This window comes from Sesamum indicum, linkage group LG3 (assembly GCF_026168435.1).
Source record: "Sesamum indicum cultivar Baizhima isolate 11 linkage group LG3, ASM2616843v1, whole genome shotgun sequence".
NCBI lineage: Eukaryota > Viridiplantae > Streptophyta > Magnoliopsida > Lamiales > Pedaliaceae > Sesamum > Sesamum indicum.
In genome coordinates this window covers 23,890,183-24,034,361 of record NC_142659.1, presented here as the reverse complement: position 1 = coordinate 24,034,361, position 144,179 = coordinate 23,890,183, and the positions used below count along the sequence as shown (strand labels likewise).

The following is a 144,179-nucleotide window of genomic DNA, read 5'->3' as shown; positions in this document are numbered from 1 at the left end:
TATATTTGTATCACTTCACTTGATGCTGTATATGTACTAAAATTGGCCAAAATACATGATTTGAATATAATGATTAATATATATTAATATTTTGGGTATATTAGATTGACACTCCTTAGGATTAGGCCAGTTTACACAAATAGCCCCTACCTTTTACAAAATTATAACTACACCCCTTAAGGTGTGTTAGATGTTAATATAATATTTTTTTTTTGCAAAATTACAGCTACATCCCCTAAAGAATATTAATGTGTTAGTGTAATATTTTTTAAAGAGTGTTTGTGTAAGTTTTATATTTGAATAGGGAGTGTAGTTGTAATTATAATTATAACCTCTTGGGGTGTAGCTGTAATTTTGAAAAAAGAAGAGAGCGTCTGTGTATTTTGACCTAATACTTAGGGGTGTCAATATTATTTACCCTAATATATTTATCGTAACTCTTTTTTCTTCCCCTGCATCGCGTATGTGTGGAATGTTAGTATATATATATGAAATGGGGTTGACATCATTATATCTTTTCTTTCATAAGTACAAAATATATTACATAGAAATATTAATTGATTGGTAAAATTGGTAATTTATGCAAATTTTTTTTGGCTAACGTTAATAATTTTTCGTCTAAATTCTAACAAAAAAAGAGTGAGGTGTAAACAATGCATGTGAAAAGGTATGTGTTCACAGTTAAAGGGTATATAGTTTAGTCGAATGCAAATTACTTGATCTGCAATGAGTCTGTAATAAGTCAATCGATGGTAAATATTAATTTTCATTCAGCATGTTTGTTAATATCAACAAATTCAGTAAATTTTGACTAATAGAGAAATATATCCGTGGGATGGAAGCAAATCTTAGGAGTACTTGACATAATTTTTTAAATTATGAAAATTTACTTATAACTACACCAAATTTTAAAGAAGGAGAGCGTAATTATCTCTTTTTTTAAAAAAAAAACCATGATTATGTGAATAATATTTTATTGCAGATGGTGGTGGATGTGGCCAAAAAGAGTTTCGAGAGGGCATCCGAAACTACAGAGAACAAAAGAAGTCAAGACCTTTTCGACACGGCCAAAGCTGCCGCCCAAGCTTATAAGGACAAAGTAGCTAAAGAGTGAAAAAATAGAAAATAAAGTTCAATATCTTTTTTTTTTTTTTTAAATTTAACAACTCATGTTTAGGAACATAAAGAAATTTTGGTTTTTTTCCATGATATTTTTTCTTTATAGAAGGTGATAATTACATTGATATTGATAATTGAAAAGTGGAAAGATTTATAGATATTTAATTAATACATTGATATATTAAAAACTAATAAAAATAAATTATAATAAATTTATATTAAGTGAGACAAATTTCGACATGTTTGGTGGAATTCAAACCCATAATATCAGACTTATTCATAGAATTTGAAATCTTAATCATTAGTTGGTCATTTTTAGATTCGGTATTTAACACCAAGAATCACATCAGCTTCGCATACATCTTTTTCATATAAAAATTAATTATCTCTAAGCTGGTACCGAAAACGAGCACGCCATCAATGTACAGACATATAATCACACTATTAAATCCAAATAATTCAGAATAAACACAGGTATCAAATGCATTTAATCTGTATCAATTGCTTACCGGTCGAATTTCTCCTACCATTGTTTTGAGTTCAACTTGAGACTATAAATGGATTTTTTGAGCTCGCGTACTTTATTTTCTTGACCAGAATTACGAACTCTTCAGATTATTCCATGTACATCTCCTCTTTCAGATCACCATTGAGAAATGTCGTTTTTACATCCATTTAATGAATTACTAGGTCATGAATAGCTGGAAGTGAAACCATGGATCTAATGGTTGCAATCTTAGTCATGGAGTGTATGTATCAAAGTAGTATATACTTTTCGTTTTAGTATATCTTACAAGTACTAATCTAACTTTGAATATTTTGGAACACTCATTTGCATCTAAATAAGTTTACTCTCTATAGGCAAGTCAACTAAATCCCAAGTACGATTGATCATGATAGAGTCTAATTTTATTTTCAAAAACTAAAATTTACAGAATTTATTACTTCTACAGACGATATATGATCTTAATCAACAAAAAATATAGAAAAAAAAAATACTCATTTATTCTATGAAGGTTCTCACCTACGAAAATGCTTAAAAATTTTGGTTCAAAATTGTTTCAGTTTTTCTATATTGAGATGTTACTTTAAGAAGTTGCATGAACATCAATAGCTTCATGCAAAGGAAAAACTAGATCGAAAATTCAACACCTATAGATTCAGAAATCGAGTTATCATCTAAACACATTAATTTATAAGTAGTGTTGTTTTGAGCGTAACTAAATACACAATCTAAAGTCTTAGATCCAATATTTGATTGTCTAAAGTTTGAATATGCAACTTTAGCTAAACCCCCCCCCACACGTTGAAATAGTTTAGATTAAGTGCAAAATCTTTCCATATTTCATAAGGAGTTTTATCCAGTTCTTTATGCAGAACACTATTATGGATATAACATGCAGGTAGGACAACCTCTTTCCACATATTATCAAGTATACTAGAACGTAGTAGCATAATATTCATTACATCTTGCAGTGTTTTATTTTTCCGCTCAACTATGTCACTTTATTACACTAAAAAAATATTTACTTGCCCACAATTTAATGGTTATAGACTAAAAGTCGTGTTAAATAACTATTATGAACCGTGGGTAAATAAAATCAATGCAAAAACTCAACCATCAACTATGGCAAAATTTTTTGCCAGGGTAAAAATATTTGCAATGGCTCTTAACTATAATAAATATTTTAGTCACAATCACAAAACCACGACCAACGAACATTGTGTGGTCATGGTCAATAATTATTTACCACGATTTGTTTATTTTTAATGATGACAAGTGCACTGATCTCATGAATATAGCCATTCTTATCACAAAAGTCGAGATTGGTTTCATACTAGCTAATTCTCTATCAGACCTAAGTTTTTTAATCTTCTTATCTAGTTGGTTTTTAACTTGTATTTCCAACAGTCTCATAGCATATCTAAAAAAATCATTAACAAAATAAATATAATATCTGTTAACACCCTTGTTTTTTTTTAAATCAATTAGATTTAAATAGATCAACTCAAGCAATTCAGTGTTTCTACTTGTGATTAGTTTAAAAGGTCTCTAACATATTTTGCTTCTAGACAAACACAGGACTTAAAGCATCATTTTTATATAAGTATCCATCTGAGAAGAATCCTTTTCCGACAAAATCGGCATTTATAGTAATTATCACCTTATCAGCTTCTAAAAAGATTTGTAAACCAACCTTATTCAAAAATTAAGTTCATAAGCAATGAAGGCACATACAACACATCATTCATAATCAATTCTATTTTCCATCAAATTTGCCTCCTGTCGATCAACTATTATTAATTGAAATAAATCGATTACAACTACAATTATTCCTGTCGACATCGATATCTAATAAAAACTATTGTAATAATCATATCCTGCTCAACAACACCTACTATTATAGTAGACAACAACCCACGCACATGGCGGAATTCGAGCCTGTAACCTCTAAAATCATGGTACTCTGAATTTCGCCAACTGAACTAAGCCTCATCGACTGTATCTTTTATTCATTTGCTCCATTTTCCTTAAAGTTCTAAAACATTGCCAAGGGTGATTGGTTTATAAAAAATATAAAACATTACAAATTCAAGTAACTTTTTATATAGTTACATTTTTATAATTTAGATACATTTAAATTTAAAAATTAATTACATATATCACTATTGTCAAATCAAATAATAAATTCAAAGAAAATAAAGTAACAAGAAACAATTATACAAAAGATTTATATCCATATTTACAGAATTCGAACTTACAGCCTCGTAGTTGTAAGGCCTCATAATCTTACTATTGGAGCAAGGGCTTATAGGCTATTCAATTAAAGTTTTATCTACGGGTAAATTACATTTTGCCATCCAAACTATGCCCGTTTTTACACTTTAGCATCTATTTTTTTTTTTTTTTTTTTTTTGTATCAACTTGACATCTCAATTTTGCAAAATTTCACTTTACCACGTATGATTATTTTTTTGCTGGAAAAACATCACATGTTTATATGTAAAAAATATCACATCACATAACTCTTAAATATCACATATGCACTGCATGTGATGTTTTTTTGAAAAAAAAAAAAAAAACTTGGTGGAGAATTACAAATGGCGAAGTGCAAAATTTGTAAAGTTGAGATTATAAGTTGATATAAAAAAAGTTTAGATGCCAAAATATAAAAACAATCATAATTCAGATGAAAAAATATAATTTACCCTTTTTAAAAAGACAAGAAGTAGACCGCTCCAACACAATCTTATTGACCAAATCAGTGTAATAAGATTAAAATACTTGTCATATCACATGGTAAGATTAAAATTTTAATTCATGAATATGCTAATACATCGATTACAATTATATTATTTAGATTCTACATAATTATTTAAAATTTTAAGTACTTTCCCAAGATCCAAACAAAATTACAAAAGGAATAAAATCCATTTATGAGATTGATGAAATCAAAAACATTTAAGTGCTTTGCAAGATTACAAATATCGGATCATAGTAACAGCTGTGAATATTATTATTATTATTATTTGGTAATTTCATCATATATAAATTAATTGAAACCTTAGGTATATAAATGTACAATAATTTTCATTTTCATTTTCATAATACCAATTGAAGGAGTAGAAATGGGGAAGATAGAGCTCAGTTTCTCTGTCAAGAAATTTGCAATAGCCACTTTGCTAGCCATTTTGCTGCTCTCTGTTGGTATGTAAATGTATTTCACTTCTGTTTATTTAACTTTATTTTCTTTAAATTAATCAGAAATCTTATTTTTTTTTTCCTGTTTATGATTCGGTAAGTAAAATATTGTACTGAATATTGAATCAAATTAGTCGGTTCGAATTCAATAATTGCTGAATTATTTTTCGATATTTCAATTCGGTATTCAGTAAATTGAATTTGTTATTGAAGAAAGTTAAAATAAATATTAAAAATAAGAATTACAATTTGTTATCTTTTTTTTTAAAAATAATATGTAAAATAACAAAATAGTATGAAAATAAATTAATACATAAAAAAAATTATATAAGTATCAAATATGTAAAATTAAATAAAAATAATATTTCGGTATTCAATACGACCCAGGAAACCAACAAAAAATTAAAATCGAACTGAACACTATTTTTTAAAAATATAAAAAAATCATATACCAAACTGAAAATTTCAGTTTAGTTCAATCGATCCTATCAGTTTGTCCTGTTGTTTATACAATTATATAGGGCTTGAGCAATGCATTTTACTGACCCTGAGTCATTGGTAGAAAGGGTTAATTTTCTTTATACCTTAGTCATTTTGGTCAGGATTATATGGGGTTAATAACATCTTATACCCTAGTATGAATCTCAAAGGTAAATTATATTGACATCTTTTAAAATTATATTCAAATATATAATTTTTTTCGTTTTTTTATAAATTTATACGTACACCTCTTAAAATAGTATCACTGTAATATATGTTAGGGTGTATTTGTATAAACTTTTGCCACTAAATAAAATATATATTTACAAGGAAAAATACATTTTCGTCCTATAACTTTTAGGGGTCCATCCCATAAATTTTCAATTTAGGACCATAATTATTTTTTTTTTTTTTAAAAGTGACAGATTTGGTCCAATTTCTATCAGAAAATGCCAATTTGTTTTGAAAAAAGGGTTGTTATTTGCCAAGCATATGCCCTTTTTCTGCAAAAATTGAACTAAATGTACTTCTTGTTTTGAATTATTGTCTGTAAATACAAAATTAAAATAAAAATGGACGAAAAGTGGCACCCCGCGACAATTATAGGATGGAAAATATATTTGTCAAGTAGTTGTAATTTAACACTGCATTGTAACACCCAATACCGTAGCTTTTCCTCAAGTGGGCAATTGCATTTTAACACTGATTATAACAAGAAGCTGCATGTAAGATTTGATGTGGATTATTGATGATTTGCAGAGTTTGCAACAGTTGGAGAAGCAAGAATTGAATGCCAAGGAAAATGTGAAGATTTTGGTGATTGCAATGCGTTTTGCCAAAGATCAGGTTTCCAATCAGGGCAATGCTATCCACCCCTTTATCAATATTGCTGTTGCACTACTTGATACATTATCCATTTCTGAAATCAAAAATTGTATGATGCTGCTAATCTGTGTACACAAGATGAGTTTGTTCCTAATCTGATGAATAACAAGATGAGCAATAACATACATTACTTAGAAGTAGTCCTTTCAATGAAATAAACAAGTGCAGCCAACATGGACTCGTTTGGTGCAGTCGAGTGGTGTTGTATGGCCAAGCAAATCTTACTCGCTATTTTAGAATAGCAAGGCGATCCCGTGCAAATCTACAACCAGAAAAGATGTAGTTGTGTTCTTGCCGGTTATAAAAGCAGAAATGTGCATCATTTTGTGGGAGCCAAGGTTTATCCAATGTAGTCACGATGGCCGGCCAAGTATCTTTGGGAATCTAGAACTTACCTTTGAGTAAACCACTCAACAACACCCTCTGACCTACATGTGTGAAGAGTTGCAGACCTTGTACAACCTCCAAGAACTCGACCCTCCATCTAATCTCATTCGGTCCCTCATATAGTGAAGGAAGATCCGAGGTGACCTTAATGGTCGATTCCACTGGCCACCGCCATTTCCATGTTGCATCCAACTTGTGACTGTTACCTATTGCCGCTTTGGATAACAAGAGTTGGCTCTTGCACGAATTCTTGATGAGGTTGAAGTAATCACAATAGTGCTCCAAACCTCCAGACTATGTACTCCTTTTGTTTAAGCAGTACATGGAGTGTTTGCATGACTAAGACAAAAAGGTAAAGTGACATAGGTCCCCTGTCTCAACCCTTAAGCTCCTTAGAAGAAACCTTCAAGTTGTCCATTAATGCACACATAGAAAGAAGTCGTACTTACACACTCCATAATCTATCCCTAACAGTAGTCGGCCTCTGGTGGGAATTAAGTGGCATTCACTTGTTTTAATAACTTTCTAGTCTGAAAAAACTATGGCCATGCTGCTTTATACAACTTTGACGTATACCATCTAAGCCAGGAGCCTTATCTCCATGAATATCGAACAAGGCTTTGTTCACTTTTGCATCAGTGATTGGTTACACCAAAGTAGTTGTTTGCTATTTTGTAACCAAACCAGCAAGTATGACTTCAGTTGTTCCAAATCAAAGATTGTACATGTTGATATCACTCACAATTTCCATATGGCAATTGTATAGATGTGGCAAAGTAAGGATGTGGTGTTTATAGATGTGGAAGGCTCGTATATGATTGTCATCTTATCACTGTATTGGTGGAGAGGTGTCGCCCCAAGACACACACTTTTCACTTTTGTGTTTGAGAAAAGACAATTACTCTATAAGATATTCAAATAATTTAGACACTCTCACTAGATGGTGAGCCTTCGATTAGAGTTGATTTCAAAAGATCTACTTCTGATTGGCAAGATTACTAGCAAGTATATTTAGATTTTCGGCCAAATGATGATACATTTAAAGGTACACGATTGCATATGAATGCAATTATGTACCGTATAAGGTAGGTCCAAAAAAACTCTTGAACACCATTGGCAACTATATTACAGTATGCACATGTTGTTGCATTGTTCCTATTAGGTGGAGCAATGTGCCCTGATTCATTTGAAAACCTGGTACCGTACTGTATCTTAAAAAATTAGATGAAGTAGGTGAAATATGGAACTACAATTGGAGTAGTGTTGTCCTTGCATTTTTATTCCGTGAATTATGTAATGCTGATGCTAAAGGCAAAGCGATACTTGCTGGCATTTTGCAATTGCTACATGTAACATTAACTTATTATATTTGTGGATAGATATGTTTTAACAATATTAATTTTATTACTATCACAAGTTTACATCATTTTGCTGATTTAGACTTGGTCGTGTATTACTCTACTTTGTCCCACTTTTAGTGTAGAACGTGTATATATGAGCCAGTTCCAAACAATCAATAATCGATTGCTCCTAGTTGCACCATATGATGCGACGTGCAATTTAGAGCACAACTTCACCGGATAGTATGAAAGACTGTGAGTCATAAGAGATATATTGGATGAGATGCAGATCGATCAGGCATTTGATATAGGACATTAAATATATTTATACAAATGTTAAATGCACGCTAATTTACATCGTCACATTCATTTCAGTTTTCCTGGCAACTATATGGTATGGATTTAGAATGCATTATGACCTATGCAGATGAATTAACCCCCAACTGTAGGCATCAACATGTCCGCTGATTTTCTATGCTATTGTAGAATTGGATCATTCTGAACTAGTCTTTCGTAATTCGACATGAGGCAAAACATTTCAAAAATGCAAAATACTAGAGACATGAGCGTACATCAAATCTCTCATAAAACTCGTACAGACAAAGATTGAAACCTACAATGCATACAATACGTTTATAGATGGTTGACATAATATGATATGATTGTGCGTAAACCACCATTTTCAATAGAAGAGATATAGAATGTGGATATTGAGAGTGTGACAACAACATAACACTTCATTTCGTATCATTATCTACTAATAGGCATGTGGAAAGTAGGTATCAACCTAGAGAAGTATCCACATTGCAATTTTTAGTATGTTGTATAATAAAACATACTTAGTTTTAAATGCATTTTCTTTTACAGTAAAATTCATTATTTTCAATGTACTTGAAGCTGAACAAATACAATCCATTCAATTAAGTTGTCTTTCTAGACTACACGATATTGAAGGTTCAACCAATGGATGGACCGATTCGAGGCCACAACTCAAAATCTTTATGAGTTTATCACATAATCATAACAAAAATACAACATAAAATGAGAATGCTCCTACCACGTCCTACAGACAAAGGAAAAGTAGTAGTTGAATGTGATAAAATTGAGGTGGATATAGCTTGTAAGGAATAGATCGATCACCAGCATGAACAGATTTACAAAATAATAAAACAATTAATTACAGACCTTGTGGTTTGAATAAACCCCTAAAACAAATTACAGTAGATCTCATAAGCAGAAAAACTAACACAATGAATAATCCTAAGAATTGCACAATGAGAGATATAAACCACATATATCGGTAACCAGATCTAGGCTCAGATAGCCAAGATCCTTAAGCCATGAAGGCCAAAGGCCACAACCCTAAACAAGGTTGCACAAATCTCACAAAACAACCAAGACTGAAGCAACAAAGGCTATTCACAAAATCCAGCAAAGATAGGCCACAGAGGCTTTTATAGAACCATGAAGGTTATGCCACTTAGGCTATTAACTTAACCCAGTGACTTCAAACTTAGAGCATGAAGAAACTGGTAGTTTTCAGAGAAGGGGGAAGAAGATGATAGTGTATATTCAACTGATGCTCCAAGAGCCATTTCGAACCAGCCATATAAAGAGATTGGACATTAATTGTCTCATAACAGCCATTTTTGGAGAAGGAAGAGACACAGAAGAAATCGAGGGGAAGGGGGAGACCCAAAGGGTCGTCTGGGAAAGAAGGAGAGAAACAGACGGTGGATTAGGGGGATTAGGGTTAGGGTTAGAAGAAATGAGAGAGAGAGGGGGGTATAAATACACAACAGTCGGGTCAAACCTTTTGTGGGCCGGGTTGGTGGATTAAGTGGCCAATTGGGCCTTGTGATTTTTGGCCGTCCAATGTAAGGGCCCAACCAATGGTTTGGGCCATTTTTATTTTCATAGTTGATTCTTTTATAATGTATACACCTTGAGATTGCTACGTGCCTTAGCCACCACAATAAGATGATTGGTTTCAATCAGCTCCATGGATGCTAAGCCATGCCGAAGCTTATTTTGCATATGTTGATCGTGACCTTGGTTTTGGCATTAATCAACAATATGCATTAGGATATAATATTTCATTAGTTTTATTTTCATAATTTAGTGCATATTGTGATTATGTAAAGTCCAATTCTACTACATTATCAAGTCGATTGCATATTAATGCCGGTGATGATGGTGATAAGCAAAACAAGCTAACACAGAATGTTGATGAGGAAACAAGAAGACTTGAGTGCCAACACCACCAACGCATTTGTCGGGCAAGTAGTCATTTTCAATATCTGCAATTATTACAATATTTAATAGTGTTTTTTTAATTAATAAATTAATAAACTTATTATTGATTATAGTTAGCTAAAAAATTAAATTTATCATTATTAATTAGTAAAATTAAAAAAGGTAGAGTCTCCATACAAAATTTTCAGCAAATAAATAAAAATAGCAGATCGTGGATGGAATTCACAACTTGCCTTAAAATTATTGTACAATAATCTTTTTTTTTATTTATTTCAGTAATTAAGCCCTGTAATTGATATATGTATTGTAATATAAAATAAAAAATAATATATTATTTAGTTTATCTTATGTTGATTATTAAATTTTGATTTTACAAGAACCAAAATGCAATATAAATTGTTGTTGAAAATAAAATAAATAAATTTATATTTATTTAAATATAATACTTTCTTTTCATTTATTTATAGTGAAATTTAAAAAATAGGGAAATATTTGAATATTTTAATAGCACAGGGGGGCATCATTCTCTACTTCGCGCTGCTGTTCCGGGATAGTAACAGTAGTGTAGAATCAAGAAAAGCGCGGGAAAATGGCGGCGGCGGCTGGTGGGAGGGCGGTGGTGCTGTCACATCCGGTGACATTCGTAACAGGCAACGCCAAGAAGCTCGAAGAAGTTCGCGCAATCCTCGGCAACTCAATCCCTTTTCGATCCCTCAAACTCGATCGTACATTACAATCCACGTCTGCCTGTATATGTTCGTGCTTGCCAGAGTTTTTTATGGATATTTCTTATTTTTTTTTGCCTTTTTTGTTTTTGCCCCTTTCTCAGTGCCAGAATTACAAGGTGAGCCTGAGGAGATTTCCAAGGAGAAGGCTCGGTTAGCTGCGAAAGAGGTATTGCACAGTGTGACACAATGCGTTTGTAGAAATGTTAAGATGAAATTCATGAATATGGGTGTTGATTGTGTGTTGTTGGTAATCCAAGGTAAACGGGCCGGTGCTGGTGGAGGACACTTGTCTTTGTTTCAATGCTCTCAAGGGTTTACCAGGTAATCCAAATCTGCGTACGTTATTATTAAAAACTACGATAAAGATTTCACATTTTGGAATTATTTACTTAAGTTGGTTTTTTTAGGATTCTTGATTTTCTTTGTCAACAGTATGTAGATCATAATAATTTAAAATATTTTGCAGGGCCTTACATGTAAGTTTCATGCTTATCCTTTAACCGAGGTGAAGTTCCTTTTCATTATATTCTTTTGCAGGCATTGTGAACTCCTAAAGTACTGGTAATACTTATTTATGACAAATCTTTGTGCTTGGATTTTTTCTTGTGAATGTGGTAAGACTACGGCGATGATGTAACCTAATATAGGATCTTATATGAAAGAGTGATAACCTTAAGCTACGTGGATATGTGATTCTTTTATGGAAGCGATTATATTGTGGTAGAATATGCTTATTCACAAGTTGTAGAAAAGAAAAAAAGAAATCTTCCTTCAGACCACAGGTTGTTTGACCCAAAAGTCCGATTTCTAGGATACCATTTTTCATTAGAGAGCTGGTGTTGGACAAATAACATCAAAGCTTGGCTCTAGCTAAAACTAGGATTGCATGTGACTTCAACACAAAGCCAAGTTTCTGATTCCTAAATTTTATCTAAGCTTGAGCCTCAATTTTCTAGCCTGGGTTGAGCTCTTTCCTATATGCTCCTCAGAATTTGAATCTTGAGCTTGAAACTTCTCGAGTGTTTTGCTCTTCTACTGGCACCATTTCAGTTTCTGAGGCAGAGGATATTTCTAACCGGTTAGGGAAAGTTTTGAACTTGCCTAGTATCCGGTCCCGGGTAAATTAATTCAATCCAACAAGTTCTTTCTTTAATGCCTAGACAATGTTTATGTTTCTGGAAGGAAATAATAAGAACGTGCTTCTGAGTTGACTAAAGTGTATAACGTGCTGCTATGGAAAAGGGCTTAAGAGTTAGTTATAATTCCTTCTTTTATGTAACTTTTATGTTCTTAAATCTGTTTACACACCTGAAAGAATCCTGAGCTTTAGTTTGTAATCATGGTTGCCAGTTGTCTTTGTTATTATTCTTATTGATGTATTTCAGGAATTATTCTTTGTCTAATATCCATGCTTTTCATTGTTTTCTGGACCCTTCTACACTGGATAACTGAAACTGCAGCAAGTGGTTTCTGCAGAAGATAGGTCATGAAGGTATTCACACATTGCTAAGTCTCTTTCTTGTGCATCACAAATGTCAAACACTTCACCTATTGCAAACCTTTCATAGCATGATACTCTCCCAGAACTCAATTCAGTACTAAGATCAAAACCATCAGGATTGATAATGGCTCAGAGTTTCTAAGTAATTCCTGTCAATAATTCCTATCTCGTCATGGCATTATTCATCAAAAGTCTTGTCTTTATACTTGATAGGTTCAGAGTGTGGAACTGGGAAGGGATAGAGAGAATAAGGATGTTATTGAAGAAAAATGCAGAATCTGAATGTTAACTTCAATGAAATGGCTGTCCATATAGAGAGGACAAAGCTCTAGGGATTCTGATTTAGATAATCTCCCCTACAACTGACTCTCAGACTCCAATTTATAGCTACTAAAAATGAGTGCTTGCAGACTAAAAGGACTGCACTAACTACTAAGTAGGAAAACATGCATATGTCAAATCATGTTGTTATCCACTTGACCCCATGTACTGACTTGGTCAACTGCCACATTGCCTTCTCTTTCTCCTGAAGTAAGTATGTAGTGGCTGATTGGAATCAATACTCCTCAGCAGAGTGTCCTAGTACAAAGAAAACATAAACACCTTTTTGCAAGTAGCTCATCTCCCTAGAAAGTTGTGGGGTGATTCTATCCTTACTGCAACCTATATTATTAACAGGTTACTCACTCATACATTACAGCGGAAATCTCCTCATGAGAAGCTTTATCACAAACAGCCATCATATGAGCATATGAAACTAGTATAATTATCTTAGCACTTGTGTCCTACATTATTTGGAAGTCACTTATTTTCTCTTTTTAGGTCTAAACAATTTATTGATGGCATATGAGGACAAATCAGCTTATGCTCTATGTGTATTCTCTCTTGCTCTTGGGCCAAATACAGATCCAATTACTTTTTTGGGGAAAACTCAGGTATGTTCTTTGCTTTCCAGGACCAAACATATTTACTCTTTATTGTTCCAGAAAATTAGATGTAATGACCTTTTAGGACACCTTTTTCTCTAAGTGTTTTGAGAAGTGACCAGGGCAGGAAAAAAGCACTTGAAGTAGAAGGAAACTAGGAAATTTTTTTAGGGAAAATGAAATGAGAGGCAAACGAGAAAGTTGGAGCAATACAAAGCAAAAATATAACAGTAATCCTAACATATATTTGAAGTGCGTTACATGCATCTCCAGCTTATAGTTGCTCATTATACGATGTCCAACTCCAAAATGAAATTTACGTTGGAAATTACAACAAAATGAAATGCAATCCGCAATGTAACATTGAGGTTTACTGACGTTTTTGGTGGTGCTCACCTGGACACGACATACTATCCATGTGGCTTAGCAGACATAACCAACTAAAAGATGTGTAAAGACAATCCTATTTTTACTCATTGAAGCAGACACCTGTGCCTAACCTTCCTCTTTGTAATTCTTATTATTGGTCAACATTGTAGTATTTTCGATAAGTAGCTTTGTGCTAATAGCCTAATAGTGCAGTTTTATTGCTCAAGACAATTTTTGAGTTAGTGATACTTCTAAAAGTATTAAGAAATACTTCATTTTTACAAAAAATAAGATAATTTATTAATCATCTTTTATCCTTAGGATTTTTCCTTCTACCATTTCATGCTAATCTCATTACGGATGCTGCTTAAACATCTTTTTTGATATATGTGGCCAACAAGAAATATAATTAAATTTAAATCATTACACGATATGAAACATATATAGAAAATGTCTTCAATAATTTTTTTCACTTGAATAAAACTAAATTTTTTTACCTACCCTAAGGAGGTGTGATTTTCTGCCGTTCTAATTTTCTGATACTTTGATGGGGTCAAAATATATAAAACCCACAAACCTGCCTTAAATATCCCTATAGATAAAATTTGTTCAACATGGTTAGCTTATCCGACTGGCTCTAATGTGGTGTCAACACTGTTTGGAGTAGTTGTGAATTATTTGCTTAGCATTTCCTTGGATGAAAATGGGAGGCCATAGCCTATAATTTACATTTGCTCGCAGATTTTTGAACACTATGTATGAGTTGACATGAAGTTAATTTGAGGAGCTGGAAGGATAGGGGGCTTAGCATCAGTAATGCATTTGAAGGGTGCAGGACTTGAATTCAAACTCCTGTGCTTTTGCAGAACATAAAGGAATCAAATGGGAAAATAATTGAAACTTGATGAATATCACTTCTATTAAGATTTATCCTATACTTCTTTCCTAATCCTTTATGCATGCCTTTGCTTTTCTAACATCATCTAACATATTTACAAAACTCAAAAGCTTTTTAGTCATCCTATTCAGTCTGAAACTGTAGGTTGGCTTCTCCTTCACTTTCACCACCAAAGTAATCGTCAATTACATGTTAGCTTCCTTAATCTCAGGCACCTTTACTAGGATTAAGAAGATTAGAAGTCCTAAGGGATGCTCTTCTGGGAGAAACTGAAAATAATTTTCAGATGTTTGGGTTAATAAGGAACTAAGTTAGTTTTGAGTTGGAACCTCAGTTCTATCTAACTGTGCTTGCACAATACAAGTAAGCCTTTCCTTCTGTTCTTTTATACCAAGTCGGTAGACTTTGTGTTGCCTCTGTTTTCAACTATAGTTTTCACCCAGGTCAAATTCTCCATCCTTGTGATATGCCACTCCAGGTTGTTTTTCACAAGTCATGTAATTCTTTCAAGTCTCTTGTTCCACCAATCTAACATCTCATGGTCACATGTGAATTAATTCAGAATTACTCCATTTGGCACCAATCATCATGAAAAAGAATACCTAATCTTTATTGGATGTGAGCATAAGAAATAGTGGAAAAATAAATAGAAGGTAAAAAAGTGTGATAAGAATTGTTGTTAAGGGTTCGTTTGGTTCAATAAGAGGAAGAGGGAAGGGAAAGGGATAGGGGAAGTGGAAAGACGACGGGGAGCGGAAAGAATAACAACTTTGGTTTAAATTGTTTGGTATAATCAACGGGAGTAAACTCTCAAATACTTCTCCTTATTCGGTACAAGAAAAATAGATTGAAAAGGAAAGACTAATTTTTGAAATTTTACTAATTAGCCATTTCTATTCATTGTGTACTAGAAAATAAATAAGTTAATACTATAATAAAATAATTCTAAGTTACTAAAAATTGAAAATTAAATTTAAAAACTTACTAATAAAAATATTCATCATAGATGAACAGGAATATTTTTTATATGGTAATCTTTTCTGAAAGATGATATACAGGTGTTATTAGCGAGAAAAGGAAAAAAGAAATGGAGGGTAATTATATGTATGCGTAATAGAGTAAATAAAAATAAAATATGCAGTTTTTCGTCTTGTTTACCTTATACTTTCACTTTTCCGTTTGGAGAAAGCAAAATTGGACTCCATACTGGTTTCATATACATCCAATTTTACTTTTCTTTTTCCTTATACACCCATTTTTCACCCCGACCAAGTAAGCTCTAAGTATATAAGTGTAAGACTTAGTTGCATTTACGATGAGCAGTTTAAAGTTTATGATTTCCAACATATGGCTGTGTTATAGCAAGACCCTATTAACCTTATAAGAGCTAAGTATTGTTTCAGATACACCTTGCAGCAAAGCCAACTCTATGCTGTTAACAACTGATCAATTCTCCTTTTATGACATCGTCCAATTATGTTTCCAACTGCTACTGCATGAACAATCAAATTTAACAATTTATATTATCGCTTTATTTAGAAAGAAAACAAGAAAAGGAAGCATCAATCATAGAAATACGCAGTTAGTTAGTCATACCATCTTTATACGTATCTATGCAGCAACTATAACTAAAGCATGGCTAGTTTGCCAAAAGAACAAAAGAGAACAACAGAAAGTTGAAAAATGTTTGATTGTTAGGCATCATCTAATCTGCTTCGCTTCTCTCACAATTTTACCTTTAGGTGACAAGTGTGTAATGTGTTAAACACTTGAGATATTATTTTAGCTAGAAATTTTTCTTCAATTAGGTCTGCTTGCAAAATGTGATTCTTTAATAGAATGAACAAATTTATTCATGATGAGAAAAAGAGAAAAATAAGCAGACAAGAAAATTGAATTTTTCAAGCTAAATTCATTCTTAATTAGCACTAGGAGACATTGGACCACTAATTGTGCATAAAAGGTGAACACAGCTGGTGGTTTTAAGTTAACTTCCATATTGATTATATAAATCTAGCCCAAGCTTTAGAAAATTTAATCTAATTGAACTGGAACTTGTGCTGCTTATAGCTCAATCTAGATTATTTCAAGGTTGTTCTGCATCAAGGTTTTAACAAATTTGACCTTGTAGAGTTAATTTTTTTTTTAGCAGTGTGATTTTGCTTATATACTTTTATGTTCCTGATAGGAAATTCCTATGGACAATTTGTAAGAGGCTATATCTCTGTGGTAGGAAATTTATCTCTGTTGTGTGAAGGTCGGACCGATATCTAAAATGCAAGTACAGGGAAAGAAAATACTTTTGCACAGTGTTAGTAATTGAACGAGCTGCATTCCAATTGGAAATCTACCATAAGAACTCTGTGTTAACCTTCTCAGAGTAGACTACAATTTTCTATGCAGCAAGAGTACTGCCGAAGCTAGTGTGCAGTTTCCTAAGAATCATTCCCAATGTTGTAATCATCATTTACAGTTCCATGGCTTTGCTTGTATATTGATGTACTCATACATTCTTGTCGAACTAAAGGAAATATGTCTTTGTCTAATTTCATTTATACCTCTATGTAAATCATCTCTAATTGTGGTATCTTTCCAATGAACTGCTCAACTACAGTAAATAGGTGTCCCCTGTTTAGTTATTAAGCTATTGCCTTGCAGTTTGGAGGGTGTATAACAAATGTGTATTTGCATCTTGCTGGATTGTGGATACAGCAACACTAGTGACATAATTTGTGGCTGAAATTTCAGGGAATGATAGTTCCTCCAAGGGGACCGAATGATTTTGGATGGGATCCAATCTTCCAACCTGATGGATATGACAAGACGTAAGTTGATCCCCTACTGCTCTAGTCTAAAAGGCATTGGTTTTATTTAGGGATAATTACGTAGAATAGATAGCTCCTGAGGTTTTTGACATATTATAATAAAATTTTATATTTTGGAAAATTACATTGATAGCCCTGCAGTCATACTCTACATTACGAATTCCCCTGTACCGGCATCTATTGTATAACATGATTGTATGAGGTATATTGTAATTTTTCAAAATTGACCAAGTTTTCTTGAAGTATGCATGGATTTATCCCTTTTGTTTAGTGTGACATAAGAACAAGCCAAAGAACTTGTGATAAGACAAGGGAAACTAACTGTATTTGTGTTTGTTATAGTTATGCGGAAATGGCGAAGGAAGAGAAAAACAAGATTTCTCATCGTTATAGGGCCCTTGCTCAGGTGAAATCACATTTTGTCGAGGCTGAATATACTTTTCAGACAGAACCCTGATTTATGAGTGATATATGAATATACTTTTCAGATGGAACCCTGATTTATGAGTGACATATGTGATTTCTAGAACATATTGAAGCACTCTGAAAAAGCATGCTTTACTGATTAGTATGTGTAGGGTATGTCTGGAAACTAAGGAAGCTCCTGGTTCAACTTTGGTTTCAAATTTATAAATGAAAAACTCTAACGTGTTAAATTCAGATATCACTAGTTCTGACAATTTTATCAGTACCTTCGACTAGTCCCATATGCTTAAAGAATGCCGGGAGGCAATGATTTCTCCATGATTAACTCATTTTCTTTCTTTAGTTCGGCTGATTTTCATGAAGTACTTGTGGCATCTAATCATCCTGCCAACTAAGTTTTTCATGTACTGAGGCCAAAATTAGCTGAATAGACTTTCTTTTAGTATGCTGCAGTATGAAGTGGGACTTAGGTGTTAATCTCTCCCTCTCCCCTCCCTGTATATATCTATATATATAAAAATTTTGTTTGTCTAGCTTTAAAGTAAGTAATATATATATCGTGATTAAGTCAAGTAATTTGTCTAACTTTATAAGATGTTGGAGTTGACACTAAGAATTATGAGCTCACTAACTCCCTCGGATATATAACATTTTCTTTTCCTTAGAACATGAACGTGCGTCCATGATTAGGAGCCCTCTAATATTGTTGTTAGATCTGAAACATTTCCTGCAAGTACGATGATTTTACCTGATGGTAAGCTAACACCCAACATAATCATAAGCCTAACAACAATCACGCACTAATCAAGGGTTGCATAGTGATTAACTACAATCAAGGGGTTGGTCGGCATTCTAATTGTTTTATGTGAAAGGGCAAGTATAGTTGCATGAAAGTGAAGGAGAATGCAGCTGAATGTAGAATAGGTTGGACTGAATGTGACAGCTGCTGCTGCTATGAACATATTAGATAACACATAACATGGCAATTGCATGTGGGCTTAGTTGGTGAATTAATTGAGAGTTGCCCTCCAAATGCCTCTCACATGCCATATGGACCCATCACCACATGCTATGCCGTGTGGTTTAGCAATCTTTGCACGTGAGCTGGGATTTGGAAATTCAGTAACCTTCAGTTTTTTCTCTTAGGTAGGACTTTCAGCTACACCAATTACATAGGTTCACTCATGCGACCAGTTCTGAAGGGAAGAGTTATGATGCTCACTTGGTTGTTTGAGGGTCGTAGTCGGCTGAAACCTGCTCTTTTGAGTTAATTGAATTAGCTTTGGAAACTACTGATAATTTGATGTTACATAGAAGATGAAGGGGCTTTCTTTTTTATTTTACTAGATATGGTCACACGCAGTTCCCGCAAGCATATGAAAAAACAATGTTGTGAGATTATAAGAAAAAAAAAGTGAAAAGACCAAATTATAAATTGTAATAAATATGGAGAAGTAAATATATATAAAATTATAAGATTATTAAAAAATATGAAAAATTATTGATTTGACCAATTTTTTTTAAAAGGAAGGAAATGAAATAAAGGGTAAATTTGAGTATTCAAAATTTGGTATGGCAAAAAAATTTCTTTTATTACAGTAGAGATATAAATTATGCGTACTCCTGTATAGTCCTATTTTCTGTTTCTTTCTTTTTCTTCTTCTTTTTTTTTTTTGTTTTTGTTTTTGTTTTGGAGAAGAAGTACAACTACTATTAATTGTAAATGCCCTTCTTCAGCTTATTACTGGGGATGAAATGGAAGGAAAAAGGTCAAAATTGAGCCCTTGAATTCCTATGCAGTTCAATGATAGAAGTTGAGACTATGGGCCACTTAGTTACTTTAAGAAGTTCCAAAACACATAACAAATGAAGTAATAATCACTACTTGTCACAAAGATAGAGCAAAAGGCAAAAGAGGTGAGATATGTCTGGTAATATATATTGATGTTAATTATATACGTAATCCATCATGCAAACAAAACAAGAAAGATTGCTTTCATTGACAAAGACAAAGCGAAAAAAAGTAATAAAATATAAAGGCAATGAAACTTGCTACTATGCATCTTGTATTACATAAGAAAGATCTCTCTCTTTCTCTCTCTCTTGCTTTTTCTTTTTTGTCCATAACTTAAGTTTTTGACATTCACACTATAGCTTGTATGACTCCGGAAAGCTAAATAGAAGAACGAAGAAAGAAAATACAATATTGTTTTAGTTCATGTAAAGAACAAAGACCAACACAATTCTTGTGGAGGACTGAACAGCAGATATGTGGTTAGGAAGTGGACAATAGGCAGAGAAATATTGGCACTGCCACAAGTATAAGATTTGGACAACGCTTCCGCACCTGTTTCCAGAACACCATTTTTTCCTTTCAACCGAAGCAGGCCGAGGTTGCACAATAATGGGATGAGAGGAGGGCATGGTGGGGTTTTGGACATGTGTAAAAAATGTACACTTGCCAATGTGAAGGGACGAAACAGGCAAATAATCGATGTGTGATATGGGTATAAGTAGCACTTGGAGTAGCAAATAGGAATTTAACAGGAGAAAGAGTAGGAAGATGAAGGAAAAGGGAAAAAAGAAGACTTGTTTTTGATATTTTATGTAATAGGCTGAGGATGTTAGCACTGGCGGCCCCGACGACAACCGAGGGCACCAGCACCAGCAGTAATGGTTCCAACCATGGAGGAAGACTTGGCTCCAAGGCTTGATGCTCTGGCATAGCTGGCTGAAGCTCCAGCTCCAGATGGGGTGAAATAAGCCCCATTGAGCATTAGGTCACCTTCCGATCTCCAGTTCCAACTCTTCCATTGACCTTCAGCTGTATCCACTCTCTTCGTCACCTGACCAGAATGATCCATCAATATCAAACAAATTAAAACACTTGAATATTATTTCAGTGTATGTAACTATTGTCTGAGAAGCAGAAACCTTAAAGCTATAAGTTACCTCTTTTGCAAAGGGATTGACTGGTGCAAGGTATCTGTTGCCTTGGCTGTTGATGGTGGGGTCTGCACTTCCACCTATGGCATACATTTCCCAGTGAGTGTAGTCGTTGTTCACCACATGGTAGTATCCGTGTCTGCACCTGAAATTTCATAACATGTTTGTTATGTCAGATGATATATCTAAATCCAAGAAAGTTAAGTTCACATGGACAGTGGACCAAGCCTAAGTGATTATCTTATAAATGGATTGCTATAGGCCATAATTGTTTATATATATTTGATATCAATGCGGTTTAAGGAGATGATATCTACAGGGACAGAGTGCTTACCTTGGCATTCTCTGGATGAGGCCCTCCCCAAAATGATTGTATGCAATAGTCACTTGCATTTGCTTGTCTCTCACATAAGAATCACTATGACCCAATAGCATAACCTGTTTCCAGTAAAAGAGAAGACAATTACCAGTACCATCCAGGAACATTCTCTTTTAGGCAAAACTAGCAAATGAGAAGCCCTTCACGCTGTCTACTCACCTCATTGTGGTGGGTGAAATAATTGTTGGAAATGGTAATGGCAGTGGATCCCATGACAGCATCTACAAGCCCGTCAGCACAGTTTGAGAGTGAATTATGATCCACCCAAATGTGGCTAGACCCGAAGATAGAAATGCCATCACCATCAGCCATAGTCCTCCAACCATAATGAGAAGGTGAGCTTCTCACCATAGCATTCCCAGTTGGTTTGCAATCGTGGATGTGGAGGCCATGGATGATGACATTGGTGATGAATTGGATTGTGATGCATGCTCCATTAGCAATGTGGACATTGACTCCACGACCATCTATTGTCTTAAAGCTGTTCATGATCAGTTCTTGCTTCAATGTTATGACCATGTCCCGTTTGAACACGATCCAGAGAGGCTCATCCTGGATAACAGCATGGCGCAAGGTGCCAGGCTTGGGGTTAACGGCATCGTCATCACCTGGATCAGTGACAACATAATATCGGCCATCACGGCCACCAATGGCATTGCGCCCAAAACCAATACCGCAGTCAGCAAGCCGCTTCCGGTTCCTCTGCCAATTGGGGTCGCATCGCCAACAGTCATCAATAGGGTTACCAGTTCCACATGAGAAAAACCCAAGTTTTCGCCTCTCAGTGCTGTTTCTGGTGGCCCTATATGTTCAAAAGATATGGTAAGTCGTCACATCAAGAATACAACTCTAAGTTAGGTGCCGCATGTAACATGTAACACCGATCTTAATTAGCTATTACACTATTGTCCTTTGATTATAATGTTAGTTTCCAAGTGGTACCGACAGAATGTGAAGACAGAAAATTTAACATTACTAATCAGAGAGACTATACGTCGGTGGTCCAATTACTGATCCATGACTTCACAGCCAATCAATTTGCGTTAGCAGTTAAGAAGGGCAATTCGGGTCTTTCCTGCATGACTAGATATATTAACTTTTGTCTGGTTTAGTATGTGAAGAAGTGTCTTCTTTGGTCACACATGGGTGATGCTCTCACGTGAAAAGGATAGGATACCATAATCATTCCCACATACATGATAGTATTGTATTCCTCTTGTCAGCAACTCTATCACATTCCACCATGTACAGCTTATCTGAGTCTCACATTTTCTAGCGCTTTTCTTGCATGCACATGCGCATGACACAGACACACATGCCCACAAGAATAGAATCAGATGATGACTTTTACATCATTTGAACCACAGAGATTAAGATTTTGAACACAAGTATTAAAGAGTACTTACACATGAACAGTTTTGCAAGAGAAATTATGTTACATGAAGTGCGTGATAAAGGACAGTTTTGACTTTTGAAGTCCTAGGAAGAAAGAAAGAAACCATGGAGCAGTAACATAAACAGTCAAGGAACCGACACTAGAAAACAATAGTTGAAAGTATATATATATTTTTTTAACAAGAACGATTGTTGAAAATATTAACAGCACGTAAAACTCTAACTTCTGTAAAAGCAATTAAGCAAGAATAAAATATGCATGACGCAAGCTTTCTGATAGAAGGAAGAGAACTAGATTCACAAATATACAAATATAAGAATCGAACAGCGCAAAACACGAATCTAATTACATTAGCATGTGGATGACCTGAACAGCAATAACGCACGAAGACCAAAAACACAGTAGCAAGAACATGATTCGAGTAAAAATTAGCATATTCAACAACGTGAATGCTATAAAAGGTTATATTAAAAATTAGTCCTCATTAACACATTCGTTGCAGTATCAAGATGTTAGCGCCAACCCTTCAGACTAGAAAAATCTTAGTGAGTACCCGGTACCCAACCCTTCAAGATTTATCATATCCCTATATATATTAATCAAAATACTGAACTATCATATCTAAAAATTGCCTAAAATACTAGCCCCCCACCTCAGTCCTCAATATTAAAAAGTAAATAAATACACCATGTGAGTGGGGACATGGGTCTGCTAAAAAATCATAGTGGCATTCAATTCGAAAACCACTACGAGAAAGAACTCCAATCCTACTAAAATGCACAAAGGGGCAAATTTCAAGAATTCTTGAAAACAGAAATAAAAGAAAATTAGTTAAAACTAAATGCAGAAAGGAGCAGAGCACCTACATTTCAACCATTCTTGCAACCTCTTCTGGGTCATCCACTGCATGTTCATTCAAACCTTCCAACCTGGAAAAGAGACATAGTTCATCAACATTCAGACACACCTGCTCCTCCTCTGTGCAATCACATTTTACACATTTGACATGATTTTCAAGAACTTGTCCCTCCAAATTGTTCCATGAATTTTTTTACCGCGAATTTGCCATTTTGGTTTTGAAGGGACCCCAATAATAAATGAAGGTGGTGTAAGTTCACATGGGCTGTCTGTTGCTACCGACACTATGTAGCTATTTGTTTTGTTCAGTATGTTAATATTGGTGTTCCATTTTACATAATGCAATGGGAGTGGCAAAGTGCCCATATATATACACTGTCACCACTGTCAAAACCGCAAAAAGATGCTTTTTAGACGAGAGAGAGAGAGAGAGAGAGGATTTTCTGAGTTGGGCAGATGGAAATGTAGTGCATCAAATTACAGCAATTGCTCAACCTAAATATTATTTTCGGTTCACAGTTGTAGTGGACGAAGTGCAATGTTTTTAGGGTAATTCAGACGAGGGAACCCGAGGAGGATTGTTGGACAACAGATTAGGCGGTTGAGATCTGACAATGAAATGGGATTGATTCTTTTCGGGGTAGAGACAGGAAAATTTGGGGGGGTGGGCGGGGCTCTCCGCCTGAGGTTTGACTTCTATGAAAGTGGGAAAAATCGACGGTGGAGATTTGAGAAATTAGGAGGAACCGAGTCGACTCAGTAATGAAATACTCACTTTTCCGCCATTGTTGAGGTTGAAGAGCTCTGCAACTCCTTCTCCGCAGCACTGAGAGAGAAAACAACGGAAACAAGATAATCAAAATGTGCTTGTTAAGATCAATAAACTAATGCAATTTCTTACTTTTGAGTCTATTGAGAAGAAATTTTCAGGAAAAGAAGGCATAAAATTGCCACAACATTTCTGCAGAAATGCAGGATAATTCCGAACTAAATCGAAACGGTAACATTCGACCAACCAACCAAATCAACAAGAAAAGCTCCAAACAATTTCCTCTCATAAACACAGATACACACACACACATTGTAAGAATCACGCCCAAAATTTTGAAACTACACAAAGATATACAACCAGAAAAACACTGGGAAGAAGATGAAGACAGTTTTTGCGAATTTTTCACAGAGATCAAACGCGCATACTTCAGAAAACGAGCATTTTCATAGCTGTAAGCAAATACAACAAAAAATTACCTCAAATTCAGCGTAGCTTCATCTTTTTGAACTCTAGCAAGAGCTCCAACGAGAAGCACGAACAGCAGCACCGAAAACAGAGACAATGATTTCTTCCACTCCCACATTGCCATTACAATACCACCACAGCTCTCTCTCTCTCTCTCTCCTCCCCTCTCTCTCTCTATATATACACACACACACAAACCTGCAAAAATGGAACTGAAGTATTTGAAAGAGAAAAGCAACAGAAATCCTTTAGACAGAGAAGAGCAAAAATTATGGAGAGAGGGAAAAGGAAAGCGCCACGACCAATTTAACGGCCTCTGCTGTTTTTATAGACTGCGACACTCGGAAAACGTTAAACTTAACGACCGTTAACTAACTGCCAGTACTCCTCTCCTATTGATTACCTGTTAACTGTATTCATAATCAATCACAACATAGTATATGTATAATCGTACGCCGTATTTTTATACATCCCTTTGACGAAAGATTGCTTTTAGTGTACTACCACGTTAGTAGGAAAATTCCAACACAAATTGTGTTTACCTGAACTTGAATCAATTATATAGCAACTATAATATATTTACGGTGGTGATTGTTGTATAGTTCATAAAATAGTTAATCACATGACAAGTGTATCATATTAATTTAGTTCGACAAATGATTTGTTCAAGAATTTTTTCATTTTAGTAGTGCAACTCAGTATACATATAGATACAAGCATAATACTTACAGATGTAGAGCAACTGATGTATGCTCGTTTACATAAAAACTATGCATACTGAGCTAAAGTTCGAATTGAGAGTCAGTAAATGTGCTTAAATCTTTTACCAGTCTTAGATCGCGAGCCGATTCGAAAAAGCTATATGTGAAAAGGTCAGCAAGTATAACACTGGATAGACCCTGGTTCTAGCGTTCTAATACTTAAGTCAGTGGAGTTGAATTGATAATTATTAAATATGGTAGAAAGAATATACTTGCATTTAGAGATTATGTGTTTATAGAAATGACCGAAATGTACGAACTAACGTGGGCAAATGATTCAAAGATGACTAGACGGACGCATAAATCAAGTACATCATCAGGTTGGATTGAATTGATCTGAGTAAAATACATACAGATCTTTGAAGTGTTCGACCTAAAGGGCGTTTTAGTCATTTTACGGAGTATGGGTGTGATCCCCACATCATATACCATCTCCTAATTAATTACGAATGTGAAACTAGTGAATTTAGGGGTATATTTGGTATTAAAATAAAATTGTTTTTTTCATTTTTTTTAATAATACAATAATAGTACTAATTATTATTATTATTATTACTGTTACTATAACTAAAAAATATTTTAAAAAAACTATGAAAAGTGAATTATAAGTGATATAAGTACATTGGAGGTATAAAAGAAAATTAGTAGTCAAAATAGATTCGATACGTATCCATAATTTAAATTTTTATTTATTTATTTAATTAAATAAAAAATAATAAAAGTACAATAAATAATTAATGAAAATTGATAAAAAAAAATAATAGCATAAGTCAGAATTTCTTGTCCTTGAATAATTGAATTGTATAAAAACTACATCTGGATTTGATGGGAGGATTCGAGAAAGTATTTCAAATAACTTAAATTCATCAATATTTAACAAAATATAGTTCACATTTATAAAAATAAACACTCAAAATTTTTATTTACACAAATCACCCATCCTTTTTGAAAAATTACATCTATCAGAAACATTAACATCATTTACACAAATTACCCCTATTTTTTAAAAAATTACACATGTACCCTCATAAATGTGAACAATCATTAAACGACCTACTCCAATTTTTTGACTGATAGAGATGATTTTTGCAATTATGCAAAAGATATGATAATTTACGTAAATAGACCATAAATTGAGGGTGCAACTGCAATTATTTCAAAAATAATAATTAAAAAAAAAGTGAATGATTTTGTACCAAGCTGGCATTACAAGTATTATTAAGTCGCACTTCATAATAATAGTACAGCTGATGATGTTAATATAGTTACAAAGTTGCATGTGGGAATACTTATTCTTTTTTTAATTTTAATTTTATTTAATTACGACTTCCATTATTGTACTTTCTAACTAACTGCTCCTGACCTCTGTGTCTGCGCTTTTATCCACACTGTCTATGTCGTCCTCTCACGTGCCTGCGTCGGTCACTCACGTGCCACTCCTGACTTTCTTTTTTTTTTTTTTTTAATTTAGGGGATTATTTATTAGGAATAATTATATTTACACTTATGATATACGGTCTGCTTATATAAATTATTTTTAAATTTAAATAATTATACATACACTTATTGAAAAACGTCGACATCATTTATACAAATCATTCATATTTTTTAAAAATAACACATGGATGATCCTCTAAAACGTCACAATCATCGCATAAACTACTACTACATTTTGATTGTCAGAGTTGTTTTTGTAATTATGCAAAAAGTATGAATAATTTATGTAAATTTGCCCATACGTCACGGGATGTAAATATATTATCCCTACTTATTATTTCTAGTTTATTAGTTTTTAATTCTTTCTTTATCTTATTGTGTTCAATTTGGCAAAAGCCTCTAAAATATTTTATGAAACGTAGTATTATTATTATACTATAGAAAAATTAAATTACTATATCAAAACAGAAAAATAAAAAAAGAGTTACGACTGAACCATTACGTGTAATGTGATTAGTACCGTATTTTGTGAGATATTATTTGATTTTAGTGTTATGAGCGTTACGGGTTTGTTTTTAAGAAAATGTTCAATTAAAAGATCAGATATTTAAATTTATAAGTCACATAAACTCCTCGTTTGCATCACTTGAGATGTGTGCCAATACCAATGTGAAAAGTTATCATTTTGTGAGGTCTGTAGGATCAATACTCTAGCCAGGATAACTCGGAGAACGAGAACAAAATTTGAAAAAAAATAAAAATAAAACTTAATGGTTTTTATTTCATACCAACAATATACCTTCATACCTAACTTTTATAACTCGTGATTGTTGGATTTTTATTGATTGCATCGGAGTCGTAGGATCTGAATCAATTTTAATAGTTATTCATCTTCAATAGTTAAAATTGATGATCCAGATTTTAAGTATTGTAAAAATATATTTTTTATATATATACAATTACATATAAAATAAAAATATATTTTTTATTATAAAACTAAAATATTTGCACAAAAGCATACTATATATGCACTATAAATATATATTATATAGGCGGTGGAGGGCCGCGGCTCCACCTCCACCAATCGTCAGAGTTGGCGGTGATGAGGGTGGTCGTCGCCTAGACTAGGCAGCGACAATGTGTCCAAATCTAGGTGAGTGATGATGCTCGTGATCACCTAGATTTGAAGACAAGGTCAAGACAGTTCTACCTAAACGTTATGGAGAGGCGGGAGAAAGATAGCGGTTGCGCGAGGAACATGCAGTGGGAGGTCGGGGGTGGCTAGCGACTTAGGGGAGACGATCCCCTTTTTTTTCATTTTCTTTATTTATTTTATTTATTATATTTTTATTTTATCAATTTTAATATGATGAATTAATTTAATTATGTAGTTTTTATTTCTAAATATATTACATTAAAAAATTAAAATTTATTTACTTTAATTTATATGAAAAAATATAATTTCAAAATATATCCAATACAAAAATTAAATTAACTAATAATATTTAGAAATAAAATCATATATTTTGATTTTAAAAACTTATAAATAAAATTAAATAATTTTAAAAAAATGATATTTTTATATATAAAATATGCACAATAATTTAATTTGATGAATGATATTTTTTTACATATAAATATTGATGAATACTAATTATTTAGTATTTATCACAGTTTGTTTTAGCAACATCGAAACAAGTAAAGAATTAACCAAAACTAATAAAGAGAGGGATAATTACCTATGACAGGGGTACTTTTGTCCATTCAGAGAGGTGAAAGGTTCAAAATGGATCAAAATGCACATTTCACTCGTATTTCTGGCGCGTTAAGGCAACCTTTCATTGTTTTAGCATAGAGGATTTTCTTTGTAGGGTTTATGAATATAGGGGTCTTTTTCGTCTATTTATTTAATACAGATAAATTTTTAATTATTTTCCTATTTGACAGCAGGGTGTTATGTATTTTTTTTCAAATTCTAATACCAAACAGTTCTTATCTCATATAGATAATTACACCACTCTTTTCTGGGTTTGATAAATTACATATAAACCATCTATAGTTTGAAAGATTACATTTAATACTTGTGATCTTTATCTCTGTTCAACAAATAGATCCCTATATTAGTCAAAATTCATCAAATTTGCTAATTTTAGCAAAAAATAATTGAATAACAATTTATTTTTTCTCGCAATTGACTTACTACAGGTCACATTTTTTTATTGACCAAACTACCTTTAGACATCCTCACACGCTAATGAGGAGATATATTTTCACTCTTATAAGATAGATTAGTCATAAAATATTTGTTTATCCTACAATAAATCAGTAATAAGCTAATTATGGATAAATATAAATTTTTAATTTAATTTTTTTATTAATATCAATATATTAAATAAATTTAACTAATATATGAATCTATTTAACAAATACAAATAAATTAAAAAATATTAAATATAATTTTTTTAAATTATAAAAATTTACGTATGATTATATCGAATTTCAAGAAAAGACTGTGTAAGTATACGTTTATAATGTGTATGAGTTGGGTGGGAGATTGATGTGGCTTAAGGCGGGAGTCGCGGCGCAGGTCCCTCAGAGAGAAAATGGAAGATGGGAATCGGGTGACATTAATTGCTGCGTGATTTGGTGGTGTTTGGAGTGCGGTGTAAGATAGATATGTATTCTCATCGCTTACACCCAAACACGGCTGTATTTCGGAAGCAGAGTGCGACGCGTGGCGAGAGCCCACAATCCCGGATTCGTGCCTGGATGTGCTCCAATATTATTTGGCAGTAGGCCTTGTTTGGTTGGCATAAATTATTTTTTTCTGAATTATTAATTGATTAAAATTTATTACTTGATTTGAGGTCTAATTTTGGGGCTTGTTTTAGGTCTTTTATTTCATGAGTGTTTGCTATAATTTTTTCTTTTTATATTTTAAATAAATAGTATAAAAAATTATAAGTAAATCAAAGTGAAAAATATGTTGAAAGTTTGAGCATTTGGGAAAATAATTTAGTATTTCTAATTTTTCAATAAGTTATAAAAAAGTTGAGTATTTACAAACACTATACAATTTTGATTATGTTAAAAAAAATTGGGAAAAAATGTTTTTTTTTAACCCAAAAGTTGAAAAGTACTTTTACGAAACTCGCTTAAGCATTTTAAAAGCATATGTTGTCAAACAAAAATACTCTTTTCGACTTATTTCTGAAAAAGTGTTTATTTTAAGTATTTGCAAACAACCCTCAATTTCAAGTTGATGAATTAGTTTTGTGTGTCTGTGCTCTTAAAGGTCGGGAAGAAAATACTAGGTAAGTCCTAGTTATAATTTTTTTTATAATTTAAATTAGTGAGATTGATATGAAAAAATAGTTTGATAAGAATAATAGATATTGTAAATGAATGTACCTGGTATTTGGGATTATGTATTTGTTATGATGCGGTTAAACGATCGGTTCTCTCTCGCGCAACTTAGCTATATTTCTCTTTTAAAATATGCTTATCGAGGGAGATGAGACATTGGAACATATTAATGACTCAAACTTTTCATTTGCAATCAATAGAGTACATGGCTGCATATAGTAATGTCCGAATTGTATGGCCCTGTATGGATTATTCATTTAACAATGATCAAACAGTTATGGAAACAAGCATGTTTGGCCATTTTGAAAAGCCCTACCAACGTTTGAATTATGTGATTTACGTAATTTGAATTTGATCCCCACGTTAATACGAAATTCAAATTTTATAAATAATATTATTTTAGTATTGGATAGTCGTTAGGTTTTCATTCAATTTTTGTGATGAACTGACCAAAATGCTTTTTTTAAATTATAAATTATAATTTTATATGTATTTTATAATTTTTTAAATATTTTTATGAACCAATATTTCCACTAGATTATTTATTCTACCCACACTTAAATTTTTTTATATTTTTTTAAAAAATTCAATGTAAAATAGTAATCTCTACTTTACCCTTTAGGGCTATATAATTATTTATATATGAGGAGGGTATTTATAAGTTTTCAAACAACAAGAGGGTATTCATAATTATGACAAACCTCAGGAGAGGTAGGTGTAATTTACCCTATATATTAATGTAATATTTCTATCCATTATTTTTTAGAAAAGTTTAATTTCATTTATATACTTAACTAACGCAGAACCCGTGCTATGCACGGTTATATATACATATATATATATATACTAAAATTAAATAAAGTTTTTTATAATAAATAATGCTGTAAATGAATTTTTATGCAAAAAAAAAATCATTTTTAATGGTTAAAACATAGTATGTTTTAATAGATAGATCGATTTTTTTACACATACCCAATCCTATATAAAAATAAAAATAAAGATTAGTTAAATGTATTGTTTGTTTATATAATTCATCTTCCTCAAACATTATACTAATTAAAGTACATAAATCTAAAATGATCTTACTTACAAAAAAATAAAATATATATTAATGAGTTATAGGAAAGACAACTGAGGGATGGGAGCGGAGATGGAAGAAAGAGACGATAGAAAGAAAAATTAATTTAAAATCTTAATATTATTTTATCACTACTTTATTAGTTTCGATTTGAATTATTTACACTATTAAGTAATTTTGTAGTACTTTGATCAAAAATATTTTTTCCTTATAATCAAAAACTAATTTAAATATTGATTTAAAATAAAAATTATATTTAAGATATATTGAGAACAATACAAATAGGAAAGGCATGAGGGGTAATTTCGTTCAAATAATTAATTAAAACGAATCAATTACCATCAACCACTCAAGTTTGCAATAAAGATATATATATATATATATATATATATTATGCTCATTTAATATATGCACTTTCATGATTTAGGTATGCTTAGTTTTGAATCCAAAGGTTATGAATAATAATTTCAATTATTAGAGTTCATTATAACAAGCAAAAATATCATATAGTGTATCATGCCAATATTATACTTAATTAATTCTTCAATTTTGGGAAAAACAAGAGAAAAATTGGGATAATTTCACTTTTAGTTAATTATTAAATTAGTTTTGGTATCTCATGTTTCGATCTAACTAATTTTGTCCCTAAATATTAAAAAATGATTAAATTAATCCTGGCCGTTAGTTGATTAAAAAGGTCCATCCATTAGTTTAAATGGTCAACTAACGGTCAGGACAAACATCGAACATTTTAAGACAACTTGAGGACTTAGATTGCTAAGGTTGGAATATGGTGTATTTAAACTGATTTACCGACTAAATTAGGGGGACCAAAAGTGAAATTATTCCAAGAGAAATACGCGCCTTGTAACGCTAAAGGAACTACAATTTTTTTTTTTTTTTGTCATAACTGATTACAATGCACAGAAAAGTGAAAAAATTGTGACGAATAAAATTAATTGTACCTGCACAACGAGTAACAGTCATTATTTCAACAGGCGATACCAATATATAAACCGCAGTTAAAAATCATCTTAAAGATTTTGATTAAAATTACGAACCAAATCAAATAGTATGATAGTAACAACTTAAGTTTTTCGAATCATTTCGTTTCACCGTGATTCACAGTACGTATTTTGATTATTACGGTATTTCAATAGTGATTATTTTGTAATGTAGGAAAATAATTTACTTCTTGGCAGTATGTAATAACACAAACTATATTACATATTTTTTACACATTCCAATGCTTTCCAACCCAAGTAAATAGTGCACCTTCTAAAAGGCAATAATATTATGTCTTCTTCCATGCAAATTAATCAAAAGTGCTACCCCTTCATAATTGCTATATCTCACGCATGTAATATGAAAACATCCTTCCAAAGTTATATATATGTATACAAACACGCTTTTAAAACCCCATGCACAAAAAGAAACATACACAACATTATTATTATATACTTACAATTTACACACTACTACAAGACACATTAGGCATGCATCAACCAATTATTATATATGGACTATTTTACATGAATATTATAATTTTAGTTCTGTAAGTACGTGGAATGGTAATATTAATTCTGTTTGATACATTGACGATAAAGATAATTAAAATTTATTAAAATGGACTGCAAAATTACATTTAATTAAGCTGGTCGTGTTATAATTTTTGTACTTATGGGACTAAAGTTATAATTTTTTCATATTGTGTTAGCGAAATATAGTTGAAATTATACTTTGAGAACTTCCATTTTATTTCATTTTTAATTGGTAAGTTGGGGTAGCAACTAAGAAACTTTTTATTAATAAAAAATCATTATTATAAGTTAGCATAGTAATATTGAGATAAAATTAATTTACGGATAATTATACGTAGCTGCTCATAAAAGTGTATGTATTCTTTCTTTTTTTAAAGTAAAAGCGATAAACTATTGTTATATTTGATATAAATTGATTGAATCATTTATATTGGAGATCTATATCTAATAAAGATAACTACAACAATCATACTCTAATCGACAATATCAGAGAAATTATATTTAAACAACACCTACTATTACAGTAAAGAGACAACAACAACAACTACTATAAACGTAAAAAGACAGTGTCTACTATGCAGTCAAACAACATTCCACATATTGGTGCAATTCGAACCTATAACCTCTAACTAAGTAGATGTAATTATATATAAATGCGCATTTAGCAAATTTGACTATTCGATTAATTTTTGGTTTAGGGTATTTTCCCTTTTCCTAGAATAAAAAATAACTTTTAATGACAAAACATTACGTAATAATTTTACAATATCGTTACCAAAAGTATATATTTTAAGTGACAATAATTTTTATTTTGTCGCAATATAATTATTAGTAATAAAAACTATAACATAAAATTATCAATATAGACAATCTATGACATGTTTATAACGACAATTCAACGACGAACACAATTTTCATGAATTATTTTGACCGACAACTTTTACAAAATAATTATCCATGTTAATGTTACTACACATGCGATACATCGAAATCAATATTAAAATAAAAAATAAATTCTGAGCTAGGTATTTTATTTTTGGTTAATTATATATTAAGATTAGAGGCATTAAACCTTTAGTTAATCATCATGAGTTGGTACTAATTAATGAGAGGCATTAACATTAATAAATCACCCCCTACCCCCATCTTAATATTACCTTTTTGGCCTAATTATAATTTTAGTTCTCTAATTATAATAATTTAGTATTTTGGTCCTATAATTTGTTAAGATTATAAAAATGATCTTTCATCTTTTTTAATTTCACGATTTTACAACAGAATTGACCACTTTCCAGCCAATTTCGAATTTTTCAGTCAATTTCGTCATAAAATTGTGAAATTGAAAAAATGAATGACTATTTTACAATCTTAACAAGTTACAGAACTAGAATGATAAAAGCATATAATTATAAATATAGGATTAAAATACTAAAAACATAAATTTCTGGACTGAAAATGCAATTAAGGCTTACTTTCTCCAGCAACTAACTATTTTTATTTAAAAAAGAAAAAAAGAAAATAGGCCCACATAGTTATAAATACTTTAATAATTAGTATACCTTGACCTATAAGCAATGTGATGAATTTTAATGTCTAAAACATGAGAGAGATTGTTACGGGCTAGTGACCAATTATCATCATTTTTTCACACAGTGAAAGGTGAAAGGCAGATTTTCTTAAACCATTTTGAACCCTTCCCGCTACAAAAAAAGTTGATTTTTTGGTACATTATAAAAGACAACAATTTAAAGTTATAGTAAGTTATATTATTTATATAGCCAAATAAAATTAATGTAAAGAGATAATACAAAAAGTATTCAAGTGCGCCACAACTCTACCTTTTTAACACCTATAATAAGGGTTTCCTGGAACTCATTCAAAACACACATACATAGAGAACGAAGAGCGAAGTAAGAGAAAAAGGCCAAATAATTCTTTCTATGAACGAGTTCAAGAGTATTCAAAGCGCTCAAAACGAAGATTGAGTCGTTCGTCTAAGGGGTACCATAAATTATAACGTTTAATAAGGAATTTAGGCGCTAAACCCTCGATTAACGTTATAAATATCTATATATATTCTCAAGAAGATCCAAGTGGCAATTCCACTTTGAAATCCTCAAATCTCAAGTCAAAACTATAGCATTTTTTAATTCGAGATTACAGGTGCGAGCCCTCGAATTAACTTTATAGAAATTCAAAACCAAGTCAAAGGAGATCTACAAGAAGATTTTACCGTTGAATTTGTCAAATACATTCTTGAAGAGAAGAATCAAATGATTAATTTTGAAAGAGATTGTACTCACTTTTACCTATCAAATACATATTTTTATTTGTGATAATTTACTTGTGTTTTGATTTTCAGAAAAGACAAAATTTGCACTCAAAATTTTGGCATGCCTGGTGGGACAATCTTTACCTCTCATCTCTTCTCATTGCAAATCAACTTGAAAAGTCAATAGGAGATGAAGGACTACTTTCAACTCCCCAAATTTCAAACATCATATATCGAGCTTGGAAGCTTCTTCTCAACACAACAATTATGCGGGGGCAAGTAGAGATTATGTTATTATACTACTCCTCAAGTTTCCACTTAAGTTGGGAGCAAAGCAAAAAACTCAAGTTGCAAGAGAAAGATTTGCTCGATGATAATATGATTCATTAATCAACAATGAGTTCAAAAGCTGAGATCGCCAACAACTATGATAATGCAAACTACTTCACTGGAAGAAGAAATCGCATCATTGACTGTTGTCATAGGAAATTTAAAGAAACATGTTCAAACACGCGATGATCAGCTTAACATACTTCATGACAAGTTTTAAAGTACCTCAGTGTTAAATGAATTTGAAGAGCAAGATCTTTCAGTTGCATGCAATACAAACAAAGGAATTCATGCTTCTACCGATGAATTTGTTTCTCTTGAGCATGTGAAGAATACTGTAAATGAAATAATAGCAAATACATATGAAACTCGAGTTCAAACTTTCAAATCTTACGTGAAGCCTTACATAAAAAGGACTAAGCAACTTAGAATGCCAGAAAACTACCAGCCTCCAAAATTTCAATAATTTACTCGCCATGGGGACCCTAAGCAACATATTGCTCACTTTGCTGAAACATGCAATAGTGCTGGGATCGATATATAGTCAAGCAGCTTATTTTATCCTTGAAAGACACTGATTTTTATTGGTACATTGACCTTGAAGCAAACTCCATTGATGGCGGGATGATTTACAAAACAAAAATTTCAATCGCTTTTACAGTGTTCGACATACTGTTAGCATGATTAAACTTTCTAACCAACATCAAGAAAAAATGAGTCAATAATTGGAGAAATCTATCGTTAAATTGCAAAGATACTCTATCTGAAATCTCTGCAATCGAGTTATGTATTCAAGGCATGCATTGGGAAGTATGCTACATTCTTCAAGCAATGAAACCAAAGACTTTAGAGAACTAGCCACTCTTGCACAAAGTGTTGAAATGAACTTAAATTTCAAGAAAGATGAATATTCATTTGACACAATAATTATGATGATGATAACGCAACAACACGACATTTAAAAATTCTCAATGCTCCTAGGTATAAGCATAAACTATCTAATGTCTTCACATAAAGTTTCTCAATGCTCCTGGATACGAGTATAAACTATCTAATATTTTCAAATTTAATTCAAATTGTTGTTGGATATGAGCATAAAGTATTTAATATCTTTGAAAACTAATTTTCATTGTTCCTGGATATGAGCATAAACTATCCAATATTTTTGAAAAAAAATTCTCAGTGCTCCTAAATATAAGTATAAACTATCTAATATCTTCAAAAATTAATCTCAATACTCCTGGATATGAGCATAAACAATTTAATGTCTCAAAAATAATTTTAAGAACTCCTTTATATGAGTATAAACTATCTACAAATTCAAATTCAGGAACTCCTTGATACGAGTATAAACCATCTACAGATTTACTTGAAAACTCCTTGAAATAAGTATAAATTATCTACAAATTCAAATAAGTTCAAGTCAAGAAGTCTTTAATATGATTATAAATTATCTACAAATTTACTTGAAAAACTCCTTAATATGAGCATAAACTCTAAACTATCTATAGATTTACTTGAAGAACTCCTTTATATGAGTATAAACTATCTACAAAATCGAATAAATGCATGTATCAAGAACTCATTGCCACGAGTATAAACTATTTACAAATTTGCTTGAATAGCACGTTGATATGAGTATAAACTATCTGTAAATTTGCTTGAACAAATCTTTGATACAAGTATAAAGTATCTACAAATTCAAATTGAAGGACTCCTTGATACAAGTATAAACTATCTACAAATTCAAATTGAAAAACTCCTCGATATGAGTCTAAACTATCTATAAATTTGTATGACGAATCCTTGATATGAGAATAAACTGTCAATAAAATTCAAGTGAACTACGTTATTACTTGATCTTCCAACGAGGTGCATAGGTAGCTTGAGATATATTTTCAAGTTCAATCAAATGTCGAAAAAAAAAAATCTTATCAAGAAGAATCAATTTCGACACGTGTTTATTCCTTCACTTTACTGTAGTAGATGTCTGTGAAAAAAGTCTCGAGAGGGTATTTGTAGACAAGTAAAATATCATGCCCAATTGAATGATGACAAGTGTAAAATAATATATTAATTATCAATTATATTTTTTTATTTATATTTCAAAATTTACTAAATTAATTCTAAAATATAAATAGTTAATTTCATTGAAATATAAATATATATTTCATCATCAAATCAACGGCCACATGTGTCAAATTGAAGTATTTGGGCCAATCAAATAATGCTTTATAGTCTAAGATTTTAGTAATCAGATGGCGCCATGTGGAGTAAATGTATGTATACTCCAAAGTCAAGAAAAATACTTGCGATATTTATCTCTTTAAAAAATGCAAATACTAAAAGAATAATGTCAAGTTGACCAATCATATCGCTCCAAATATGCAACGTTTTTATCTCCTTAAATTAAATTATTAAAAGATAATACAAAAGGTGTTCAAGTGCATCATAACTCTATCTTTTTAGCACCTATATAAAGGGATTCTTGAAACTCATTTAAATCACACAGACATAGAGAACAAAGTGCGAAGCAAGAGAAGAAGGTCAAATAATTCTCTCTATGAGTTCATCGAGTTCAAGAATATTCAAAGCGCTCAATGCGGAGATTAAGTTGTTCGTTGAAGTGGCACCACAAATTATAGTATTTAATTTGAGTTGCAGGCGTAAGCTCTTGAATTAACGTTATAAATATCCAAATATATTCTGAAGAAGATCCAAGTGGCAAATCCACTTTTTCAAATCCTCAAATTGTAAGTCAAGACTATAGTGTTTAATTCGGGACTATAAGCTCGAGCTCTCAAATTAACGTTATAGAAATTCAAACCAAGTCAAAGGAGATTTACAAGAAAATTTTATCTTTGAATTTGTCAAATACATTCTTGTATAGAATAACCAGAGAATTACATTGAGATTATATCCATTTTTACCCATCAAATATATATTTATATTTATATTTGAATTTTCAAACACGATAAAACTAACGCTCATAATGATTACACCAAGTTTGAAGAGTGAGTAGCGTAATTATCCTTAGAGTTATTACAAACACTTCTTTATTATTTGAGCCAAGTCACGTTGACAAAATTAGGCACCACAAAATGTTTAGGCGTAAATATATTAAAAAAAAACTTTATTTACTTCTATTTTGTGGAGACAAGTTTTCCAAATTTCCAATTCGTTTATTTATTTATTTATTTCTCTAATTGAGTCGAGTTATGCGATTAAGGGCACAATTTTTTTTATGCAGATAGACGCTAAAATATTAATATATAATGTTTGGCTACATTAAATACCATTCATTCAACTCCGGTAATAATAATAATAACAACAACAACAATAATAATAATAATAATATAAAATAAAAACCAGAAATTATTTTTATTATTATGTAAGATTTTTTTATTAAAGGTCTATAAATGTTTTGTTCTTTTTTTCCTGTTGAATTAAAAGTTAGATCGAGCCAGTTCTATTGTGACTATCTAATTAAAAAAACTAACCATCACAATTTTTTTTTTTTTGGTCAAAATTAGTTGAAATATAGCTCAACTTGATTATCGGCGTAACCCCACCAGCACATTAGAAATGAACACCAATTTTCATTCAATCATACATTATGAAACCAACAATTCCGACTCGGACTACACCTGTATATATATACAGAGTACCGGGCTCTGTATTTTAAATAAAATTCAAATTCGTGATATTCAAATAAAAACCCAGCACTTAATAATTAGACCACCGTGTTGGTGTTCTATATCCGGGAATGTTACTACTACAACCATGAAAATCGACATTATATCAAGACATCTAACATTATCCCATAAAAAGAATAAAACAAAAAACCCTAATTATCTATGAGCAAACAAAGAGGGAACCCTAAAAAAATAAACCCTAAAAAAGGTTGTAATTATTGCAAGTGAGGCCATGGAAATGTGTAGGTATATAGTAAGATAAATGCAATTAAATGAAATGGGGTTAGATGAAGCAAAAACTAGTGTCACTTAGACCACCATGTCTCCCTACCATACACATGAAGCACATGCACATCAATTTCAACCATCCATTCCATTCTCAATCATCAACCAAATTAATATTCATTGGATTATTTCATATTCCTAACAACACCAACTATTAGTTTTGATCCATGTACCATGGGGGCTATGCATGTGTGCACCATGTGCTATGTGGAACCATGCTCATCAACCATCACATCATCATTCTTTTTTTTTGAATTCTTCTACCTTATTTATTGGGGTTGATCAATACATTAATGTATTGATTTAATTTATTTTCTTGGCATTATAACGCTTCTCTTTTATTTTGAAAAAAAAATTGAGGGCATGTACGATAAATATTAGAAAAATTAAGCGGGCCGCGCCCGTAATTAAAAAATTCTGAGAATTAATTTTTAACATAATCGGGATAAGTATAATGATCATTTTGGATTAAAGGGACTAGATAATTATTTTGTTTATATATATATATATATATATTTATAGACACCTTCAAACCATTTTAGATACACTAAGTTCTCGAAAATAACAAGAAACGTTAGGAAAGAAAAAAAATAAAGAATATTATTACAAGACACTCTAAATATTAATTTTGAGCACAATTTTCTTATCTGTATACCGAAAATTCTGAAAATTAACTTCTAACATAATCTCGATAAAAATAATGATCACATTGAATTAATAGACCTATATACTGATTTTTTTTTGTTTTTTGGTGGGAATTTATTAGACAGCTTCAATAAATCATTAATGTATGATGCACATAAATGCTTGAAAATAACAAGTATCTAAAGTTTTTGCCCAATTTCAACACCAAATGTCCTCTAAGAGGGGTATGAGTGGGCCATTACATGTTAACAAATAAGCACAGCCTGTTCTACACCAACATTTAATCATTCTATCAACACTCAACCTAAGATAAGGCAGAATTGATTCATTGTGCATACATGTTGCCACAACATATGTAAAGCACTTGTTCAAAATTTGAAAACAAAAGTACTCCCAAAAAAAAAAAAAAAAAAAAAAAACTCAAATCCAAGAAGTGAGAACTAATATTTTTTGTTTTCAATTTAATTCTTGATCTGACTGATAAGATTTAGTTTAATTGGCGAAATTGAGGCTACATAACTTTAAGGTAAATGGTTCGAACCCCACCATCCTGTAAGGTGTTATTCGATTTTTATAATAGATGTTGATTAGATATAATTATATATTTGATACTGATGATCAGTATATAATTATTATATTTATGGGTTATTGTCAAATATTAATAAATAATAATTTATCATTTTCATTTAAAAATATACATAATTCTTAGACCTAAAGGATCCCCTTTTCCCCCTCATCGATCGGATAACGTTTAGGGAACCTCTTGTTTTTAAGGTCGTGCAAGGAAGAGGTCTCGTTTAAGTCGAATAATTGATTCTTGAATTAATTAGATTAATTATTGATTGTATGAAAAATTGATTATTTCCAATAATATAATCTATTAGAGATTAATAATTATAATATACCAATACTATCTATCGTGATAAGATAAAATTAATGTTAAAATTTAAGTTTCGGACACGGTTAATTAATATTTACTATAATTTTTACTTATAACCAAAATATTACCACAGTTTTTAATTAGTTGTACTAAATGTTTTGGCATCAGTTGTAGAAACAACGTCTAATAACCATTGAGCGTTCATAGTTAATTAGTATCTACCACAATTTTTTACTTTTTATTATAGTAATTGACCAAAGTGAATAGCCACAGTACACTAGAAAAAAAAAATTACTATTAACTACAATATTAGTGGCTATGGCTAAAAACAATGGTAAATGACTACTATTAACTATAGTTAAATAAAATTGATGCAGAAAAACTAGCTTTCCTACCACAAAAAAACTATTTTCCGTGGCTCTTTTTGGCCACCCTCGTAAAAACCACAGCTAACAACCGCTGCATAGACGTGGTCAATAACTATTAGCTACGACTATTTATTTTTAATCATGACAATTAATCGTAGTTAAATGTTATAATTCTTCTAGTAGTAATTGCTTGTTGTTTCTAATGGTGGATATCCCACCAATGCATGTACGGATATGAGTCTACTTTAATAATAGTTAATCTATTATAATAGTAGTTATTAATTAATTATAAATATTTAGTATTGACAATTAACGGTATATTAATTATTAATGATTGAAATTTATAACGTAATATTAATTAATACTTTAAACAAAAAAAAGAAAAGAAATTATTTTCTTCTTCCTCCTCCTACCCTTTTCCTCCTAAAATGGAGATAGTAATGGCTGTAGTATTCTCCAAAGTGCATGTGAATGTCGAGTCTAAATAAAGTTGACAATTTTATACCTTCATTAAAAATCACATAATTTCATCAAAATTAAAAGTATTTATAAGTTTTTAAATTATAAGAAGTGTTTATAATTATACAAAACCTCAAAAGGACTGTTCTATGAGTAATGGATTTTCGAGTGAAGATTCCTTATATAATCGTTACATGTACGATACTTAATCTAGTTAGAATAATCACATTACTAGTTGCGTTGACAGTTATCTTCAGTCTCAAATTTCTATTGATACGTCCATTATAAGTGATAGTAGTGATAGTTACATTTCTAGGCGCGTTTTTTATAAACGTAGAACTAGTAGTGAAAGCGGGAGGTCCAGTATAGAAACCCACGCGAAGAGTTGTAATTTATCCTAAAAAAAAAAATAGCACATTGAGGACAAATTTCGTTGGAAATTGTAAAATACGCCCAAAATTGACATGTGAGATGTGACTCTTACAGGATTGATTTAATTTGGAGATTTTTTACTTGTATTTGAACTCAACAATTGAGATAATAATATCACAATAATTTTTACATAAATCAAGTATGACTAATATAATTCTTTAAATAATTAATCTAATAAATGAATAAAAATATTAATACTTTATGTAGAATGAAGTTGTACATTTATTAATGAGTTATATTTAAAATAATCATAAATTAATATGTACTAAATATTTTAATAATTGAGCCATGTTTTACATAAAATATACAAACATCTCTCCTTTCCTTTTTATTTAAACATGGAACCATTCAAATATTTATTTTTAGTTACATACATTTTTTTCATATTAATGCAAAATCTATATATATATTTAAATAAAACATATGAAATATATGAGTCAAACTCAAATATGCAAACATCTAAAAATAGGATATATAAAAAACCTTGCAAGCAAAATGTTATTACTTTTGGACAATTCAAGTGGTAGTAAGTTCAAATTTAGCTTTGATAGATTGAACTCCAAATCCTATTGAAAATAAAATTTTCTACTTTGATTTCAAACATCCATGCCACCTTATTTGACCTAAAAATTCTAAATCCCCAAATCAAGTTTGATTTTGGGTCAATTTTGTAATTTATGGTGAAATTTATCCTCAATATGCCAATATTTAAATGGCCCTAACATTTCAATTTTTTTTTGGAAAAATTGTATTTTTAATTCTGCAATGTGTTATATTTTTTATCCCACAATTTACAAACTTAACATATTTAATCTCATAGGATAAATCTTTGACATATTTGATTCCATATGATAAAAATTGTGGCACATTTGGCCCATAGGATATAAACAGCTTTATATCCTACAGGACTACATGTGTCACAATATAACATATTATGAGATCAAATGTGTTACAATTTTATTCTATGGGATAAAAAATACTATAACATTTATCCTATGGAACTAAATATGCTAAGCTCGTAAAAAATGAAACAAAAAATATAACATAATCTATCGTAAGGCACCAAAAATACATTTTTTCCTTTTTTTTCCCACAAATTTAGTCTTAAAGTCAACTTTCAATAAAATATAAAATAAAAAGAAAGCACGTGATTTGCAGGTGGCCATCATTCTAAGTAGATGAGCTTTGATATCTCCCAAATGGGTCTGTTTCTGGTAGAGAATAGAGCAAAACAAACTGAAATTTTCCCTCCTAAATGGCCTATGATTTTTGGAGACTGAGATTGTCTCTTCAATTGCACGACACTTTTGATGTGACTCACGTTTGTTTATGTATCTCTTCAACTAACAGTCAGAACTAACTCTGATCATTTAAGAAAATTTGGAATCAAAATTGATGAGGTCTAAATATAAGGTACCAAAAAATGAAACCATCCCAATTCTCAGACATCTTAAAAGTTCCTTGAAAAGCTTATAAATTCACCCGAATACCCTTTACATAGAAGCAACTAGCATTCGCCGACCAGATCAGTATTTGCTTATAAAGTGATTGACTTTTACAACAACCTTAACTCCCCACAACCAACGCTATGGCAACAAAAAAGACTGCTAATATAGAACGATCCATGAACGTCGATGTTGGCAGACCAGGCACCGCTTTGTTTACCTTTCGTACCAGCAAACCCTAGTGTCAGTTCGATAAACTGCTGAGAGCATTTGAAAATACTAAGAAAAATGCATGCGAGCAAAGGAAATGGAAATGAAAGACCAAACCAGCAAGGTCTCCAAGTAATCCATTCCGTACTTTGATTATCCCCTATATTATAATTCACTATGCTCCAAAAATTATACTAAATCAATACTATCTATCATGACCAGACAGAATCGATGTGAAGAGTTAAATCCTGACCACGATTAATCGACATTCATAGCAATTTTAGCCTAGCCATTTTGGAGGTAAATTAACAGTCCTTTTCCCCCTCCTCATCACATTTTGCATAAATCCCTCACCACAATTTGGCTTGACCTAAATGCCATGTCCAACTTTCCGTTCAATTGGCAAAAAAGTCCTAATTTTCATAAAATCCCCAATTGTCCCGATTGATCTACAGTTGATTTTGACCAAATAGATTAAAACTACCACGAAATCATAAATTTGAGAATTAAAATTGCCAGTACCTTACTTACAAAACGACGGTCGCCACCCCCAACATACAGAACTAAAATTGTAATTTTGCCATATATGCTATATAAACAAAGGTTGCTACATATGTTTATTGGTTAAACATAAGAAGGCCCTTGTAAAAATAATATTAGGCAAAAGATCTCAAACAAAAGAAAAGAATGCATTGTGACTCCTGAACAAATAAAAGGGCAAATGTTGGCGAGTGCACCTTGCACCTATGACTTTGGTCATGGATTTCAGTCACTTGGAGGGTAGTTGGGGAACCAACATTGATCCTTCTTAGAATAGGAGGGCAAAAAAAGGGCAAAGCAAACCCTTAACTTCAAAAATGTCAAGAGTCGTATTGCCCTCTTTTTGCAGAGAGATTTTGTATCTACTAGTGTTTCGTGGGCGTGGGGGGTGGGGGGGGGGGGGGGGGGGATGGTTATACCTTGGATGAGATGGAACAAAACTCAGGTTGGCGAACAATGTAAATTTGATCACCATGGCTGTGTTCTTTGTAGATATCCTGATTCCTGTGCCATGTCCAAAGTGCATATGTTGAATTCACAACCTGCATACACAGTTCAACAACACACGTATCAGAATTCACGGCATTGCAGTAATTCTGCCAACTCACACGAACATATTTCATTACCTCAAGTATGCCATGTCCAAAGCTGCTCTCTCGGTAGGCACTCCAATCAGGTTGTCTGTCCCAGCAAAATTTGCCTTTTGCAGGTCCGAATGAGAAGTTCATGTGACATATGCCTCCGAATTCGGGTGTATTGTCAGCGGCAGAGGGGCACTTCCCCACTTCGTCTGCATGATCAACGTCAACCTTCTCGATGTTACCACCATCTCCAATTGTTATGTACACCGGCCCACACGAATCCAGCGTATAGTTGTAGACTCTATTCATCCGCTCGTATGCGTGAACCTGCAAGGACAACGAGGTTACTTGTCTTCAGGATCTCAGAAATTGCAAGATGAATTCCGTCAAAATTAATTATACACACGCACCTAATGTGCTTTAGTCGCTAGCTAAATAAACTGCCATCCACCAACAACACTTTCTAAATCAAACTGACGGTGAAACAACATTAAATTACAAAGAGAATGCCATAAAAATGTAATATTGGTTTAGGCTCCAAACTCCAACACATGAATGAAATTAACACTTTTCAGCGACAAAATAAAAATAGCTTCTAATACTCTATATCTAGGAAAATCGAATACCATATTATTTACGTACATGACCGGAAAAGACAATGTCAACTCCATATTGATAGAGAAGTGTTTCCATTTGCAGTCTCATGCACTCAAATTCCTGGTAGTGCGATGAATAGCTATTGTACCAGGGCGGATGCCAGGCAGCAACTAGCCACGGAGTCGTGTTGCGGTCTATATTTCGGAGGTCTTTCTCCAGCCACCCATACTGAGCACCTTAACAAGTGAGTATACAAATGCCTGTAATTCAGCCTCCGTTACTCGGGACAGATCCTGTCTCTTGAAATACTGTGAAAATGCAAATACTTGCAACTTGTGAATCAATCACCTGTTTGATTGTAGTCGACATACGCCCCCAACATGATAAAATGTACACCTCCAGCATCGAACGAGTAGTAGAAGTTACTGTCAGAACCAGACTCCTTTGAAGGAACTGAAAATCTTGTTGTATAAGATAAGAACGTAATGTTATCAACCTGAGGCTCGATTTCGTGGTTCCCTTCTATCACCATCATAGGAACTCTTGACGTTAGCGGCTGCATGAACCTGGAATTTTAGTTGTTTTGATTAGTTAAAGGCAGACAAGCAAATCTCAATGCAATTGTAAGAGGGCGTTCTGGTGAGCTTATAATCTTCTCAAGGTATCTTATAAGATAATTGACAAATTACAAGATGTAACAAACTGTTAATGAAACTTTTAGGAAGAAAGCTTATGAGCTCCAAAAGATGTTAGTAAACTTTTTTATGTAGCAAAGATCCAAAAGGACGAGGCGATTTCACCTTCCCCATCCGTCCCATCTCGGCTGATACGTTTCTCGGATAGGTGAATCAGGAAACTCACAGGAGTAGCAAGAAGCTCCCTTCCCTCCGGTGGTGCGATACTGATTAGCATAAGTCAAGTCTCCAAGCATCACAACCATCGAAGGGTCATTCGTGATGAGATGATTGATGGTGGTCGTTGAGTTGCTTGTGAGGCCTAAATCTCCAACGAATGCTATACGTGGAGGATACTTTCCGGAGCCGGGCAATGGCAGCGTCTGAAACACAAGCTCGTCGCTCATTGCAGCTAAAGAACTATCTCCGCACTTGTAATAATACTTTGTTTCGGGTTCAAGGCCTACGAGGAAACCTCAACCTTGGTCACTCTTCCAGTATCTTACTACAATCGGACAAACTACAAGAACCTTCAGAGTGTCTACAGAACATCTCGACTGTGTATGTATACTTAGACAGCTATATAAAGTCTTGCAATTTGACAATCTATGTTCATCAAATCCCAATGTTAAAAGGTGTGTGATGGATATATTAATAATGGGCAAAATGTAATTTACTGGCAGACCGGTTGTGATATGAGAAATGAGTAAAGAAAACCTCGTGAAAAAAAAAATACCAAATTACCCCTTGTGTTTTGGAAAATGATATCCTCTATATTCTTCTTTCATGAGGGGTTTTTTTTTGCTCATTTCACATTTCACAGTGGTAAATTGCATTTAATCATATTAATAATATTGAATTATTCACAAGGGTATAAAAGCATTTTTTCTACATAAATCATACAATAAATATATACGCCCTACCACATTATAAAACTCCGAACACCACTATAAATGGCCACAAAAGGATACAATGGCCGCAAAAGTTTCATTTACACACACATTTAAAAGTTTCATACATTTAGGAAAAAAATGGTGGGAATTTGCTACAATGGCCGGAAAAGTGAACATGACATGCTTAATTGGATATACTATTCTAGCCATTTCAGCAAATTCTTACTGTTTTTGCCTCAATGTACGAAACTTCTACAAGATAACATTGACAAATTGAATCGTACAACACTAAAATTATCACATTCATACTTACAGCAGGACTCAAATTATACTATTCCCTAAAACTATTGCAAACAGTCCTGTGGTTTCTTTGACATAAATGAACATATGCTTAAATATATTTTTGGTCCTATAATTTTGACATTTTTGATATTTTAATCCTTTATCTTTCTAGGATTGCAAAATAGTCCTATAACTTTTTAACATTTCGTGATTTTGGTCCTGAACCAGATTTTGCAAAAGTTGCGGAAATAAATCATGTGCTCAGCATGATTTTGGCATTTTTATCTTTTATCTTTCTAGGAGCTGCAAAAGAATCCAATAACTTCTTGACATTTCGCAATTTTGGTCTTTCTAGTGCCGAATTTTGCAAAAGTTGAATTAATCATGGGACACGTCCTTTGTTTTTTAATTTTTCATCCATATTGGCAATAGTGAACCAATTAGCACAAAAGTCCCAATTTAAACGAACCACGTGAGGCGCATATGATTAATTCCGATGACTTTTGCAAAGTTCAGCACCGAAATGACCAAAAATGCAAAGTGTCAAAAACATTACCGAGCTCTTTTGAATCCTAAAAAATTAAGGATCAAAAGAACGAAGTGCCAAAATTACATGACCAAAAATATATTAAAGCCAATTAACATTACTAATCCCATCATGACTGTGCCTTGTTTCTGATAATCTAATTTCGACCATCTGAACAAAGTAATATCAAGAATACATATTCAAGCAATGAAACACATGAGAAAATCAAACTAAATTGTTAAGCTGGAAATTTACCATCAATCCTAACATGATGAATGATGCCGGAGGTGTAATTCCAGAGCCCCTCAAACGGATACAACTGACTGTAAACCACAGAAACCCCACTTCTTTTTTCACTGTACTTTCCACTTTCCTTCCCATACCAAACTTCACTACCCACAGCCGTCGGATCAATTGGGGTTACATTAACTCCAATCTGCGAATCCCCTTTTTTTCAAATTAAAAATAATTCAGAAAAACAGGAAATCAAGACTAATATCTTTAATTATTCAAAAAAAAAAGAAAGGGGAAATATTTAGTACCAGTGAGCCAAGAAACCCACATTGAGGTCGGAGTGGATAAGGCAAGAGCGATCTGTTCGGGGAAGTTTGAGGTCACATTTTTGGTGAGTCTGGGATGATCCATGGGCAAGTCCTGGCTGCCACGGCGCAGCGACGGGTCGAAACGGCGAGTCACGGGCTCGAAAGGGCCTTCCAAGGTTGTCGGAACATGCTGTGACGATGCGGCAGCCATGATCATGGTTGTAAGAAGTAAGGAAATGGTATAGTACTCCATGCGAGATAATGAGTGTGTGCTTCTTTCTGTTTCTTCTTGCTTGATTTCTCGTTGTGGCCGACCATGTTTGGACGTTGACTAAAAACAGATTGATAGAAAATTAATATTGAGTTAATTTTTTTATTATTAATTTATATTTTAAATATTTTATTGCTGAATTCGTTAACTACTAAATTTCCACTGCCAAATAAATTTTTTATAATAAATACTGTGTATTAGCAACTAAAATTTTATTTATTAATTAGTTTGATATTATCTATTTTTTTATTGGGTGAATAGCAATTTATCCCCCTGTGATATTGAAAATGAGCACATTACCTCTTTATGAAAAAAATATAGAAATTTACCCCTTGTATTTTTTAAAATGCCTCCTTATCATTTTAAAAATCATATGGGAGTAAATTGTTGTATTTTGAAAAATATAGGGAGGTAAATCGCTATTTGTTTTTTCATAAGAGAATAATTTGCTCAATTACGATATCACAAGAGGGTTGGTTGCATTTTTCCCATTTTTTATTTTTACTATTGAATAATTTCTTTTTTATAGTGAATGAGTAAACATAAGGCAAAGATGGATGAAAATGTGGTGATGTAGTAAAGTTTTATAATTACATTGTACCAACCAAGTTTTTGAGAGCTATGATGGGAATATTCTCATGAGAGATGCTCAAATTTCCCTTAGTTTGACTAGATCATGATGATGATTACTATTATTATTATTTTTAAAATAAGAATGTCTTTTTAAAAATTTCATTTATTTTGATTCTACTAAATTAATTAGGGTAAATTACAATGACTTTCACGAGGTTTGATATAATTACGAATACCTTCTACTTGTTTGAAAAATTACAAAACCCCCCTGATATTTGATAAAATTATGTAATCTTTTGATGGACGTATGAAATTGTCAAATTTGCTTTTACTGTAATTTTTTCAAAAAATAAAAATTTATTAAAAAATCGAACAAGATGAGTGAATTTTTTTTTAAAATTATTAAAAAAAATTATCCACTTAGTCCATAAAAAAATAAAAAGAATTTAAAAAATTAATAAAATTGTAGTTTTTAATCCACAAGGGTATTTTGATCAGTTCACCATAAAAAATGGATGGAAACCTAACGGATTTGGCTAATTAGAGGGTCGTTAAAATCATAGGGGTATTTATAATTTTTCAAACAACGAAAAAGTATTCGTAATTATGTCAAATATCATAGAAGGTAGTTGTAATTTACCCAATTAATATGAAATATCATTATCTCTAAGAATAATATGTATGATATATTTATTAATTCATATTAATTACTTTATAGATTACACTTATTTAGTCTTATTAATTACTTTTCACATCATTCGTTTTTACTTCTATTGATTATTTTTTCACATTTGACGAATTTACGGATACTAATTACTTTTCATAAATGCAATGCAATTACTGGATCAAAATTACTCTTATATTATAACATGAAATGACTAGAAAACTTATATTATAACATGAAATGACTAGAAAAATTTACGAAAAAATTGAAAAGATTTAATGCGTTGAGAAATTTTCTTACGTATATATCAATGAGAATTATATTAAAATAGGTAAAAAAGACGAATAAAAATCAATTAAATGAACATTGGTATACAATAGTAAAAAGTGTAAATACTTGGAGAGTTCATTTAAAATAAATGTATTATATATTATAGTTATGAATAAGATTATAATAGGTATTATAAAGCGGCTATCAATTAGGTCATTTAGAAAGTTACGAATAGAGATTAGAGTCGCAAATGGATGGTTTGTATTGGGTTCATAATGGTTCGGGTCTAAAATTAGTTCAAATGTATGAGTTAGATATGGGTCGAAATAAAAACGAGTTGGTTTGGGTATTATTGAGTTAAATACACTAAAATTCTTTTTTTTTTTTTTTGGATAAAATTTTAAACTGTCATCAAATATTGTCTACTTGTTTTTAAGTTATGTATGTCATTATGATATCAAATATAATTATGAATTGTTAGCCTTTAATAATTGCTTTTCTTAATATTGCATTCAATTTTTTATTTATTAAACTTTCGGTTCAATTCCGTTCGATTTGATTTTTAACGAATGAACACTCGTAAGAGACAATAATATACTAGTTACCAGAATTATCGGCTATCATGCTTCTTTTATTTAAGCCCGATGAAAATATATTTATCAAAAATTATTTTGTTTATATAATTTTAAAAAATAAAATAAAAATAATCATGAATATTATCTTTTTCTTCAAATTGTATAATATTATTTAAAAAATAATATTTTTAATTAATTTTTAACATTGCATGATATTATTAAAATATCATTTGACGGACTAATAAAAATTTAAATATAATGAAACCCATCGAAGACCCATTAGACTCCATATGGGACATATAATCTAGTCGAACTTAATTAAATACACAACTCACATTGAACTCATTATTATAGTAATTCTTTTTTATCAATTATTTGAAATTATCAAAATATATATATATTTGATTGCCTAATAAAAATTTAATCATAATAGAATCCATTTAGAACCCGTTTAGGAGCCATATAGAACGCACGATATAGTCATTTACTTCAAATGCAATCCACGTTCAACCCAAATATTATTGTAATATACACGCACAACCTTTCTAAATAATTACCAAAACAATAGAATGAAACGCCACATATATTATTGTTTTTGTGTTCATATCAAAATATTTTGAGATAAATCGTCATTTAAACTTCAAATATATCAGCTAATAATTAGGTTCCAAAATAAAAGTCCATAATAAATTTGGACTTTTTTATATTTTCAAAACAATAGATTCATAAGTCGGTCCCGAATTTGAGTCTTATGTATTTTCATGTGCCAATTCAGAATAAACATAACTTATATTTTTCTATTTTGGATTGGCTAAAGTGAGCCAAATACGTGTTCAAATACAGTCGGGTAAGAGACTAATCCATGTCAAAGCCCACAGTATTCAAGCTCACTGAAAGTGATGCTAAACTATCTAATTCATACTCACTCTAATAAAAACAGTGTTCACCTCACACAATAGCAAAATCCACTGCAAGAGCAACTTCAACGCTTCTGCCACGACGAAGCTCTGCAACAACCTTAAGACTTTGATACAATATTTCAGGATAGCACGATGAGACTGCACATTTGATTCAAGAACAAGAGTCAATCCCTTGAATCTACATCCATAGAGAATAATTAAGAGGTTATTTTGAATATAGAGATTGTAAACCACATTATTTGAATTAATAAATCTCATTTGGTCCATATTATTTTTTGTCTTGTAATTACTTTTTTTAGACACGAAATTTGTGTGAACAAATTTGTGGCACGCCCAGTAGGACCATCTATGCCCCCCTTTCCTCCCTCCTACATTAGAATTCAAACATCACTTCCAAGCATTCAATAGCATAAAGAAAGAACCAAGTTACCATGAACGAGAAGAACGTTATCGACTTCACTACTGTTGATCCATCCTCCATCGGGGGCAAGATCATGGACACCGTTCCTTTTGATGGTTTGAACTTGTACCCCTTTTGCCACTCTCCTCGTCATGACGACTGAGGCCACGATGATGGAGGAACAGTTGCTCAGATGGCACAAGCCATGTCAACATCCAAAATATTTTCCAAGACAAAGAGCTCCGAATCGCTTAGTTGATGAACAAATTTGAGCCCACAAATGTTGGAGAATTAAGTTACCACCATTCATCCTCTTCAAAACATCTCATAAAAGAGAAGCAAACAGACGAGGAGCTACCAAGGCAAGAATCCATTCAGAAGTCTAATCATTCGGCGAGCTTCGTTGCCATAATATATTTTAAAGCGTAAAAATTTATTTATTATATGTACGTAAAAACGATATATCATTATAATTAGTACTATATAAATATTTTTCATCCGTAGCACCAACTTCATGCTAATTAATAGGAATAAAATTAATTTATATTAATATATTGATGAAATGGATGTAATAGTAATAAAAAGAAAAACACTAACAGGTAGGACCCAAGTTTAGGCAAGGAAGAAATTCATGTTGTGATCTAACACGACATGAGATCTGAATTCACCCATCATCAATTCATCATCTTTAAATCGAGATGGGAATGTTTGGTGACAAGATATACCATAAACCCGTTTAATTCAAAAGATGTACAGTCATCAACCCCAAATACCATCATGGGAACCGCACAAATTGGGTGAACAATTAATAGAAAAAACCAAAAACCCAATTGATTTATGGGCATCAACCCTATCCACGAATTGCGGCACACACTTCAAGATTTCGTTGTCCGCCGCTTCGCCTACGCTCCACCGCGTGTTGTCAAAACAAGTGCCTTCCTTGCTTCTTTTATTATTTTTTTAATAGATAATTATACTCTCTTCTTATAAAATTTGGTGTAATTATATATTAATTTTTTATGATTCAAAAAATTATATCGAATTTAAGATGTATAGTGGATCGGGTTGGACTAATTCAACTCATGACTGAATTGAACCAATAAGAAAATGGACCGGTTCCACCCAGGTTCACTTGGGACCGAGCCTGTCCTGAATCAGTCTCAAAAATCAATACTTAGGACCAGCCAGCCCAGTGGTCCAGGACCACCTGGCCTGGTCCTGAGTTGGGCCTGTTGGACCTTGTTTTTTTAAGTTCGTTATATATTCTTAACTATTATCTTTTTATATATAAATTTTTGCGGGATTTAATTTATTATTTATTCAAAAGACAATTATATAAATAATTATTTATAGAAAAAATAATTAAACAAGCACAAGCAGGCTTGGTCTGGGCTTGGTTTGGGCCTCAATTAGGCCGGTCTATTGGTTGAGTCTAGATTTAAAAATAGATCCTATTAGGTCCACTTAGAGATCCAAAACCGACCTAAAATTGGTCATAAATAGTAGTAGATCGGTCCTGGGCTGGGCTTTTTCGAGTTGGTTCGTGTCGATCAGGCACACTGTGCACTTTGACATCTAGCACTCCTTATGTTTGCTTTCATCAACAAATAAGTCTCTCATTAGTCAAGATTTAATGAATTTACTGCTATTAATAAAAATATTGAATGAAAATTAATATTTACCCTTGACTGATTATTAACTTATTGCAGGTCAAATAATATTTTTCGAGTTAAACTATCCTTATAACGGTGGATATACACCTCCTCGCATGCGTTAACCCGTAAAGATATATTAGGATAATTTGATCATAAAAAGATTGATTTGACCTGCAATAAGTCAATCAAAGGTTAATACAGATTTTTTTATTCTTTTATTAATATCAACAAATTCGATGAATATTGACTAACAAAATGACTTATTTGTTAAATTGAAGTAAATTTCAAAGAGCTATATGTAATTTTACAAATCATGGGGAATTTACATGTAATTACACCAAATCTCAAAAAAGAAGACTGTAATTTCAACGAGCGTTACAAGGGTAAGGGGTAAAATTCATTTCTGTACTGGAGTTTTTCTATTAATATAATTTTGGCATTTAAATAATTTAATTATTGTTCGAGTTTCACTATTAATATTACTTTATTTGGTATAAAATTAAAATTAATGAGTAAATTATTTATTTTTTCTTTAGATCATCAAAAGCGAATGAAAATTGGCAAGAATAATAGAGGCAATTACTTAGCTCAATATCATCTGAAAAGAATGATTTCTTGATAGATGATAAAATGAATTATTCATTAAAAAGTAATCCAATTATTTTACAATATTTTTTATAATTATACATTGTCACGAAACCAACTACTAGAAATTTTTTATTGTGAATAATATTGCTATTGTTAAAAAAAAGTATCGAATTGTTGAGTCTGTATGGTGGCAGATTGTTTTTCAATTTCCACACAGTAAGGACAAAATTGACGATTTTAAGTCTTTATCCAAAATCAAATAATTTATCAAACATCAAGATGATATTAATATTTTTTTAAATAATAAAAAAATATTTAGAATTATACCAAATTTCGATCAACCTCGTTACAGTCTACTTTCTAATGACAAAGTGAGGGAGTGTTTGTGTAAATTTTATGAGTTTTTTTAAAAGTATTTTACAATATGTTTTAGAGCTTATAAAATTTTATTTTTTTTTGATGAATTTGGAATAAACTATAAATCAAAAAAACAAAATATTATAAATTCATTTTAAAAAAAGACAAAAAAAAATTCCCGACTTATTATAAAAAAAAATTAAAAGTTAGTTTAGTGTTCTCTAAATTAATTATTAGCATATTATAAGTTCTATAATCAATTTTTAACATTTTAAGAGCATATTTATAAAATAAAATTCAATATCTTATAGAATATATGAATTTATAAGATATTTTGAATAAGCTTACCCGAACACCCTCTAAGTGTTTTTTTAGAAAGATTTTTCAATATATGTGACTTAATTTAAAAGTTTATTTAATATTCACTCCATAGAATTTAGTGTAATTACACGTAAATTTCATGTGATTTGAAAACTTACTTTTATTTCTGTATGTCTAACAAATAGATTCTCTCGTTAGTTAAAACTCATAATACTTAATGATATTAGCAAAAAAATTGAATGATAATCCATATTTACTCCGATTGACTTATTACTGATTTCAGACAATCTTTTTTGACAAAACTATCCTATAAGTATGAAGATGTGTTTCCTTATATGCATTAGTGTGTGTAAAGATGCATAAGAGTGTCATAAAAGATTTATTTGATCTACAATAAGTCGGTTTTAAGTTATAATAAATCGATCGAGGTTAAAACGGAATTTTCATTTAATCTTTTTGCTATCAATTTTGATAATGGCTGGGTCTATTTGTTGGATGGAAACAAATATTGAGAATATTAAATATAACTTTTCAAATCATATATAATTTACGTGTAATTATATTAAATCTCAGGGGCGGCGTAATTATGCATAATATTAATTAATCATCAAATATATGATGCATTTGTTAAATGGATATTTATATCTAAAAGTTTAGCTAAAGTGCATTTCCAAACAAGCCCTTAATTTGTAAAGGACAAAGTATTTTACATTTTTGTCAGTAAGGAGAATATATATATATATATATATATATGTATGTGTGTGTAGTTTATATCATCTTTATCACATTTCCCAATGGACTGAGAAGACTCTTCTCTCTATATATATAGGCTATTGGACTTCCTCCGATCATATATGATTATTTCTCCGGTGCGTGTATAATTTTAGAGAGATAAAACCAGAAAGAGGATGGAGAAGGCAATTGATAGGCAGAGAGTTTTGCTGCAGCACCTGCGGCCATCCTTTACTTCGTCGACTCTTGAAGATATCGGATCATCAGTTTCCGTTAGTTCTCTCGTCTTTTATGGTTTCCGATTGTTTTTTTTTTTTTTTTTGTTTTTTGGTTCAGTTGTTTTTTTTTTCTGGAGAAATGATTTAACTGTGTAGCTTAATTTCGTTTTGCTGTGATGGAATCAAGGTTTAGAGGATCACGGTTGATGATGTGGATTGGCTGTAGCTGTGATTGAAAATTTGTTTGATCAAGTCTTGATTTAGTGCTGAGGAATTGAAGTAATAAATTGGAAACCGAGTTACTTTTAATTTGAATGGGATTTACCTGTGATCCAATTGCATGAGCTCGGGTTTGTGGATCTAAAGACGTTATTGCTGGTCTTTTTCCAGAATCCTGAGAGTTAATTTTAGAATTGTGGTGATGCTGGGGTGGGAGTATATAACTAACTAATGGCCTTCGTTGGAGTAGTATGTGAAAGTACATGCTTTAATTGAGTGTGGAAAACCGAGTACTTCAATGTCGGGGATCCTACTTTAGGAAGAATTTAAGTCCATGTATTTGACATATAGCTTTATTCTATATCAGGATAAATGGATAAGTGCTCCCTATGTGCATCTAGTGTGCCTCTCTTCCAGAATGGCTGTGAGAGAAATAAAATGGACTGTGTACTGAGATCGTTCCTCCTGCACACAATTTGTTATTTCTTCTTGTATAAGTATGTAGATAGCTTATACATCTGTGTGCGCTTCATATAGTTGATATTTTTATCGCTGAAAGTGTCTTTAAGTTATATGCACTTTTATCCTAATAATAGAGAGATAATATATTATTTCTGCTTGGTTCGAGATTGAACTAAATCAGTGAACGTAGTTTTCCTGTTGTTTTGTTTTCATGTGGGCAAAATGACTTGGGGAAAGAGTTATGACTCTGAAAGTGGTTCCAGTTAGTTATGTTCTCTGGCATATTTGTAACAATTTGTTGGTTTTAGAATATGGTATTTAAATATATTTGCAATGAAGTGATGCAAAACTTTGTCCTGTATTTCAAGTTAATTGATCCTCACTTTGTGAAAGTTGTGTGGATAGGATTTCCTTCTGTGTAATACATAATTTAAAATTGTATCTTTCAACCATAACTTAGTGCTAAAACTTCTTCGGAAGTTTTGGCATATTGTCTGGATGTATTTGGATGCTTTCTTTAGTGAGGTTCTGTCTGCGAGTTGCTCATAACTGTGTAGAACACAAACAGGAGTATATGCATAGTGCCTGTATCTTTTTGTTTTATTTGACTTACTCTTTGTTATTTTGAGCAGGCATCTATATGTTTAGCAGGGGATAGTGCAGCATACCATCGGTCTTCTGTCTTTGGTGACGATGTGGTTATAGTGGCGTAAGTAATCTCTGGTCTAGATGTATTTTAATCTAAGTTCTTGGTTATCTAGGTAAAATTGTTTTTATTGGAGATGCCTCTGCTGGATTATTTTATGTCAACATATTTGTAGAAAATTATTTTTCGTTAAAAAATATTGTACTTATAAAACCTTCATTAAATCATGACATAATCTAGGATAACATGTTTTTTAAAAAGACCTTATGTCAGATAACATTTCTACAATTTATTTTTTTAACTAAATCATGAAAACCTTACCATTACTAACCTTTCATATAACATTGTTTTGTATCCAAGCATTTTTATAGTTTTTATTTCACTAGACTGTTTCAGCACAAGCCGATCTTTAGTACATTTGATTTAGCCGACTAGACTTTAGTTTTGATCCCATTGTGAACAACCTTCCATGTAAATGGCTTGAAATTCTATAGCACCCTACTTCAAAATGAGAAAAGAGGAGTGGAGAGCAACATAAGTAGGAGTATAAATGAGTCAAGCAAGGCAAATACATCAACTTGAAGCTTGGTTGAAAGTTTTATCGAGTTTAAAACACTATGCTTCAGCTTGGTCTGGTTGTGGATCAAACAAACTTGAAAACGTTCAAGTCAACTTGAATACATGTTGAGCTTTGTGCTTCCTATTCTTACATATATTTTTATCATTATTTTATACTAACTGAGTCGAGTTTGAGCCGAATTTCGGATCTTGCTAATGAAAATTATATTCAAACTTGTTTTATTATATTTAGAGAGTTGAGTTGAAACAAGCTTTTGTTGGTCAATCTTAAGTCGAGTCATTTTATTTCAATCCTTGAAAAATATTTATGCACTTTCTTATTACAAAATATCCTCACAATATAAGACTAGAGCAAGAAAACAATCTTTGGACAATGTTAGCATTCTTCCATTGTTCTTTTTTTTTAAAAAAAAAAAAAAGAAAAAGTTTCAAATATGGAACCCCTTGAAACATTTGAATTCTCTTTGAGTGGGTTTGTTTCTTCCACAGGAACTAACCAAACATATTCCACTCTTCACGCGTGTTCCTCAGCAATTTTTATTAAAGAAATCTAATCATTACTTATATTTATAAATATTTATTTGTATTATCATTGTATATATTTTTTATATATACTTAATGTCATTACATCAAATAAATGCACATATATATATATACATTTTCTAATATATATATTTGAATCATGTGTATTTATTTCAATAGATGGATTGAGCAAACATCGGTTTTTGCTGAACTTCAAGATTTATTAGGAAAAATAATGTGACATGTGCCGTGGTTTTTGTTCCTCAAATTCTAAAGTCAAAACATACTTTTAATTTAACTAATTTCTAGTTAACTCCAAAACGGAAACGACACGTCCAACACACATCTTCATTCAACTCTATTTACTTGACTCATTGCACCCTTTTCCAGCAAAATTGTTCAGAAAAGGATCCAAACAAAATCTTTCCAATTTCTATTTTCATTAAAAGTAAACAAAAGAAAAATTTAAATTTAATTGGTGGCACATGTAAGACTTCATACAAAACAAATTTGTATTTTTAGCATATTTCTTGCTGTGAGCATATCAATTTGGTAGGAACAGCGTTTTCTGTGAAAATGTCTTAAAGGAGAAAACATATAAAGATGTTTAATTTGATTAAAAGTGCCTTTAAGAAAATTCAAGAAGAAAAATGGCACATTATTCAAGATAACATTTTTATATTTTGCTCATAAACATTTTTATGACAGGTAATATTTGATGTTAAATTAGTAAAATTTCCAAAGCATGGTATTTTAGGAACATGTGTTTCACTTTTGTGTTACTTGATGTAGTGCCCATCGGACTGCACTGTGCAAGTCAAAGAGGGGTGGATTTAAGGATACCTATCCTGATGATTTACTAGCACCAGTTCTGAGGGTGGGTTCATTTTCCCAATTGACCTGTCAATTCTTGATGTACTGAAGCTTAATGTTGAGAATTCCTAAATGCTTATATTTGTTACTTCTCTATGTTGACAGGCATTGCTAGAGAAAACAAATGTAAATCCAAATGAAGTTGGGGACATTGTTGTGGGCACGGTGTTGGCTCCAGGCTCCCAAAGAGCAAGTGAATGCAGGATGGCTGCATTTTATGCCGGTTTCCCTGGTATGGATCTATAGCTTTTTTTTCTTTTTGCACCCTTTCTTTGCTATAAGAATGTAACTGATATTCTATTTTACTGTTTTGAATGCAGAAACTGTACCTGTTAGAACCGTGAACAGGCAATGCTCATCTGGCCTTCAAGCTGTAGCTGATGTGGCTGCAGCTATCAAAGCTGGATTTTATGACATTGGTATAACATGTTTGCTTACCTTTCATTTCAACCACAACAAAAAGAAAAAGGGAACTTTTCCACCTTGTTATTGAGGCTACTTTTTCTCATTTTGAATTAGGGATTGGTGCTGGTTTGGAGTCAATGACCATTAATCCTATGGCTTGGGAAGGATCAGTGAACCCAAGAGTAACCATCCCATCTGTGATGTATTATTATTTTAATTCCTTTTGGCAAAGACTTAGGCTGCTGAGTTAACACCACTGAACAAATTCCAGGTAAAAACAATGGCACAAGCACAAGATTGTCTTCTTCCGATGGGTATTACTTCGGAAAATGTGGCCCATCGGTTTGGTGTGACAAGGCAGGAGCAAGATCAGGCTGCAGTAAGTTTAATATACACTTGCCAGATTATGGTAGCTTCGAGCTGACTTGTCATTGATGTCTTTCTCACTTCTTTGTCAGGTAGATTCGCATAGAAAGGCTGCTGCTGCCACTGCTTCAGGCAAATTTAAAGATGAAATAATACCGGTGAAAACTAAGGTGTCACAACATTCAGAATTTTTGTTTACTTTATTTTTTCTTCACCTTGAGTTCGAGTTAGATGTCTATTATGCTTCCGTTGGCAATAATATTTCTTGTCTTGGAAAAGATTGTGGACCCCAAAACTGGAGATGAGAAACCAGTCACGATATCTGTTGATGATGGCATACGACCAAACACCTCAGTGGCAGACCTGGGCAAGCTGAAACCTGTTTTCAAGAAAGATGGCTCAACCACCGCTGGTAGATATGACTGCTGCACCAGAATCCTACTTTGCAGGCATAAGTTCTTCTATGCTAATTTTTTTACTCTATCCGTCAGGGAACTCTAGCCAAGTGAGTGATGGTGCTGCAGCTGTGCTTCTCATGAAGAGAAGTGTTGCCATGCAGAAACGACTTCCCATCCTCGGTGTCTTCAGGTTTGTGCAAATTTATTACTTTAATCTCCCATGCATGCTCGGAAAGACCCGGTTTATGCACAATCTACAAAGACACCTGCAGCTGAACACTCTTCATATAGCAATTTTTTCGGTGTCCAAATTATCCCTTGCTTTGTTCTGTAGAGTTTCTCATGATTTCGTTTGGGAAGTACAAGTTGGAAAAATTCAAGTGGTTTGATTGACTCATAATGTCGCTTGATAGTTGCCTCATTAAATTATCATGACCCTCAAACCTCTGTTGCCTATACACATGATTGTTAGCATGTTCTTTATGTCATCGTAAGATCATGAGCCACATTATATCTGAAAATGGAAAGCTTATGCTACTCAATTGAGAAATCTCCTTCTTGATGCTCCCACAGGAGCTTTGCTGCTGTTGGTGTAGATCCTGCGATCATGGGTGTTGGTCCAGCAGTTGCAATTCCTGCGGCGGTGAAATCAGCTGGTCTTGAACTTGGTGACATTGATCTTTTCGAGATCAACGAGGTAAATTTATTTTCTCCCAGAAACCAAAAGTCAGTCTCTTTCTGAAATGTGGCAAGCATTTTTTAACTGTATAAGGTATCCAGGCATTTGCCTCGCAATTTGTGTACTGCCGTAAGAAGCTTGAACTTGATCCTGAGAAGATCAATGTGAATGGAGGTGCAATGGCAATTGGACATCCTTTGGGTACAACAGGTACTTATATTTTATTCCACCATTTACTTGGAAACTAAGGCTTTGTTTTGTTCCATTTTTAAGTTGTTCTTTCTCTTGATTTTCAGAAAATAGGATATGTGTATATGTTTTTCTTAGAGTTTTTAATATGATTTGGTTTTATGTGTTGTATACTGAAAAACATCCACTAAATTGCATGTGTGTTGTGAGAACATTGGCAAACATTCAAGATATTTTCTGTTGTTTTTCAAATAACAAAAAATGAAAACAGATAAAACATAATGTTCCCTAGATGAGATTGTTACAGAAATCAGGACTGTGTATTCTTATTATAACAGCCATGCGAGGAGCATATGCCGTTGGGGATGCTGCTAGAGCTAATACTTTTTAGTGACGAACACCTAATAATAGCCAATTTGTTAGTGTCAATGAATAAGTGGCTCATTAATAAGTTGAGCATCTATAGGATATATTAAATTAGATCATGTCTTGCACGTTTAGTGGTGTTAAACATGGCGATGAGCATAACTATCCCTGTGAATTATGTGGTTGCTTGGCTTTGTATACAGGCGCTCGTTGTGTTGCTACCTTGTTGCATGAGATGAAACGTCGTGGCAAAGATTGTCGCTTCGGTGTGATCTCAATGTGCATAGGTCTCTCTCTCTCTCTCTCTCTCTCTCTCTGTGTGTGTGTGTGTGCGCCTGTGGATTGAGTGCTTTTGTTTATTTCTGAATTTTAAGAACTTCAAAACTAACACTTCTCTGAAATCTCAATTGCAGGCACAGGAATGGGTGCTGCTGCTGTTTTCGAAAGAGGTGACTCCTGCGACGAGCTTTGCAACGTGCGAACTGTCCAAACACACAATTTTCTCTCAAAGGACGCCCGATAAACGGTTCCATCTCTGCCCAACGAGTTCCAATAATGTTGTATCTGCACCCAGAAATCAAATCATATTGAGTAATAACTTTTGAGAAGATACTTTGGGACATTGCCTCCCCACAGTGAAAACCCTGGCATCCTATTTACGCTTTTAATGACCTCTGTTCCAAATGAAAAACGTTCTACCTTCTTTCTTTACTATGTTACTCTTTTGCGTGTTGCAGAATCACCCTCAGACCTCACTCTTCTATTTCTCTGCAGATTACAGTTGATATTTTCCTTATATTGCTCGTTTGGATAAATGCGTCGGTTTCAAAACTTGACTGTCCTTCCTATACTTGTTTTTCTCTCTTAAATGTTTTGCCAACACTCGGATACGGAAATAATCACAGATATAAATGTCATCATACCTTCACTCAACATACAATGAGTCTTAACCTATGAGGGTGTTTCGTTAAGTTTATTTAAAATATTTTATTTGTTAAGTTTTTACAATTTGTAAAATGCTAAATCTATTTTAGAAATAAAATTTCAAAGTGTTGCAAAAATAACAATTACAGTTGAAAAAATAAAATAAAATATTCAGGCTGAGGTCTGAATTTCTCGTTATCTTTGAGGAGATTTAAGTTTACTGCAGTAAAATTTTCATTGGTCCAACAGTATTACCTTGATTTGTCCCTCTAGAATATAACAGTTCGATAATGTTGTATGACTCTAATTCATTTTGGACAAGTAGTAGAGTCCAAAATTCCACAAAAAAATAATACCTTCCAATAACTAATATACTCTCTTATAGAACGATTGCATGTAGCATATGTGTGTGTCTTAAGACAAATACAATGATGGTTTATTTTATAAGTGCATAAATCATCCATCATTTTAATATAATTAGTGGACAATTATGTAATAGAAAGTGGTGATAAATGGGTAGTAATGTGTACGAAAATGGTGTATTGGGATGATGCTATTGAAGAAAGATTATTACAAATATCATGACTATAAACATCCACTAACCTCAACTTCAACGGGAGGAATATGAAGAGACATATATTTTAATTTAAATATAAAATGTTATAGATATATATCAACAATCCCCCACTCATTTTTAAGATTAAAGAGGGTATACTAGTTGAAGGGAGACTATTATGCATAATGAAGGTGTGACTTGCATTGAACTTCCACTTGGTGAAATAGTAGACCTCTATTCCAGAGTCAGTAGTGGTCTCAGACTTGAACTATGACTGCTTGGGGGAAATAAAGTATCACTGTACACACATAACAGTCAAGGTATTAAATTGAGCTTTATTAGCTAGTACATTACGACTTTGTCTTATCCCCTTTTTTTCATGAGTGTTTTTTAGAAGCCCAATTCTCATGGGAAGCGGCCTACTTCCACACTCATATAGGTGAAATCTATTATCAAGGGTGCTCCTATAATTGTAACACCTACTCATTTGAGCTACACATTCTTATTAAGAGTTAATAAACTCAACCTCCACAAATCATTGTAGGATAAATGCACTCACACATAGGGATGAAAAATACTAAAAAAAATAATAGTGCATTTCAAAACAAGCCATCATATGATTCGTTTCCCATTGAACCTGGTTATAGGATCTCGAGTCCCAAGTTGGGTTTCTTCATACCTGACTTATGATTGTATAGCTTTAACCCCATCCCCCTCGATGTGTTCCAGACCCTTTCTCTTGCCAAGGCCTTGGTTAATTGATTTGCAAGATTATCACAAGATTTAACTTCAACATTGATATTACCACTTATCAAATATGATATCACAGTACTGTGCTTTCTTCTTATAGGTATGGATTTATCGTTATAATAACAATTTTGTACTTTATCAATCACTGCAGTGTTGTCACAATGAATTAAAATTGGAGCAATTGATTTTTCAAAATATGGTATTTGAAATAATAAATCTCTCAACCAATTTGCTTGCTCACTAGCCGAAGCTAAAGCAATAAGCTCTGCCTCCATGGTAGGGTTAGCAATAATTGTTTGCTTTTTAGACTTCCAACAAATAGCAGCACCACCCAAAATAAAGATATAACCAGTGGTAGAACATGAATCACCTGAAAAGTGTTCCAATTAGCATAAAAAACCTTCAAGTACAGCAGGATATTTTTTATAAAACAAGCCAAAGTTTTTTGTACCAAGTAAATATCTCATAACTCTTGCTATAGCATGCCAATGTTCAATACCTTGTTTGCTTGGAAACCTACTAAATACTCCTACAGCATAGGCAATATCAGACGAAGTGCAATCAGTCGCATATCTCAAGCTTTCAATTAAACTGGCATACTCCTTTTGATTTATCACATTATCATAATTTTCAACAAGAAATAAGTGAATACTCGGATCAAAAGGAGTTGTAACATGTTTGCAATCAATAAAATTGTACTTTCTCAAAATTTTATCAATATAATGCGATTGGACAAAAAAAATACCATCACATATTTTGGTATTTTTCATGCCCAAAATAAAGTTTGCCTTACCAAGATCCTTCATGTCAATGTGACTACTAAGCATATTTTTTTATCTCTTTAATAACATGCAAAGTAGATGCAAAGATCAACAAATCATCCATATAGAGGCAAACAATCACATGATAATTATTCCAAGACTATGATAGATGCACTTGTCACATTTGGTTTAAATCACTCTCAATCATGCCGGATCAAACTTTTCATGCCATTAACTACGTGCTTGTTTTAAACCATATAGGGATTTTGTTAACTTACACACCTTGCTTTCTTGGCCTGCTTCCACAAACCTTCGGGTTGATCCATATAAATTTCTTCATGTAAGTCCCATTAAAAAATGCAGTTTTTACATCTATTTGATGGATATGCAAATCAAATATTGCAGAAATAGCAATTAAAAGTCTAATAGATGTCACTCTAGTTATCGGAGAATATTTATCAAAAAACTCTAGACCTTCAAGTTGCTTGAAACCTTTAGCAACTAGTCTAGCTTTGAATTTATCAATTGAACTATCAGACTTCAAATTTTTTGAGGTTCCATTTACACCCAATTGTTTTACAACCCGATGGTAAATCCACTAACTTTCAAGTTTTATTAGAAATTAGAGATTCTATCTTCATTCACAACCTCTTTCCAAAAAATAGCATCAGGTAATGAACAAGCTTCTTTCAGAATAAGAGGGTCATTGTCAATATTGAAAACATAAAAATCAGGACCATTTTTTTTTTATTCTAGCTCTTTTAATTCTCCTTAGTTTAATTATTTTCCTCATTTTTCAAAATCAAAGTGGAAGAGCTAGGTAAAGATAAAATATTTTTTTTCAATATTTTGACCCCACTATTTTTAGAGTTAAATGGAAACTTTTCTTCATAAAAAATAGCATCACCTGATTCTATAATCACATTATTTTTCAAATTTAAAAATATGTAAGCTATACTATCATAAGCATTACAAAAAAAAGTATAAGTTGTAACTTTTACTCCCAATTTTAGAATTTATGGATCTGTCCTCATATAGGCTAAACAACCCCAAACTCTAAGATATCCAAATTTTGGCTTATAACATCTCCACACCTCAAAAGGTATTAATTTAGTTTTTATACGTGGCACTCATTCAACACATAAGAAGTTGTTAAGATAGCTTTTCCCCAAAAGATTTGAAGGTGCACAAGATTCAATAAACATGCATTTGTCAAATCAATCACGTTCTATTTTTTCTTTCAGCTACAGCTTTAGATACAATAGAATATGGCAGAGTAACTTCATGAATTATTCCCAATGATGTAACAAAAGAATTAAATTTATTTGTCCCATTTTCTCGGCCTTTGTCACTTCTAATTCTTTTTATTCTCTTACCGAATTGATTTTCAACTTCATGGAGATAATCTTTAAACTTCTCAAAAGCATCACTTTTATATTTCATCAAATAAACATAAGTATATTTAGAAAAATCATAAAAAAAAGTGATAAAATAACAATTTCCTCCACGAGTTAAAATTCTTCCAAGTTTACAAATATCAATGTGAATTAGTTCTAGCAATTCAATTTTTCTTTCAAAACCTTGATAGGGCATTTTGTGATCTTGGCTTTCCTACAAGATTCACATTTTTCAAAATCCTTTTTTATCATTGTGACTAATCCGAAGTTACTCATGATTCCAACATAACGATTATTAATATGACATAAACGAGCATGCCAAAAATTAATTGAAGAGAGCATATAAATAGAAGTAGAAGATACTTCATTCATCTCAACATTTAATTTAAACATCACATCACATGCATACCCCTTACTCACAAAAAAACCTTTTTTGGTAATCACATATTGATTAAGATTCTATAATTTTGTTTGAAGCCAACCTTGTGTATGTTTGTTATCATTGCCACAAGTGGCTTCTCAATCACGTTAGCATGCGGAGCAGGCTCACATTTTTTGTATTTGCAAAATCGACCAATATGCCCACTCTTGCCACAGACATAACATACTCTTGGATATTGATTTTGTGCTTGGATATTCTCATTATTTTTCTTGAAAAATTTACCATAATTTTTCTTGAATTTTTTTTTTTGGCTTCAAATAGGTATTTTTGTGAGAGTTGGGTGCAATATTATTTGATAAAATTAAAATTTTTATTGTGATGGGTTGTGCACTACTCTCAGGTGGCTGTATAAGTGCATCCTGACCTCTTACCTCTTCTTCCATGAAGGTGGAAGTTTGTCAATGATGCCACAAAAGACAAGGTTATCTCCAATTTTGATGTCCTCCGACCCTCTCCAACAATCATAATAAAATGTTTAGCTTGTTCTGCCACTGATTTGTTATCCATCATTTGGAATCGAAAAAGTTTGCTAGTAGCATATTTTTCGCACCTGCCTCTTTGCAGTAGAATATATTATATCATAATAATCATAAAAATTATCAGATAGATAGTTGAGGAGATAATACCGACATTCGAATGCATCATTATTGTAGTTATCCACTTTCTCTTGGTGGATAGCATACTTATCATTATTCATGTTAGTGTTATCAATCTTATTCGGATTTTTTTTTTAAAATAAGAATATAGAAAATCTTGAGAAATTAGGTAAAAAAGGTACTTTACCCTTTTATTTCTTGAAATGGGTACCATTGAAACTAAAGGACTTGTTGAGGTCTCCTATACTGACATCGGCTGGTTTTACAACTGTAGCCATATTGAATCTCCTTAAAATTATTGTAAAACTCAACTCGAAATCCTTCTTACGCCAAGATTTCTTGCATGATTTGTTGGGGCCTTTATGAGTATAATGCCCCTATTATGGCTATATAATAATTTTTGAGCATTTTTAACTTTGTTTTAAAAGAACGCAAAGCTTGAAGTCTCCCATGTGAGGGGTTTGGTGTCCCGCATGTCCACAGACCTCACTTTGATCCAGACTGGCGTTAAAATCTCCAAGCAGCAGCCAGGGATCCCCTCCAATATCCTCTGCTAGATGCAGCACCTGGCTCCAGAGCTGCCTACGGCAATAAGATCGCTTGGTGCACATCGACTGCTAATGACCGTGCAGTAAACCAACTGGCTATAAACCTCAAGCACACCAACGTCAAAACTTAGTGTCATTCCATGAAATCGAAATGTCATTGCCCTGGGCCTCTGTATTCGAAAACCATCTCAGCCTTGTACTACTAACCGAAGCTTGAACCTGGTGACACTAACTGGGGCAACTTAGTCTCAATTTTTGAACTCACGAATAAAGGAGACAACCGTAGTTTGATGATCTCTACGATTCAATCCGCTGGCATTCCACGCAGCAGCTGGTATCGTTGATAACTTTCTTTCGGGTTGCTGTGTTTTACTGTGTAGTCATATTCAATCATAGAAACAATTGTCGACATCACCTTAGCTAGAGAGCTAAAAAGGATTACATAGCACCAATTCTTTACCTTTATCTTGCAGCTGAGCCAGAGCTGAGAGTGATGAGAGAATGAGGCGTGGTGAGTAATAAGTTTCAAAAACAGGGAATGGAGCTTTTTGTACTGGAGGTTGGGAGTAGGCTTGGATATGTGAGTAGGGTTGCTCCTAATTCAAGGCAAGTTTAGGTAAATAAACCCTTTTCTTTGAGCCAAGCAGTGCACTGCTGAAACTCTTTCTCTAGGGATTTCATCATCAACCTCCCCATCTCCTTCCTTGAGAATATTGTGGAGATCACAGGAAGAAATGCCTAGCAATGAACAGATTAGTTTACTAACATCGACAATCTCTTTCTTCATATACAACACTGCCTGCATAACTTTTCCGAATTGGAATTATCTTCTAAAAAAAATCATCAAAGTCATTCATTTCCACATTGTTTTTTTACAAATTTGTCCTTTTTATGCTTCTATCCGGCAATAATAAAATAATGTTTCAACAGAATATTTTCATACAAAAAAACCGACTATGTTTCTATTAACTCCTCTACTTTCATAGTATCCAACACATTTGCCCTTTACATAACATTTGTACCCCCCAACAAATTTTAAATATTACTAAGAGTGTTTCTATCAGTAAATATAAAGATCCTTCGACAAGGTTTAAATTCAAAGTTCAGTTAATTTTTCTGCAGATGATTGAATTTCTATTTCTATCCAAACCCTAACGGCAGGACTGCAATTGTAGACGAAATATTTTCCAAAGTAGCTTAACAGTAATTCTTGAAGTTCGAGAAAAAATATGTAATTACACTATTTCAAGTAGTATTTATCGGATGACTGGCAAGCTCAAAACAAGGGCTGCCAGCAAAACAAGGCATCAACAAAAACTCTACTACATCAATGCAGGGGCACATCCAATGTGCAAAAGGTAGACATGTACACCCCTATATTTCAACAGTAGGACCAATGTCAAGAATTATAACTTGAATGATTAGGGAAAGTAGCAGCATCTGAATGAGTAATTCCCATTTCAAGTGCTCTTCTGAAAATGAAAACAAAAGACTGAAAAAGAAAAAGAAAAGAATGGAGTCAAGTTGTACACAAGCAAGAACTGGGAACTCACTCGTCAAATATTGGAGCGCGTAAAAGCTTTTTTACATGCCACTCCATGCAACAAGTTTTCCTGGATACAAGACTGCGATGTACCTTTATGTATCTTTAATGCCAGAAAAACCCGATAGGAGCATGTGTCTCTATGCCAAACTAGGCACATGCAAATCCTTTTATGTTTCAAGTCTGCCCAAGTAACCGATCCGGGAAAAATATTTCTGTTGATGTTTAAGGGAACTGCTAAAATAGCTCCAAGAGTACTAAGCTTTACTCGGATCCCAATTAAGCATTTTCCATGTGTAACCAAAAAGTTGTAGAAGGCATAAGCATGCTACTTGCGTTGTTTCAGCAGCAGCAAACTTATCATCAAAGGCAATCTATTAACATAAATGCCTGCAGAGAGATTATATCTAATTCCTTGACACTACATGGAATGCTATTACTTCGGGAGCTAGTTCAGCTTGGAATAGGACAATGGACCATAGGAGCATATCAAGTTATTGATGACTTGCAAACTGGACAAGATGTTCTCCTCCTCAGCCATGGATCAATACACTGTCACATTTGAAGATTTCCAGCATTAGCACTTCTAAGGTATATTACCTAATATCAAAAGTTAACTGTAGACAAGAAGACAGCGCCTCTTATAGCCCCCCGCTACCACCCACCAAAAAAGAAAAGAACAAAAGTGCAGCAGTATATGGTTGGAAAGGCGGAGATAAAATTGCATGCACAAACTGGAATAAGGAGAGGGCATGGTGTAGCTTTTAAGAGTCCATACATCCTTGTGAAATTTGTGTAAACATGGGAGATGGCGTATAATGTCCCCAATGGTAGGAGTATCAAGACAAATTGCACAGGCTTCTTCAAAATTATCACTCTGCATAAAACAGATCGACACGATGAGCAAAGATACGCAACCACATTCTGGAAGAGGCATGAGGTACATTATTTAGTCACTGAGTGATTATGTTTATTGCAGTATCAGTTCTGAGATGATTACCTGAACGGTAGATTGTGGAAGGCCGTTAATCAAATGAATAGGTGCACCACCATGCTGATCATTGTTCTCATCAAGAGCCAATAACATTTCATAATCATTCCTATAGACGTTATTGGCAGGAGAAGTTAGAACATAGCAGAAGTTTTATTCAAAGAACATGGTGAGCACTGCAAAATATAAGATAGTGGCGGATAAAAAGGCGACCATATAATCAATGAAAATATAACCTGATCAACCCAAATAAAGCTTCTGAATGTTCAGATAAATGTAAGATCACTTGGTAGTATATTTGACACGTTCACTGCACACTATGTATCAACAATGCTTTGAGGAAAGGGCTTGAATTTTACAAGAATTTGAAAAACAAACCAAATAAGAAAAGACTTGATATTGAATTCTAGTTTCCCTTTTATCCTACTGACAATCAAGAATCTTATCTGTAAGATTCCCATGACAATCTGAGTGTATTTTGAGCTTGAGGAGCAGCCTGAGATAATTATCAAGTAAATACGACTGTCTTATCTCCATTTGAGTTCACTTTAGCTACTAATGCAGACAAGCTGGTTAAGTATTTATATTATGAACTTTTATGCACATTCTGCAGAAAAGCACAAGGAGCAAAAGCATGGAAGAGATTTTAGCAGCTGTGATGATACTTGCAAAGGAAAAACAAAGATTTGGTGTATTTTTTTGGTTTCTGGTAAAAAACAAAGTAGTTGTTTGCTTCCCAAAGTTCCTTGGTGATTAGTCCACAAAAGTCTGTTCTATTTTACACAAAGAAATGCACATATGATCACATGTAGATTGCCCACTTTTCAGAATGGTGCACAAATAATTCTTACTCATTGAAGTCACGCTGGGCTTCAAGAATGCCAGTGCTCACTCCCATGTCATTGAACTCTTCCAATGCTCCGAGTATATGCATTCTCTGCAAAAGGAGGAATAAATACTATAGGAACTACAACATTTCACACAATAGCTACATGTTTTGTCAAATAAACCCCTAGACTCCAATGTGTACAACAGAGAAGGTGAAAAAAACAACATAGATGAGCATCATCCACTTTCCCCATGTATAAACTCAACAGAAATAGGGATAACTGATTATCAAATAGGAAAAAAGGATTGGTTGGAGATCATTCATTCGACTAGAAATCATATATTGGAACTGACTTTATGAACACCAGAAGCCTCCAAAAGCACAGTGAACAAGTAGATGACGCAACAATCAAGAGATGTTAAAAGAGAAATTCCAGAGCTACCAGCCACTGCATATCAATCACAAAACATAACTACAGCCCAGCATTCTTTCAACAAAGGGAATTCACTCTTGATCTCCAGATGAAGAAAACTATCCGCCAAATCTTTATTGAGGCTGCGCTTCAACTATGCTTGATTATTGGAAGGCTCTTTATGTGGTCTTTTGAATGATTTTAGCGGCCATGCAATTACCATAATCATTGTAGTTTCACTTTCATTATAACTAGACACAGTACTAATATTTTGACACAGTTGCTCAGGAGGAAATCAAATGCAAAGAGATGTTTGGACAGAAAATTTCTAAACAATAAAAGGAGATGTAGCAAACAGAGACACTTAATTGGCTGGTCTAAACACATTAGCAAATAAAATAACAAAAAGTAATTCGTAAATTAACATTCAAGCATCCAAGCAAATTGTAATAATAAAATATCAGTTCAAATTCTCAGAAAATTCAATTATAATAAAAAATATAGGGATAAAAACCTACTGACCATGTCAACATCCATGTCAGGAGGGAACAGGGAAGTTCTTCCCCTAGAAGGCAATATGGTGCGGGGTTGTCCAGGAAAACGACTCCTCAGCCTTGTCATTCTACCCAATGTAGAAGCTCGAGCTAGAGATCCTCTACGAGGAATATTTGAAGAGGACCGAGATTGGGATTGTCTACGCAAGTTGGACATCAATGAGTCTCTCTGCACAAAACATCAAAAACTTCTCATGAAAAGTTTCAGGCATGAGAATGACTGGTAGTTAATCACAACTCAAAGCACAAATAACTGGAGTTCCAATATTTACACAATGGTTTCAACATTCTCTAATAATAAGGGAACTGGATGTTATGACGTTGGAGTAGCTCATCTCCCACATTAAAATTTACATTTCTTGTCATCACGATCAGCAGCACAATTAGCTCCTTCTTGCTACTCATGTTCCACATTAATTTCAAGGTAAGTTAAAATCTGCTAGCTCAAGCAAAGGATTCACATTCAACAAACAAGTCACGCTCTTAAATACAAATGCGCAAGCACACCATATATATGTAATAGCAATCCGGCACACTCGATGTGTGTGCAAAATTAAAAAGAAAAGCAATGTCTATGTGTCTGTGAAAAAAATATATTTAAGCATAATAATTTTTTTATCATAATAAAATTAAGAAATAAAATTATATCAATGGTGGAAACACACTCGATATGTATGCATAATTTAAAATTTTATTATACTTTTCTTCTAATTAAATAAAAAATTGAAGATAAAATGTATAATTCAATACAAAATTATCGAGAGTTGTTAGGTTAAAGAATTGCTATCTTGTGAATAGATAAATGCTTTGCAAGACTAGACACAAGACAATGATACTCACATATTTCTGAAAGCTCAAAAGAGAAGCATGTATATAAACTTAGAAGGGTTGTAAATATTGTAAATTTGGAAGAGAAGGGTTCGTGTAATTTCGAAAAAGAAGGGTTCTAATCAGTAATCACCCTAAAGGAAGGTCTTTATAATTGATCATCTCTTAATTTATTTCTTTATTTGAAGAGAGAATAATTCAATCTTTTCCAATTTGCCATTTGGGGAATTCAACAACGGAAACTTGAATGGGAGGCTTATATAATTTTAAAAGAGAGGGGTATAATCTCCAATTCCGCCTTCTACTTGTGGAGGTCATTGTAATTAACTTTTGTACAAAGTTGACTTATTGGCAGACGTATGGGTCCAACAACAAAATACAACCAATCCAACTATATGCAAAGAACATTATACTTTGAGTTAACACAGACCATTTCACACAATTAAATGATAAGATGCATTGTTCATAATGCAACATCGGCATCTGACTAGAAGTTTTTGATAACCTCTGAAATGGCTTAATAAAATTAACTTGCACAGATTATTGAATCTACTCGGAGTGAAAGAGAAGCTAAACCAATAGATAAGCTGCTGAAAGTGTCTAGAAGCAAACAGAGATCAAGACCACAGAAAACAGTATAAATTTGTATGCATCAAGAACAGGAAAACTCACTGCACTCAGCACAGGATGCCTTGCCCGAGAAAAACCATGATCAGAATCATTCCGGTGCTGCAAGGCCAGTGCGATGTGCTCATCAACCTGCCATCAAATTGGGAAAAGCATGACAAGATAAAGAATATTACTGGCTCGTCACAGGTGAAATAGAAAAATGGCTACACGAATTTAAATGAGGGATGTACCTCTTCAACTCCAAAAACAGGCACTTCATTGTAAAGTTGTTCTTGAAGTTCACGAGCCAGCATCTCATCTGCTTCAACCTGTCTGGCCCTAGCATCTTCATCATGGTCATTACATCTTGGCTGAGGAGAAAATTCATCAACCTCAATAATTGGCTGTAAATTGGAAACACCACTAGAAGTAGATCTCAACGATGGCGCTTTGGCTGATGAACTAAGAAACATTACTTCTGGATCATCAGAGAATGATGTAGAACATTCACCACAATTGCTTGAGGTGGATCCCTGCTTCTGCCTTTTGATAAGTGTGCTAGCTGCAGAATGAGGCCCATTTAGTCGTCCGGCTCGAGCCCTAGGGTCGGATATGGACTCCCTTAAAGCTTGAGTGGAACCATGCTTAGAAGAGACCAAAGTTTGATCCTTAGGATAATCATCACCTGTTGCAGCATTACTTCCTTTTTCCCTTCTTTCCAGTCTATTCCCATGGCTGGAAGACCTAGGAGCATCTGTTTCCCTAATCAAATACTGTTCCCCATCAGGTGATGATCTACTCATTTCTCTAGTCCGATTACGGGTACTTCTCCACTCACCTCCTTCTTCGATGCTTCTGCCTGAGCCCCTGATATGATCACTGGTTTCCATAGAGTGCTCTTTGAAACTCATAGAGCTCCTGCAAGTGCTTAATCTCCCTTAATTATTTTGTTATCTTATCATGTACTCGAGAAATTCATAAAATGAGTTGCTCTAGAAAAAAAATTCAAATTTATAAAGATTGAAAAGACATCCACATTCATTGAAGTTTACTCCAAACAGCTATCTTACAAGTACATCCCTATGTGCAAATGAGATATGTGTATAGAGGCCTGCAAATATACCTTTGTGCTCAAACTGATGAACATACACATCTAAGCACACAGCATACATACAGAACAGAAGCACACAGCTTTTTTTTCGGAAATTTTCCCTCCCCTATTGTTCCATTCCTCATTTGTATGGGCTTACACACCTCTAGATTTACACTGTGTAACATACTATATTTGAATACTCTTCTAGCCTCTTTGTTCCTGGAAAGCATTTTTACTTCTAAAGAAAATTGAAGAAAGAATGAAACCTTGGAGAGAATCTTCTATGATTTATCTGTGTATTGTAAATAAAATCATTTTATTTACCTTGACGAGCTAATATTTTACTTCTTCCATGTGTGCCCTTTATCACATTTCCCACCATCTTTTTCATTGTCCATTCTACTCGATCTTATTCATCTTTAACATACAAGACGTTTTCCCCTTTTTAACGGAGGCTCTGTTAGATTTGGTTTCTCTACAATGTCAGTGTTGCATATCATGAGAACAAATAAGCAAACACCTTGACAAGCAAGTAAAAGTGCTGCAGCACCTTTAAACCAGTAAAGGTGGATAATAAACATTCCTATCAACAAGACCAACTTCATCAGAAATGAATCAAGTAACTGAAGCAATCTTGAACAGAGAGAACATCAAAAAATCCACAATATTCTACATACTACAGAATAGACAAAAGAATACCTCCTATGCAAATTCTTGTTTCCAATATCAGGTCCCTGCGAAGAGCAAGGAATACTTATCACTCCTTTGCCCTTTCCTGTGTGATAATCATTGTCTTCAGTGACCAATTCCCTGATATCAACTGAGGTATGGGGAGAGATAGGTGCCACAGAACCATGATCGTTATTTGCATCAGTAGTAGAGCCATTGGCATCCTTCCCAGCCAACTGCTTGGCTTTAGCTATGTTATTAGGAGATATACATCCATTCCGTACCAATCTCTTTTGCTTATTTATTCTAGGTGAGGCAATAGGATCAAAAGATAGAAAACCATTATGTTTATTTTGAATATTGCCAGCAGACTCCACCCCTTCTCCAGAAGCAATATTTGAACCAACTCTACTCACACTGTCTGTTCCTTCAGAGGCACCGTGTGATGCAGTCATAAAATCTCTCTGTCCATGTGAAGAAGAAGTGCCATTAACTAATCCTGATAGTTTTCGAAACTCAGCGTGACTGTTGCCAGGTATTCTACTTGGTGAAACTTTTATGGTGACAGGCCTACGCAGATTTTTTTCTGGCAGATCTGTGAAACTATCATCTTGAGAAGAAGAGGATTTAGAAATACAAGAAGGTATTGCAGTCCGTAAATGTTGAGCAGAATCATGGCTTTGGTAACTGGGGTTCTTTTCTGTCGCTCCTTTCCGAAATAGGAGAGCATTTCTCGAGGAGGATGAACTCCCCAAGGAAAAAGCAGTAGAATTAATGGGATGTTGAGAGTTGCTGGAACTGCTCGTGCATTTTGGAGGACGTCGGCAATGCCTTCTGCTCCCACTGTCAATGACCATTGGCTGATCTTTAGAGCCCTCGTCAAAAATCTTTTGCTGTCTTGAATGACAGGGCACTGATGAGCAATGATTTTCCTCCGTGAAACTATTCCTCTCATTGATCCCTCGTGCAGCTAATCTATCGGGAGTATCAGGAACATCCACCGTATGATCAATGTCCATCTGATCCATAATCTGCAGAACAAACCAGATTGGCCTAATGTACCAGTTCTCGATTGCTAACAATCAGTATTGCCTTCTCCACTAATAGTCTCGGCCAATTCAAATTACATAGGGTTTCAGACATCAGAGATGGGAAAGAAGAAAGGGGGATTTCATCAAATACTACACTGACACTAGGAAGGACACAGATTAATTAACCACATTAGATAAGTTACACCACTAAAGAGGTCACTTGAAAATGGAGAAACGTAACAACAAAGAATGAAACACTTCATTCACAATTTTGCATGTCTACACTAAAATTTCTTTCATAAACAAAAAGAAAAAGAACAAAAAAGTAGGAAAAATATGAAACATAAATGGGTTCGTTCATAAGAGAACAGGAAAACCCAGAAACCCGAGGTGTAAAAAAGGAAAAAAAAATATTCTCTCACTGAAATTCAAAAACAAAAGAAAAATTACGAAAAAATATTGGGAAAAAAGCTGAAACCCTCGTATTGATTCTTCAAGAAATCAGAAACTATTGACAATCAAATTACCAAAAACAGGCAAGGTCACACCACTAAAAATCTAATTTTTAATTCAGGAACCAATAATGAAAACATAAAGAAAAATCCGAGTAAAATCCCAAACCTTAATGATTCACCTTTCCCGTTTCTTCAACTGAACTTTACGAAATTCCAATGACGCCTGATCAGAAGAATGATGACAGCAAACTAAAGTGTGAGGGTTTGATAATTACACAGCCCAAAATTCACCTTCAAATTATAAAATCTTTCAGATGGTTAGAATGGTAATTTTGTAAAAGATAGGGGTTGAGCTGTTGGGCTTCCAATTTCCACACATACGGGTCGGACCCTGACCCGGACTCTCGACCCGGCACCTGAAAATTGATACTTAGAAATTTGAATGTACTTCATTATATAATTATCTCTTTACATTATTATGCAATTCTTCATATTTTAGGTTTTAATTTCTTATATTACTCAAACAAAGCACAAGTAGAATGACACGTTGACATGAACTCCTTATCAATCAAATTTTTTGTGATGAGAACTTGCAGAAAAAAAAAATATTAGCATCCCAATGCCGAGGTCAGTATATAATATTAAAATAATAATGTTAAAGAGAGATAATACAAAAATGAAATAGCAAATTATGGTGAAAATGGTAAAATGAGTATGTGTAGCAGAAAATTGCTTATGAGTGCTGAGAACCGTCTCCCTACTTGAGGAGACCAAACTTGGTTTTATAGTCGAAGTCTTCTAATGGTGAGGAAGTTTGGCCTCCGAGGAAGTCGGGGAGATAATTGCTAATGGATAAGTCTCGTTGAATTTCTAATTTGTTGATTGGAGAAGTCTAAGGAAGTCCAACTCGATCAAAAGTACTCAGCTGAATAAGGATCTCACTTCTCCAAAAGTTTGCCTTCTCGAACCTCCTCGTCAAGTCCTGCACAAATAGCGTTTAGCCACCTGAATAAGTGCTCTGTTGGCTGTTAGGGTAGCATTGGGCTTCCTAGACATCTCAAAGACCAGGTCTTCTCCTGGGCTCTAACTCTCTTGAGCCATAGCTGAGGGAAGCTCCATGGGCCTTCTCGAGTTTCTTTGCTCCATTGAATACTTTGAGTCTGTTATTGAGCTATGAAATGAACCTCATCTTGGACCGTCTGTTTATGATCATATCAAAATCTATACTATTTATTAAGTATAAGGGTATCAAAATAACTAACTTTGGCTTACAAAATGTATCTTTACTAAAATACCTCTAGATATATTTTTTTGCACAAAATAACCTTCACTTTATCTAATTAGTTTTATAATTTTTTGTTTGTACGTTGTTATTAGTTATTTATTTTATCTTCATCCTTTTTTATTTAATTAAATAAATACTATAAAAATTTAGAGTAAGTACACGCATTGAGTGTGCTTAGACCGCTAGAAGGAACTCCCTATAATTAACTATATAGTTGGTAGGGGTGTCAAAAGCTGTACACGCATTGAGTGTCTCTAGGAGGTTGGCACGCCATCGGCGAGGTCGGTCCATGGGAGACGCACCTACAGATCATTCTGCTTCGCCAGATCGTGGGAAGGCAGTCTCCCCGCCCCGTAGGATCGTCACGAGGAGTACTATACGATCTACTCTCCTTTGATCGATGAAAGGATTATTTTGGAACGTTCGGGGAATTGGAAATGATCCTACACAGAGGGTCTTGAATCGGGTCAGAAAACAACATCACCTTGATTTCTTGGCGATCATGGAGCCTATGATCTCCCTTGAGGGAAGGTTTATGGCGAGGCGGCTGGGATTTAAGGAGGTGGTTTCGAATTGTGTGAATCAAATATGGTTTTTCTGGGGACCGGAGGTACAGTGTCGGGTTTTGATCGATCATGAGCAGTTTCTGCACCTCCATTTGGAATCAAATAAGTGGCCGAAACCGTTTTTCGTTACAGCGGTATATGCTAAATGTGATATGGTGGAGCGGCGAGATCTTTGGGCTGGCCTTCGGTTGATTTCGGTTGGCTCTTCGCCTTGGATTGTGGGAGGGGATTTCAATACTGTCCTTTGCCCAGAGGAACGGTCGGGGGGCGCTGCCCCGAGTGGTATCGCAATGTCTGATTTCCATGACATGATTGCGGACTATGCCCTTACAGATGCCGGTTATACTGGGAGCCCTTACACCTGGTATAGTCGTCGGTTGCGGCAACGTCTAGATCGGGTCCTGGTGACTGATAGTTGGATGGACGTATTTTCGAAAACACAAGTTACTCATCTTGAGCTCTCCAAATCGGATCATCGTGGATTATTGGTTGTTGCAGAGACTATTGTGACGCAAAAGGCATCATCTTTTCGGTTTCAACACATGTGGATCACGCATCCGGGATTTCTTGAGGTTGTTCGTCGGAATTGGCAATACCCAACGATCGGAAGTGGTATGGTTCGCCTTCAGCAGAAATTGACTCGCTTGAAGCACTGTCTGAAGGAATGGAACAGAACAGTCTTTGGGAATGTGTTTGATAGGGTTGCAGCGGCGGAGCGAGATCTCAAGGAGGCTGATGAGGCATATGATATTAATCCTTGTGATCGCACGCTTGTGGAGCGGAGTCGGTGCTCGGCAGTGTTGGTTCGGGTGTTGACCCAAGAGGAGGTATTTTGGAAACAAAAGGCCGGGATCAAATGGGCTAAAGATGGGGAGCGAAACACGAGATACTTCCACTCTTTAGTTCATAAGAGGAGGTTTCGTGGCACGATCTTTGAGATACAGCATGAGGGGGAGGTTTTAACTGATCCGGTAGGTATTAAGAGATCGGCGGCTTCTTTCTTTGAGCAGCTCCTATCCGCAGAGCCAGCGTTTCCCGACGAGATGGATCGAGATTGCCTAGAGGATGGCCTGACAGATGAGGACAGGTGTTTCTTGTGTACCATGCCGACGATGGCAGAGGTTCGGGAGGCAGTTTTCTGCATTGAGCCGGAGAGTGTTGCAGGACCAGATGGATTTGGGGCGATTTTCTATCATACCTGCTGGGATCTCGTCTCAGAGGATGTTTTCTGTGCAGTATCTGAGTTTTTTCGTGGTATAGCTATGTCGAAGAGTTTCACAGCTACTACCATCTCTCTTATTCCAAAGACCGCTAGCCCAGTTTCTTGGAGTGAGTATCGGCCGATAAGTTTATGTAATGTTACGAATAAGATCTGCACGAAGTTGATGTCTATAAGACTTGGGCATGTCTTGCCGAAGGTGCTATCCCCATCCCAGAGTGGGTTTGTCCCGGGACGATTGTTGAGTGATAATGTCCTTTTGGCGGAGGAATTAGTTCACTCATTGGAGTCGCGCCGGTCGGAGGCGAATGTTATTTTTAAGCTTGATATGGCCAAGGCTTATGATCGGGTTAACTGGGAGTTCCTCTTTCAAGTCTTGCGACTAAAGGGTTTCCCGCAGCATTGGATTAACTTGGTGGCTAATGCTGTATCAAACTGTTGGTTCTCAGTCCTAGTGAATGGAGAGCACGCGGGATTCTTTCATTCGACACGTGGCTTGCGGCAGGGGGATCCATTATCCCCGGCGTTATTTGTGCTTGCTGCTGATTACTTATCTCAGGGACTGAATAGGCTTTTTGTAGCGCACCCAACGATGTATTACCAATCACCGGGTCGGGTTCGGGTATCTCACCCAGCATATGCCGATGATATGATGATCTTTACTAACATCTGTAGGCAGCACATGGAATTGCTCCGTGATTTTCTCCACGCATATGAGCGGGTGTCCGGACAGCGGATAAATAGCGCAAAGAGTTCTTTTATTCTGAGCCGGCAGGTACCATCGTCACAATTGCAAGAGGTACAATACGTTATGGGTTACCAGCTAAAATATCTCCCAGTCACATATTTGGGTGTCCCTCTATACAAGGGTAATCGGAAGGCATGTTTGTTTGATTTGCTCATTTCCAGAATACGTGACATGCTACAGGGGTGGGCAATGACGAATCTATCCCATGGAGGGAGGCTAGCCTTGATTCGAAGTGTGTTGCAGGCTATGCCTTTACATCTGTTTCAAGTAATCCATCCACCTAAATCTGTCTTGATAACCATTGAGCGCATATTCAATGATTTCTTTTGGGGCTCATATAATGGCCGCCGGCATATTCATTGGTGTTCATGGGATAAGATGTGTAGACCAGTAGCAGAAGGTGGTTTGGGTATTCGGAGTTTGGCGGAGTATGTTAGGGCTTTTTCGATGAAACTTTGGTGGCGATTTAGGCTTAAATCATCCTTTTGGTCGGAGTACTTGCATGATCGCTATTGTAGGGCTCTTCACCCTACTCATGTGCCGTATAATCGCAATCATTCCTCTGTTTGGCATCGGTTATGTCGGATCAGGGATGTGGCAGAACCTCTAATCTTCTGGACTTTGGGCCAAGGCGCAGTATCTTTCTGGCATGATAATTGGTTTGGTGAGAAGCCTCTAGCCCAACTCGTTCGAGGGGCCCCTGACACTATGGAGCCGGTATGTTATTACTGGCATGAGGGAGAATGGAATGTTCCAAAAATTTTCAGGATAGTCCCGCCACAAATCGCATATTATCTGCCGAATTCCTATTGCAGCGGGACAGAGGGACAGAATTGTGTGGACCGTGACGAGTAATGGGACGTTTTCCACAGCATCGGCATGGGAGGCCATTCGAGTGGCGTCTCCTCGGCGGCAACTCTTTACAGATATATGGCACCGATCCTTGAGGCCAACGGTGTCAGTCTTTTTGTGGCGGCTTTTCCAGGATTGGATCCCAGTGGATGAACGCATGAAGCGAAAGGGCTTTAGTTTCGCATCAAAATGCCAATGTTGCGAGGCAGAGGAGAGCATCTCTCATCTCTTTGTAGAAGGGGAAGTAGTTCGGGAAGTGTGGCTGCACTTTGCTAATGTCTTTGGGCTTCAGCTGTGTGAAATCGGGGACCTGGTTAATCTGGTGCATTTTTGGCGATACTCTACCCCGTTTCACTCGAATTTGCATATTCGCACTTTGGTCCCATTTCTGATCCTATGGTCTACTTGGACACAGCGCAATGCTGCAAAATATCATGGGGCACATTTTACAGCCACGGGCACCATATTGGAGGTTCAGCGCCACCTCCGCACGTTGTATGCAGCTCGGATCATGACGAGCATACAATGGAAGGGTGACTTGCACCGGGCATTGGCTATGGGATTCTGCTTCAGGCCGATAGCGCCTCAGGCACCCAGAGTGGTGCGTTGGAGTACCCCCTCTCCGGCGTGGTTCAAACTTAATTCGGATGGGTCATCGCTCGGAAATCCCGGGCCGGCAGCAGCGGCAGGCATTATTCGGGATGCAGATGGACAGGTGCGTTTGGCATACCAGTTTGCTTTGGGCACAGCCACTAGTGTGGTCTCAGAGCTTACTGCTGTCTGGCGAGGTTTAGAGCTAGCTCGAGCACACAGTTTAGCACCCATAGTGGTTGAGGTGGATGCTACACTCGTTCTCCAACTCTTACAGTCTAGGGCATCTGGGATATGGGAGGTGCAGCATTTGATCATGCGCATTGTGCAGCTCCAGCAGGAATTAGGATCGGACGTACGACATATTTTTCGAGAGGCTAATGGAGCGGCTGATCATCTTGCGAAGGATGCCGCTTCTCGCCAGTTGACTCGAGTTATGTATCAGGAGGACATTACGGGAGTACTGCGAGGCATTATCCGACTTGATAAAATGGGCACTCCATACCTTCACCGGTGAGCTTGAGATCGGGCATTGGGGAGAGATTGGTGAGGGCACTACGGAGTTGTACTAGTGGGATGGGCATGTCTACAGGCCAAATTCTACTTGCTTTCTAGGCTCAATAGAGTTGTGTTGTATTTTTTTAGTGTTAATCATTGATGTTGCACATAGATTAGAATTTTCTTTGACTGTAAAGGGAGTAAGTACTCCTTGTTTACCGCTTTTCAATTGTACACTCTATAATTTTTCGAGTTAATAAACAGGTAGGGGTCCGCCAAACCCCCCGCCTAGGCACAGGCGGCTTTCCCAAAAAAAAAAAAAAAAAAAAAAAAAAAACCTATATAGTTGGTAGGGGTGTCAAAAGCTGTATAATTAAATGTATGATAAGATATTTCGTGTTTGAATTGATCTTATTCCACATTGCAAACATATGACAATATTTATCCTAATATTTTTATGACATAGAGCAAACAACATATGATTAATCCCAAGTTATTTTATTCCACATTTAATTTTTAATTATCCTATCACTCATTTATCCTACCCAATAAAGTAAACAAGGCATTAGATTTAATAATATAATAATCTCTTGTTATGTCATATTAATTAGAGGAATGATTACGTCTACAATCCTAATTTATGATCTATTTACACAAATCATCCATCTTTTCCATAATTACAAAAAAGCCACCGTAAAAACCAAAAAATAAAAATAATTTCTATAATGATATTAACATTTCTGAAGATATATATATAAATTTCCAAAATAAAAAGAATAATTTGTATAAATAATATTAACATTTTTAATATGTATATAATTTTTCAAAAAATAAAAATAATTTGTGCAAATAAATCCTAAATCAAGAAATATAGATCTAATTATCCCTCAAACAAATTGATGCAATTTTCATAATTCATCATATGCATTTTACTCCAAAACAAAACAAATAAATAAAATGGAACATACTACGGTTTATTATGTTTGGCAACCCCAATTGTCACCCCGACAATATAGATTGAATTTTCTCTTGTTGCATCTTTTATTACATTTAACATTTACATACCACGAGTACGAAAATTGTGCTACTATTTTATTTAAAAAAAATACTTTTTGAATGTAATGTGAGGCGTATATGTTAAATGCAATAGAAGATGCAATAAAATTTGCAATAAAAAACTCAATATGATTCTCAATATAATACGCCTTCTCTTCTACCATAATCATAAGCATGAACTATTAATCTAATATCACAATTCATTAAAGATAAGCCCACAAGCAATTCCACCAAAATCTCTAAAATTTACCTTAAGCTTCTGGCAACAAACTGCAAATGCAGTAACGTAATGATGTGCACGTAGATAGAACTTCGCTTCATAGACAGTTCGATAGAAATGGCTGATCAAGAAGCAACTAAAGCTTACAACAAGCAAAAAGAATCGAACCCCATAAAGAGAAAAATCATAAAGCTAAACAAAACCGATCGGTCCTAATACAAAAAATTAGAGTGAATCTGAGTAATTGTAAACAGCCTCAACTGGTCTCTATATGCCTTTCAATGGAAGCTGCCTCTCTTTTATTCATCAGTAACACATCCATTTGAGGCCGACTGCACGCTCTTAATATACTGGAGAATAAAAGAAGAGAAATGAAATGAGATGGGATTGGCGGCTTTGAAAAGGTGCAGGGTGTATCAATCATTAACATATAACATACCTTGTAAAGAACTCCTCGCTCAGCCTTGTAAGGTGGTGGCATCCACCGCTTTCTGCGCTCGTTCAGCTCTGCGTCAGTTAGATTTACGTCCATTCTCCTCTTTTGAATATCTATGGTAATAATGTCCCCATTCTCGATCAGACCAAGTGGACCCCCTTCCTGAAATTTATAACGTAATATGTGAGGAAGACGAAACCACTTGTTGTGGCTTCATGTTTCGTTATCAACATAATTTCAGATTGTTGAAGAGAGAGACGAGAAATGTCTTCATTAGTGTTCATTTGCTGTTGGGCAATCAAACGAGTGTTTTTTTGCTTCATTTTAGAAGTAGCCAAAATCCTTTTGCATGATCTCCCAACCTAAAATTTTTATACAAGTTTCTACTGTACAGAATCTAGTTCAAGATTCTGTCAAGTCAACAAGTCAGAAGCAGCATAATGAATTTAACCATAGATACTATGCATTCATCATACGATGTGCGATTAAATAAAAACTTAACCCAAAAACGATACCAAAACTGTAACCACAATAATTCCAAAAATAATGGCCTGGTCAAATTAGTAAAGAGTCTTATGGAAGATCTTCTGATTATTGCATGTGCAGAAAGAACATTTCAAATCATGGTGCTATCATTTCCATTTATTACGGGTATACAGCTCATTAAGGCCAGCTATCTCCATATCTTCGCTTCATAAGATTAGTTTCAAACCGTAGAGACTAATGACTTAGCCGACATCAATCTACTACACCTAGAGCATGCTTAACCTCTCGACAGACAGATGGGTAAGTTGTGCAGCACTGACTGGATTGTTATTTTCAAGAAGCCCTTTTGGAATTAATATCACAAAACAAGGCATAGCTATCTCCACATCTTCGCTTCATAAGATTAGTTTCAAACCGTAGAGACTAATGACTTAGCCGACATCAATCTACTACACCTAGAGCATGCTTAAACTCTTGACAGACAGATGGGTAAGTTGTGCAGCACTGACTGGATTGGTATTTTCAAGAAGCCCTTTTGGAATTAATATCACAAAACAAGGCATAGTAGTCAAATTTCTTTTCTTTTTGTTCTTTCCCCCTGATAAAAGCAAGGAAGCTTAACAAACATATTGACTACTGGTAATGGGATACACTAAATCTCCTATCAAGGAACATGCAAGAAAATAACCGAATACTCCTATATAAGGTAGATAATTAAAAAAATTTACCATGCGGGAAACATGACAAGCATAACGTGCAAGAAGATATCAAGGTGAACTTACCTGTGCCTCAGGGCAGATGTGGCCGACCACATATCCATGTGAACCTCCAGAAAACCTTCCATCTGTTAGCAGCGCAACTTCCTGCATGTGGAAAAAATTGAAACAAATTTGGGTGAAAAGCACGATGATTTAAACCAATAAAATATTGATTTAAATCAGAAACGCGAAACCATTTTCATAGGCAGTTAACAAAAAACACAACCATATGTTTTTGGCTAGCAAGGAAAAGATTAGCAGAACAAAATCACTTTTCCAACCTAAAAAGGTAAACAAGAACATTGCACACCTTGCCAAGCCCGGCCCCCATTATTGCACTTGTTGGGGTCAGCATTTCAGGCATACCTGGTCCCCCTTTGGGCCCCTCTCCTCTAATAACGACTACTTTTCCCTGACAAATGATAATCACAAAAAATTGTCACCAATTTTCACTTCCAACAGCAAAAGAAGCTATGTGACATTTGTACAGTAAGGTGTATGAAAAAGGTCAAGATGTCGAAACTGGTTCTCAATTATACTGGCAATTAGAGGAATAAGTTTAAGATGCAATTCTTATTAACAAGTAGAAGAGGCGGCAACTGAAATCATTTCATTTGTTTGTATTTCATGTGCAACATAAAAAGTTTCCAACTCTCACCAATATAATTTGTTAAGCAGCACACTGCACAATCAAGTGGTAACCCCAATTTGGTTAAATTTCACATTTTACAGATATCAATCTCATGTTTCCAACCCTGCAATATAATTTGTTAAGCAGCACAAGCACAATGAAGTGGTAACCCCAATTTGATAAAATTTCACATTTTACATATCAATCTCACCCCCAAAGAAAACTATCTAGTTACAGAATCTCTAACTCATAAGGAAATTGCTGAAGCAAGTTAAACTCAAAGAGCAGACAGGACAGATGTAAGCTTTCTAGGGCGATAGAGATAAAAGAAGAAGATAGAGGTGCTGTAGCAAGAAAGGAAGGCCAGTACCTAATCATTAGTTGTATGTCACTCAAGCATACACATGGGCTAGGACAGGATATGTTTCACTTTCATCCCATCCACTCAACCAAACAGGAAAAGGGCAACTTTTTTGGTTGCTAGAAAAATCAGGCATTTAATATCAGTAAAGTGTAAAGGGAGGGCTTTCTTACTAATGTTTTCTGGTAAAACTACTTGAAAGGACTGAAAGAAAGATCCGAATATTCATCAGCATAAGTTAGCCCTTTTATTGTCAACGAATGACAGGATAAAATACAATTCAAAATTCATACACTCTAGCAGTTCCACAACCATGTCTCCTGAATCCTACTTCATATTAAGAGTTAAAATAACACAAATATACACAAGAAAGTGATGAGTTAACCTTAAAACTCGTTGGGTTTTCAGAGATAGCTGCAATCATAGATTCCTCTCCTTCAAATACAAGTGCAGGGCCTAATAAAACATATTTATCAAAAATTAGATCCTATCACACATAGGAGTTAGCTTAGAATTGGCAATTGTACAAGCCTGCATTAACTATAAAAATAAATAAAGACAAAGCAACAAGGTTAAATACACTACCTGAGAAGTATAACCCTTCTTTCCCTGTGATCTTTGCAACAGAACCTTCAGGTGCTAGGTTGCCGTATAATATCTGAATGTGACCGGTTTCTTTGATTGGGTTTGTCAAGGGTCTAATTATTTGCTGCAACCAAATGCAAAAGATGGACCTTTTTACTTGCCCCACAAACATCAACAAGCAACATATCAGGAAAAACAAGACAGCCATAAAGAATGAGATTTGCTCAATAGAGCAGACATACCTGACCTTCCGGCAGCGATGGATATAACTTCGCGTTTTCAGCCAAAGTTTGTCCCGTAACTACAGAAGAAAGCAAGAGAATTCTAAGATCCTGGAGCCAAGGACATATATGGTGCCAATTCTCAATCAAAACTTTAGCGTAATTACCTGTAATACAATCTCCATCTAAAAACCCAAGCTCCAACAAATGGCGAATGATTGCAGGAGTACCTCCAATCTAAATTCTAAACATCTTAAAACTTGCCGTGGTATTTGGAAATAAAGAAACAACACAACAGAAGAGTATTCCAAATCACATTGAGCATACCTTGTGTACATCCTCCATCACATACTTTCCACTAGGTTTAAGATCTGCAAGGAAAGGTACCTCATCGCTGACCTTTTGGAAATCATCAAGAGTTAACTGCAGACCAACGGACCTGCCAAATTGTAGCTATGAGCTGATTAAATAAATACTGGGTTGACATGATAATCATTTTCCATAAGTCGGTACTTTTCACCTAGCAATCGCAATTAAATGTAAAACTGCATTGGTAGATCCACCAAGTGCCATGACCATGACCATTGCATTACGTAGGGCTTTCGGAGTGATGATGTCCCGTGGTTTCAAGTCCATTTTAATCAAATCTAGCAGATATTTCCCGGCAAGGCGGCATTCATCCAATTTGAGAGGATCTTCAGCAGGGGTTGAAGAACTTTTTGGTCATCGGAAAGAAAATGACATTAGTCTTGAAATAAAGTTGTTAAGCAGTCATAAACAACTTTACAACTCTATGATATCTTTTACCTGTAAGGAAGAGTCATTCCCATTGTTTCAATAGCTGAAGCCATTGTATTTGCCGTATACATTCCACCGCATGCCCCGGCTCCAGGGCATGAATTACGAACTACATTCATCCTTTGTTCATCATTTACTGAACCACTCACATACTCCCCATAAACCTACAGAATGAATTACGAGCGTCAATTATTCATTTCCATTGACCACTGACGGAGATAATGTAACTAACATGATGCCAAGATGGCTGGTTAAGGACAAGAGAGACGTATGAGCATGCAAACCCAATAGATTGAGAAAAATGTCAATGATTGGTGCTTTTAAATGACTGATAATAGCTGTGGAAAGTGTATCTGGCTTATCTAGTGAGTCGTATCAGTGGCTACACAAGTTGGTTTAAGGATGTTAGAGTTCGTCAATTGCTATCTGGCATTTAAGTTTTATGTCCATGAATCATTGTGGATAAACTCATGGAACCACAAAGTTCAATGGCATTGACCACTAATTGCTTTCAAGCACCTCCAAAGAACTCGCAATATTGTTAAGATGTACTCTTGAATAATGGTATAATATAGCGACACCGCCCATCAGGCAATAATCAAAAGGTTAGGAACGAGGTAACAAATAACAAAAGATTTAGAAGTAAGAAAAAGAAGAGAGGTTTTTTCCTTTTTTTTTAATTATGGTTGGGGGAAAGGGAATAAACATCCATGTGCATACCTGGAAGGCAGATACTATGTCATATGTGTGACCTTGAAAATGACCAGGCTGCATGAGACCAAAAATACAAATTATTAAGTTCTAATCACCTCTGTGCGAATTAAAAAAGAAATAAAAGTATCATATAAACAGTATTGATATCATTCTTATGGAATCCAGAGTAAAGTATTTTCTAGCTTTTGGAATGATTTATATTATCATTAGTCTGAATGAAATTGAGATATAATAAAAACGTTTTAGTTTAATTTCATTAGAACAAAATAAGTCAAACTGGATCATACTTAAGACATAATCTACTTCCTGTTTAAAAAGTCTCCACATAGACTTATAGGCTAGTTATAAATAAAAAAGACCTGACCAACTAGTCAAACCAAGTCCCAAGCGCCACAAATCCAATGATCAACTAAAAAGGAAAGAGTCAAAAATATTGATATACAATTAGGATGCTACACAATACAATCATACCTTCAACTGACACTCACTTCATCAACACATACACTTCATCTACAAGTACAACATAGTTCACTAACAAACACCAGAAAGTCCTTTTTCCAGAAATACCCGAGGAAAAATTATGATAATGCAGTATAAATCTTGTTTCTTCACAGAAATATGTTTTACTGATACTCCAGTAACACATTTTCTGAGTAAAAACAGGGTATAATTAACATGTAAATGACTGGTTTCTGATAGGATATTAGAATAACAGAAAGAGAATAAGCAACCAGAAGTTTACCGGATCTAACCTTAATTGTTCCACCGTAAACCATAATACTTGGCCGGTTCAGTCGTCCCATAGCCATTATTGTGCCTGGCATCTGCAATATTAGTGATAGTAAATTGAAAGTCTACACATCTCAGAAGTAACGCGATGGAACTGCTTCAAAAGGATAAGTAAGCCAAGAAAGAGGATGAGCTATAGCATTAGTTAAATAAGTCACAATTTTTCAGTTAAATATTTCCTTAACCAGAAACAATCTGAAGAATCTGAAATTAGAGTTGGATCTTCACATTGATTAACAACACAAGCAATATCAGAAGCATTTTCCCAAACTTTTTCTTTAGTCCAATTTTTTTTATTATCCAATTACTGCTGAATCAATGGGAAGTAAGTGTGCTGCTGCAAGGGTAGTCCCCGATCACTTCCGTAAACCCAGGATCAAATGCTTCTTTAGTGACCTTAAGTGCATCTATTCTATCATGATAACTTCTGCTCTCAAGGAAATAGAGAATGTAAATGTAGAAACTTGCACGAGTTTCCTTGCAAGCCACAAAAGTCCAGTTTACACATTAAGCAGTTAAAAAGAAGGCTTCCCAAAATTCCACTGGACACTGGAGAAATGACTACACTCAAATGGTAACACAAGAATTAAACAGCAACCTTCTAGTCTTAAGCGTCAGCATTAAGTGTAATCATACCTGAAAATACACACATTTCAACAGCAATACCATTATCGTTCCAAAACATAGACAAGGCATGTAATCAATACATCAATATGAAAGTCAGAGCTTGTTCAAATTGCAATCTCAGAAAACTATCTACCCAAATGATAAAGCAAAATCACCCTTTCTTTTAAAGTAAATACTAAAAGTTCAAGAAACAAAAGACCACATTATTCCCAGAGGAATAATTGTCAACAACTTATGAAATATACAAGTAGAGGGTAAACCCCAACAAAGCTAAATTTTTACTCATATTTTCACAAAGAAGCTCAAGTTGTCTTTAGAAAAGAACATCTTTTCCAAAGAAATGTATAATAGAGAATACCAATTAGCAAAGAATCAAAACACAGGCAGAAAACACTCAAATCCTTATGACAGAAACTACTCATCAAAAGCTAGTCACATTCCTCATGAAAAAAAATCCTAATGTCATCACAACTACATCAAACAGAAATGAAAGTAATGAACTCAAGATAGAGTCTTAAGAGAGCTGCGCTTTACATTTTTGTCGCAACCCGGAATGGAAATGTTGCCATCATACCACTGAGCAGCCATGACAGTCTCAATGCTATCAGCAATCAAGTCTCTTGACTGCAAACTATAACACATCCCTCTAGTTCCCATCGAAATAGCATCACTCACACCGATTGTGTTAAATCTAAACCCCACCATTCCAGCCTCCTTAACACCTTCCTTAACAGCCTCCGCAAGCTTCAGCAAATGCATATTGCAAGTGTTCCCTTCATACCAAACCGACGAAATCCCCACTTGGGGTTTGTGCATGTCCTCATCTGATAGACCCACGCCATAGAGAATCGCCTGGGAGCCGCCCTGTGACTTGGGCTCCGTGATTCTTGAACTGTACTTGTTGAGTTTTTGGGTGGTCGCTGACGGTGGTTGTGGGGCGGCGGTTTCTATGGTGGTGGTGGAGGCACGGATAGTGAACGAGGGGGTTGCTCTGGGGCGAGCTGAAGATGGTGGAGAATGGGTTTTGAGAGAGAAGGCGGATAGTGGCTGAGATACTAAGAAAGACGACTGCATGGCGGCGGGCGGCGGGCGGCGGCAGAGGGTTTAGGAGAGGAATTAGGATGGAAGTGGCAGTGGTAGTGACAGGGTAGGTGAGGGATTGTGGGCAGTCGGAAGAGCTATAAAGAGCCAACGTCTCTCTACAAGCCAAACTTTGTGGGGTCCAAAATCACTAGACAAGATAAATAAAATCATGGATTAAGATTATGTTTGATGTTGTGTTTCGAGTTGTTAAAATTAATGTTTTTGAAAAAAAAATGTTCTTATAATGAAAAAATAGTGGAATTAAAGAAATGTTTAGAAAAAATATTAGTAAAAGAATACTGTTCACTATTTTTGGATTCATGTTTTCGCATTTTTCGAAATAAAATAAAATACACCAAATGTTTATTTTTGTATTATTACACCTTATTTGTATGTTTTTCAATTTTTCAACTTTTTATATATGATATATATACATACTTATATAATATAAAAGATGCATGATTTGACAATAAATAAATTTTTATCTCTCAAATCCCAACATCAAACCTACATCACTTATTTCAAAATATTTTAAATTACCTTAAAACACAAATTCAAACATACCATCTATCTCCGACACACACTTATTTATCTCTATTTTCCTCTCTCTATCTTCAAAATACAAAACAAAACATTCAAAACACAAATCCAAACATAAGAATTGCTTTTTGAATATTTGAATGTGTTAATGATATTTATAAGAATTGCTTTTTGAATATTTGAATGTGTTAATGATATTTTAATCATTCGGCGTGGTTTTACGGATATTTTTTTCATGGTTTTTTGACCTCTCCACTGTCATTCCTCCTCCCCACAAGAACTCCTTACATCTCTTTTCGATTTCTTTGATCACTCCTTTAAGTAAAAGAAAAGAAGATGCCCAATAAATAGATAATATTTAGATCTTTAATAATAATGCCAGATGAGTTAAACATATCATGAGAAATATTTAGATCAAGTTACAAATAAATAATATTAATGATATTCAAGGAGACTACGATTATTGCGTTTTGAATAACTTTATAATGACTTTTTGGGTTCACTTCCTACACACACAAAGACAACAAGAATTGACGTTTGAAAAGAAGGTCTTAGGAGACATTTCGACAAAGTTCATCAATTTCAATAATATTCAAGATTTCAAAGCAGAGATAAAATTATTTGCCAAATATCTGCATTAAATTATACCATTTAATTTGAAATTATATCATTAAGCCCTCAAAATTAACATTATAATAACATTTAAACTCAACTTTGAATGAGTCGCAAATGATGATCTCACCGTTAAGTTATCAAGATATAGTTTGTGTTTAAATTACGATGCCAAACCCTCAATCAATATCATGAATATCCAAAAAATTCAACTTTGAAGGTATGACAATTTCATATTAAAAAATGTCCAAAATATGTTTTTTTTTTACAGAAAAATCAATCAATATATTAGAATAAATCGGAGTCTAACAACGAAAAACGTTTTGCATCAGCAACAGAGAAGTGCTTGAAGCTTTCATGCTAAAGCAAGTTTGGCGAATTTATGAGCTAATGACTTCCTATTTCTAAGAACATGATTAAATGAAACACTAGAGCAAGCTGAAGCTACAATCTCGATATCCTATACCAATGGGCCAATGGAGTACCTATTAAGAGTCGAGTTCCTCAATTTGTTGATGGAGCGATAACAGTCACCCTGATTATGATGGACGGTCATCGATGTTTCAGTACAATGTTAATTGTCATCTTACTTGCCGTTACTTCGGCAAATTATGGCTCAACATGACGAGGGAATTTGTGAGAAAACCAAGCACAAGTACCTCCTTGTCAGTCTTCTGCCACAACCTCGACATCCACCTCCCTACCATTCTGAAAGAGTGCTCCATCAAAATTAATCTTGATAACCCCATTTGGTTGTCTATGCCATATCTGATTTGTTGGCTCAGGAACGCGACCTCAAACAAACCTCTCGATAAGCCTCAAGAAAACATCTCGCTGAAGTAATTGTTTGCATCTAGTTGACAATCTTTTTCTCGATGCAGTGTTGATTCCTACTCCACCATAGAAGCCAACAGATGACAAGAAAGAACTTGAAGGCGACGGGTTGTAAGTAGATTCCAACGTGCTTTATCCAAAGAAGAGGATCATCATTCCAACCTGAGACGATATTCCATGGTAAATTTGATAGGGCCCATGCTTGTTGGGCAACATGACAATGAAGAAACACATGTGAAAGACTCTCTGAAGCAACACCACAAAAGGAGCGTGTTGGGTATTTACCCTTCAGCAGAAGCACGACAAATTCTAAATCAATTGTTACAGATTTAGGGGGTTTTGAACCCTTAAATTATACAACCCAAGATTTACAACAATATAATGATAAATGTACAGAAAGTAAACAAGAGTTATAATAAAGTAGTAGAATGTATTTCGGCTCAAAGAGCCACAGATCGCATGGCCACGAGAAAAGCCGGCAACCACAAACCACCACGGTTGCTCCTTTGTTTCTCACCAAGAGAGACACCTCAAGTTCATTAAGAACCAAACACAAAGATCAACCACTAAGGTTTCAAGAACACAAAGTTTAATTTTAGAGATTATTTTTCATTATTTGAGATGAGAGGTTGAGACAATATTTATAGAGACGAGAGATGAGGAAGATGGCGGTTTTAGTATGTTCCCAAAAAACATTGGGAAATCCATTGTTAAAGATTAAGAGAAGGGAGAAGAATAGGAGACGACATTGAAGAGAGGGGAGAGCGGTCACAGCTTTTTGAGAGAGAGGGAGAAAAAAACAGCTTTTGAGAGAGAGAGAGAGGAAAGAGATGTGAAAATGATTTTTTAGGATTAGTGGTTGAGGGATAAATACACTAATCGGGTCGGGTATAAATAAATGGGTTGCGTCGGTTCATGGGCCTGAGCGAAGACTTGGACCTTGGTGATATAAGGGTCTTCCAGTGGAGTTTTGGGTTTGGGCCTTTCAAAGTAATTGGTCATGAGCCACATATATTTACAGAGCACTAGGACTACAGAATCTTTATTCTCCATTCCAGAATAGCACCTGTTGGGAGGGCTTGATTAGTTAGCTTCCATGCGAAGAGACGAACTTTTGGTGGAGCCTTAGTTTGCTAGTGAGCTTCCAGGACCTGACGAGATCAATAAAATAAACATGACAATTTATACTTAAATCTATCCTTTTCATTTTTTCCTTTAAGTTTGCATGAGTTTATTAGCATATATGCACAACAAGAAGTTGGTATAGCATTATTATTTGTTACTATTTTTACTTCTATCGTCATCGTTTAATGTTTTGATTATTCAAAACATTATTAAAATCCCATTTATATTTTTACATGAGATAAATGTGGAATCGATTAAGTTTAAGTGAAAATATTTTATTAATTAAAATATGAAAGAATTCTAGACGAATAAATCAATTTTTATTTTTGCACTGAAAAAGCAATAATTAAGTCAGTAAGAACATATCAACATAGAAATATTTTAATTAAATTTCTTTAATTACTTATCTAAATAAATTGTTGACCATTTGGATAAAATAAATAGTTATATTACTTAAATTTTAGAAATAATCATATATGATACTTTATGGGAAAAAATGCAAGCAACCCCCTTGTGATATCGTAAATGAGCAAATTACCCCCTTATGAAATATCAAATAGTGATTTACCTTCTTGTATTTTTTAAAATACAATAATTTACTTCCATATGTTTTTTAAAATGAAGTAATTTGCCTATCTGTATAAGGAGGTAAATTGCTTCATTTTAAAAAATACAGGGGGAGTAAATTACTATATTTTTTTCATAGGGCATATACTTGTTTTCAATATCACATGGGGTAAAGTGTTATTCACCCATACTTTATGATTAGAATATTAATTCGGATAAGACTATCTTTATTATGCATGTACATATAATACTCTGCTTTATTAATCTATATGTTTTTTACTTTATTATTCTAATAAAATACTATAAACATATACATGAATTTCAATTTCAATTTTTTCATAAATTACGACAGTTTTAAAATATTAATATTTATTATTTTTGCGTTGAATGGTGGTTTCAACAATACGATTCGCCCATTAAATCAATACATATATATATGCGTATATTTTATGTAATATTTATATAATAACTTTATTTATTTATATATTTTGTAGCATATATAACAATTAAAAAGTTAAAATCCCAAATTTTTCTCCTTTTGGGAATTTAATTTCTTTTAGTAAGGAACAACACTTTTTGCTAAAATAAAATTATGTTTTTTCATATTAATAAAATTTTTTTAATTAAAAATTATTTAGTTAGATTTTGATTGGAACCATTTCATTAGTTTTTAAAAATTTATGATCACCTCTAAAGTACACTTCTGTGCACAAACAATATTCATATATAATTTTTTTTTAGTGAAGGTAAATTGTATAAATAGATAAAAAAGAAATACCATAATATGATTAAGCAGTCGAGGTCACGTAAATCAAGGAATTTTTCAAAGTTGATAAAAAGCACGTGTACTAACTATTGAGAGTTTGAGAGTAGGATATGACTAAGTAGGACTAAATATGGGTATAAATATCCATATTTATACCAACAGATAGCTTGACCCGCTAAAACTGGTTACATGGGTTTGGGTTATACCCGAATTCAACCCTAATCATCCTCCTACCAACTCCATTTCCTCCCCATTCTCGTCTAGCGCCTCCTGCACCTTCAGCCTCCGGCTGCGCTACCGCCATAGCCATCGCCGCCAGCTGGATAACCCTCAAAACGTACGTCCTCTATCTTTGCCATTTGGTCTCTATTCTCGGTTTACGGCCGCCGTTTCCATCTCCATCACCGCAGTCTACCACTGATTTTTGTGGTTCGTTGCGCCATTTGTGTTTCTTCTCTTGATTATTATATTGTGACTGCAAATCTTTTCCAGTATAAGATTTTCTGGTAGCTATTGCAAATATCTCTCCTCTAAACCTCGTTCTTTTCCATGATTACTGTTTGCAAGAACTAAACTTGGGAACCGATTTTGGTTGCATTCACTGTCATATTTTCATTTCTCTTGGTTTTGGGGCGGTGAAGTCTTAACATTGTATCCCTTCCTGTTGGTACAATCATTTACTGTTCTTAATACAAGTTGAGAATGGCAATATTACATTAATGTTTCTAATTAGCTAATTGATCAAGGCAACATGCTATATTCATGTTCTTGAATGAACCAAAGACACTATTTGGTGCATATTTTGCCGATTAATCCAAAATTGGGTTACTATGCGTGGTGATTATCTAAGCACTTATTTTGTAGTGGTTCTTTTCCTTAATATTCTGTCTTTGGGATAAAGATGCGCTCTAGTTAAAAAGCACATGGGAATGCTTGATGAACCATCTTATTATTAATTACCGGAAATGACAGAGAATTTTTAATGGCACTAAAAAGGGCTGTCTTTATATAGGTTGAGCAATTGTGGAGAAAGTTGGCATTGAGAAAAAAGATAAAGCCTTCTTTAGGTGAGGTTCCATTTCTTCATCTTTCGTTTTGAAATTATTTTGTTTCTTTCATACTTGCAAGTGTTTGCTAAACTTGCAAATAGCAAAAGAGAAGCATGTTATGTGTTCAGAATGTTTCCAGTGTATTATGTTGGTATATTGCAACTTTCATACCATTCTTTTAAAAATGCCCAATTCTGGTACCAAAATACATGGTTTTTGTGCAACTATAGTACTACCGTTAGAAAACTAATGGACTGCCCGTGGCCGTTAAATTTTGCAGGAAAAGGGGTGAAAAATTGCTTTTAGCCATTTTTAAGGGTTCAAGCCTATTTGTAAGCAATTTTCCACCATTTTTTACAATCCTCCATTCATTTTTTTGCCAATCTTGTGTTGAGAAGGAGAAAATCACATCTATATTTTAACTTTTATGCTAATTGCACTGGACCAAATAAATAAAGAACAAATAAAATGCACAACTAGTAGATGCATTCATTAATTAACCAAGATGGGTTTTTGCTACACAACAACACCTGTTTTGCTGAGAAAAGATCAAACCAAAAGAGGGTGCCTAACATGGTCCTGTATACATGCCTCCTAGCCAAAAAACACCCAAACTCCAACACACAAAAATCAAGCTATTGCACTATACAAAAGCTGAATATTTGCACCAACCATAAATAACTCAATGCCTAAAATTAGAGTATCGCACTATTCGTAGATCTGCAATATTTTCAATATTTTCTCTTCAAAAAGTTATAAAAAGTTTGAGTTCCACCAAAATAATAGTCATAAGCAGTCATCTTGAAGGAGTCTTCTTCCCACCTCACTCGGTTTCTTATGTTTTGAAGATGGTGGCATGTTCATTAACTGTGTGCAAAATCAAACATAGGGTAAGTAAGTATGTCTGCGGATAATCTCAAACAAAATTTTTACAGATTTGCACCTGTTGTGGTCCTGAAGTTGTTGGTTGTCTTGGAGCAGAATTGTGCTCTTTGCAATAGTGGTTTTCCTTGCCTATTTTAGTGAGCACAATATAAACAAACAAATAACTTACAAAATATGAACTAACTGAAGCTCAAAGAAGCATAAATATATAGGATACACTCACTGAAGCTCTTGAAAACTCTGTAATTGTGTTGCCCTTGTTTCTAGTATCAATTCTTTTCCTTGCCTGTTTCAAATAACATGGATATAGTTAATATACATAAGCACAATCAAGTGAAATCAAATACATATAAAGTGAAAGTAACTACTTACAGTAGTTTGGGCTGAGTGGCTGCAACGGTCTGTTCAACAAGCTGAGGCTGAGTATCCACCTCTTGCACTGGAACATCATCTCCTTGTGTCATCTCATTTGGTACTTGTGGCTGTGACCTTTGTTATTCTTCATTGGGAGGAAATTCCTCTGCAAATTTCCTCTACTGACATCCTTTTTTGTTGTGTCCTAGAGCCCCACAAAATTTACAGTGCACTTTCCACCCTTCCCTCTTCATCTTAATCTCTTTCTTCTTCTCTTTGCTTCTTTTCTTCCCATCTTCACCATCTTTGTCTGCAGATGTTTTTCTTGTCTTTTTTAGCCTTCCCCTTTTCTACCCAAACGAGGGAGGTAATGGTGGAAGATATCCTTTGTGTACCTTCTCACAAAAGTTACACTTGACATTGTTTGTGTTGTTAGGATTAGGTAAGGATGCATAATTTCATCCTGGATCCTTCCAGTTTGAAGCTTAAGAGATTATTAATTGAATAAAGACTAATCTGAAAATAAAATAAACAAGTAAATTTGGATATATTTTATGATAAAAAGTAATTTAATTCACCAGAAAATAAAGAAATATATATAGATTATAGTCTGAAAATACATATATTTATTTTTAGAAAAAATTTCAAACTTAAAATAAATAAATAATACAGTAATACCTATATTTTTCCCTTGCAAAAATTAGAAAAGAAAACTAAACATATAATTGAATTACTGAAACTGAATCATAGCATACTTTAATCATTAAAACATCTGAAAAGTGATAATTTTAATTTATATTTATACTTAATTGAAGAAGTAAAGAACGTGGAGTCATAGACTTCAAACAATTATATAATTTTAGAAATTAAAATTTAAAGAAATCAAAAGAAGAAAAAAACACCCAGAAAGAAATAGGGCAGCAGCAGTGGCTCGATAGTGGAACAGCAGCGGGCCGGCGGCAGTGGAACACGAACAACAACGGTAGGGGAAGAAGAAGAGGAGATGAACAGTGGTGTATATGGCTGTAATATCATGCATGTAGGTGCAAAAAAGGGTGATTGATTTCCTTTAAATTATTAGAATTTTTTTTTTAATATTTGATGGGATGGGCCCTCCCAGCTGCCCAGCCCAAGGCTTGGGCGCACAAAGGCGCGCGGGCAACTGGCCGAATGGCGTGCCTGGGCGAAGGCCCTTGCCATAAGTCGCGAATGGTGCGAGGGCTGCGCCTATCACACCTCGCGCCGTGGCACATGCCTTTAACTACACTGATCTTCGAAGCTTGGATTTGGATCTAACTGATACTGATTTTAGTTTTCTTTTGAGAGATGTTTATACTTTTTGGTTGCCCACTAGCATATCCAGATTATTTTTGAAGCTAGTTCCATATTCATGTTCTCTTGGAGAAAATAGTGCCATTAGTTTCAGTTGCTTTAGAAAGTTTCATCGTGGTTAACCGGAACCAAGTCTTCATAAACACCCCCTTCAGTAAAAGTGAAATCTCGCCTTAATGATTCAATTTGTGCAGTTAAAGATTACATCTTTATCATCAAGATGACACATGTTAATGGCTAATGGATTCTATGGAGCAGTCCAAGAGTTAATGAGGTCTATGACTTGCTATGAGATTTGGAATAGTTACCATATAACTTCACACATGTGACTGACGTTTGGAACATCAGATTTATTCATGGCTCGTATCTGACTAATATGGTTGTATCTTCCCTTCTTTGTGGTCTCTGTACTCTCTCTCTCTCTTGAATAGAGAAGGTTGTATGGTTTCTGTTTTTTTTAAACACACTTTGTAACCTCTATAGGAACATATAGAGCATAAAGTCATCTGCTACTTTGAGTCAAGAAGTGCATTGGAAAAAGAAGGAAGTACATACCTTTGTAGATACAGCAATGGTTGAGGTGTGGTGGACCCTCCTAGGGGCTGCTGTTCCAGTTTTCATTGCTGGTCAAGCTTTTAGAATGAAGGCAAGACATGCTGAGGAGCAAAGAATCAAAAGTGCCCGGGGCAAGGAGAGGAGTGCTGATGATATTTTTGTGTGCGAGAGAGTTTGTACATCAAAGAGAATGTTGAAGAAAGTTGGAGCATTTTCCAAGGATCCAATCCCCGATTCGTGTGTTACAGTTTGTGGTGTTTCTGAACTCGATGCCTGTGCTGATGCCTGTGCCCGGACCGTATGCGTGAACCAACATCAAGTCCCAAACTGGAATGATGTTTGCCTCAGAAGATGTCAAAGTGAATGTCTTAAACTCTCTGCTTCTCGTTCTTCATGATAAATCAATCTGTTGTATCTGATTTTTTGCCATTTTTCGACATGCTCTAAAAAAAATTATGGTAACTCAGTATCCTTGATGTTCCAGACGGTAAATTGTGCTAAGATCAAGTAAAGTTAGCCAGTTTTTTTTTTTCATTTTACAATGTTCTATCATTTGTTCACGTTAACTTTCGGGTTAACTTTCGGATATTATGCGATGAGTTAGTACCTTTACTTAGCTGGATTTCTCTGGATATTTCACTATAGCATAAACTAAAGTGCTGTTGAATCTCCTGTTGTTTTCTTGATTATTTACATACATGTACAGTGCTACGTTGGTTATTATTGAAATAATCATTTTTGATAATTTTAACTGTCGGCGGCATGCTGCTCGCCACAATTTGTTTTGTGTCTTTATGAGTATAAATGATAGTTCAAATCTTCAACTTGGTAATATTTGCTGCCTTCAATTTTGTTTATATTAGTTGTTACTTACTCGGAGTGTTCTTTCCTTTTCTGTTAAATGACAAATGGCTCCAAATGTTGTTTGAATGTATGTCTGACAGAGGTGGTGTTTTTGGGACGTATTGGTTGATGCATCCATGCTTTAAAATTTCATTCTTTGACGTTTGTTTTTGAGTCGATGGATATTTAGGGATTTCTCTGAAAATTTTTCAAAAGCATCATAGAAAATTTGTAAAAATTTCTTATAAAAGCTAAAGTATCGATTCCACTTTTTCTGATATAAAAAAAGATTTAAAAGAACCCCTCAAAGTCAGAGTTGGTGGTACACACGTATTGACTGGGATTATGGGTTCGGAAAGTGCAATTGTTTTTATAATTTTACCCTTCTCTCCAATTTAATTATATATTAATATTTTTTATTCTTTTAATTATAAAATTTAAATTAATAGAAATTAATTTAAAAAAGAAATAGCAGGCCGCCAACCGCTCCTGCCCTCCTCACCCATGTGCGACGTTGGTCGCCAAGCGGGTAGGGTGATCGCCTATGCCCTCAACATTTGGGCGACACCGTTATCCAAGTTTAAGTATACAAAACATTGATTATTCGATTCCAACCAATGTATGAATTAATCTCAATTTATGCTGGCACCCCTTAATCATATCCGAATTAGTAAAGAAGGCTTAAATAATTAAATAGGATAAACAGTAAATCATAATTGCAATTGTCGAACAATTTGTAATGTTAATAGAGATAAGGCAGTAAGCAATAAAGAATTTTTTCCTGACAAGAATGTTAAGAAGCTCCTATAGTCACAATAAGACATCATGCGTAAAATGAATTTTGTGGTAATATATCTATTGACTTGATCTAAATACTTAAGGAAGTAAATTTTGGTCCAGAATGAAATTGCATATCTGTTCATCCTTCATATGGAGATGGGAAACATTGGGGCTAGATGTAATTAATAAAATAGAATGAAATGAGATACATTTAATGATAAGACAATTAGCTCTTTAATATTTTCTGATTTATTGTATGAAATGGAGATGAAAGGAAGAAGAGATTGAACTTTTTTGTCCCTATGTATGTATATATTTTCAGTAATCATAATTTATACATAATTTGTAATTATTATTTTTTATGAGAATAATTATTATAACCAAACAAACTTTTATGCCAATGATTACGTATCATTTTTTACATTTTAACATTGCATTGACATTCTTGTTTATTCTAATATTACACAAAATTGAATATTTGCCACGAATTGTGGGAAATTTTTATCACCGTAAAAAATGAAATATGTTATCATTTTCAATTGCCATGATCAAAACTAAGAAGCTATTATTCCAAGCTCAACAGTTAAATCAAGTCAAAATTCAAAGTAAGTGAACAGATCCTCATTTACTCAATCCAGCATGAGCTGGCTGAAGCACAATTTTTGTGCAGCAAAGGCCTTAAGTCTTCAGCCCAGTCCAACCACCCTGCTAATGAGGCAGTGCTGACAAACACAGCCCATATTAGGAGACCAATACAAAATAAAAAGGCCCTCACTCAGTCGTATTCTACACTTTATGGATCATGTAACCCTAGAAGGGTGGTAAGAGGGACCTTATAGCTAATTGGATCTGATTGTTGGAAGCAACAATCAACTACTTCTCCTATATTCATGGCTGACTTGGTAGGACTCTTTTGAGTTGACATATCCTTTAGGAGATTGCTTTAGATATTGGATAACATCATTTGTACAAAGTAGATGATGGGTACAACCCACATTGGACTTGAAAAAGGATGAAATTGCCCTTGAAAAGAGCAAAATCACCTAAATACTTGGAGGATCCGCACATTTTTATTTAGGCCGGGTTGCACAACCCGACCCGCTCTACCGACCCAAATACATTTGTAGCTATAAATACTCCCCCCCACGCATTTATTGTAAGACTTAATTACTTATTTCTACTGCATTTATTATTCAAGATCGTCTATTTTCCTATCTCTAACTTGATCTAATTTGAGTATCGGAAGGTTTTCGTTGGGAACGCACCCGACTAGGCTCAAGTTCTTATTTCCTTCTTGGAGCCTATGTTCGATATTTGGGAGGATACTGCAAGTTTGACTTCGCCAAAAGGGATAGCATATTTCAACCCAGATCAATAAATATTCCAAAAATTTCAAAAATATCTCAATTAACATCATCGCACCTGAAATCTCTCCAAAACTTCTACTATAAATAGGGTATAAGGTAAGACCTTAAGATAAGTTAAACTCATTTAAGCTCACTCCACGTCTTCAACAACAAGGTTACATGGGTTTTTGCTATATTCTTGCACTCTATTATGGACTTTAGCTCCATTTTTTATACTCAAACACACCCATCTCCAATCACATCATTTATCTTACCACAACTCATATGTTTTCTTGAGTTTCCAAGATTTATTTCATCGCATACTTTACTAACTAAAGAATCAAAGTGCTAAACATTATTATTTGTAAGTTAATTTATGATAATGTTAAAATTTTTCATAAAAATTCTTCGACCCTTGTGATGCTGTAAGACCTTGATACACATCACTAGTACTGTTGTAGCAAATCTTGAGCTAAAAGCTGAGAAATGGCTAGCTCTGATAGTGGAGGTGACAATGACTTCTTTGAAGAAAACAATTTCGTTCCTGTTGTAGTCGGGTCCACCATGCCACAACCAAAACCAATCTTGGAGGACCACAATGTTCCTCCTCCTCGTACTAACCCACTAGTCTTGCCTATAGTAGTGAACTCACTCTCTTATGAACAACTCAACGGGCTCAATCTAGAGGCTGTTAGCTCAGTTCTCTGTGGACCTCCTACTCATGCTACTGATAGGGGTGCAAGTAAGACGTTTCATCCCGATGCACTCAATGCCTAAGGAGGATAAAGCCAGAACAGACAAGCTCCTGCATCATTTCCTATGTTGCATCGGTATGAACATAACCTTGCCAATCCCACTTATAAGGGAGAGACGAAAAAGGTGGCCCTCAATGCATGGAGACCCTCCACTATGAGATGTTGGAACTCCGTCAGCAAATGGATGGAGAGATCCCTTACCTAAACTGATGGCTGAAGACCTCCCTACTCATTTTGGAGTACTTTCAGACCTGCCATCTTATAATGGTATTAATGCGAGCAAAAAATTGAGATCAGACAAGTTTGACTTGTGGTATTTAGGTCTGAATTCTTGCAAGCCTTGGAAAGGAGACCTACAAAAAATATATTAATACTCTACCGTTTAAGTCAATAAACAATCATGAGAAAGATAATTGCCAACGATTAAAGCATTCAATGTCTTGTATGTTAGCGTTTGATGTTTGTGTCTTTTCTATACTGGAGCTTGGTTGTTGAATATAATGTTAAAATGTGATGTTATATTATGTTTTGGAAAAAGGAAAATATGATATATAGATTCTATATATTTATACAGTTTTTCTAGATGAACAAACACTGTTTTAATCAAGAAAACAGATGAATATATATCAAAAACTACCATACGAAACACCAAATTATAAAAAAATGAGAAAAATACTCTTGAAAACTGTTCCTTAGTATATGGATATATAATATATATGCCGCTATAAAAGGAAAAAAAGGTGGAAATTTTTTCATTTTGAACAAGGGTTTATATTATCAAAATGGTCAGTACACTTAATTTATGTTAAACTCATTTTCTTTTCCTTTTTAGGCTTTTGTTGGAGGGGTAAATAAGTCATTTTACACGTTTTGGTTACTTTTTTTTTTTTTTAGCCGTCGGAGATGATTTCATCTCATGTAATTATGCAAAAGACAAAAATAATTTGTGTAAAGAACAAATCATCATCTGGGAGTATAAATATAATTACCCTCTACTCCATTCAAATGAATTGAATTGAAATGAGTAAAATTATATACTCTATATATATCTTATATACCATAATTTTCAGAGAAATACATTGATATAAATTTAAGAAATAATTATATTTATATTTTTTAATTTATGGTTTATATATCTGCATAAATCATCTTTGCCTTTTGGATAATTATACATATACGTCCGACTGATTTATCGTCGTCATTTACACAAACCACTAATTCTGCTTTTTGAAAAATTATACACATACCTTGTGGTTATTATGATGTGGATTGATGTATAATTATTGTATTCGTTCCTTCATGAATTGTGATGAATGTATAATGAACATTTGTTGGTTGATATCATTGTATAAATTGGTCTTAAGCTGTATGTACATATATATATATATACTAATTAGTTATATTTATTGAGTAGACAATTAATTTTTTGTTAGAAATTTTCAAGAGATCATAAATCATATCGCCAACTTATTAAGTGGGTCAATTATATTATTTTGAATAGAAATTCTAACTACATAATAACACGATACATATATTATTGTATAATTAATTTAAATTTAATCGAATAAAATTCAAATTAGAATTTCTCAGTCTTTAAGATGATTAGAATCAACACAAAATAGCGACTTGCATTGAGCGAATCCAACTAGTCCAAAATGAGGTAAACGAATCAACAGACCGAATTGATTGGGATATCCCACCCATTCACAGCTAATACACATCCAGAGCTGACGGCGTATTTGCATATGAATCCACTTGTCATAATTGCATTTACAATAAAATAAAAAAATGGGGGAACTGCAGCTTCGTCACTTTCCACTTTCCAGGCTCACATGCAGCCGATTGCCCCTGGCCTTTTCTCATTTCACTTTTTCTTACATTTGGCAGCCAAAATAAACAAATAAAAAAAATGCCCAAAAAAGAAAAAAGAAGAAAAGAAACAAGTAAAACGTCTTCGTCGTTGGTCTAGTCAGCCATGAACAAAATCCCAATTTCAAGTCTCAGAGATATTGTATTTTTGAATTAAAAAATAAAAGGAAAAAGTAGAACCATGGCATTATTTTCTCCAAAAGTGTACATATATATACATGAGGAAAATTATATTTCCTTCTCCAAAATGAAAAGATCTTTTTCTATTCTATTTTTGTGAAAGATGAAATCTTGAATGTGAATGATAAGAATACTGCAAACAGTTTGCCTTTGCTTGATTTGTGGGGTTTGTGTTGTAGTATCTTTCTTTCTGTTTGGTAAATATGCTTTTCTTTGATTCTGTGATTTTTCAGTTTTTCTTGAACCCCTTTTGCTCTAATCCTATTTCTTATTCAGTTTTGGCTTCGTTTTGTAGCCCCACATGCATTTCTTGCGTTTGTCTGATCTGGATTGGATCACAAGGAATTCCCTTTTCGTATTCCCCATTATCTTTTGTCATCTTCTCTGGATATATGAATATTGAGGGAAAGAGATAGAGAGGTGGTGGTGGGGTTCAAATAGCTTCCGGGCCTTCCGGGCACCAATTCTGTTCTTGGGAAGGAGAAGAAGGTGAGATTTCTTGATCCTTTTTCATATATTTTTCAGTTGGGACCCTTTCAAGATTCTGCCTTTTGTTTTTTATAAGTTAAAAGTTTGGAGTTCCTGTGTTTTGTATTTTGGAATTGCTAGTTTGGTTCTTTTCTCAATTTCTTGATAAAATTCTTGGATTATGTGAGGGAACATGAAATGGGGTTCTTTCTGTTTGTTGATTAAGTGGTTTGAGGAGTTAATTTGGTTACCTATGGGCAGTTCGAGATTAAAATTTCTCAAGTTCTCATGTCAACATAATGCAAGCTCATAATAGAAACTCAAACAGAGACTAGTTCTGAAAATTTCACGATGCACTCATCTTTTCTTATTTTCCTATGACATCCTCCAATTTCCTTCACGATGTCTTCTTTTGCTATTTGTCCAAGATAACTTTTAATTCTTTGTTTTTGCTTTGAAAATACAATGATTCTTTTGTTTTACGGACTATTAAAAATATCTCGTTTGATAATGGTATTGAATAGTGCTATAAAATCTAGTTGCAATATATGTCACTTGAAATAACTATTCTTATGTGTTTATTGAATTCCTAGAAACTGTTGGAGTGTTGCAATTAATAAGTTGTCTTGCATATTTTTACCTGGGATTGTTATCAGAAAACCAAAATGTACATTGATTATAGTTTGTTGAAGAGAATTTGACGTTATGATGGGCATGCTCAAATATTATAAATTTATAACCAAAACTCTTAAAGAATTCTCTGCATGTTTCTTTAATGTTATAAGTTTCTATAATGTTACTGGAACATTTTCGAAAATTTTTAATATTTATAACTGGAGGTACACCCTGTAAACAAAATTTTTAGTTCATGTACTCAATACTCTGATTTAGGAGCATCTGTGTTGAATTCTTTTTGGATATTTGGATTGACTTTGGGCAGGCATGGCAGCTGTTGACGTGTCCAAGTACGCTCATAGTCCTGTTCATAAGGCCATAATTTTGAAGGATTATACTGCTCTCAGGATGATTATTGCTGGCCTTCCCCGGCTCTGTGATCCATCTGAGATTCAGACAGAACCAATTTCACTTGCTGAGGAAGCTAAAGCTGATGCCATAGCTGCTGCAATTGATCGGCGTGACGTTCCTAACCGGGAAACTCCACTTCATTTGGCAATTAAATTTGGCGATGAGGCTGCAACTGAGATACTTATGCAGGCCGGTGCAGATTGGAGCTTGCAGAATGATCAGGGTTGGAGTGCTTTACAGGAAGCAATATGTAATAGGGAAGAAGGGATTGCAAAGATTATAGTTAGGCACTACCAGCCACTGGCTTGGGCAAAATGGTGCAGAAGGTTGCCTCGGTTGATTGGAACAATGAGACGGATGAGAGATTTTTACATGGAGATCACCTTTCATTTTGAGAGTTCAGTCATCCCTTTCATTTCAAGAATTGCCCCTTCTGATACTTACAAAATTTGGAAGAGAGGTGCAAATTTGAGGGCAGATATGACTTTGGCCGGTTTTGATGGTTTCAGAATCCAGCGTTCTGACCAAAGTTTTTTGTTCCTTGGTGATGGCTCAGAAGATGGAAAAGTTCCTCCGGGATCACTATGCATGGTTTCACATAGAGATAAGGAGGTTATGAACGCTCTGGATGGTGCTGGTACTCCACCAACTGAGGCTGAAGTGCAGCAAGAAGTGATTGCAATGTCCCAGACCAATATATTCCGGCCTGGCATTGATGTAACTCAAGCAGTTCTTTTGCCTCAAACAACATGGAGGAGACAGGAAAAAACAGAAATGGTGGGTCCTTGGAAAGCGAAAGTATATGATATGCATAATGTGGTTGTAAGCATTAAATCAAGGAGGGTCCCAGGGGCCATGACAGACGATGAATTCTTTAATTCCTGCAATGGCAATGAGACAGAGAGTGAGCTTGATGATATTTTGACAGAGGAAGAGAGAAAGCAGCTTGAGACTGCACTTAAGATGGACTCGGAGAATGAAAACAGTGATGGCATTATTGCTCACCGTCATAGTTGTTGTGAGCTAAGGGATATTCCTGTTGAGGATGCAAAAAGTTGTAGGAACAGAGAAAGTAAAGTGGAAAAGAAAGGATGGTTTGGTAGCTGGAGGAAATCGGAAAACAAACAAGGTGAAAAAAAGAATGCTCCACCAAGAAGTTCTTTGTGTGTAGAAGAGAAATCTTGCAATCTCCCAGAGGACTCTCCTTCGAGAAGTAAAATTAGGCACAGTAGGCACTCTACGGAGATTGATGTAAAGCGGGATGAGCATAAGAGAGGAAGAGACGCTAAAGCTTCTTCGGCAAATGCTGAGAGTGGAAATCGCCGCAAGGATGGAAGTCGTGAGGGTGAGTATAAGAAAGGTTTGAGGCCTATTCTTTGTCTTTCTCCAGATTTTCCCTTACAAACAGAAGAACTCCTACCGTTGCTTGACATTTTAGCAAACAAAGTAAAAGCTATCAGGCGATTAAGAGAGTTACTCACTACCAAGCTACCGAAAGGCACCTTCCCTGTCAAGGTATGCATCTTGTTTTAACACTCTCACTATATCGGCTTTTTATGCATGCTTTTTTTTTTTTAACCCCATTTTGATGTCATTCATCTTTGTGAGCAACACCTCTCCTTTTCATTTTATACCTGCAATCTGTTATCTTTGTTCTGTATTGGGGTTTATGAGACAATGAGGTTGGTTTGGAACATTATGGCATAGTTCAACTTTTCTAAAATGCGTGGATGCTTCATATTGCGACATCACGATCATGTCAAATAAAACCTCATTTAAGAGGTTTCTGTATACTGCTGATCAAGACAGATGTACTTAAAAGTCTATGCCTTTGAGCCTTTATTGCCCATCATTATGATTGCACTAAAAGAAGTCTTATGTCCCTTAAAGCTATGGTCCTACAGAGTTTAATGTCTTAAAAGACAGAGGCACATTTTGGATGGTACGGATGCACTTTTCTATAATAATATTTTGCATATGCACATAAACATGAATGTGTACATGCAAGTGTATGACTACACAGAGTTGTACTCCTGTTTGGTATTTGGATACAAGATGATACTCTTGAATACTCCTCATATATGTGACAAATACTTCAAAATGTATCCAGAATGTTAACAAAAGAAGTTTTTAATAAAACGTTCAATTTTTTCCTTACATATAATAAATGTGGTCAAGGTTAGTGGTCGAAGGTGTTATGTCCTTCTTTGCTTTTAGCGGTTATAAATTTTGCAAGTAATATATACATTGGTTTGGTTGGGTTATGATAAAATAAGGGGGAAATGGAGAGGGTTAAGCTGTTAAGGGAAAGAAGAGAGATATTCACCTGTTGTCCATCGATTACACCTTTCGGCCTGATCTTAGGCCCTGACTCACCCTCCGTGGACGAACCTTGCGGAGGAACCCTTAGGTTTTCAGGGCATTGGATTCTCGCCAATGTTTATGTTACTAAAGCCGACATTCTCGCTTTTGCTTTGTCCACCGCTGCTCGCGCGGGGGCTTCCCTCTAAGGCGGAATGCTCCCCTACCGATGTATTTTTACATCCCACAGCTTCAGCAGATCGCTTCGCCCCGTTCATCTTCGGCGCAAGAGCGCTTGATCAGTGAGCTATTATGCACTCCTTCAAGAGTGGCTGCTTCTAGGCAAACCTCGTGGCTGTCTCTGCACCCCTACCTCCTTTACCACTGAGTGATCATTTAGGGGCCTTAGCTTGTTTCCCTCTCGACGATTAATCTATGATCCCCCATCATCTCACTTGCCAACCTTGACCCCTGTTATTTGGAGGTCATATCTAGTATTTAGAGTTTGCCTCGATTTGGTACCGCTCTCACTGATGTGTGTAGGAATCTTGAGCCAAACCCAAGCTGGAGAATAAAACAGCACAAGTCACAGGCTTGCCTTCAGATCTAGGATGTGATATACATTATAATTTTTAATCTCGACTTGACTTGTTTCAACTTGGTATAGAAACTATTCTAAACTGTAAACGTCCCAATCGGTTCCACTCGATGATTACAAAGGATGAAAGTGTTACCATTAACAGAACACATTTCGGGCTCTAATAATGATTCGAGCATTTAGAATACTGAAATCAGTTTAGGTAAGAAAATTCCCTTGTTTTAGCATGAGAGCAGTCGGATATTGATGTCTAGCTGTTTCTCTCATAGATTAGAAGATTACAACAATTGGAAGAGCTGAAAGTCTTAGAATTTCAAGGCTGCAGCTTGTATAACTCTACCTTTGACATAGAAAAACATTTGTAGCAAGATTGCTGGAAAATATAACGTAGAGTATATACATGACATTTTGTGGAACACCTCCTCATGCTACCTATGTCCATCCTCCTCTTTCGTGGCTATAATTTCTTTTTTCTTCCAATTCTCAACTTGGCAGAAATAGTTCTCTTCCTAAAAGACGTACTGATGCACTCATTTGACTGAGAACAGGAATCACATTTTCTAAAAGCATCTTTTGGACTACATTTGGATTTGAGGAATGGATTTGGAACAAGGATTTTAAATGATTTCATATTGAATGGATTTGAAATCCATTATCATAACAATATAGTTAAAAATGGGAAATCAAGAATTTGAAATCCATTGCAGCTTGGAGTTATCCAAACAAATGGATTTATTATTGTGAATTTGAAATTCTCAGTTTCAAATCCATCAATCCAAATACAACTTGAATTCATTTGATATTCTGTTGCACTTAGCTCCATTGTCAATAGAGAAGTTGTCCTGCTATGACCACCTTAGTTCTTTCTTTGAACTCATTGCACAGAAGCTTAATAGCTTGAGTTTAGACACCAACTACCATAAATGGGTCCACGGCTTTACCATCTCGGACTCAACCCAAACTTGACCTGTTTAGATATGTGTGTTTTGACGTGTATTTATTTGTGTGACATATACATTGAGAAGTATGTGTATATTTTGTACATATTCATATATAAAATATAAATATAATACTAAGATAAATAAAGTAGAATGTAAGATTAATTACTAATCAACTTATATGTTTAATCTAGGCTGTATCTATCTATAACTACATCTATATTGTTATTAAAGTACAATTAGTTCAGTATGTTTTACATGTTGTAACTTTTTTGGTGATAGTTAAAGTGAGATCTATTAAGTATTGTTAAAACATTAAATTAGTGTATTATTTGATAATTTTGTATATATTTAATTATTTGAGAACACAGTTAGAAGTCCAAAAGTCTAGGGTTAAAAGTCTCTTTTGGTCGTGTAATTTTGGCACTTTGGCATTTTAATCCTTTGTTTCTATGAATGCAAAACAGTCCTATAACTTTTTGATAGTTAGCAATTTTTGTCCTCTTGGTGTCAGAATTTGCAAACGGAACAAATCATGTGCATCCATATGGTTCATTTAAATTGGGGCTTTTGTTCTAATTAGTTCACTTTTACCTACATGGACGAAAAATTAAAAATTTTGTAAGAATTTAGGCATGACGGTCAAGAAACTGTGTATTTTACCTTGAAACTAGTGTGCCTTGTCAAAGGAGTCTTTTGGTAAATTCATTTATAGGGTGGCTTCAACTTATGCCGTTAATTTCTCCTGGATATGCTACACTGCCGCTAAGGCATCTTCCTCTCTTTTCAGGTTGCAATTCCGATAGTACCCACTATCAGGGTGATCGTTACTTTTACAAAGTTTGAAGAATTGCAACCGGTAGATGAATTCTCGACGCCACCATCAAGTCCGACTGCTGGTGGCAGAGAAAGCGCTTCAGGCGTTCAGCCTTCAAGTCCATCATGGTTTCAGTGGATAAAGTCTCCTTATCAACGTGCGGGGGCTTCTACAGGTGGCTCTAGCAATAAGATCGAAAATATTCAGGACCCATTTGCAATTCCTCCCAATTATACGTGGATTACAGCAGAAGCAAAGAAAAAGAAAATGCAGGAGAAGAGTAAATCTAAAAAACCAAAAGCTCAGAAGTAGTTCATCAGTTGTGTTTAGGTAAGGTACATTTTCAGTAAAGGAGCATTAACTTCCATAGTTGTTTGATTGATCCTCTAATTTGCATTTTACTTGGAATAACAGCAGATACAGTAGTCTTTACTAGGTACGAAAAATCATTGTCCGGGGGATGGGGGGTGGCGGAGAGGGAGTTATAGATGTTTAAAAAGTCCCGATTCTTGTAACATTTATGATTACTATTGCACGTACGGTTGGCTCAGTAAAAATCTACCATTTCGTTGGGTGATTAGTTCCCTTTGAAGTTTGTCCCGGAAGTTTTTACTCGTTTATTCTTTACCTATGTAATGCAGGCATATCGTACATTTCGTTTACTTGATCATCAAATTTGTAAGATGATCGTTGCGAATGCGTAAAATGTTGTAAAGTGCTTTTTGGTTTTACATTGATGCCGATGACAGGATCAGTTCCTCTTACAGTCGATTCATGAAAGTCTTTGCATATTTAGATCATCCGATATACTTTATTCACTTGGCAAAGGAAGACGTCTCGTTTTACATAAAAAAGCTATGGTTCAAAGTATCGGTTGATATCTGTTGATAATAGCTTGTACTTATTCGGATTGGCCGTTGTTGATCAAGTAATATCTACTGATGCTTATTAATTTATGAGTATATATGTAATGTATCATTGGTAATATCCGATAGATACGGATGATATCACCAATATTACAGGTCATATTGGAATATTATCGCCGATGTCTGAGGACATCGGATTGATCTATGTTCACTGAGGGCCTGTTTACATTTATGTATAAGTCTAAATTGTGTCATTTATCCAATTATGTAAACTATTTATTTTCATGATATCGGCTCAATTCGAATCCTACAAGCCCGGGACAAGCCTTGGTTGGGCTTGATATGAAATCAGACCATATGTGGTTTTGATTAAGAAATTCAGGTAGAAGCGGACCTTTTCCTAACTTTCTTACTATTAAAACTTTTGCATCTATCACTTAATCTAATCAAGTAAACAACTTATTATTTTTATTAATTTATCAAATCCTATAACAAATCCATTCAAATCCAGTCAACTATTTATCCAAACTACAAAAGTAAACGAGCGTTGATTGATTAAAATTTTGGTTAAATTACAACAAACCCCCTTCAATTTAAATTTAATTAGATAAATACTCCCTATTCACTGGAAAATTACAAATACATTTATTGAAATTGTAATATAAATTCATATCGACACTCTCTTAGACTCCCTTAGATGAATTATATTGACACCTCCTTAGAAGGGTATATCCATAATTTTGGGAAAGATATGAGATATTTGTGCATTAGAGCTAATTTCAAGGACTGGTAATGTAATTTATCCGAAAATATTCAGTGTGTGTTGTTGAAGCTTGCCCTGACACGAAGCAAATGATCTTAGGACAGTAGTAAATTGAGTATTAGTCATGATTTTGTTTGATATGGAGATTGCAAGACTGAGTATAGGATACGTATATATATCTATATCTTCTATATTATAAAAATGTGAATTATTTCATATTTTATGTTCAATTTTTTATGATGTCAATTATATTTCTTTATATAATAATAGAATTATAAATTTATGTGTATAAATAAATAATTCTGTACTCAATTTTTATAACAATAATAATTGTTAATTACTTACATTATTGAATTGAGATAGAATTCTAATAAAATAAATTATAATAAAGAGTTTTAATTACAATTAGTAACTAATTAAATAAAATTAGTTACAAATCTAAACACTATCTAAGAAAATATATAAGCTAGATAATTAAGAAAAGATACTAACTAGGACAAATATATGGACTATATAATTAGACAAAAATAAGATTAAGAAACATGAAAAAACATCTCTATGAAAGAAAATGTAGCAATCTTTGGGGGGCAATGTCCATTAATTTAATATAATAGTAAATAATATTACTTAATGCCATGTGGTCGCTAATGCTCCATCATATATATATATATTTTTAAAAAAATTAAAATCATGCAATTGCCACGTCTTGTCTAATTCAATGGCATTTTCCGGCACCTTTGGACAAAATCCGGCAATTTGTGTCCTAAAATTGAAAAAATTAAAAAGTTACATGACCTGTTTCAAATTCTAAAGAATAAAATATTAAAATGGGAATGAGTTATAGTTAGAGGATAAAAAATGCCTTTAATCTGTTGACTAACATTTGCGATGGTTTTACCTACGGTCAATATACACGTTTTGCCACAATTTTTAGTTGTAGTCAATGTTTCCCCTCATTTGTAAAAACATTGCGCGATAGTTTTTCTAACTGTAATTAATTAGTATTCGTCATGATTTTTTTATTTTTAACTGTGATAATTAACTATAATAAAACTCATTTTACTTACTAATTTTAGTGACGCTAATTAGGGATATTTACTAGTTCTTACCATTACACAATTAGTTTGATCACATCATCTAAATACTTGAACTCTTAGAGCAGAATCAATTAATGTTTAAGACAAAATGCAATTTGGTCCACTATCTTAGCGATTGTGGCACTTTTAGTCCTGATATATTCCAAAATAACAGTTATGTACATTAATTTGAAAAAAAATGATAATTTACATCCAATTTTCCCTAATGTCACCGGAATCCTCCATGCCCCCATCACGTGACCCCAAAGAATTGTGGGTTTTTAATTTTTCCGGCCAAATATGTCTACGTGGCATCTTATTTCTAAACAAGGGTGAAGTGGCAAGGTGATGCGTAAAAACTAAATACGTCACCTTGCCACTTCAACTAGCATGCCAACTCAGCGGGTTTTGGGGGGAAAATTGCATCTAATCGTCTCTTCACTTCAGACTTCATCCAAAAACCCTAAAACAAAATTCCTAATTTGCAAATTCTACTGTAAAGTTTTGAAAAAGAGAAATTTTGCTTCACAAACTTGAAATCAGCACTTGAAGGGAATAGCGTTAGCTGAAGATGGTGATGATTCGTAGTGATAGGCATATTAATTAACATGCCCCCACTCGCATATCATAAGCAAAGTCCCTAACCTAAAAGCTCTTTGTTTTTTTTGGCTTTTGAAGTCAACTCTATTTGGCTTGTTGTTTGTGACCCAAACATCCTCTTTTTATGTGTTAGTTTTGTCTTTAATTTTATTTTATATTAATGGAGAATGAAGCATGTTGTTTTTTGTTTTGTTTAATGCTTTGCTTGTCCTCCCATGTTAGAACCTTAACTTTTTGGTCGTATTGTTGCACTATTTATGTACCCTACATGTGGGGTAATAGAGTATATTTATTGAGTATTCTATTGTTGTATGTGGTGTTCTTATTATTCTTTATAATTTTTTTTTGTTTTTTGTTTCATTTCTTTAAAAACCCTAAAATTAAGTTAGAGTATTACTGTTTCATTGTTCTATAGTGGTAAGGCTAGAAATTTGCCTGTAGCTAAATACATTGATGGAAATGTTAAAAGTTTGATTATGTTAATGCTACTCACATGAACAAGCTTAATTTGGACTTAGTTTTTGAAAAATGTGGAATATTTGGGGAGGGAATAACGTACTACATTATTATGATTGGTGGCTTTAAGTTAATGTTTAGTGAAGAAGATATATTAGACCAGACTTTGAAGCATATGCACTGTAGGAAAATTAAGATATATGTTGAGTATAATCCTCCAGCACAGAGGAGGTTGCTATGGAATGTGTAGTTTACTGTAGGGAAATTAAGATATATGTTAGTCCTTTATGGCTTTTCCTAGTCACCACACGATCATTGTTTGTTTATCAAGAAGGCTACAAATGGTTTGCTTGTTTTGTTGGTATATGTGGATGATGTGTTGCTCACTAGCCCATCAAAGTCTTAGATTGTTGGAATTAAGCAGTATCTAGATTCGACATTTACCATCAAAGACCTTAGACATGCCAAATATTTTCCTCGATTTAGGAATAGCAAGGTCTACAATTAGGACTTCTGTTACACAACATAAATATATATGGGGATATTATAGAGGATACTGATCTCTTATCTTCTAGACCTACCCTTACTCCTCTTCCTTTGGGAATGAAGCTAAGTTCCACTGCTACTCCCAGTTTAGCTGATCCTGAACCATATAGACGATTGAGTTTTACTCGCCCAGATATTTCTTATGGAGCACAACATTAAGTCAATTTGTACATAGACCTTGTCAGATTCATATGGACGCAACACTACATCTAGTACGATACTTGAGAGGCTGCCCTGACAAGGGCTCTTTTCTTTCCATCATCTAACCTGTTCACGCTTACTGTATACTATGATGTTGGTTGGGCCAGTTGTGTTGCCTCAAGAAAATCCTTGATTGGCTATTGCATTTTCTTGGGGAAGGTTTTGATTGCTTAGAAGACCAAGAAACAACCTACTATTGCATGCTCTACAGCAAAGGCCGCGTATAGAAGTTTGGGCAGTATTGTTTATGAATCGCAATAGATCTCATTCTTGTTAGAGGATCCTCAGGTCTCCATTCTAATTCCTATTCAACTATACTATGACAATCAGGCTGCGGTCCACATTGTTGCCAATCCCATCTTTCATGAGCACACCAAATACTTGGAAATTGATTGTCACTTGGTTCGGGACAATACAAGAATGGTTTGTCCCCTCTTCCCACATTTATGGTAAGCAACTGCTTGCAAATGTGTTTACAAAATTGCTTGTTGGTCGGGCTATCGCCTCTTCTTTCTCCAAGCTGGGCTTGGTTTACATTTCCCCAAGTCAATCTTGAGGGGGGATGTTGAGGGATGATCTGCCTCCGCCATAACCACTGCCTGCCTCTATTCTTTTTTGCCTCGCTTGTAAAAATCCAATTTTTTTTTTCACGTTTCTATTAGTAGGTCATAGTCTGACGTGTCAAGTTAGTTAGGCAATTAGTTTCTTTTTCTTCTTGCTTTTGTAGTGCTATTTAAGGAGCTCTACAAATAGTTTGAAATACATTACTACGTGAAATTTCTTAGTACTGTTGGTACCGTAGTCTACGTACTAAGGCTTAAATATACTTTAAATTTTGTAATTTTGATATTTAGACATTTATGTTTTTTATTTTTTTTGAATTGCAAAATAGTTCTATATTTTTTTTATATTTTGCAATTTTTATCCTTCCAGTGCCGGATTTTGCAAAAGTTTTCGAAATAAATTATATGCCCCTTACAATTTTTGTATTTTTTATCTATAGTCTTTCGAGGGGTTGCAAAAGAGTCCTGTACTTTTTGACATTTCGCAATCTTAATCCTTCCGGTGCAGATTTTGCAAATATTGCCCCAAAAAATCATGGGCCGTGTTATTTAATCCATGTTGGCAAAACTGAACCACTCATAATAAAACCCCAATTTAAATGAACCACGTGAGACACACATGATTTATTCCGACGGCTTTTGCAATATCCGACACCGTGAAAACCATAATTGCGAAATGTCAAAAAATTGTAAAATTATTTTTTTATGTCTAAAAAAATAAAAATAAAAATATCAAAATATCAAAATTACTATACCAATAATATATTTAAGCCATCGCAGCCAAGACAAAAATCTGCTACTTGATTTTTGCAATATTTTGATGCATGAATGAGGAAAATTTTGCACTAGACAACAAAATGGAGAATTGAGGAAAATTTTGGTAACCAACAGTAAATATTTGAAGAAAATTAATAAATTGACCATAGTCACAACAAAAAGTTGAATGTGGTACATATTAATTTGTGAATCCCACATTCCCACGATGTTGAATAGTCACAATATCTGACACGTTGAATAGTCACGACTCGATGTTACAATTACTAATGTACAGTTTTAGGAAAAATTGCAAGCTATCATCCGTAATTTTGTAAATGAGTAAATTATTTTTTTATAAAAAAAAATAGCAATTCATTTCTCTGTATTTTTCTAAAATACAACAATTTATCTCTATATGGTTTTTAAAATGAAGCAATTTACCTCTTCAGATAGTAAAGTAAATTGCTTCATTTTAAAAACTATAGGGGAATAAATTGTTATATTTTTTTATAGGGGAATAATTTGCTCATTTTTAATATCATATGAGATCAATTGCTATTCTAACTATATTTTTACAGGTCGAGATAATACCTAAGAGCACTTTGACCTAAATACATTTTCCTTAAGGCATGCATACATAGGTTTTTATGTTAAAATGGTACATTCCCCATCTCCAATTCAATTCAATTTATTGAGAAATGGATTTAAATCCATTTAAATGAATTAGGCACGAAAAACATTGATATATTTGTTCCATTTGTAATAAAATCGTGTTCATTAACTCAGAAAAATTCAGTAAAAATTGCATTGTATGAAAATTGATTTCGAACGCACCACGTTACATCCCACAATCCTTGCAAGCTCGCAGTATCAGTCCTAAGTCTTAATGCTATTAAATTTCTGACTGAGACAACTTCAATTGCCTTAAACTTAATGAGCTCGTGCCGTGCCCGTGCTGATTCTGCCATAAATTGAATGGAGTTAAAATTTGAGACTGGAATTGTAATTTTTTTGTGAAGCTATGGAATGCAATATGGTGAGTACAAAACTAAGGGGCCGGGAACAAAATCGCAGAGGGATATAAATTGCAATTTTTCCCATTGAAGAAGATTAGACTCAAGTTCTTTTTTTTTTTTTTTCTTTCTGGGTAAATGTAATTTTTATTCATAAGTAAAAGATATAGTACAACAATGCTCCAATTCAGGCGGTATCCTCGTCAGGCCAAGGGATGGGCCACAGTCGGTATAATGCATATGTACTGATCGAGCTAGCTAACTCAACGCTAAGAATACGCTGTCTAATATCATCAACAATCAAGTTAGCTACAGTATTAGGAGGCTTCTCCTCGTGCTGAAATCGTCTCAAATTCTGCTTCCTCCAAATGTGGTACACACACGCACCAAGTAAAGCACGGTATGCAATATTGATAATGTGTTTTTCTCTCCACTTCCTTGCTTTTCACTCAATATCTCTTGCCCAACCCCTATTAGGCCACTGAAATCAAATAATACGCCGAACAGAGTTAAGACATCGTCTACTAAATCTGCACTGGAAGAAGAGGTGGTCATCATTACAAAGCACGCAGTTCCCAAGATGAGATAACCATGGTTTGTCCGTTCTGGCAAGCTTGCCCAAGATAGCAAGCCATTAAATGAACATATGTTTAGGAATCATCAAAGATCCCGAAAGTAGCGAATTTCAGTCTACTTTCGATCCAGGTGCACTAAAAATCCGATAAAGCTCGTGGGTGGTGGGACTTCCAGTCGAAAACTTCCACTGAATACGATCATCTCCCCTATAGATCTAGGGTAGTATGCGGGTAATCTCCAGGGACTCCCTATCCGTAATCAGGGGCCAGTTCCATTGTCCCTCATGTACTACCGCGTCCAACATGGTAGACTCGTGTAGGTCCAAACAAGCAGACCCTCTCGGGAATCTATGGATAAGGGGACAGAGGTGGTGCCACGGGTCCTTCCATAAATAGAAACTCCTCCCATCTCCAACTTGATAATCCACCACTGGTCTTATCCAAGTCCGCAACCGCAATAATTTTTTCCACCCCCACGGTCCCCGGTGCTCCGAGACAGTCTAAATGAAATTGTCTCGTAAGCGCCCATGAAGCAGCCATTCCACCCAAATAGAAGTCCAGTCACATCGATGACCTTGCATAGGTTTTTACACATAAGTGCACGATTGAGCATACCAATGTCTCGAATTCCGAGACCCCCCTCCTCCTTTGGTTTACAAATCTCTTTCCACGCTACCTTTGGGTAGCCACTATTTTCAGTACCTTTCTATAGAAAATTCTGTAACTACTTTTCAATATCTCTGATAATCCCTTTTGGTAATAAGAATGTCGACGCCCAATAAACACCCAGAGATATAAGAACAATTTTAATCATCTACAGTCTACACGCGTACGATAATGTCAGACCCTCCCAACCATTAAAACATGCATCAATTTTAGTTAATAATGGTTGGCAGTCAGAGATAGATAGTCTAGAGGAGATCAAAGGAAGCCCCAGGTACCTCATCGGGAGATGACCCTCCAGGAATCCCAACACTACTAACAATTGTTCTTTCACATTCTGTGCAGATTTCGATATAATGAGGTGGCTCTTCTCTGCATTTAGTCTAAGTGCGAACCACAAAGCAAATCGATCTAGTCCATCTTTCAGGGCCCTAATTGATTCTGTGTTAGCCCGACAAAACAACAACTGGTCGTCAGCAAATCCCAACTGGAAGACTTTGGATGCCTCACATTTCCAATAGAATGTAAAATTCATATCCTGCTCTATCAGTTGCAGAAACCCCATATGCAACACCTCCATTACTAGCACAAAGAGATATGGAGAGAGGGGATCACCTTGTCTCAGTCCTCGTGCCCCAAGAAAGAAACCATGTGGTTTGCCATTCATCCCAACCAAAAATGAGGGTGTTGTGACACACTCCTCAACCCATTTATTGAACATATCCGGGAACCCAAATAACTGTAGTACAGATAATAGGAAGTTTCATTCTACAGTGTCGTACGCCTTCCGAATATCAACCTTTAATGCACACCTAGGTGGCCGTCGGGCTTGTTTGTATTCACTGAATAGCTCCTCTGCTAATAGAATATTGTCCCGTATGCTCCACCCGGGGACAAATGCAGCCTAACTGGGGTTTATAATCTTGTCCAAAACCGCACTCAACCTTTTGACAATGAGTTTTCTAATAATCTTATAAAGTACATTACAACATGAAATTGGTCGATAGTCAGCAACAGACATGGGAGAGTGTACCTTGGGTATGAGCGCCAAAATTGTGCTATTGATTTGTTTAAGAATTCTCCCTGTCATAAAAAAATCCAGAACTGCTTTGGAAACTTCCTCGCCAACCACAGGCCAAGCGGCTTTATAGAAGCCTGAGAAATACCGATTCGGTCCTGGTGCCTTATCCTTAGCGATATCAAATATTGCATTTTTGACATCCTCTCCTGAGAAAGGGGCAGTGAAAAAAGCAACCTCTTTCTCCATTAAATTATGCCGTGCCCATGGTCTAAGATATCGGAGATCCATCACCTGCTGTCGCCTTTCCCCTCTTGGCAAAGATTGATATTAGGAGACAAATTTCTGTATAGCCTCTTCTGGTGTCGTGTGAAGGATTCCCTGGGCATCATTAATTTGTAGGATCCGTTTATTCGCTCGCTTCTGAGCAATTTTTTGAAAAAACACTCGAGAGCACTGATCACCTCTCTTCATCCATTGGATCTTAGCCCGCTGTTGTAACATGATCTGCTCAAGTTTTGCCGCTTTGGCAAGCACTACCTTGCACCAATGTTCCAACGAAAGGTAGAGCTCGTCCTGTCTGCTGGCACTAACCAACATTTGTGCCTTCTCTAGGAACCCTTTAGCCAATTCAACATTTTGTGATAAGTCCCATTTTTTCCTCCATTGTTCCCGAAAAATAGACTTGAGCGCTTTAAGTTTTCGAGTAATAGAGAACATAGCGGTGCCAACGATCGCATGCTGCCAAATGTTCTGCACTGCAGGAATAAAGTCCGGTGAGAGAGTGAGGTAATTATCAAAGCGAAACATACCTCAGAACTGTTGCTGCCTATCCCCATGTATCACCATAGGAGAATGGTCCGACGTACGAGGGGTGAGGTAAGAATAGTAAGCTGTTGGGAATCGAACCGTCTAGGTATCATTAGTAAGCTTCCGATCAAGCCTTTTCTATAGGTTGCAGGATCCCATGCTCTTGTTGTGGCAAATACACCATTCCCCCTGCATGGGTAATGGTAGCAGAGGGCATTCTAAATACATCTATTGAACTCATGTCCCTAATTGTGTTGAAGTCGCCTCCAACCAACCACGAGATATCAGCATACTGTAGAGCCAGGGTTTCTAGAGAACCCCATAATTCCCTCTTGTCTGCTATCTCAGTAGCACCATACACAACAGTTATAGCAACAGATTCATGTTGTGCTCGAGAGTAATATGATAATGAATAAACTGGGGTCCCACCTCAATAATATCTTTGACTGCCAGCTGGTGGTCTCTTTTGTTCAGGCCTCGAACATTCCACAATGCCAAATTCAACATGGATCCCATTCAGTGGGGCTGCATGGCTTAGGACCCCATGATGAACCTTCTGCATCATCAATTAATTGTAAATCATCAAATAAATTGTAAATCATCATCAATTCTTTGTCTCGGTTCGGCGCCGTCTCCTTATCATTTTTAGACACCGTCTGTGCTCTCGGTGCCCTTACTTTGGGGACGTATATTGCAAATGGTGTCTTGATCGGTTTAGCGACTTTGTTAAGGGCACACTCCTTGCCTGCATGCTTCAAAGTCATACAGCTAGTACACATCGGGGGTAGCCATTCATACTCAACATCAATTTTGCATGGCGATTCTCCCCCATCTTCATCTGGTGTCATAATAATTATGTGCTTCGATAATTTGGACGTCACATCCAGCATGACACATACACGAGCAAAGTTCAGTCTCATACATGCCCTCATAATTGCGTCCGGGTATAAGGGTTTGCTGACACCACTGGCCACTATGCTTAGACCCTCCTCCGTCCATAATTCCATCGGTAGTTGCTGTAGTTTTATCCATACAGGAACTTATGTATGCTTCAATTTTCTCATTGCCATGCCCGGTTCTCATTTTTGTAATACTATCGGCTGGCCTTGGAATAGCCATGGCTCCCCTTCAATAACATCCTCCATAGAAATGATTGATCTGAACTAAAAGAAAAAGAAACTATTAGCAGTGGCAGTGACCTCAGTTAAATCCGGACAGATTGACAGTGCAAATTCCCTCATATGGTGGAAATACAGTCGTTTTCCAAGGAAATATCCAACTGCCGTAGTCCTCCATTGTTTAGACCCCGTGCAAATAATATCTAGTGCCAGCCTCACAATCACTTCCCCATTTTGCACAGTGGGAGCAACATATGATAGCATCTTGCGAGTCGAGTTATTGAACGCTTGAGCAATTTTATCTGTCGTATCCGGATATGCATGGAGTGGAATATTCCCCACAAACAATCCCGTATGAATGGAACCCATTTGTGCAGCAACAAGCATTTTTTTCAATTTCTCGTTGATGACATTAGCAGCCACTGTAGGGGATGCAGTGGTGTTAGCACTGATGTCAGCAATGAAGTCATCAGAGGCAGCTACATCAGTACTGACATCAGCAGGTGAATCAACATCCAAGTCAACATCTAGGTAACCTGTCACGTTATCATCGTCTTCCCTAAGTACTCGCGTCACGTCATCTCCACACTGCACCACGTCCGAGCCTCCGTTCGGCGACAGAACGGTCAAAAAACCATCAGAACCGTCGTATGCCCGTCTGCCCATTATCTCCGTCACGTTTCGTCCACCAAACTCGCCGGAAAATTCAAGTAATGAAGCAGTCGCATTTTTTGCAGAAACCGTCGGTGGAAAGGCAGTTTTTGTCATCTCCCCCGTTAGTATTCCGGCCAGACTAATCTTTGGCGCTGGTAATATATTTCTCCAAGGTTTCTGAAGTCCTCCAGCCACCGGTGCCGCCACTAGCGTTGTGAAACCCTATGGCCAAACTTTTCTTCCCATCGAATTTTAAGATTATTGAGCGTAGCCATGGCTCCTTCGTCTCCATCCACGACCCTGTTGGCTAGCTGTAGAAATTCATCGATATCAAATTCTGCCGGCGATGGATTGTTGTCACGGCCACCATTGACGGCGTTTAGAGGTGCGCCACCATGAAACCCCAAATTTGAACTCCTTTCTTTCAATGCCAAGATTGCTGCTTTCTCCATGGAAACAATTCCTCCACCTCTAACGAAGCTAGAGCAGCCATCCTTGGTCGGAAAAATCGCTGGTTTGCACTATCTTTTCACCGTGCGACCCTTCGACTGCCACAAACCCTAAAAATGGCAGATCTGAATTTTTAGTTCGATCAGGCCCCAAACTGCTGTCTTTCATGGTTAAACCTTCTCCTCCATCCTCTGTGAGACTGTTCCGGCCATCTACTGTCGAAAAACCATCAAAGGCCGGCTGTTTTGAATGTGACCCTTCACCTTCCAGAGAATTCAGTTTTTTCGCTGGAAAAATGCTGCCGGCGTCTACCAGCCGCCGGCTTCCACCATCCTCAACAGTCCTATCATCAGCCGGACACTCCTCGTCATCACCAGCCACCTCGTCCATGGGTGTTCCATTAGTGTGTGTTTTGTGAGGTGTGCTAGTGTGTGTGAGAGAAAAGAGAAAAATTGGAGAGTCCATTTTTTACTTGTTAGACTCAAGTTCATTTGCCTAACAATTTAAGTGCTATGTCTGTGTTTTTTTATAAGTTTCGACTCGCTTAATACGATTTGAAAGAGTAAAATATGGGCAAAATATTAAAATTCAATTTTAGTTCAGTTCTACTTATGTAGTCAAATATCAAATGGTTCAAGTTGAAAAATATACGAAATGGATTTTAATTTCACGTATCTGGATTGGTCAGCGCCGAAGCCAGAAGAATTAAACTATGGAGTAAAAATAGTACTCTCTTTATACTAATTAGGTAAATTACGTTGACACCTCTTAGGTTAAGTCGAGATACACCTAACACTTTATGCTTTTTATTAAATTACAGTTATATCTATTGAAATTGTGGTTATAATAATTTACACACACGCCCCCTAAATTTTATTTTATTTTATTTTTGAACGCAACGAACTACTGCATCCATAGATTACTCACTCAAAGGCAGCGAAAGAAAGCACCTAGCACCACCTCACTGAAATAGATACCACGCACTGTAAAAAAAATTGATTATTCCCAACAGTATAATCACTAAGACTTGAAAATCATCGTAAATTGATTCTATCCACCATGGTCAATAAAAACTTGAAATGCGCATCTAAGTTTTAACCGTTGTTAATTTTCAGTATGATTTTTTTACCTATAATCAAAATATTTGTCGTAACTTTTACCTATAGTTAATGTGTTGGCTTCAGTTGCAGAAAAATATTAATTTGTTTTTTTCCAAAAATATTATAAATAATAATATACATCTAAGTAAATTAATCCACCTAATTGTTCATACTGAATACCATAAATTTGTAGTAGGTAACCACATTTTTACTAATATAGTTGTTTTCTTAATGTATAAAATACACTATTAACACTGTAATTCTGATCCGGACCCTAAACATATCGAGAAAAAAATTCCCATATATCGATCAATAATATATTTGTTTTAATAATTAATGATAAATAAGTATCATCTGCACAATACACCTGAATGTCATTAGAAAAAAAAAACTAGGTATTTTATTTATTATTGTTTAAGAAAAATGTATATGCTAATTCAACGTTCAAACTTTTAATTAAGTACGTTACTGTAATTATCTATTGTTACTCGCCACCAGTCAATTGAACCATCTAACTTTAATCCGACCATTAGATATAATCACACTAATTAACACGATCTTACTTGCTTTGAAGTTTTAAACAAATTTAGTTAATAAATCTAGTTATCTAAAAAATTAGGTTAGTTTTTGCTGATCAAATTTTCGACAAACTCTGAAAATTTGTCCTTGAAATAGCCGTTGATTGCGATGAATTTTCTGACAGTCGTTAACCATGAAAAGGACAGTCCTAACACCATACAAACTAACAACCACGAAACAGAAGTGAGCAATTCAAACGGATTTCCTGCCACCTTTATGGTAATCTAGTCCGTCAAGGCGACCCTCGGAAACATAAATGGAAACATCCGAAAAATTGTTCGGAATTTTTTAGGGTTAAATACAGTTATTATCCTTGAAAGTATTCACCCCACATCAATTATCCACTAAAGTATTAAATCTTTCGAAAACCCCCCTGAGCTTTAATTTTTTAGTTTGAAAAAATTTTATTTTACCTTTACAAAAATTGCTTCTTGAAAAAAAAAAATTAAAGAGATTTTTGAATTGCTAAAATCAATCTGTGTCGAAACCTTTTCTAATTCTGATTTCATTTATTTATCAAGCTCTTTTTATATTTGTAGTCTTGAAGTATTTGAAGCTCATTTTATTTTAATTTTACGCTTCTGCAATAAGTTTCAAAATATTATTACGGGGAATTTGGACAACGAAATATGAAGATCTTCTAAAATTGAAAGTTTATTGAAACTTTTTACTAATATCAGTATTTTTCGTTTAAAAATTTAATGAATAAAATATTTTAAAAAAGGAGGTAAGTATAACTTTTAGTTTTTTTGGGGAAAAAATGTCAATTCTTATTTCTAAAGGGATTAAAAAAGAAATAACTTTTGTTAAAAAAGAAAAAAAAACTTATAAAACTCTACCAAATACTTTAAGATATCTTTCAAATTTGCAAACATTTTTACAAGACATACTCAAAATTTTGTAAACTCACACATTAGAAACTAACATCTTCTAATTAGATATGCATAATGCATAACAAATTAAGTTCTAAGGGTTAATTACAATGACCTCCTCTAAAAATATTAAATTATATCTTTTTCCAGAAAAGTTTTGATATTATACTTACGCTCCCTGCAAAAATTCTGGGTTTACTTCTGATCCCTTTGCGTTAGAGTTTGGATGAAAAATGTTAATATAAGCAAAAAAAAAAAATTATATAATTCTTAATTTTGTCCCTCATTTAACATTCCCATGTATATTTTTGTACTTATAAAGCGACAAATATAATTTATATATATGGAGAGAGTTTAACATTATTATATTTTTTCATTCATAAGTACAAAATTATTCATAAAAATGTCAAATGAGGGGTGTAGATTTATTCAATTTTGTTTCTTAATGTCAGTATTTTTTATCCTAAAGGGCGTCAGATGTAAATAGTGAATCTTTAAAGGAGCGTAAATACAATTTTTAAATTTTTTTAAGAGAAAATATAATTTTATATTTTTAGAGGAGGTTAAGTGTAATTAATCCTAAATCCTAACTATGTCGAATTTGAAAAGTATTTCCAAACTCCATCAAACATTCAAATCAATCTTACTTTTATCTTAATTCATGAAGTGCTTTTGTACCAAAATAAATAAATAAATAAATCTAACTTCTGCTGTCATTCAAATCAATTCAATGTATGCTCAAATTCTCATAAACCTTAATTTCAAAGATCAACCTTAATTTCATGCCCATTTTCAAAGCAAATCACTTCACGCCCATCTAGAAGTAAAAATTTGGGATAATTAAACATATTATTTGCGAACATCCATAAAAAAAATTGAACGAAAAATTATATTTACTATCGATTGACTTACATACTTATTATAGGTCAAACGATTTTTTTTCTTGACCAAATTATTCTTATAAAGATGGAAATTTACCTCCTCACATGCATTAATGTTTGAGAATATATGAAAGTAGTTTAACCATAAGGTCTGTCTGACATATAACAGTTCAATAGTAAATCAATTGAGGGTAAATATAAATTTTCATTTATTTTCTTTTGCTGATATAAAATATTATGTGAAAATTGATTAACGAATGAATCTATTATACAAATAAACGTCAAAAAATTTTATGTATAATTATACGAAATACGATAAGAGTAGAGTATAATTATAAGGACAAACTAATGAAGCCTGTGCCTTCTAGCACCTTCCATGCTCATACTCATTTTCATGTATTTTATAAAGAATAAGAAGAGTCCACAGCAGCCTACATACTCCGCGGCGGTCCCACCTGGACCACATTTATGTAGACAGAAAACGACAAAAAGAGGATTGTGTCAGGTACGAGAAAAAAAAAAGGATGGTAATTTAATTATAAGACGGAACAAACCTTAAAAAAATAATTATATGTAATTTTTGATCTAATAAGCATGTACTTATAATTATAGAAACTACAAGTGTTGATTTATAATTTATCCCAGTTAAAACCCCATCTAATTACTCAGTTACCTGAGCAGATGAAAATTTTTTACCCGAATCAAGTTTGGCCAAATCAAAACTAATCACAGAACAAGTGTACCACACTTTATTTGACTGATAAGTATATTATACTTGTCATATAATTGGTTGAGATTCGCTCGAACCAGATAGAATTTTTAGAAAGAGACGTATCATTTGGAGATTGAGATTTTGTTTAATTCCTCATGTATCAGTCAAATAAATGTCTTAGTCAAAAAATCAGAGCACATGAAGACGACAGAAGTGACATTCTTAGTCACCTCTTCACTATAAATAGAGGTACTCCATTTGGCTTATGAGCACCAACACTTCTTCACTACACTAATATCTCTGTGTACGTCCCTCGGAATTTACAGAGAGTGTGAAATGGCTGCATCAGTTGTCGAAGTTAATGTAAACTGCAACGATGAAATTGTCCGACCAGTTGCCAACTTCTCTCCCAGCTTATGGGGCGATCAATTCATCAAATACACTTCGGACACTCAGGTCCTTTTTTGTCTCTTTGTGTTTTTTGTTCCTATTTCCTGCATATTTATACGTGCATGGTAGCTAGTTTTGGTTAGAGGTAAAGCAATTAAGAAGATGAAATCAGGATTTAATTGAAAAGAGTTATGTGCTTCACTCTAAATTAGGCTAAGTACGTCCATAAATGAGGATATTGATTACTATTATATTTATTTATTTTGGGCTTAAATATATTTTTTGGTCCCATAATTTTTAAACTTTAGAATTTTTAAACTTTAGAATTTTTATCATTTATCTTTCTAAGATTGCCAAATAGTTTTGTGATCCTTCCAGTGCTGGATTATGCAAATGTCGCTAGAATAAATTATGTGCATCTCATGTCTCATTCTTTTGAATTGGGGCTTTTGTTTTGATCAGTTCACTTTTGCCAATATGAACAATAAATTTGAAAAACACATGACGTGGCGCGGGCACAAAAAGGACCAAAATTGCGAAATGGCAAAAAGTTACAAGACTCTTTTGCAATTTTAGAAAAATAAGGAATAAAAATGTCGAAGTGCCAAAATTATAGAATTAAAAAATTATTTAAGCCTTTATTTTATTACTATAACAATCTCAAGAATTAATATAATTTCCTTTGCTCTCCATTAATGAACCTCACCAAGCCAATCACGTTGAAAGTGTTACTGATCGTTTTTTTCGAAATTATACATCAATCAGACGATAAATACATACTTACTATATAATTAGCACAAATTCATTTAAACTTAATCTGAGCTTTAAGTAGCCGACATGGGAAATAGTTCGTATACGGATGGAATATTCTGATCCAAACGTAGCAATCATGTAATTGGTTATGTTTCCTAAACTATACATCAATCACACAACAAGTATATTGAATTTGCAATATAATTAATTCAAGTTCGACTAAACTCGGTCTAGATTAGAATCTCTGGTGGAAACATAATGTGACAATTTTGGAACGACCACGTACCGTCTCGTACAATGTTAACAAAATGTTTCCGATTGTCAACAGGTGAAAGAAGAATATTCAAAAGCTATCGAAGTGTTGAAGAATGAAGTGAGGAGTATGCTGACGGCTGCAGGCAGTGAAATGGTGGAGTCCATGAATCTGATTGACACAATTGAGCGTCTGGGAATTTCTTACCACTTTGAAAGCGAGATCGAAGACAAGTTGGAACGTTTCTTCAGTCTCAATACGAATTATGAGGATGAAGCCTATGATTTGTACACTGTTTCACTTCATTTTCGATTATTCAGGCAGCACGGACATCGTATATCTTCCGGTACAAATTGGACATGATCCTTCTATTAATTTTCTCTATATTAAATAAAATTATTTGACCTGCATTCAGTAAGTTTCCGAATCACAGACGATTTTATTTTTTAAAAATTCAGAGATTTTGAGCAAATTCAAGGATGATAATGGAAAATTCCAAGAGGCCCTTAAGAGTGATGCAAGGGGTTTGCTGAGCTTGTATGAAGCAGCACACCTGAGGATACATGGGGAAGACATCCTTGAAGAAGGTCTTGCTTTTGCAACAGCCAATCTCAAGTCCATGGCACCAAATCTTGGCTCACCCCTTAGACAACAAGTTGTGCATGCTCTAGTGCAACCTTTGCATTCGGGCAATCCAAGAATCGAAGCACGTAATTTCATCTCCAGCTATGAAGAACACGAATCAAAAAATGAAACCCTTCTTAGGTTTGCCAAATTGGATTACAATTTACTGCAGATGCTTCACAAAGAAGAGCTTCATGAAATCTCAAGGTAATGTTGGTAATTAAGATATATATGTATGCGTCGTGCACATATGTACGCGTACATAATTGTTGCGCCTAGCTAAGGACATGTTCAAACCCAACGGTATATGCAGGTGGTGGAAAGAATTGGACCTCGTGGCTAAGCTTCCGTACGCTAGAGATAGAGCGGTTGAGTGCTTCTTTTGGGCTATGGGAGTCTACCATGAACCTCAATATTCTCGAGCTCGAATTATGCTTACTAAAACTATTGTTATGACTTCCATAATTGATGATACCTATGATGCTTATGGTACGATCGAAGAACTGAATGCTTTCACAGAGGCTTTTGAGAGGTATAAAAAGAGACTGAATAAAGTATGAAATTAATTTATATACATCTATACATCTATATTATTTATAAGTTACTTATAAATAATTTGCTTCCTTGTTTTTGTTAATTTAGGTGGGATATAAGCGAGATTGATCGACTCCCGAATTACATAAAACCATTCTACAGAGCCCTTTTGGAGCTCTATGAACATTTTGAAGAAGAATTAGCACAAGAAGGAAGATCCTACGCCGTATACTATGCAAAAGAAGCTGTATGACTTCTAAAAGCCTTAACGGAAAAATTGTTCAATATTTTAAAGTTGCAAGGCTAAATGACGAAAATCAATTCGCGCAGGACCAAAATGCCACTCCCTATAAATTACAGAACTAAAATTGTATTCCGGACTAATTTGTTTTCCACATTTATGTGATACAGCTTAAAGAATTGGTGAGGAGCTACCATGTTGAGGCCAAATGGTTTATTGAGGGATACTTGCCACCATTTACTGAGTACCTCAACAATGCTCTCATCACCTGCACTTACTGTTACCATACAACGACGTCGTTGCTGGGAACTGAATCTGCAAAAAGGGAAGAATTCGAATGGCTAAGACAGAAACCTAAGATGCTTGTAGCCGGCCTAACAATTTGTCGAGTCATTGATGACATAGCTACTTATGAGGTATGCTTATGCAATTTTACATACAAAATTTTACTAGTTGGGACTGATTGGTTTTCTCTAAATATGTTTGATTGTTTGCATTTCAGGTTGAGAAGGAAAGAGGCCAAATTGCAACTGGCATCGAATGCTACATGAAGGAAAATAGGGTTACAAAGGAAGAGGCTGTGAATAAGTTGTTTGAAATGGCTACAAATGCATGGAAGGATATCAATGAGGGGTGCCTTAGGCCATCTTCCTACTCGAGGGATGTTCTAATCCGAATTCTGAATCTTGAACGCATTATAGATGTCACTTACAAGAACAACGAAGATGGATACACTCGACCCGAAAAAGTTTTGAAGCCCCACATTGTCGCCTTGTTCGTCAATCCCATCGAGATTTAAGTCATTTCCAATCCACATCACGGAATCTTGAACAATATTGTTCATGTTTTTCTTGCATGAAAAATTGAAATTTCTACACTGTACGCCGTTTATTATGTCATACCATAATGTAATAAAGTCATAATATCAATATTATGAGATTGCATACCATTTCAACTTATTAATTCAATTTAAAAACATAGTTTAATTTAAAAATAATAAAATTAATATTTTTTTTAAAGAATAAAAATATCATTTTGTGACAGACTTTGGGGACATCCAATCCGTCACAAAATAAAAAAAATATAAATATTCCAGCCTTTGAAAATCAAGACTCTTATTGCAAAAATTGCCCCAACTTACGACCATACATGTCACAAACACTTCCCAAATTTTGCAACAACCATCGTTGCAAACTCGGTACCAAATTAGTCACTAGATTTGTGATATTTGCGACGAACATTTGCCGCATAACATGTCTCAATATTTAGCAAATATTGAGATGGGTATTCATCTCGACGTCCGTCCCAAAATGTTTAGATATAATATAATATAATCCCTCTCAATGTTATTGCGAAAACCTATCAAAATCAGTGATACCATATTCTGTCCAACTGACATAACTTATAACAAGAACATCAAAGCATCCTCACCTGTCGCAATTCTTCCAAAGGGATTCTTCTCCCATCGGAAATATTTCCTACTCCACCTATGCCGACGGGAGTGGTTATTGTCCATTGTAAATTCCGTCGCAAACACCTTCGCTAAAAAGATCTTTTTTTTTGTTTTTTGGTGCTTAATTTTAATTTTTCTACAATTTCAACACACATCATTCTTATTTAAAATATTAAGATTTGTTCAGAGTTTATTTGAGTTTTAAAAACTATTACAGAGATAATGGTGGGTTTTCAAAACCTTATACAATGATTTCAGAAACAGATTATAGAATGAATATACAATAGTAAAAATGATATTAATATGACAAAACACTAAAGAACCCAATAGATCAGCTCAGGGAGCCAAAAAGCCGGAGAGTAGGACCTCAGCCACCAAAGGCCGACAACTCTCACGATTGCTCGAAAACCCAACACGATTGCTCGAAAACCCAACAATAATCACTAAGAATCTCCATCACCAAGACCCACACTAGAACTACTTAGGTTAGTTTCTCAGAAGCAGTTCACTAAGAACTAAAATCGATTATAGAGTGAGAGAGGATATTTTTGTTTGGGTTGCTTAGGGATCAAAAGCCATGTATGGCTTTATAGATGAGAGATATGGAAGAGGAAGTGAGAACCAAGAGGCGGTGACAGATTTCTGATGTCATTGGAATAAGGTGGCGAAGAACCAGAGAGAGAGAGAGGGAGAAGCAATCGTCACAGCGGCGCACGAGGAAATGGGTTAGGATTTTATATTAAGTATAGTAGCCGGGTCAGGGTCAGGTAATGGGTCAGACACATAGTGGGCCGGGTTAAAACTAGTGGCCCATGACTAAGTGGGCCAAGCCATCCAGTGAAGAAGTTGGGCTGATGGGGTTTGGGCCTTCTTATAATGGTCATGGACCACAAAAATTATAACAATTTCCCTTGACCGAAGACACAAAATTGTTGCTCACCTATTTGAAATACTTCTACTAATGAGCTTTTGTTTGATCGGTAAGATTAGGTCTTACGATACCATAAATTTGAGTTCTATAAATATGGATGTATGATCTATTTTTATAGTAATTTTTTATTTTTTTTATTTCTTTTAAATGTATTCGTTGATTTGAATTGTTGATGTATTAAATTATTTTTTGAATTTGAATGTATTGAATGGTGTTGTAAATCACATATTATAATTTTTTTGGAAATATTTTCAAATTGAATAAAAATATATATATATATATATATATTATAACCCTACCTAATAACATATGAAGTTATTAACACATAAAATAGGAAAAAGAAAACACTGGTCAATTATATATATTATAACACACTAGCTAGTAGAATTATGACCATTTTATTATGTTTAACATATAACTTGCTAGCTATAATTAATTGGTATGGTTAAATATAAATAGTTATGATAAATATTAATTAACCATAATTATATAATAGTTATTAATCGTTATTTTTATAAGTAAGACCAAAACATTGATTGTGGCTCAAATATTTCGGCCACAATTAAAATCATGATGAATAATAATCAATCATGATTAAAAATTTTAAAAAAATCACATTAATTTTGTTTTATCTTTATAAATAATGCGCATCTATTATAATTTTTAAATCATGGGAATTTTTTATGAAGGGAATAATTTATTGTTTTATGATGACGTCGATATATAAAATAGCTGATGAATTACAACTCCTAGCACCATTTATATATATAGAAAAATTATATTTTTGGGTCTATAATTTTAGATTGTTTGTATTTTTGGTCCTGTAATTTACTTTATTACATATTTTGTCATTTTTTAACGAATTTAGTCCTCAATATATGATATTTTGGTCCTTTTTCGGTAAATTAATTAGTCTTGTGTTGATAATTTTGGTCTTCTTCATACTGCACTAAGTCTCATTTTTTATCCTGTAACTATAGATCGTTAGGACCGCAATTATCAACACAGGATTAAATTTGTCAAAAAAATGACCAAATGTGAGATGTTCAGGACTAAATTTATAAAAAAAAAAATATGTAAAAACGAATAAAAATACAATTTTGCCTATACATATATATGTATACATATACACATAGATGAAGCACATAGAAATAAAACATAAGTCAGAAAACAACCAAGAATTTGGAGTACACAGATTGAAAACAAAAGTGAAAAAGAACTGAATTGGTACATTAAATATGTCCTCGCACCATTGCAACAAGTGTAAGCAAACACAGCTTGCATGAAGTGCATGCATGCGGTTCAATTAGCTGACTTTCTGTGTATCCCAATCCCATGATGGAAATAAATGCAGACCACTCATGCTGCTCTGCTCTAATTTTTTGATGGATAAAACTTTTATATAGGGATAATTACCCTTTTCTTTTTCTGAATTTGATATAATTAAATACAAATTTTCTGTAATTTAAAAAATTATATTTTAATATTCTTAAGTTTGCTTCCCTCTAGTACGTTGATATTTATCATTGATTGACCTATTACTGACTTGTTGCATTGACATATAAAAATGTGTAAGGGTAATTTTTCATCATAAAAAAAATTTATTTGACGTGCAATAAATAATAAATCAATCGGGGGGAAGTATGAATTTTTATCCAATTTTTATTTTGTTGATATTAGCAAATTCGATGAGTTTTGACTAATGGGGTGACTTATTTGTTAGATGAAAGCAAATTAATACGTAAAGATATATAAGGGTAATTTGATCATAAAAGTATTTATTTGACCTACAATAAATCAGTAATAAAGATAAATATAGATTTTTTTCTGATTTTTTTGTCAATATCAACAAATTCAATAAATTTTAACTAATGAGTGAATTTATTTATTAGATGAAAACAAATATCAGGAGTGCTAAATTCAAATTTTTAAACCACTAAAAGTTTACATATAATTATTTCAGACTTTTGGGGAGAAAAATTTAATCATCCCTATTTTTTTTTTGTTTCCTTCTGAGTTGACATTTTCTCTTAGTTCTTCTAATAAATTGTCTCTCCTTATGACTTCACCTAACTCTGTTCCCACTGCTGGCAGAAATCAGAAATGTAATGCTTTTCTCGAGACTGTTATACCAAAATTCAATGCCAACATTTACTCTCTCAATATTCACAACTGTTCTCCACCTCTTCATACCTCAAAATTACCCTATAAATACCCCATCTCATCACAAACCTCATCCACATCCTCCCTGTGTGCTCTCGAGTGTGTTTTAGTGTGTGTGTGTGTGTGTGAGAGAGAGAGAGAGAGAGAGGTAAAAGGGTTGAAAAAGAGATGGCCAAATTGTACGTAACTCTTGTGCTTGTACTAATAGTAGTGGTACATGCAACTGCAAGAAATATTCCGACAGACCAAACTAAACCTAGTAGTGATCACACTACTGCTCATGAAGCAACAAACCCTAATACTAATGCATTAGCCCCCGTCCAAAACACGGAGAACGTGGCCGCCACTGCAACTGCACCGGTGGCTAACGGCGGTCTCAACGACCAGAAGAACTTCATTACATACGGTGGAGTTGGTGGGTGGGGCGGCGTCGGTGGCTACGTGGGCGTGCTGCCGATTTTTGGACTTGGAGGGCTTGGTGGGGCAGGAGGGCTTGGTGGGCTAGGAGGGGTGGGTGGACTAGGCGCCGGTGGCGGGATAGGTAAAGTCGGCGGGATCGGGGTTGGCGGCGGTGTTGGTGGCATTTTACCATAAATTTGGGAATGGTATTTTATCAAGGGGTAGTAACTAGTAAGTTATTATAGTTATGCATGTTGAATGCTTCGTAAGGTCGATGGGTTTGGTTCCTAACATTGTGTTTAGTTTCGTAGCTAAATATGTATTTCTCTTTCGGATTCTTAGTTTTTGTAACGTTTGTGTTTTTATTTTCTTGGTGTAATCCATGCATGTTCATTTGAATGTATTTTGCAATATATATATATGCCCCTTCTATAATCTCAGTTGTTTCCTATCATGTTTCATTTTTTATTGCTAGAAAAAATAGAATTGTTCGCTATAATTAACTATAATAACAAATGTTATGATCATAGCTAAAAATTATAAATAAATACATTGATTAACAGTGAAAAAAGTTTAAATTTTCTCATAAATTTTGTTTAACAATAATTAATAGCATTGATTTAGTATAATTTAAAATTAAATTATGATCATTTATGATTAAAAAACACTTTTTTTTATTAGTGTATGAGTTTATGAGAAATACAAGAAATTCTTGGAGGGTTCGGAATGCGGAAAACCCAATGCCGTATATATAAATGAATGTATGCCCAAATTAAGAGATATTGTACTTTTTGTCCCATAATTAGGTACAGTATATTTTCAATCACATTGCTTACAAATTTTTTAAAATAGTCATATAACTTGAAAAAAATTCGGTTTCAATCTTCCCGCAAACTTCCATTTGAAAATTGAGAGAAAAAAATAGCGTATTAGTCATGTGGCATTGTTATATTTCAAAATAAAGTGAAACGATAATGTGATCTAGAAGTAAAAAATCTAATATAAGTTGAATATTGGAACCTCTTTTCCTACTCAATCAACTACTGTGACCATAGGTTCGTAAGGCGTGAGCGCATCTTCAAGTGTCTAGGAGATACTTCTATCAAATACTGATCGGGGATGGATCCTCTTCTTGGAACTCACCGTCCTGGCTACATACTCCATCTGCGCTAGACGAGGCATATGATGATCACGTCTGCGACACAATCAACTCTTGCACACATCCAAGATACAGTAATCGTATGCATGTGATTGTTGTGATTCCTCAAGTTTGAGGACTATTCCCGTACTATCGGAGCCAGGGATTCAAGTCATACCAACCAATCCTCCAAAGCTTCCATATGGCGATCCCCATGAGTCAGTTTAGTTGATTCAACACCTAGTCAATCAACCCACTAAGATCGCATATACGTTCCACGTATGTCACCGATGAAACACGGTACTCATTAGTTGAATGTGACTCTTAGTGCAAGTCTCTCCATAGGACTCTCGATGCCCAATCTCAAGGTTCTCGACTTGGAACGTTTTAGACCCAACCTCTTGGCAGTTGATTTCAAGACCGCCATCAATGCGCGGCCCAACTGCACGGTTGTCAATTGGTCTGTGGGCTTTATTGTGATGTTCAAGCGGATGCAAACATATAGAATGAACACAACGAAGTAAATGTCAAATAAGCAAACACTGATTTTATTCACTTAAAATAATATTACATAATCTCGAGTATTTGTCAGAACAAATTATATTCAAACTAATCTATCCTAACAGATATAACTCTGAACCTACTGTTATATCACTACAAAAAGGCGGGATTTGGCATGATCAGGAACGTTTTGGAATGCTTGAAAAACGGACATTGAAAGATGACGTCAGGTGGAATATTTTTTTGGGTTACGAATTTGGCAAAGCACAACCGTCCCAAGTTGTGGGGGTGTGTGTGTGGTGTAGGTGTGTGGGTGGGTGGGTGTGTGTGGGGTGTGTGTGTGTGTGTATGTGTATGTGTTTATGTGTGTGTGTCACGGTAGAACATGTTTTACTTCCATTTTGAACATAGAAAAAGTGAGGTGTTGCTTTTATCTTCTGCGCCAACGAATGATATCCGCGTCTTGCTACATTTGCCATTCTTCTTCAATTTCCAAGTTTTCATTTCTATCTTCACAATCCTTTTTCTGGTGCAGGATGTTACCATAGTTTCGCAATATTTATGCTCATTACAGGTATTGTGTGTCTTTGTGGAATATTTATGTCCTTTGTAACATTTTTGTATGTTTGCATAGATGTGTATTCTCATTTTTGTTTACCTGATATGAAAGAGTATTTATTGAAATGAAGAATAATAACAGGACATGAGAGAGTGGATTGTCCCTCTTCTTTTTTTCTTTCAATATCTCTCGTTAGCAAGAGTGGTCTTGGATTGATTTACTTTACTAGAGGGGATATAGTGAGAGAAAATGAGTGGAGGATTGATAAAATTTGATAAATGCCTTTGATGGTTATGATCTGTTTATCAATTCTTAAATTGGTTGCCAGCGACCACTACAAAATATTGTAGTTTTGAACCCTAACTTTGGTGTGTTTAGCCATTTTGATCCTTCCTTCTAATAGCGGTTTCTATAATTCTCACCATTGAATCACATAATAGTTTCTGTAGCATCACCTTGATTTTTGGGTACTCGCATGGAAGAGGGAGAATGGTCCTTTTGCTCAGCAATAATTAATCAGTTATATATGTTGTAACTGATGCTTGACTCATTCTTGTGCTTACATGTGACTTACTGTTTATCAGGTAAAAAATTAATCATTCACTTGCCCAAGTTTCTGTTATTTTTCTTCCTTCAGGTACTTATGTGCAGTTTCATACATATTTGAGTGGTAACAGTTTCCTAGTAATGTGGTTTTGGTATTGGAAAAACCAGGATATTAGGCCTATAAATTGTTGAACCTGTGGTGTTGCTTGATTTTTATATATGTAATTATATTAGGGCAATGATTTTGTGATTAATATTACCGAGTTTCTGGATCAACCTCTTTGAAAATCATGATCTGGTGTACCAGGTTTCTGTTTAGATCTGATGTCAAGGAATATATTTTTATATGTTTCTAATCACCTACTGCATTTCTTTTTCAATTTTATCGACCACAAATTTAATAAGTTTTGTTGAATAATGCCCCCTCATTTTGATTTTTCCATTTTCTTATCTAAGCGTCTTTTTTGTGTGTGTGTGTGTGCGTGTGGGGTGTGTGTATGTGTGTCACGGTAGGACATATTTTATTTCCTTTTTGAACATAGAAGAAGTGAGGTGTTGCTTTTATCTTTTGCGCCAACGAATGCCATCTGCGTCTTGTTAATTATGCCACCATTCTCCTTCAATTTCTAAGTCTTTATTTTTCTCTACACAACCCTTTTTCTCGTCAGGATATCACCATAGTTTCACAATATTTTATGCTCATTACGGGTATTGTGTGTTTTTATGGTCTATTTATGTCATTTGTATTAGTTTTGTGTGCTTGCGCATAGATGTGTTTTCTCATTTTTGTTTACCTGATATGAAAATGTATTTATTGAAACGAAGAGCAATAACAGGACAGGAGAGAGTGCATTGTCCCTCTTCTTTTTTCTTTTCAATATATCTCGTTTGCAAGAGTGGTCTTGGATTGATTTACTTTACTAGGGAGGATATAGTGAGAGAAAATGAGTGGAGAATTGATAAAATCTGATAAATGTCTTGGGTGGTTATGATCTGCTAACCAATTCTTGAATTGGTTGGCAGCGACCACTATAAAATGCTGTAGTTTTGAACCCTGACTTTAGCCATTTTGATTTCCTTCATGCTAACAGCAGTCCATATAATTTTTTATCCTTGAATCACATGGTAGTTTCTGTAGCATCACCTTGATGTTTGGGTACTCGCATGGAAGAGGGAGAATGGTCCTTTTGCTCAGGAACAATTAATCAGTTATATATGCTGTAGCTGATACTTGACTCATGCTTGTGCTTACATGTGGCTTATTGTTTATCAGGTAAAAAACTAATCATTCACCTGCCCAAGTTTCTGTTATTTTTCTTCCTTCAGGTACTTATATGCAGTTTCATATATATTTTAGTGGTAACAGTTTTCTAGTAATGTGATTTTGGTATTACAAAAATCAGGATATTAGGCCTATAAGTTGTTGAACTTGTGGTGTTGCTTGATTTTTATATATGTAATTGTATTAGGGCAATGATTTTGTGATTAATATTATCGAGTTTCTGGATCAACCTTTTTGAAAATCATGATCTAGTGTACCAGGTTTCTGTTTAAATCATGATGTCAAGAAATATATTTTTACATGTTTCTAATCACCTACTGCATTTCTTTTTCAATTCTATCGACCACAAATTTAATGAGTTTTGTTGAATAATGCCCCCTTATTCCGATTTTCCCATTTTCTTGTATAGGCATCTTTTTTTTTTTTTTGTGTGTGTGTGTGTTTGTGTGTGTGGGGTGTGTGTGGGGGGAGGGGGGGAGTGTGGGTGTGTGTGTGTGTGTGCGTGTGGGGTGTGGGTGTGTGTGTGTGGGGCGGGGGGAGTGTGTGTGGGGTGTGGGTGTGCGCGCGCGCGTGGGGTGTGTGTGTGTGTGTGGGTGTGTCACGGTAGAATATGTTTTACTTTAATTTTGAACATAGAAGAAGTGAGGTGTTGCTTTTATCTTCTGCGCCAACGAATGCCATCTCTGTCTTGTTACATTTGCCATTCTCCTTCAACTTCTAAGTCTTTACTTTTATCTACACAACCCTTTTTTTTCGTGCAGGATATCACCATAGTTTCACAATATTTTATGCTCGCTACGGGTATTGTGTGTTTTTGTGCTCTATTTATGTCCTTTGTATCAGTTTTGTGTGCTTTCGCATAAATGTGTTTTCTCATTTTTGTTTACCTGATATGAAACAGTATTTATTGAAATGAAGAGTAATAGCAGGACAGGAGAGAGTGAATTGAACCTTTGCTTTTTTCCTTTCAATATATCTCGTTAGCAAGAGTGGTCTTGGATTGATTTTCTTTACTAGGGAGGATATAGTGAGAGAAAATGAGTGGAGAATTAATAAAATTTTATAAATGCCTTGGCTGGTTATGATCTGCTAACCAATTCTTGAATTGGATGAGAGCGACCACTACAAAATGCTGTAGTTTTGAACCCTGAAAATTAGCCATTTTGATTTCCTTCATGCTAACAATGGTCTCTATAATTTTCACCCTTGAATCACATGGTAGTTTCTGTAGCATCACCTTGATTTTTGGGTACTCACATGGAATAGGGAGAATGGTCCTTTTGCTCAGGAACAATTAATCAGTTATGTATGTTGTAGCTGATACTTGACTCATGTTTGTGCTTACATGTGGCTTACTGTTTATCAGGTAAAAAAGTATTCATTCACCTGCCCAAATTTCAGGTACTTATGTGCAGTTTGATACATATTTGAGTGGTAACAGTTTCCTAGTAATGTGATTTTGGTATTGCAGAAACCAGGATATTAGGCCTATAAGTTGTTGAACCTGTGGTGTTAATCGATTTTTATATATGTAATTGTATTTGGGCAATGATTTTGTTATTAATATTATCGAGTTTCTGGATCAACCTCTTTGAAAATCATGATCTGGTGTACCAGGTTTCTGTTTAGATCATGATGTTAAGAAATATATTTTTATATTTTTCTAATCACCTACTGCATTTCTTTTTCAATTTTATTGACCACAAATTTAATAAGTTTTGTTGAAAAATGCCCCCTCTTTCCGATTTTTCCGTTTCCTTGTCTAGGCGTCTTTTTCTTTGTGTGTGTGTATGTAGTGTGTGGGTGTGATTGTGTGTGGGGTGTGTGTGTGTGTGCATGTTGGGGGGGGGGGGTGTATGTGCGTGTGGGGTGTGGTTATGTGTGTGTGTAGGGGGGGGGGGAGTGTGGGTGTGTGTGTGCGTGTGGGGTGTGTGTATGTGTGTCACGGTAGGACATATTTTATTTCCTTTTTGAACATAGAAGAAGTGAGGTGTTGCTTTTATCTTTTGCGCCAACGAATGCCATCTGCGTCTTGTTAATTATGCCACCATTCTCTTTCAATTTCTAAGTCTTTATTTTTCTCTACACAACCCTTTTTCTCGTCAGGATATCACCATAGTTTCACAATATTTTATGCTCATTACGGGTATTGTGTGTTTTTATGGTCTATTTATGTCATTTGTATTAGTTTTGTGTGCTTGCGCATAGATGTGTTTTCTCATTTTTGTTTACCTGATATGAAAATGTATTTATTGAAACGAAGAGCAATAACAGGACAGGAGAGAGTGCATTGTCCCTCTTCTTTTTTCTTTTCAATATATCTCGTTTGCAAGAGTGGTCTTGGATTGATTTACTTTACTAGGGAGGATATAGTGAGAGAAAATGAGTGGAGAATTGATAAAATCTGATAAATGTCTTGGGTGGTTATGATCTGCTAACCAATTCTTGAATTGGTTGGCAGCGACCACTACAAAATGCTGTAGTTTTGAACCCTGACTTTAGCCATTTTGATTTCCTTCATGCTAATAGCGGTCTCTATAATTTTCATCCTTGAATCACATGGTAGTTTCTGTAGCATCACCTTGATTTTTGGGTACTTGCATGGAAGAGGGAGAATGGTCCTTTTGCTCAGGAACAATTAATCAGTTATATATATTGTAGCTGATACTTGACTCATGCTTGTGTTTACATGTGGCTTACTGTTTATCAGGTAAAAAACTAATCATTCATCTTCCTAAGTTTATGTTATTTTTCTTCTTATGTGCAGTTTCATACATTTTTGAGTGGTAACAGTTTTCTAGTAATGTGGTTTTGGTATGGCAAAAATCATGATATTAGGCCTATAAGTTGTTGAACCTGTGGTGTTGCTTGATTTTTATATATGTAATTGTATTAGGGCAATGATTTTGTGATTAATATTATCGAGTTTCTGGATCAACCTCTTTGAAAATCATGATCTGGTGTACCAGGTTTCTGTTTACATCATGATGTCAAGAAATATATTTTTATATGTTTCTAATCACCTACTGCATTTCTTTTTCAATTTTATCGACCACAAATTTAATGAGTTTTGTTGAATAATGCCCCCTCATTCCAATTTTTCCATTTTCTTGTCTAGGCATCTTTTTTTTTTGTGTGTGTGTGTGTGGTGTGTGGGTGTGATTGTGTGTGGGGTGTGTGTGTGCGGGGCGGGGGGGGGGGGGGGGTGAGGGGTGTGCGTGTGTGTGTGTGTGCATGTGGGGGTGTGCGTGTGGGGTGTGGGTGTGGGTGTGTGGGGTGTGTGTGTGTGTATGTGTGTGTGCGTGTGGGGTGTGTGTGTGTGTGTGTGCATGTGGCGGGTGTGTGTGCCTGTGGGGTGTGGGTGTGTGTGTGGGGGGGGGGAGTGTGGATGTGTGGGTGTGTGGGGTATGTGTGTGTGTGTGTGCATGTGGGGGGGGGTGTATGTGCGTGTGGGGTGTGGGGGGGGAGTATGTGTGTGGTGTGTGGTGTGTGTGTGTGTGTGGGATCTGTGTGTGCGCCCGCGCGTGTGGGGTGTGTGTGTGGAGTGGTAGAACATGTTTTTCTTCCATTTTGAACATAGAAGAAGTGAGGTGTTGCTTTTATCTTCTGCGCCAACGAATGCCATCTGCGTCTTGTTACATTTGCCATTCTCATTCAATTTCTAAGTCTTTACTTTTATCTACACAATCCTTTTTTTCGTGCAGGATATCACCATAGTTTCACAATATTTTATGCTCATTACAGGGTGTGTGGGTGTGAATGTGTGTGGGGGGTGTATGTATGTGTGTATGTGGGGAGGGGGTTTATGCGTGGGGGTGTGTGTGTGTGTGTGTGGTGTGTGGCTGTGATTGTGTGTGGGGTGTGTGTGTGTGTTTGTGTCTGTGGGGGGGTGTGTGCGTGTGTGTGTGTGCATGTGGGGAGTGGGGTTTGTATGTGAGTGTGGGGTGTGGGGGTGTGTGTGTGGGGGAGGGGTGTTTATGTGTGCGTGTGGGGTGTGTCTATGTGTGTGTGCATTTGGGGAGGTGTATGTGCGTGTGGGGTATGGGTGTGTGGGGGGGGGGAGTCTGTGTGTGTGGGGTGTGTGTGTGTGTGTGTGCATGTGGGGGTGTGTCTGTGTGTGTGTGTGGATATGTGTATGGGGGGGGGAGTCTGTGTTGTGTGTGTGTGTGGGGTGTGTGTCTGTGCATTGTGGGGGGGGTGGGGGTTGTATGTGCGTATGGGGTGTGGGTGTGTCTGTGGGGGGGAGGGGGGGCGAGTGTGTGTGAGGTGTGTGTGTGTGTGTGTGCATGTGTGGTGTGTGTGTGTGTGTGCATATGGGGGGGGTGTATGTGCGTGTGGGGTG

General features: G+C 34.6%; 10 protein-coding genes and 2 long non-coding RNA genes across 22 annotated transcripts; 7 read left to right on the top strand and 5 right to left on the bottom strand.

Moving 5' to 3' along the window:
* The first annotated feature begins 4,690 nt into the window (after positions 1-4,690).
* On the top strand, positions 4,691-6,316 carry LOC148788815 (uncharacterized). Its single transcript, XR_016064906.1, has 2 exons — positions 4,691-4,828; positions 6,062-6,316. It is a non-coding gene; the product is annotated as an uncharacterized LOC148788815 (long non-coding RNA).
* A 4,367-nt stretch (positions 6,317-10,683) lies between these two features.
* LOC105158643 (Inosine triphosphate pyrophosphatase family protein) lies at positions 10,684-18,077 on the top strand. Its single transcript, XM_011075462.3, has 8 exons — positions 10,684-10,895; positions 11,000-11,064; positions 11,156-11,219; positions 11,365-11,374; positions 12,359-12,390; positions 13,222-13,334; positions 17,341-17,417; positions 17,760-18,077. The coding sequence occupies exons 1-8, from the start codon at positions 10,760-10,762 to the stop codon at positions 17,872-17,874; spliced, it is 612 nt and encodes a 203-aa protein (XP_011073764.1). The 5' UTR covers positions 10,684-10,759; the 3' UTR covers positions 17,875-18,077.
* A 1,736-nt stretch (positions 18,078-19,813) lies between these two features.
* On the bottom strand, positions 19,814-24,970 carry LOC105158641 (putative pectate lyase 8). Its single transcript, XM_011075461.3, has 7 exons — positions 24,671-24,970; positions 24,198-24,248; positions 23,431-23,493; positions 21,328-21,970; positions 21,124-21,227; positions 20,796-20,934; positions 19,814-20,689 (listed from the first exon to the last, which is right to left on the bottom strand). Exons 1-7 carry the CDS (start codon positions 24,781-24,783, stop codon positions 20,468-20,470), a joined length of 1,335 nt encoding a protein of 444 aa, XP_011073763.1. The 5' UTR covers positions 24,784-24,970; the 3' UTR covers positions 19,814-20,467.
* An 18,647-nt stretch (positions 24,971-43,617) lies between these two features.
* PAP23 (purple acid phosphatase 23) lies at positions 43,618-48,814 on the bottom strand. Of its 2 annotated transcripts, none has more exons than XM_011075566.3 (8): positions 48,499-48,814; positions 48,212-48,403; positions 46,382-46,718; positions 45,930-46,147; positions 45,627-45,817; positions 45,030-45,311; positions 44,823-44,945; positions 43,618-43,891 (listed from the first exon to the last, which is right to left on the bottom strand). In XM_011075566.3, exons 1-8 carry the CDS (start codon positions 48,749-48,751, stop codon positions 43,775-43,777), a joined length of 1,713 nt encoding a protein of 570 aa, XP_011073868.2. In that variant the 5' UTR covers positions 48,752-48,814; the 3' UTR covers positions 43,618-43,774. The 2 variants fall into 2 exon arrangements, with proteins under 2 accessions (XP_011073868.2, XP_088735245.1); XM_088879119.1 differs by having other exon boundaries at positions 43,618-43,873.
* A 2,807-nt stretch (positions 48,815-51,621) lies between these two features.
* Positions 51,622-52,962, bottom strand: LOC148788814 (uncharacterized). Its single transcript, XR_016064927.1, has 2 exons — positions 52,202-52,962; positions 51,622-51,909 (listed from the first exon to the last, which is right to left on the bottom strand). It is a non-coding gene; the product is annotated as an uncharacterized LOC148788814 (long non-coding RNA).
* A 2,901-nt stretch (positions 52,963-55,863) lies between these two features.
* LOC105158640 (3-ketoacyl-CoA thiolase 2, peroxisomal) lies at positions 55,864-62,457 on the top strand. The gene is made up of 14 exons (XM_011075460.3): positions 55,864-56,096; positions 57,356-57,432; positions 59,263-59,347; positions 59,449-59,575; positions 59,664-59,762; positions 59,863-59,930; positions 60,020-60,127; positions 60,207-60,284; positions 60,394-60,526; positions 60,606-60,702; positions 61,086-61,209; positions 61,293-61,401; positions 61,950-62,033; positions 62,160-62,457. The coding sequence occupies exons 1-14, from the start codon at positions 56,001-56,003 to the stop codon at positions 62,267-62,269; spliced, it is 1,395 nt and encodes a 464-aa protein (XP_011073762.1). The 5' UTR covers positions 55,864-56,000; the 3' UTR covers positions 62,270-62,457.
* A 6,479-nt stretch (positions 62,458-68,936) lies between these two features.
* Positions 68,937-77,063, bottom strand: LOC105158639 (uncharacterized). Of its 2 annotated transcripts, none has more exons than XM_011075459.3 (9): positions 76,914-77,063; positions 75,279-76,279; positions 73,738-74,404; positions 73,550-73,636; positions 72,018-72,218; positions 71,106-71,191; positions 70,264-70,363; positions 70,042-70,140; positions 68,937-69,815 (listed from the first exon to the last, which is right to left on the bottom strand). In XM_011075459.3, the coding sequence occupies exons 2-9, from the start codon at positions 76,274-76,276 to the stop codon at positions 69,753-69,755; spliced, it is 2,301 nt and encodes a 766-aa protein (XP_011073761.2). In that variant the 5' UTR covers positions 76,277-76,279; positions 76,914-77,063; the 3' UTR covers positions 68,937-69,752. The 2 variants fall into 2 exon arrangements, with proteins under 2 accessions (XP_011073761.2, XP_011073760.2); XM_011075458.3 differs by having other exon boundaries at positions 76,901-77,058.
* A 6,711-nt stretch (positions 77,064-83,774) lies between these two features.
* LOC105158638 (dehydratase family) lies at positions 83,775-91,351 on the bottom strand. The gene is made up of 14 exons (XM_011075457.3): positions 90,710-91,351; positions 89,512-89,583; positions 88,766-88,813; positions 88,055-88,209; positions 87,768-87,962; positions 87,575-87,686; positions 87,415-87,484; positions 87,269-87,327; positions 87,027-87,150; positions 86,827-86,897; positions 85,760-85,861; positions 85,474-85,554; positions 84,209-84,367; positions 83,775-84,119 (listed from the first exon to the last, which is right to left on the bottom strand). The coding sequence occupies exons 1-14, from the start codon at positions 91,247-91,249 to the stop codon at positions 84,069-84,071; spliced, it is 1,839 nt and encodes a 612-aa protein (XP_011073759.1). The 5' UTR covers positions 91,250-91,351; the 3' UTR covers positions 83,775-84,068.
* A 4,516-nt stretch (positions 91,352-95,867) lies between these two features.
* LOC105158637 (thionin-like protein) lies at positions 95,868-100,411 on the top strand. Of its 6 annotated transcripts, XM_088879187.1 has the most exons (5): positions 95,868-96,039; positions 96,715-96,769; positions 97,032-97,083; positions 97,687-99,029; positions 99,806-100,411. In XM_088879187.1, the coding sequence occupies exon 5, from the start codon at positions 99,894-99,896 to the stop codon at positions 100,272-100,274; it is 381 nt and encodes a 126-aa protein (XP_088735313.1). In that variant the 5' UTR covers positions 95,868-96,039; positions 96,715-96,769; positions 97,032-97,083; positions 97,687-99,029; positions 99,806-99,893; the 3' UTR covers positions 100,275-100,411. The 6 variants fall into 6 exon arrangements, with proteins under 6 accessions (XP_088735313.1, XP_011073754.1, XP_011073755.1 ...); XM_011075452.3 differs by lacking the exon at positions 97,687-99,029; XM_011075453.3 differs by lacking the exon at positions 97,687-99,029 and having other exon boundaries at positions 95,868-96,131.
* A 5,145-nt stretch (positions 100,412-105,556) lies between these two features.
* On the top strand, positions 105,557-112,562 carry LOC105158635 (uncharacterized). 4 transcript variants are annotated; one of them, XM_088879116.1, is made up of 4 exons: positions 105,557-105,847; positions 105,946-106,139; positions 107,068-108,659; positions 111,772-112,562. In XM_088879116.1, exons 3-4 carry the CDS (start codon positions 107,142-107,144, stop codon positions 112,108-112,110), a joined length of 1,857 nt encoding a protein of 618 aa, XP_088735242.1. In that variant the 5' UTR covers positions 105,557-105,847; positions 105,946-106,139; positions 107,068-107,141; the 3' UTR covers positions 112,111-112,562. The 4 variants fall into 4 exon arrangements, with proteins under 4 accessions (XP_088735242.1, XP_011073752.2, XP_011073750.2 ...); XM_011075450.3 differs by having other exon boundaries at positions 105,559-105,847; positions 107,059-108,659; XM_011075448.3 differs by having other exon boundaries at positions 105,559-105,847; positions 105,927-106,139; positions 107,059-108,659.
* Positions 112,563-128,366: 15,804 nt separating this feature from the next.
* LOC105158634 (germacrene A synthase) lies at positions 128,367-131,675 on the top strand. The gene is made up of 7 exons (XM_011075447.3): positions 128,367-128,526; positions 129,542-129,812; positions 129,925-130,297; positions 130,404-130,622; positions 130,733-130,871; positions 131,036-131,281; positions 131,368-131,675. The coding sequence occupies exons 1-7, from the start codon at positions 128,407-128,409 to the stop codon at positions 131,662-131,664; spliced, it is 1,665 nt and encodes a 554-aa protein (XP_011073749.1). The 5' UTR covers positions 128,367-128,406; the 3' UTR covers positions 131,665-131,675.
* A 3,796-nt stretch (positions 131,676-135,471) lies between these two features.
* LOC148788813 (uncharacterized) lies at positions 135,472-136,246 on the top strand. Its single transcript, XM_088878405.1, has one exon. The coding sequence runs from the start codon at positions 135,581-135,583 to the stop codon at positions 136,004-136,006; it is 426 nt and encodes a 141-aa protein (XP_088734531.1). The 5' UTR covers positions 135,472-135,580; the 3' UTR covers positions 136,007-136,246.
* The last annotated feature ends 7,933 nt before the right edge of the window (positions 136,247-144,179 follow it).

Coding starts and splice junctions, on each gene's coding strand:
- LOC105158643 (XM_011075462.3), top strand. CDS start 10,760: ATGGCGGCGGCGGCTGGTGGGAGGGCGGTGGTGCTGTCACATCCGGTG. Junction 10,896..10,999: donor TCGATCCCTCAAACTCGATC/GTACATTACAAT, acceptor CCCCTTTCTCAG/TGCCAGAATTACAAGGTGAG. Junction 11,065..11,155: donor CTCGGTTAGCTGCGAAAGAG/GTATTGCACAGT, acceptor TGGTAATCCAAG/GTAAACGGGCCGGTGCTGGT.
- LOC148788813 (XM_088878405.1), top strand. CDS start 135,581: ATGGCCAAATTGTACGTAACTCTTGTGCTTGTACTAATAGTAGTGGTA.
- LOC105158639 (XM_011075459.3), bottom strand. CDS start 76,276: ATGGATCAGATGGACATTGATCATACGGTGGATGTTCCTGATACTCCC. Junction 71,192..72,017: donor CTGACATGGATGTTGACATG/GTCAGTAGGTTT, acceptor CTCCTTTTGCAG/AGAATGCATATACTCGGAGC. Junction 70,364..71,105: donor GCCCAGCGTGACTTCAATGA/GTAAGAATTATT, acceptor TAACGTCTATAG/GAATGATTATGAAATGTTAT.
- PAP23 (XM_011075566.3), bottom strand. CDS start 48,751: ATGGAGTACTATACCATTTCCTTACTTCTTACAACCATGATCATGGCT. Junction 48,404..48,498: donor GTGGGTTTCTTGGCTCACTG/GTACTAAATATT, acceptor TTTGAAAAAAAG/GGGATTCGCAGATTGGAGTT. Junction 44,946..45,029: donor TTGGACATGGCATACTTGAG/GTAATGAAATAT, acceptor CTGTGTATGCAG/GTTGTGAATTCAACATATGC.
- LOC105158634 (XM_011075447.3), top strand. CDS start 128,407: ATGGCTGCATCAGTTGTCGAAGTTAATGTAAACTGCAACGATGAAATT. Junction 130,298..130,403: donor GAGCTTCATGAAATCTCAAG/GTAATGTTGGTA, acceptor CGGTATATGCAG/GTGGTGGAAAGAATTGGACC. Junction 130,623..130,732: donor TTCACAGAGGCTTTTGAGAG/GTATAAAAAGAG, acceptor TTGTTAATTTAG/GTGGGATATAAGCGAGATTG.
- LOC105158641 (XM_011075461.3), bottom strand. CDS start 24,783: ATGGCAATGTGGGAGTGGAAGAAATCATTGTCTCTGTTTTCGGTGCTG. Junction 23,494..24,197: donor ACCTCAACAATGGCGGAAAA/GTGAGTATTTCA, acceptor TCTCTTTTCCAG/GTTGGAAGGTTTGAATGAAC. Junction 21,971..23,430: donor GTTGCAAGAATGGTTGAAAT/GTAGGTGCTCTG, acceptor TTGAACATATAG/GGCCACCAGAAACAGCACTG.
- LOC105158640 (XM_011075460.3), top strand. CDS start 56,001: ATGGAGAAGGCAATTGATAGGCAGAGAGTTTTGCTGCAGCACCTGCGG. Junction 56,097..57,355: donor ATATCGGATCATCAGTTTCC/GTTAGTTCTCTC, acceptor TATTTTGAGCAG/GCATCTATATGTTTAGCAGG. Junction 61,402..61,949: donor ACATCCTTTGGGTACAACAG/GTACTTATATTT, acceptor CTTTGTATACAG/GCGCTCGTTGTGTTGCTACC.
- LOC105158635 (XM_011075450.3), top strand. CDS start 107,061: ATGGCAGCTGTTGACGTGTCCAAGTACGCTCATAGTCCTGTTCATAAG. Junction 108,660..111,771: donor AAGGCACCTTCCCTGTCAAG/GTATGCATCTTG, acceptor CTCTCTTTTCAG/GTTGCAATTCCGATAGTACC.
- LOC105158638 (XM_011075457.3), bottom strand. CDS start 91,249: ATGCAGTCGTCTTTCTTAGTATCTCAGCCACTATCCGCCTTCTCTCTC. Junction 87,963..88,054: donor GGAATGACTCTTCCTTACAG/GTAAAAGATATC, acceptor ATGACCAAAAAG/TTCTTCAACCCCTGCTGAAG. Junction 85,862..86,826: donor AAAACCCAACGAGTTTTAAG/GTTAACTCATCA, acceptor ATCATTTGTCAG/GGAAAAGTAGTCGTTATTAG.
- LOC105158637 (XM_020692983.2), top strand. CDS start 99,894: ATGGTTGAGGTGTGGTGGACCCTCCTAGGGGCTGCTGTTCCAGTTTTC.